The sequence below is a fragment of the Mobula birostris genome, chromosome 3 (genome assembly GCF_030028105.1).
Source record: "Mobula birostris isolate sMobBir1 chromosome 3, sMobBir1.hap1, whole genome shotgun sequence".
Lineage (NCBI taxonomy): Eukaryota > Metazoa > Chordata > Chondrichthyes > Myliobatiformes > Myliobatidae > Mobula > Mobula birostris.
In genome coordinates this window covers 170,878,357-171,000,252 of record NC_092372.1, presented here as the reverse complement: position 1 = coordinate 171,000,252, position 121,896 = coordinate 170,878,357, and the positions used below count along the sequence as shown (strand labels likewise).

Below are 121,896 nucleotides of genomic sequence, written 5' to 3'. Positions count from 1 at the left end.
TTTACATTGAGCTTCAGAAGGTTGTATGAAATGGGCACTATCCATACTGAATAAGTTCAATTCTTATGGAGTTCTATTTTCAACTCTAAGTAAAAATCTCTTATTCTGAATTTACCTTATTTTACCCATTCTGATAATTCTCCAAGTATCACTAGTAATGCCTTATATAAAGATGTTAAGAGTCAGAAGCAAGAGTGAGCCATTTGGCCCAAACTTGTTCTGCCATTCACCAAGATCAAAAGGGATCTTCTACCTCAATTTATTTTCCTGGCCTAAACACACATGCTTTGATTATCTTGCTATCCAAAAGTCTATTTGTCTCTTTTGAATAAACTCAATGGCTGATGCTTTATAGCCCTGCAGGATGGAGTTTGTGGTGTAATATTCTACAATAGCAGTGTAAAGTTTAGAAAAAAACATGTACAAAATAATATAGTTATATCCAATTCAAATAGCTTAGGAGATGGATGGGAAGAGAAACTAAATACAGTACAAGTAGGCTATGTTGAAGTTGATCATTTGAAAATTACTTTATTTTTCTTAGTACAATATATTAATTTTACAAAAGGACATGTACTATATAAGTAGTAAATATAAAAATTTACAAAACCTCAAAAGTGAAGTTTAAAGTATTGCACAAAATCTACTCCTTTCCTCTAAAAATGAAAAAAAAACAAGATAAATTTAGAAAAATTCTTAATAAGTTAGTCATACCTTTGTTTACATTCTAATTTTACATTATTGGAGAAACAGTTCTTTTAAATAGAAAAACACTAGACCATTTTAAATAAAAACCTTGATGTTCACTTATCTAAATAACGTTCAGTATGTTCTAACAATTAAGAATGGCAATCAACTTATTTGAGGAGGACTGAAGTCTCACAAGCTTAAATCATGGCATCTTAAATCTTAGTTTGCTTTGGAATATTGTCTTAACTAAATCACATTCAAATATTGTATTAACCCCAATTTTGAGAAAATGGAATCCACAGGTCCAATAGGTGGATTTAGCAAGTAACAATATAATTGATTATTTTAACACCTTCTCAAACAACATTTTTGGAATATTCATCCTCTTATATAACAATGGGATGCCACAACCATTTTAGTAACAAAGTGCTTTTAGAAATTCTATCAACAATGTTTTAAAGAAAATAAGGTTACTTTTAGCAAATACACTTTAACACTTGTAAGTATACCACAAACATAATCATTGGTTGAGACTTGCCTTTTTAAGGTCTCATGATCACTAATTCCATATTCATGGAAAAGTTCCACAAAGAGAGAAAATTAGATTCTTCATTTAACCACACATAAACAAGTCACATTTGCTCTTCAGCTCCAATGGACAAACTAAATAGTTTGTAATTAAAAAGACACAATGTGAAGAAACAAGATACATCTTTTCTGTAATGAATGGGAACTCAACATGTAGCAAAAGGCTAAATTTGATAGTTCATTTTCCAAATTAAATTTTAAACTCTGAAATGGGAAAAATGTGATTTATAATGGTTCAAAATTGAATTAATCTGACATGTATAAGAGCATTTTAAGTACAGTTCATCAGTATTTACTACTGCAGAGCAGTATTCTAGTTTTACTGAAAATAGGATCCAATGAAATTTGAGGGCTCTTAATATTATTGCAATACCCTTAGCTTTACAATGAGCCAATCCAAACAAAGATGTGCATGGCTTTCAATTAGGAATTATTACTGTTTCAGTAATGATGGGCCACCAATTAGTTTATAAAAGAATACTGATTTTTGGTCTTTTCTAGCTCTATATTTTAATTGTACTAACATTTTGAGTTTTGCTTGTCCAATGCACAAATCAGGCAAAATACCATGAATATTGAATACTTTAGAAATTAAGCCTAATTAATGTGTAGGGAAGGTGACCAACCTCCATACTACCTACACCACCAACTCACCAACTTTCCCTCCAGTCTTTAAGTTCAAGCAAATCAATTAGACCAAATGTAAATATTCTAGTATTTCTGTATGTTAATGTACTTTTCCGTAATCATCGATTATTTTTCTTTTCACTCATCTGGATTTTGAGGAGATTTAGAATGTGCTACTTGGTAGTAATGTTTCAATGATGTGTACATTTTCAATCAAAATATCAAGGTGCTTTCACATTACCAAAACAGCAAAAGTAAATAAATACAAAGTATCGAATTATATTCATGTGTGTGTATGTGTACACACACACACACATACACACAAAATTTAATGCTCCTATTTATTTGTTTTTAGTAATATGAAAACTCTTTGTGCTTTGATTGAAAATGTATATATCACTGAAGCATATGAGGGGATACTTCACTCAGAGGGTCATGAAAGTGTGGAATGAGTTGCCAGCACAAGTGGTGGATGTAAGCTTGATTTCTACGTTTAAGTTTGGATAGGTACATGGATGGCAGGGTGTGGAGGGCGATGGTCCGGGTGCAGGTCCATGGGAATAGCAAAATGGTTCATCATGGACTAGATGGGTCAAAGGGCCTATTTCTGTGCTGTACTTTTCTATGACTATATGTGGCCCTCACAATTTTGTTTTATGCCTGTCTGACTCAGAACATCAAACAATTTCAATTCTCTAATTTTGGTCTTTTTTTGACAGTGATATAAGACATTTATATAAATATTGTTAACTAATTAAAATATTGGTAAGCTAAAATGTAACGTAAGGTTAACTGTATTAGGAATTCACTTGAATTCAACTAATTTAGTAATTTGTTTTTTTTTCCATAGAATTGCCAAGCATTTATCATAATGTTTTAAAAGGCAGATATTGAATGAATTATTTCCTATTCCTCTTACAAATTACAGAGTTGCTATATCAGGACAGTTCTAAAATATCTGTTTGTGAGGAATGTCTACTGTTCCCATTAAGGTAATTGCATGCTTGAGATTGCAAAACCTTCTATATTTGTTTGAGTAATTCCCCAATTCGGATGAAAAAAAAGTATGATCTTAAAAAAAATTGCTACCCTTAATAAACAATATAACGTTATCCCAAATTATTAAGTGATGTCTCTATCTCTGGGTGACTCATTTGAACAGTAATAACAAACAACTTACTTCGGAACTCAAAAGGTTAGGAACTCTTTAGAGCAATACAGGTTAAAGTATCTCCACTAATTATATAAAACATACTTATTTTGCAACCAAATATTTATTGGAAGAGGGGTTGGTGGTGGATGTTTGAGTAAATCTGTCTGTTAACTGAAATAAAACTAGTAGATTTTACCTGCCCAACAGAGCTGGCAAGGGAGGCATGGACCATTTTGACTGCTGTCTGCATTACGCAGCCATTGGGCTTTCAGTGGAAAACTATCATCCTCGTCCAAACTAACTGGAAGTTTCTATGGTAAACTGGACATAAGTTTGGTCTTGGAGCAGGGAAAGAGCAGTAAGGCCAGTTTTATGAAGGTCAGGAGAATATTCTGTTCATCACTGTGTCAGCACCCATTGTACCAAAATAGTAAATGCCTCTTCTAAACTCCTCTTCCATTAGCCTACCAGATACAGCAATACTAAACAGAGTACAATTTGTGAGGTGCATTCTTGGCGCAGTACTATCCTAAAATGGCAAACAGGACGCTGATTTCCATATACCTGATTTGGATAGCTGCATTGCCACTTAGTCATGGGCTTGGAGATAGACTTCAACAATCAGGTCAGTAAGTCATTCTCCAGCATTTCTGGATGGCTACCAAGTATTCCCACTGGGGTTCAAAATCATTGAATTTCTGCAAACCCCTTAGATCTAACTTCACAAGGACAAGATTCTTATAATTTCAGTTGCAGATTCTTCCCTACATTTAGAGAAACAATTTTTTCATCTCTATATACTTGCATAAGAACTAAAAGGAAATGGATAAAAATATCCTTCATGATATATGTAAACTATCCCGAATGGTTTTTTATCGAGGATGGAATGTAACATGGTTACTACAATGGCAGAAAAGGTAAGTTAAGGAGAATAGGGGAGTTAAATATAGTTATCTGTTTAGACTTGGGTACAAATATGTGGCCAAATAACACCATCTTGCAGACCGATAGACAAAAATTTGTGATATTTGCACAGAAAATTCCAAAAATAAATTTATCTTCCTACTGTAAGGAGTCTGTATAAATCAGACTGTTACAAGAAATACACAATGACTTTCCTCAGCTTGTAGAACTAGAGAATTTCATAGTTTGGAAATGTTCTCCTCCCATATAAATTTAAAACATTTTAAACATTTAAAATGTACCGTCTGCAAATTAAAACATGTAACTTGTTTCTGAATAGAAAACTTTCTCTATTATGTTATCTCAGTTGAGGATATTATATTTCATCTTAAACATTATTTTGTTTTTATTGTCAGCCTGTTATTGATACTGAAAGATACCTTTATACACACTCTCCTTCAAACCAAAATATTCAGAAATTCATGTAAGAATTTGTGCTTCACAATTTCAAGAAGATACCTTTCCCTTAAAGAGCATGTCTAATAGCCAAGGGTTAGAAGCCTGCAAGCTTATTTGGTGTTTAAATAGCTGAAGCCTTTGGGTTAGAAATCTGTCCCCAGTTACAATGCTGAACATGTAATATTATTGTATTTGCATACAGAAGCTCCAATCTGAAATTCAGTTCCATTATTACCTACGATGTTATCAAATCTTGAAGGCAAATATCACACAATTTAGCATGTGAAACAGAGTCCAAAATTCCACTCCACAGCTTTACAGCACAGAGTACCAAAAGCTCTTAGCAATCTGTCAAACCAGATCCTTTTTGTCTGGATCTTGGCTAATAGTTACAGTGTTTAAGAAGTTCACTGGGAAGAGCTCCTACCCCCAAAGAAGACTTAATGATCTTGCTCATTAGTCACTTCTATGAGGTAGAGTAGTAATCATGGGCTTCAAGAATACTTGCAGACCAGTTAGGTAAAATAATGCCTTAGTGAATTAAATTTTTGTTGTTTCTTTGCCTCCCCACAATGGCAAGAAATGCAAATATAACTGACAAGTGTAAATTTGAGTGCTAATAAATGAGACAGCAGAAACACTCCAATGATATGTGTTCAAGTTTATGAGTGCACTACCACCAGCCTTCTAACCCAGCATGGAAACACACTACCCCCTACCTAACAGTAGTTTCACTAAAGGAATACATGAAGTTTCCGCAAACAAATCATCTCTCAATGTATTAGCACGTGTTCACATACCTCTGCTCCAAACACTGTATAATCAGCAGGCATTTTCCAGGCCTCAACACAATAACGTGGAAATAACTTCTCAGGAGAGCTCTTGGCATACAATTGATCCAATGTGCTTTGAATTGTAACTGACTGGATTAACAATTTCCCAAACAGCTGTTGTTTAGAGTTACTGGTAAGCACTGTAACAGGCCCACTGTATATAGTACATTATTATATAGTACATTAAACGAGCAGGCTTATCAGGTCACCAAATACTTGAAATCATTTGTCAATCAGTCCAGCTTCTTTTATTTTAGTGTAAAAATTTTTTTCCAAGATATTGGCACACTTGAAGTATTCACTTTCTGGAGGATTGTATTCTCGACAGTTTGTGAAGATGCGCTGCATATCTGCCATAAATAATTTTTTTGTCACATAATAACGGTTCTTGACACGTTCACTCATTGTCTTCAGATCTTGAAAGCAATCATACCAAAGGAAGATATTATCACAATGCATAATCTAATGCAAATATATCCTCCAGTATGGAGCATCAATTGTGTAAGCAAGACTCCATGCAAGGTTTCACCAAAACTCTAAATATCATTAACAGGATTTTCACTAGTAAGTGCACAAAACAGGAGTAACTGGGTGTAAATCGCAGGCAAAATGCATATTTTGTTTCATTTATATCAACATGCTGAAATAAATATAACGATCAGGCAACCTGCTTCCAAATATTGCCAGCAATCAAAGTTCAATTTCAACCCTCTCCATTCCTCAATCATCTTCCAAACCATACAATAAAGGCTAACATAACATTTCTTGCCCTAAATGCTTGCTTATTAATTCAAGGTGATTTATGGGCTAGAAATTTCAAATCTCACCTTTCAAAGTATGTTGCTTTTCTAATATGCATTATGAAAGAAACTTAAGATAATTTGCACGATACCATCTGCCACCATCTTACCAAATTAATCAGTCAGTATCTCTTTGTGCCTTCTTAGCAATTAATAATTTCAACTAACGACATTAACAAACTTACTAAGTCACTCAAAATATGCATGTCACTGTCAAGGCTAGTGGTTAATGACCATCCCTAAATTCCCTAAAATGAGTAGTGGTAAGCCCTAGTGGTAAAGATACTCCAACAAATTATTGGGCAAGGCAATCCAGGATTTAGATGCAGTAACAATGAAGGGACTTCCAAGTTAGGGTGGTTCATGACTTAAAAGGGAACCAGCAGTAGGTGATGATCACAAGTGTCTGAAGATCTGGTGGAAGCTGATATCAAGGGTAAGATGTGGCACACTGCAGCTGTGGGACATCATGGATGGAAGTGGGAGTGATTAAGCTTGAACATATGGTGCCAATTAAATCAGTTGCTTTGCCTAGCATAGTGCCATTCGTTGCTAGAGCCCCTCTACTACAGACAGGTCACACTACAAATGTATGGTGCGGATCATAGAAAAGCTTTAGGGAGTTGAGAAGTGAATCACTTGCCACAGAGGCTGTTTTTGCAGACACATTATTTGTGTTAGCTAACTCTGGCCAGTGGTGACCCCAGTTTTTGATGGTGGAGGAATTCAGTGATACTGTTTATTTTCAAACATTGGTAGTTAAACTTTTTCTTGTTGGAGATGATCACTGCCTTGCATTTGCAAAGCAAATGTTACAAATGATTGAATGTTGCACGAATCCTTGTTCCAGTTGGCTCGGGCTGCTTCATTTACTGAGTTTTGCAATAATCAGCAAACATCTCCATTCTGACCACAACATTAGGTAGGTTATTGATGAAGTAACTGAGAATGACTGGGCCAAGGCCTTGATTTTGAACAACTCATGGAGCAATATACTTCCAACAACTACAATCACCTTTCTTTGTACATGTTTTGACTTCAACCAGAAGTAAACTTTCACTTTAACTTCAAGTTTACTGGAATTCCTGCTGTCATATTTGATCAAATGATGTTGTCACCCTCACCTTGCTTCAGAAGTCCAGCCCCTTTTCCCCATGTCAGGACCATGGCTGTAGTAAGGCCTAATGATTCTAGCATAACCTAAGCCCTACATCAGTGAACTGGTCTGTTGGATAGTTGTGTGTCAAATACCTGCTCTCACTTTAGTGATGATTAAGAATAGGATGCTGAGATTAAAAAAGGCTCAATTGGCTTTGTTTTGTTTCTTGTGGGCAGGGCGTACCTTGGAAATTTTCTATACTGTCAGTCAGTCGTGCTGGGACAGGCAGATTTGAGGCAGAGTTAGTTCAGGAGAACAGGTCATCAGCAATGTGGCAGTGCACCCAACCCTTTACCTTTCCCACCCACCTGGCTTCACCTATTACTTTCTAGCTTGTCTTCTTCCCACCCTTTTATTCTTCCCCTTTAAACTTCCCCTTTCCTTTCCAGTCCTGAAAAAGGGTCTTGGTTTGAAATACTGAGTGTTTATTCATTTCCACAGTGGCTGCCTAACCTGCCAAGTAACTCCTTTGTGTGTGTTGCTCTTTTCTGTAAGGACTGCGTTTTCAAGGACACGAATGAACCTGACATATCAACACAACTCCTGGAACAGTGCTCGACAATGGAAGAGAGTGTGATGAGTTTGTGATGCATATTCTACCTTGTTTTTGTTCTATCGTTATAAAAGCATTTCTCCTTGACGCAGGGAGTACTGGCAAATGTAACATAAAAGTTTCTTTTAGGTTACACTCCAAGCTGCAATTTCTAAAAGAAATAATTAGGGGCCTGAGCGTTTATAGTTTCAAAAAAAAAAAATCGTACACACCCATTGGAAAGCGAATGACTTCATAATAACCAGGGGCATCAGTTTTCTTAACTGGTTCCATGAATGGCCAAGCACTTTGGTGACTCTGTTAATTATAATATAGCAGGATAAGCAATTCAGATTCTTAGCTTCATGAGGCAAAAAAATATAAAAGCAGTAAATGACTGTTAGCATTAAGGTAGGATTTTAAGCTACATTTGGTCTTTACCTTTACTTGCTGCAAAATATTCTTTAAGGTATTGTAAAGCTGTTCAGGGTCCCGTGAGTCTTTTCTGAAACAAATTTTAACATCAATTGCATTTTGAATGAGAAGACAAAAATCTTATCCTTTAATATTTAATTTCCTTCAGCAAAGAGGTTGAAAGAAGCAGTACATTTAACCGAGAAAATACACTTTAACTTCGTTGAACCTGGACCAGAATACCATGTCACATGTCAAAAAGGCACGGTGTACCTTTGTCCATATTCAAAAGATTATGGTTTCAGTTACACATCCCAGTAGCAGAAATTCCTTGCCATCAGCATGAACTCAATTACCGCAGGCCTCCTGACCAAAATGCAAACATTCTCCAAGTCCCAAAGTCAATTTTTAACCTGGTGAATAATGAGAATAAAATCATCTCCCTTTATTCAAAGGATCCAGTTTCCTGAACCTCTTGCGTGGAGGTTAAATGCAAAACTGGCTATTCCAAGTGTGCCATGCTATTTTGTGATATCTAAAACCAATGGGTCTGAATGAATTGATAGATTCAGCTGTCAGCTGGCTGAAGATGTTGCTGGGTTGCAACCCAAAATGTTAATGAACCACCAATGTTTGTTGCTCGGCCCACTGTGTTGCTCCAGCAAATAGTTACTTCACTTAAAAAAGTTAAGTTTAGCTAAGGGTAAGTTGACTTTTCATTACTTCAAAAATTCTCAGCTGCTTTTTGTGCTCTGGCTGCAGCGCTTTACTTACCATCACCAGTAATGAAGTGAGCAAAACGCTGATTGCATCCAGAGGAATAGATGCAAGGAAGGCCAACAAAACAATAGGAGTCATGCAATCACAAACATTTGATAGTGGGGCTGGGATGAGTGGTGAATGGAATATCAGTGCAATAGACAGTAGCTAATTATGACTCAGAGATGAGTAATTCTTGCCTACAAAAATAATTAAGATTTGGAATGCAAAATGGAAATGTGATTGATAAATTGATGCCTTAATTTTGAAGTTTAAGGCACCGATTAGAAAGTGCATTTAAAACAAAGTTCAGAAATAATATGAATGAACAGCAAAGTTGGCTGGAGTTGTATTCTTGCTTATTCTCTTGGCAATATTTTGATATTGTTATGCTTTAAAAAAAAAGCTACAGTGGATAATCTCCTAATTCAACTGCTTAAATTCTCTGCAGTGAAAATAAACAAATTTAAATGTCAAGATCGTTAGATAACAATTTTTTTCTCCTTTAGTAAAATGTTATTTTTACTGAATTGATGCCCTAGGACCATTAGAAGCTTCCCTCATAATGCAGTCATTGCCTATAACTAATATTCATCTGTAATTGCACTGACACTGAACAGCTTGACTGACATCGACAGATTCCAACTTATACTTGACACTAAATGGCATAAAAATTGGAGAAATGTCCACCATGGGTATCCCGAAATCATCCAGAAACTTAAAAGGGCCAGTTACAAAGCAGATTATTTGAAGGGTGGCATATTTCCTGATTACCTATTCATTCTAACATGTACGACACAAAGCTCAGGAATCTGATAGAATAATAACCACTTGCCCTGAGGAATGCATCTCCAACAGCACACAAGATGGCCAATATCATCCAGGACACAGCACTGAATGTTCATGTGTGGCATACAGTGAACATTCACTCTCTGTTATCAGTGCATTGGAGAGAGAGGATTCCATCACGTGACTTGTCCATAGTGAAAAGGTCTTAGGAAGTCATGAGATAAGCCTTGGATGTTGCATCAAATGTTATGTAGCTTCTGACCTAACTTCTTGTAGTCCTATGATTTCTATGATTCTGGTCACTAATGCGTGGTGGTATAGGGATAATGATGGCAAAGTCACTGAATTTCAGAGGTGGCAGTAACAGCTGGAGATGGTAAATGCCTGGCACTTGTGTGCCACAGATGCAACTTGCCACTTACCAGCCAGACCTGAATGCTGTCTAGGTCTTGCCATAGAGATTTCGGCGTCAAAATAGTTTGAAAACATTTTCTTTTTGCTTTGCATAATACATTATTCTTACTGAACTGATGTCTTTAGGAGCATTAGAAATTTCTCTCATGGTGCAGGCACTGGCTATAATTAATATCCATCCATAATTGCACACAATCTGTACAGCCTGACTGACAGGTGGTTGCCATGGACAGGTTCCAACTTACCTCTGACATTCTACGGCATAACCATTGACAAAAAGCCCACTATCAACATCCTGAAATTTCTGTTTCAGTTGATGAGTTGCTCAGTCAGCAACGAACATCAAGCCACTGGTGAAGTGGCTGAAGGTAGGCTGGGTTAGGACAATACCCTGAGGAAATCAGCGGTGAAGTGGCTGAAGATAGGCTGGGTTAGGACAATACCCTGAGGAAATCAGGAAGGGATGGTTTGGGGCTGGGGTGATTGAAATGTGACAAGCACAATAATCTGTGGTCGGTAAATCACTAGAGGGGATTCTGAGGGAAAGGATATGCATGTATTTGGAAGGACGGTTTGATTAGGTATAATCAGTATGGCTTTATGCATGGGAGATCATGCCTCATGAATTAGACTGAGTGTTTTCAGTAGTCAATGAGGGCAGTTTAATAGATTTGGTCTAGTCTATAGGGACTACATTAAGTCCCCTGATAAGGATCTGCATGTTAGGCTGTTTTTGAAAGTTACATTGCATGGGATCTAGGGAGAGCTAACTAATTGAATACACAGTTGTCTTGATGGTAGGAAGCAGAGCATGATAGTGAAGGCCTGTGGCTAGTGGTGTCAGTGTTAGGCCTATTGTTGTTTGTCATCTATATCAATGAGTTACATGAGAGTATATGCAAGGCATGGTTAGTCAATTTGCAGATGACACTAAAATAGGTGATGTTACCGAGAGTAAATATGGTTATTACGAATTTCAGAAGGACCTTGACTAGCTGGGTAAATGAACCAAAGAATAGCAAATTAATTCAGATAAATGCAAGATGGTGTATTCTGTGAATTGCTGAGGAGAGCTGTACAAAGGGACCGAGGAGTACAAGTACATGATTCCTTGTAAGTGGCCCCAGCGGTAGACAGATTGGTGACAGCAGCTCCTGGCATGCTGGCCTTCATCAGTCACGGAACTGACTAGCGATATTGGGATGCTATGCTGCAGTTGGTCAACCTACTATAGGGAAGATGCCATTAAGCTGGAAAGAGTGCTGAGAAGCCGCTGCCAGAACTTGATAGGGAGGGTTATAGAGAGGGATTGAGTAGACTGGGACTTTATTCCTTGGAATGTAGGAGAAAGAGGGGGTGCATTGTAGAGGTGTATAAAATCATGTCAGTCGTTGATAGGGTGAATGAAAACAGTCTTAGTCTCAGGTTTGGGAAATCAAGAACTAGGGGACATAGGTTCAGGATGAGAGGGGAGAGATTTACTAGGAACCAAAGGGTGAAATCAGCAGTCAGGAGAAGTGGTTGAGCTAGCTACCTTAACATTTAAAAGAAATTTGGACAGGTACATAGATAGCAAAGGTTCAGAGGGGTATAGAAGATACAACGGCAAATGGGACTAGCTTAAATAGAAATTTTGGTCGGCATGGACCAGTTGGGCCACATGGCCTCTTTCCCTGTTGTGAGACTCTATGACTATTTTTCATTAGACGTGGTACGAGTTCAACCGGAGAACTGTCTTCCCGTTGGTAAATGGCCATTATGACACATTGGTGCCACACTCAGTCAAACAGAGCCAGGTGGCCCCAAGTTCTAGGCGACCAACTCTGTACCAACTCAATGTCTACTCTTTCAAGGGTTTAGGGTCTCATTCTTCCAAATTCAAGAAGTGTAAAAGCACAGACTGTTTAATCTCTTTTGAAATGACAAATCTGACGTTCCTTGTACTGCTTTTGTACCATCTTAAGGTCAGGAGTGGGGATGTTTGCATTTGGATGCATGACTTTCAAATCAGTTGCAGCACCTCAGCAAATGAAACAGTCCATTTCTACACGTGGCAAGAACCAGACATCATCATAGGCTGATAAGTGACAAATGTCATTCAACACAGCAGCGGCAGCATAAGCGAGAGACAGCCCAACCACATATTTGAAATTCGCCAGCACTACCATTGCTGAGTCCTGCACTATCAACCACAACACATCACCAATAATCAGAAACCCAGCTCATCTACTCATATAAATATTGTGGATACAAGACCAGGTTTGCAAGCTGAGCATCCTGCAACATATGACTCACCTCCCCACACCCATCATTTACAAGGCACACATTCGGGGTATAATGTGGTCGCCTCACTACAGGAAGGATGTGGAAGCATTGGAAAGGGTACAGAGGAGATTTACCAGGAGACTGCCTGGTTTAGAGAGTAGCATTATGATCAGAGATTAAGGGAGCTAGGGCTTTACTCTTTGGAGAGAAGGAGGATGAGAGGAGACATGATAGAGGTATACAAGATATTAAGACGACGAGATAGAGTGGATAGCCAGCGCTTCTTCCCCAGGGCACCACTGCTCAATACAAGAGGACATGGCTTTAAGGTAAGGGGTAGGAAGTTCAAGGGGGATATTAGAGTAAGGTTTTCCACTCAGGGAGTGGTTGGTGCGTGGAATGCACTGCCTGAGTCAGTGGTGGAGGCAGATACACTAGTGAAATTTAAGAGAGTACTAGACAGGTATATGGAGGAATTTAAGGTGGGGGGTTATATGGGAGGCAGGGTTTAAGGGTCGGCACAACATTGTGGGCCGAAGGGCCTGTACTGTGTTGTACTATTCTATGTTCTATAATGGGATACTCTCTGTTTGCCTTGATGAATAAAGCTTAAACCTCTCTTAAGCTGCTGTACACCGTCCAGGAAAGAGCAAACTACTTGACTGGTCGCCCATCTAGTGTCTCAAACACTGATTTCCCACCACAGGCAGTCATGGTGTATAGCAGTAACAAAACACAGTGCACTGACTTGCCCAGGCTAGACCCAACCTGTGACCAGTTACAGCAAAAAGGACATAGCTGGTGGGCACGTAGAGAACACCATTACCTGAAGATTCTTTTCCAAGCTTAATGCCATTTTGACTTGTCACTTGGTACTGGTCTTTCAATGCAGGATCCAAATCCTAGAACTCTCTATTCAATAGCATTGTCTGAATAAGGCAGGAGAAACTGCAGAACTTCAAGAACGGGGCTCACCATCTACCTTTCATGGGAATTTTGAGATGCGCAACAAATGCTCACATTGTCAGCAGTACCCAGATCCCATCAATGAATGAGGAGATTCAGTATGTTACCAAGGACTCTTGCAAGTTTCTACAGATTTTCAGTGGACGGCATTCGGATTGGCTGCATCACTGCCTGGTATGGAGTCTCCAAAGAAAGAGGCTGCAGAGGGTTGTAGACGCAGCCAGCTCTATCACGTGACAGCCCTCCCCACAATCGCGGCATCTTTAAGAGGCGGTGCCTCAAGACAGTGGCATCAATCAGTGAGGACACTCATTGCCTAGGTCATGCCCTCTTCTCATTACTACCAACATGGAGAGGGTACTAGGAGCCTGAAGACCCACACTCAACTTCACTATTCCTTTTTCGTACTATCTATCTATCTATTTATCTATCTATCTATCTATTTATTTATTTATTTATTTAATTTTATTTTATTTTAACTGTTAAAGACCATTCTGGAGTTATGACATTATGGATATCATAATTATTGAATAAATAAAAACCAGTTTTTCATGAAATAAAACCTGTAAACAATTTAATAGGACATTCTGATTCTGTCCCATTGAAACTACATAGGGGAAGACAACTAGCTAGTTCTCCTGCTTTCTGCACGTTGCTAAGGTGTATCCTTGCCACATAATGCTCAGTTGCAGGACAAGTTCTATTTTGTCTCAACTTTCTGGTTAGTTTATTTATTTTTAATTACTTATTGAGAGAGATACAGTGTGGAACAGGCCCTTCAAGCCGTGCCACTCAGCAACTCCCGATTTAACCAAATCACGGGACAATTTACAATGACCAATTAACCTATCAACCGGTACGTCATTGGACTGTGGGAGGAAACCGGACAAAGCCCACGTGGTTCACGGGGAGAAGGGTACAGACTCCTTACAGACATCGGTGAGAACTGAACCCAGGTCGCTGGTGATGTGCTAACCACTACGCTACCCTGCCCTGCCACCCCAGTTGTACAGTATATTCATGGTGCCATCCCTCAAAACCAACAAAAGGAATATGTTTTGGGTTTTGGGACAGGCACTAGTGCTGAATATCCAAAGAGGTGCTGCTAGTTGGTATGTGCTACCATTATAAATCTGCAAATTTACCCGACTGTGTTCAAAATGTTAAATAGGTGATCACAGCAAATGAAACTGTTGTTTTCTTTGTGTTGAAGAAGTTTAAACATGGTGTCAAGAGAGTGAGATTCTCTTGGATTCTCTCTCGAAGGTTCCCTGTGTGAACAGACATCGATGTTTCCCAGTTACGGTGCCCGTGTGCCACAGTTTTAGGCAATCACAACAGCAACCTATAGTAATTCCTTGTACCTTGCGTTGTACTGCTTCCCAAAAAACAACTTTCTTGATATATGTCAGTGATAACAGCCTTGATTCTGAGTTTCCAATCAAACAAGAAAGAAGCCATGTTGGATCTGGTTTTGGAGAGTGAAATAGGCCTTGTGGGTCCTTTGTCAGTGGGATAATGATCATCAGATTTTAAATCTGAGGTTAAGAATGGATCTGAAATGGTCTATGGAGTAGTAAAAACAAAATCAAATCAGTGCCTTCCAAAGGGTAGAGTTAGAGAAGGAATAGAGCAATGAGATTGATGGGATTACCTACCAGAAGCTGGCATAGTTTCAATGGATCAAACTGCTTCCTTTTGTCTTATAACAATTCTATAATTTAGTGACTACCAATTTAATTTGTCTATATACTGGACTCAAGTGTTTACTGTAACCAGTTCATTACACCAAAAACTCTGCAGCACAGAATGCGTCTATGGAGAAATGCACACAGCAGCTTCAGAATCTAGGGCAGCAGTTCCAAATCTGGGGTCCACAGATTCCTGGGATAATGGCATAAAAAGGTTGGGAACCCAGATCTAGAGTCCAGAAAAGCTGAAGGATGTTGAAGGTGAAGTAAATGCTTAATGAACTAATAATTGGGATACAGACATTATTGGTCAAACGACAAGTCCCTGAAAAGGTGGGAGTGTGCCTTGAAATGGTCTTAAACTAATGGTATATATCAATATTGGTAAGTATAGAGTTACAGGATTTTGATTCTGCCATAGAAAAGAATGGTAATCTATGCCCAAGTTAGGACTTTCTGGGTCCAGAATATAAACTTGTACATATAGTGTCCTAATATATTTGTCTCCATATGGAGGCAGAGATATGGATTTAATTTCTCCACTGTTACTTTCGACGAGGAGTACAGCAGCAAAGTGGGTAGAATAGGGTCGACAGCCAGGCTGAAGGGAATATTTGGGTGCTACAGTTAATAGAGCTACTACCTTAAAGCTCCAGCAATCCAAACTCGGTCATGACTTACCTCCCAATCGAGTGTATATTCTCTGTGTGATCATGTGGGCTGAGAGAGGTTAAATCCACACTCAACCAGGCAAGTGAAAGGTGTGGGATTGATGGGAAAAGAGGGTGGTTTCTGTGCTGTATCTCACTGTGACTATTTGTGTTTTCACCACTTTAACTGGCAGAGGTCGTGGGTGAATTTAGGGGCTACTCCAAGTAACTTGCTGCATTTCAATGTGCAGGAAGTACATTCTGCAACTGCAACTTTCCGTGTGGTGAAAGGGTGCTTTTCAATGATTTCTTTATCCTGTCCAGTACCACTAATACGTATTGTTGCAGATAGAGCCAAAAGACCAAGTTGGAGGTTTTCTATCAAATTCCTTCCCTGGATGTGGTGGGAAAGTTTAAACAGTCAAACAGTGAAGCATTCACTACAGAATACCCATCCTCTGACTTGCTCCTGCAGTCTTTATACTGATATGGCTATTCCAGTGACTATGGGTAGTAGAGAACATCCGCTTTTTACATGATCACTCAAATTTTAAGTGAGTGAGTGACTGGACAGGAGAAGAGGAGATGACAAAGAACTAGTATACAGAGACACAGAGATGTTGGCTTTCTCTTGTTGGTGATCAACACAGGAGCTATGAGTTGATCCTTTTCAAGCTCAAGTTTAATTGTCATTCAACCATACAAACGTTTATACAGTTAAACGAAACAGCATTCCTCCAGGACCAAGGTGTGAAACACAGTACATACAGTCACAAACAGTACATATAGCTATGATAGCACATACGGTCACAAAAAATAATATTAACACAAGTCCCTGAGTGGCATGGCTTGAAGATTGATGGCGCATGGGATATTGTCCTGGAAGCCACGTTTCTGCAAGAACAAGTACGCAGCAGTTCCTCATCTCACGCTTTCCCAATTTACTTAAAAGTTCTCCTGCTGTAGTTACAGTTATTGTTTTTTTAAACAGACTTACCCTCTTTCTTTTCCGCTAGGTTTCCAACCAGATTCCTCTGTTGATAAATTAAATCACGTCAGCTCTTGTCCACTGAAATCATGTTTAATTTTGAAATTGGATTGGGTAACACATTCTAGCTTTGTTACAAAGAGTAGCCAAAACACTTCAAACCTGTGCTAGTTTGCTTACTTATTCCAGGTATACTTTCAATGGGGATTTGTCGCACTCCCTCTTTGAAGCAGGAGAGTCCTGGGTACACTTTGCGAATCTGTGCCTGTTTTCTTTCTATCAATTTTTTTATAATCTTAAGGCAAAAGAGAGTATGGAATAATTAGGGATGAGAACTAGCTTGGAAAGACGTTTCATTTACTATGCCTAATAGACCACAAAAATCCGTTAACTAAAATATTCAATAATGAAGAAATAATAAGAAAACATTGAAAATATACTGCAGCTCATATACAGCCAACCTGTAAATCTAAAGGTAAGCCAACACTATAGGTGTTGCACTTCACTAGAATTTAAACTGAATTGTAGGGCATAGAAAAATGAGGAAGGGGTAGGAAATAAGGCAACAGAAATATTAATTACTAAGTGAAAAGTAAGGATTAAATTGCCTGATGCACAATCCCGTCTGTTGAAAAATGCCTGCCTGTGTCCTGCTGCTGGTGAAAGGGGGATGACATTAGTTGAAATGGAAGGAAGGAGTTAAAAACAAGATACATGGTTCAGTTATCTTAAGGGAATATCTTATTTGAGAACAGAGGACTCTGCATCTCATGTTCTCGTAAGTTATTGCTTATTTATTTATTATTATTACTTTCTTTTTGTATTTGCAGTTTGTTGTCTTTTACACGTGGTTGAATGCCCAGTTGGTGCGGTCTTTCATTGATTCTATTATGGATTTATTGAGTATGCCCGTAAGAAAATTAATCTCAGGGTTGTATAGGTGACATATACATACTTTGATAATAAATTTCCTCTATACTTTTGATATTTCAGAAACTTCACTGCAATAGACCGAGTCTCAGGACAGGCAGAATAGAAACTGGAAGAAATGAATCAGTACAGGGAAAAAATAATATTTCATTGGTAAATTATTGATAAATTATTTCTGCTCTATCAGTTATTTGCATATAATCAATTTTGCTAAAGGCAACATTTGCTACTCAGACTTCGCTTTTATCCATTGAAAGTTATATTTTCCTTATTTGTAGATTTAATTTTACTTAGCAGAAAGCAATAGTGCAAACACTAATTAGATCTAGTTTCATTCAAAAATAAATAAAGGTTTGTATCTTGGAAGTAAACTTGCTAACTTGACTTCCAGTCTTAAGCACAGTTGAAAGAAACACTGGAAAATGAAACATCAACAAGGTATAGAAAGCATTCACCTCCTTCTGTTTCTTTATGATCACAGAGAACTCAGTGTACGGGATCCGTGGATTTAGCTCACATCCCATCAGAGTGGCACCTTCATAGTCTTTAATGTAACCAACATACTTCACTTTTGGAACTTTTATATCCTTTGAGAATCCCTGAAACAATTCAGAATCTCAGTTTTGTTTTGTCATCATTTTCCAAAACTAAATGGAAAATAAATTCTCAAAAGATAAAACTTTATTTACCCAGAAGGAAATTATTGTTGCAAGGTTGTTCAGTCAGAAATATATACTTCAAAATACAAAATGTAAGCAATATAACAAAAGTGATTAAGCTGAGAACCAGTTCTAAAAATTTCAACCTTTTCCAAATCTGTATCAATCAATACACTCTATTAAAGATTAACAATACACATCGGTTGCTCAGATGTAAAATAATTAAATGAATTGGACTTCACTTCAAGTTATTTAAATTTAAATGATCATGTATACAATGATATCAGACAGCAAGATTTACATATTGTAAGATATCTGAAAATTACTATCGCATTTAGTTCAGATATTTTGAGCTAAATTGTATCGAATCCAAATTGGGTTAGTCCAAGATCAATTTTGCATGCTATCAGAGCTCTCATTCATAAGTGGTGATTAACTATGGTGCTCAGTGAAGCACTTGCAGCGTGCAACAGTTAATTAGTAAGTCCATTTGTAAAAATGACCCATTGAATTTAATAAAGTGGAGAGTATTTTGTTCTGAAAATCAAGCTGAAAGTAGAAAGTAAATATCTCTTCAACCTAATGGTACAAAATTTGTATTTGCATGGCATACTATTTCAACCTTTATATTCACATAATTAATAATACAATCCATAAGCAACTTCCTGTAGATGGTGCAAATTTGGATAGAAACAGAGAAAACAGATCTAACAGTTCAAGTTCTGCTTGAACTTAAACATTAATTCTGATCTGCTGAATATTTCCAGTATTTTCTGTTTTTAATAACAGAATCATAATCAATTGTCTAGGAATCAGTGAAACTACTCTTTATTTTCTTTGATGTGTCGTTGTTTCAATACTTTTCTAAAGCCTGCTAACTATAGTGCTGCTCCTCACCACCAACAAATCTCATGATGAAATGGAGCTCACCTACAGAACCATGGGAAGCCGTTAAGCCAACATCATCTGTAATCTAGAAATAAATTCACCCCAACCCCAGTCATTTAACTGCTGTACATTGACGATCCTCACACATGCTTATCTGAAGGCTGAGACCCAGGTTACCGTCAAAGCATTCGAGAAGATGGGCGCTTGCATTTTACTTCCACAGAACACAAATTCTCTTCCCACCAGTTCCTACCCTCCAGCAATATAAACTTATCACAAGACTCTGGAAAACGTGGACTATTTCCTATATTTTGGGAACCAGCTCTTAATAAAGGCTGGCAGTGATAATGAAATGCATCACGGCCTCAGTGTGCTAGCCTTCAGTTACTAACCACCTGAACAAAAGTTCAACAATAGGACCTCAAACTCAAAACAAAATCATTCCCTACCAAGCATCAGTGATCACCCCCAACCCCCTGCCCTTACTATATGGTTATGAGTCACGGACCATCTAAAGCAGGAACCTCAAAGCACAAAAAAAAACCCAATGAATCCTTCAAATCTACTGCCAGAGTAGGTAAACCAATGTCAACACACTCTCCCATTCCAATGTCTCCAGCACTGAGACCAACATTACACCTAATCAGTTACTTTGGGCAGACCACATTATTTACCTGCCTCACACCACACTGCAGGAATGTATACTTTACTTTGAGCTCCATTATGGTAAGAGATTGTCAGGTGTACAGAGGAATCAAGTTAAAGGTTTTGTCAAAGCTTCTCTTGAACAAAAAATTTAACATAGCTAACACAATTCTGGGAACCCTATGACCAGATAAAATGAGTTAGAATCTGGGACTGCATGGAGCAAACAAAAGCTCAGCACATGCAGCAGATGAGATGTACCACTTCACAAACTACCCCAACTCCCTTCTCATCAAACAACTCCTCCCCACCTCTGGTGGAATTTGTGGTCCCTGTGGTTTATCAGACTCCTCAAAACCCACAGAATTGTTTTGGAAACAAGTCACCCTCAACATGGAGGGGCTGCTCATAGAAGATAGAAGTGGGTGTGAGAATCTTATCGTACTGTAAACTCTTTTCTTATCCTAATACATTTTCTAGGATGTATTTCTATACCAGATTCTCACCCTTAAATTAATTAAATTCTGCACAAGTGTTACATCTGTAAGTACTACCACATTTTAAAATTACCTTCTCAATTTTAGCAAACAACCTTAATCATTTTCAACCTTGCTTTACTTTGCAAAATGATCACTGAAATTTTAGCCTCCCACACACAAGGAAATCATACCCACAAACCCCCTTTTAAATCCTTCTGACCAACTTTCCATATCTGCCACAGTGGTGAACTAGATCTGATGAAAACCAAGAATAAGATTCTACCTAACTGAGGTCAAAGATTCTCTGCTCATTCTGCTGCAGTTTTTGATGTGTTTGACTACAAATGCTCCTCCATCATGGCCAGCTGGCTTACCCACAAAGACTTCATTTCCTGCCTCTAAACCACTGTTTACCCCGACCTATTTTTCCTCCACATAGTACTCTGTCGTAGATCACTTTAAGGCGGGGGTTCCCGCCATTTTTTTATGTCATGGACCAATACTATTAAGTAAGGGGTATGTGGACCACAGGTTGGAAAACCCTGCTTTAAGGTATGGCATTAGAATCCATGTTACAGCTAACATCACTCACCTCTATCTAATTATCACCTCTCTTCATTTCTTACTGGGTGTTGGATAGAAAATTGGTTGATAGACAAGCAACAGAGATTGGGACTCAGTGGGACTTTCTCAGGGTATCAAGCAATGACCAGTGGGGAACTCGGGATCAGTTCTCGGGCCCCAGCTAATCAAGACATACATCAGTGATGGGATGAAGGGACAGGATATGATGTGTCCAAGTTTGCAAAAAACACAAACTGAATCAGAGTTTGCTGATGACACCACTGTTGTGGGCTGTATCAAAGGTGGTGCTAAATCAGCATACAGGATGGAGACTGAAAGTTTGACTGAGTGATGTGACAACAGCCACCACTCACTCAATGTCAATATGACCAAGGAGTATTTTGTAGACTTCAAGAGAGGGAAACCAGAATTCCACGAACCAATACACATCGGAGGCTCAGAAGTGGAAAGGGTCAGGAGTGAGATACACCAACTAGTGGAGTGGTGCCGCAGCAACAACCTGGCACTCAACATCAGTAGACGAAAGAGCTGATTGTGGACTTCAGGAAGGGCAAGACGAAGGAATACATACCAATCCCTCTATGAGATCAGAAGTGGAGAAAGTGAGCAGCTTCAAGTTCCTGGGTGTCAAGATCTCTGAGGATCTAATCTGGTCCCAACATATCAATGCAGTTATAAAGAAGGCAAGACAGCATCTATACTTCATTAGGAGTTTGAAGAGATTTGGCATGTCAACAAATACACTCAAAAACTTCTATAATTGTACTGTGGAGAGCATTCTGACAGGCTCCATCACTGTCTGGTATGGGAGGCGGGGGCTGCTACTGCACAGGACCGAAAGAAGCTGCAGAGGGTTGTAAATCTAGTCAGCTCCATCTTGGGTACTAGCCTACAAAGTATCCAGGACATCTTCAGGGAGCGGTGTCTCTGAAAGGCAGTGTCCATTATGAAGGACCTCCAGCACCCAGGGCATGCCCTTTTCTCACTGTTACCATCAGGTAGGAGGTACAGAAGCTTGAAGGCACACACTCAGCGATTCAGGAACAGCTTCTTCCCCTCTGCCATCCAATTCCTAAATGGACATTGACTCTCTGGACACTACCTCACTTTTAAAAAAAATATACAGTATTTCTGTTTTTGCACGTTTTAAAAAATCTATTCAATATATGTAATTGAGTTACTTGTTCATTTATTATTATTTTTATTTCATTATTATTATTTTTTTCTCTGCTAGATTATGTATTGCATTGAACTGCTGCTGCTACGTTAACAAATTTCATGTCACATGCCATTGACTATAAACCTGATTCTGAACTTTAAATTCCTGGATGTCACCATCTCAGAGGACCTGTCCTGGACCCATCATATAAATATAATCGCGAAGAAAGCACAACAGCACCTCTACTCCTCAGGAGTCGGCGAGGATTCGGCATATTATCAAAACCCTTGGCAAACTTCTATAGATGTGTGGTGGGAAGTGTGCTGACTGGCTGCATTACGAGCTGGTGAGGGAATATCAATGCCTTTGAGCGGCAGATCCTACAAAAGGTGGTGGTTTTGGCCTAGTGCATCATGGGTAAAGCCTCCCAACCTTTGAGCACATCTACATGAAACGTTGCTAGAGAAAATCAAAGATCCTCACCATCTAGGCCATGCTCTTTTCTCGCTGCTGCCACCAGGTAGAAGGTACAGGTACCTCAGGACCTACACCACCAGGTTCAAGAATACTCACCACCCCTCAACCATCAGGCTCTTGAACAAACGGGGACAACTACACTTAGCAACTCACACAAAATGCCAGAACTCAGCAGGCCAGGCAGCACCTATGGAAAAGAGTAGAGTTGACATTTCAGGCCGAGACCCTTTATCGGAACCGTTCTGATGAATGGTCTTGGCCCAAAACGTTGGCTCTTTACTCTTTTCCATTGATGTTGCCTGGCCTGCTGATTTCCTCCAGCATCTTGTGCGTGTTGCTTGGATTTCTAGCCTCTGCAGACTTTCTCTTGTTTTTTTACTATGCTCATTCTATTTCTGGTGTTCCCACAACCAATGGCCTCACTTTAAGGATTCTTTTTCTTGTTATTTCATGCTCATTTCATAATCATTATTTATTGCTATTTATTTATATTTTCACGTGCACAGTTTGTTGTTCATTGATCTTGTTAAAAGTTACTGTTCTATAGGTTTGCTAAGTATTCCCACAGGAAAAAGACTCTCAGGGTTGTATGTGGTGACATTTATGTACTCTGACAATAAATTTTACTTTGAACTTTGAGCTGTGAGGAGGATGCAAAAAAACTTCAAAGTGATTTAGACATGGTGAATGAGTAGGCAAATATATGGCAGGTGGAATATAATGTGGATAAATGTGAGGTTTCTCTAATTCAGTAGGAAAGGCAGAGCATTAATTAAATGGCGACAGATTGGATTGGGAAATGTTAATGTACAGAGGAACCTGATCATTCTTGTACATCAGTCACCGAAAGCAAACATGCAGATGCAGCAAGCAATTACGAAGGCCTTCACTGCAAAAGGTTTTGAGTACAGCGGCAAGGATATCTAATTATAATTCTACAGAATATTGGTGAGACCACACTAGGAGTGATGAGCGTCTATTTGGTCTCCTTACCTAAGAAAGGATATACTTGCAATAGAGGGATGGCAGCGAAAGTTCAGCAGACTCTTTCTTGGAATGCAGGACTGTTGTATAAGGAGAGAAGGGGTCGGCTAGTTCTATGTTCACTAGGGTTCAGAAGAGTGAGGGAGGATAATATTGAAACAGAATTCTGACAAGGTGAGACTGGTTGGATGTGGGGAGGATGACCTTTCAGTCTGAGGTTCTGGAACAGAAGGTCACAGCCTCAAGATACTAGGTGAGGCAGTTAAGGCAGAGAAGAGAAATTTCCTTACACAGCAGTAGGGTGGAAATCTAGGGAATTCTCTATCACAGGAGGCAGAGGAGGCCAAATCTCTGAAAATATTTAAGAAAGAGGAAGAAAGCTTTTGATATACAGAAGACATCAGAGGGTACGGGAAGAGGGTGACAAAATGGTAATAAGACCAATCATAATTATACTGAATGGCAGAGCAAGCTTAAAGGCCTAGATGACCTAATTCTACTCCTCCTTTCTAGCTTTCAGCTCCCCCACAGCCTGACTTATAAGATGCCTATTTGCTTGACTTGACAAGCAGAAATTTTGCTCAGTTTTGGAAGACCAACGCTGTTGCCTTTAGTGCCGATCACAAGCTCTATCCCACCCTGAACACCAGTTCTATTCCTCTCGCTGGCACCTGTTTGTCTTGAAATACAAAGTTTGCAACCTCCATGTCATACTTGGTTCCAAGGACAATTTCGGATTACATTTCCATGTTACTTTACTGACAAACTAGACAGTGTAAGGTAGGACACCAGAGTTTTATATGACCTCAAATTTATAGAGTGTGAAGTATTACTTGTTCTACTCTCTATAATCTTGAGGTCAACTAAAATTCTGGTGTCCCCATTTACACTATGCTCTCCACCAATCATAATTCAGCAACATCTCTTTTGTAGAGTTCTCTTTCTTGTTTTCATTTCCCTCTGTACTCTCATCCTTTCCCTCTCTAACGTCTCCTACCCATAAACCACCAAAATATTTTGATACTACAATACTGGTTTTACAATCTGCCCTACTTTTATCTGTTCCACCTTTAAAAAAAACTGCCAAGGCCCACGTTCTTTCACTTCCTAGAGGTCACTTCTTCTTCTGAGTCACTTCCTAAGAGGCATCTCTCTGGCTAACCTATTGGTCATCTGATGGAAGATTTTCAGTGTCAGTTTTCTAGTTCAGTTTCAGTCCTTGGCTCAAAATGCTCCTGTAAAGCACATTGTGACATTGTCCTAGATTATCTAAATTGTACTTAATAATTGTAGTTTCTGTTTGTATTTAAAGCTACCCTGCAGTGAAATATGGTATCTCTGAAAGGTAAATATGTAAGACATTGAACTGGCATGGAATGAATGGGCCAAAGGCAGAACACCGAATCTGGTTGTCAGTGGAAGACCTAAGCCAGTTTGACAGTAGGGCCATATTACCAAGCTATTGACTGGCTAGATATTCCTCAGGGGAACTTCATTGCAATTCGGTTTCCCCAGGCTACCGCAATATTCTGTGGCATAAATCTCAAGCAGTCTTTTGGCAAGTGCAACAGATGAATGAAGAATGAGAGAAGATAGTGTGCTGGGGACGGGGAGTTGAGGGGGCTACAGGAAGGATTCGCTGCCAATAATATTTCAAAGGATGTGCATGTCTGCTTTCCTGGCCCAATAGTAATAATTCCACATGCAATTATGAGGATCCCACTTGCTTTTCTGTTTAAGACCCTAGAAAGAATCCGAGCAAGAGACAGATGTTAAGTTCACCACAGTGGCACAGTTTTATTAAGTTTGCTGTGAAACTGTCACTTAATAGTTTATATGAGACATTGATAAGTAGTTGTAATTTTAATTAATGATACTGCAAAAATAAATATTTTAAAAAATGGCAAACTGGAGTAACATTGCACAGAAATCAATTAAAAACTCCTTTTGAAACATGGATTTTTCACGAATATTCATATATGCATAAAATGCATATTGCAAGATATACAATACTGAGATCCCCTAAGAAAATAAAAATCATGAAAGTACCTACCTGTTTTTTAAAATAGCCGATTGCATATTCATCTGCATAAGTGAGGAAGTTTAGAATGTTATGTTTTATGTGATATTCCTTGAGGTGATTCATTAGATGAGTTCCATAACCCTACAGAATAAACATTTGATCATGTGGTAAAGAGCAAAATTATGTCCTTCTTTTGCAAAATAGTAATTTACAGTGCCATTGCACTTTCTGTGTACTGAAACATAACTCAAACACACAATCTAATATTTCTACAGCTAATTTTTAAAGATGGCATAACAAGGTAAAGAATGTGGCTCATTAATTTAATGTCACATACTTACACTAGCCTGCACTTTTCTGTAGCAGCGCTGGTTGCTCAGTTTCTCAGTCAGCTTTTGACCTAACCATTCAAAGTTATCTGATCACACCTTGGAGGGCATGAAATACTAAGCAAGTCTCACCACCTTGTCTTGCACAGGAGTGGGTGAGGGCAGGGATGGGGGCAGATTAGCCGAAGTTCTTGCTTACAAATATTAATCCAGTGATCCCTTTTGGAAATTTCACCCATAGGGTGAAGACAAATTATTAATCTGATTGGAAGCAGAGGAGGTAAATACAACAGGTATTCTAATTGTCAGCACTTGACTACTGGGGTCTGTGCAAGAATATGTGTTAGGACCATGACTATTCATTGTATTATGAAGAGATTTCTCTAAATTAGTAGCCAACACAGTGGCAATTAGTTTCAATACATGGAAATTAGTGGCCATTCTCTTTCTATTTAAAACTGGATTGTCTGGAGGAAGTTGGCATGAGCTCAATGAGTCAACTGGCATTTGTTTCTGCTGCAACGGGCACTGATCAAACAGAACATGAATTAAATGATCCCAGCTCCATGACCAGCAAAACAAATCTATCATTAGCATTAGAGAACATTTATTCTATCTCACACTGATAAATGAAATAGTAATTTTTAAATTTCACACCTACCTTGACTTGTTCATTAGAAGTCACAGCACAAAACACAATCTCTGTAAAATCTTGTGTTGCAAACATCCGGAAACAGATACCACCAATGACACGACCATCTTTGATCAAAGCAAGGGTCTTGTGTTTGCTACAACAATATAATCAAATAAGAGTGGCTTCAAAATTCAACTATGATCAACCAATCTTTTTGCAGCAATACTCCTTTCAGTCAGTGATCAAGTTGTAAAAGATGCTCTGATATTTATTTCTTAATGTTGATCAAAAAACGTCAACTTCAGGGATACACCTTAAAAGGTGCAGTCACAAGTAAATTAATTTTACAACAATAAATTGATCTTGGGATGCAAAACTATTAACTTCTGAGCTGCAACTTGCAACCAGTCTTACACTGGCAGTTTGTGTTCTGTCATCCTGAGATACTGTCTGTTTCCGCAAACCAAGCTGGAAATTACCTTCATAAGAGCTAAACAGAATTGACCTTTAAAGCAGATGATGGTGAACACATTTCACGTGATTAGTTTCATCTGATGACATGAATATATACTAACACATCCTATACAATCAAGAAAGGTCAATACGCCTCTACTTTCTGAGGAGCCTGAAGAGAGCTCATGACTTTCTACAGATTCGCAGTAGAGAACATCCTCACATGCCACATCACTGAATGGTACAGAAACTGCGTGGTACGAACAGAAAGGCTCTACAACCGGTAGTCAAAATTGCCTAATGCATGCCAGCACCAGATTACTGGCCATCAAGGAGATATATATATCAAAAAATGAAGGAACCCACCCACTCCACTCAAGGGCTGTTTGACCCACTCTCATCAGGCTACGTGTTCACACGCCAGAACCACCAGGCTCCAAAATGCTTCTCCCCCCAAACAGTAAGGGTGATCAATACCTCCACCCACTAACACATCCCAACACACCCCTTCACTGCCACTATTTTATCATTTCCTGTCAGCCACCTTACATAGGACCAGGCACTCCTGTGCCTAGCACCACTTTATGGCCATACAATCAACGTATACACAGTGCCTTGTGAAAGTAATCATCCCCAACCCTTTGTTCACATAAATGAGTATTATAACCAGAGATTTTGATCAACTTAACTGAGAATTCTTATTTCTGAACCAAATGGTCTTTTATCACATTAGAGCCCAAAAAACAGGGAAAATTGTAAAGCATGGAAAACTAAGAATTCAAAAACTGAAATACATGCCAGTTCAAACGTACCCATCTCCATCTCCCTTGCTCAGTACTTAGTTGAACCATGTCTTGCAAATATTACAACCAGTAGTTTTTTTTTGGATAAGTCTCAATTCCTCCTTGCAAAATTTATTTTTTAGTATGTTGCACTGCACAAGATTTTAAGCATCATGCAACAGAATTGTTAAACATAATTGTATACCTTGTGTGCACACAGCACTTGTATGAATACCAGGATCTTACCTGTGCATATGAACCACATAGAAATGAAGACTACAGGATGTGCAGTGTTCAGTCCTGCTCCAAAAGCATTCACATTTCCTTACAACACAGAGGGAGATCATTCAGTCCATCAAATTCCCCATCAGTCTCATTCTCCCACCTGTCTCTCTCTGACCTATCTTCCCTCACATCCTTTAGCCACTCACTGTTTCTATTACCACTCACCATCACTACGGCCAATTAGCATGTCCTTAGGCGTTGTGAGAAATCCAAACCACCCAGGGAAAACCCATGTGGTCATGCAGCCCATGCAAACTCCACACCAAGGTCACTACGAACATGGAGTTGTGTAGCAGCAGCACCATTTGTTACATACCAATGTGCATCCTTGCCTGGATGGTGGCCAATGACCCTGTAGTAAAAATGTCCTAAGGATACATCCACCTACCTTCCTTAAGAGAAGTTCTCTGCTAAAGAGTAAAGAACCCCGGAGCAAAGTCTCCACTCCCTGTTGCTGCCCTGCAACACTTACCTTTCTCCAGCATGACCCAGTCCACCCCCTGATCTCCAGACCAACTCTCCCACTTTTTGTTGGCCCCCTCCAATCTTTCCTGTTCCTCTAATCATCTCACCTAACCCACTCCTATCCCCATCCCAGGGCTTTTTAATCTTAGCACCTTCTGCACCCTCACTCACAAATCTTCTTTCCAAACTATCTGGTCTTCTCTGCTCATCTCTTAACCCTGAAACTCTTCTTTGATCATTACCAATCACTTTCCCATCCTCTGAACATCTTCCCCCTGCATTCTTTCATTCACCTTTCAGTCTTATTCCATCCAATGTCCTACACACTATGCCTCCTGCAATGTTTTCCTCACCAATCTCTTCATTATACTATCATGAGTAGAGGCAAAGGAAAAGCTGAAGATATGATGTGATTGTGAAGTGCACAGCTGGGAATTGCCAGTTTTAACACATGCAAGGCTTTGGGTATCATAGACCCTGCTGCCATGCTCTAAACTAGCTGAGTTGCCTCCATGCACTTAAATATTAACAGCCCATGTATTCACACTAATAACGCTACAAGCTAGGCAAAACAAAAACTGCACTCACGGGTCAAAGACAAGGCGGGTGATGTATTCCTTGGGCATCCTTGGTAACTGATGGGAAAAAACATTCTGTAGGCCAACGAGCCACATCATCATTTTTTTGTTTGGCTTTTGGGTCAGTGAGTTTCCTACAACATGGAATTCGATTACACCCCTTCTTTCTTCAAGCCTTGCCGCCTCATCTCTGGCCGCGTGTGCAGATAGTAAGCTAGTCTTGAAATACAGAACAGACGTCGGTTTCCCGTTACATCTTGTTGGCTTCGAACAAATTAAAGTTTAATAAAACTCCATTTTTTCTGCAGTAAAATAAAGCATCATTTGACTATAACATACATTGAACAAAGTGGAAATCATAACTAAATTAGGAGTTATATTTCGGATGGTGTATATAGACCACTTGAAACCCAAAACCTAATAAACTACAATTTGCTGTTTCAAATTACATGGGAAAAAAGTTGCAATGATACTTACCTTAATGTTTTCAATTTACAATGCTTAAGCTACAATGAAACAATGGTAAATCAAGACATTGAGACTCTAGATAGTCAGGCTCAGTGAAAAGTAGTAGTCAGCTTCCAGGGATAGAGAATAAGAGTGGGGACCAAAGACAATTTATCTGGAGGAAACTTCTACCTTTCCAGCATTGGATATCAGATAAACAGCCCAACAATTTTCAAGTAGAGCAGCCATCAAGGAGATGGCAGCAAGATGGAACTGGATGTTGTCTTCATACTGACAACGTTTTTTGGATAATATTGTCGAAGACTTTTGTAAAGAAACTTTACTTATTAATCAGATCTGAGGTAGCAACAATTTTGAGGGGTTATATAAGAGAGCCAATACATTGCAAGGACTTAACAGCTTTAGCCCTCTACATCTATCACAGCATCAAGTACCTATCTATACTGATCCCATATCCTGGCATTTAATTTCTATGCTGTGGTGTTTCAAGTATTCAAATTCTGTAATTGTAGCTACCTCCAGCATCCCCCTCTGGCAGTACATTCTAAATTTCATCCAACTTTTCTTTGAGGTGAAAGAATTCTCCCTCAAGTATCTTACATGTGTCCCATACATTACAGTAACATTCTACCTCTACCAAGGGAAATGTTTCTTAACATCTAGAGCCCTTTTATACTATTCCCTAGCTAGAAAGCAAATATCTTCTTCACTTACTTACCTGTACTGGTGCCTTCAGGAATCCTTGGACATGCAGTCTAATGACTTTCTATTCCACAGTACACCCCTATGGTCCTACCATTCCTTGTTTACATACTAGTCATATAGGACTTCTCAATATCAACATTCCATTTTTTTCAGGATTAAGTTCCTTCTGCCATTTCTCTGGCCATTTTACAACTTGTGAATATAATTCCCTTTTTTAAAAAAAATTAGCCATTTATGAAGACTAACAGAAGTTTAACAGAAAATGGGTTAAACTTCTTTTTTTTAATAAGCAGAGACTGACAAAAAAGTACAGAGTAACAAAGGTGAACTGCAGGCCACATTAGCTTCCCACAAGAATTCAATACACATAGGATACGATGCCCTTACCTCTGGACCCAACATAGTAGCAGGATCTGTGATGGTTGACATTACTTCATTCACCAGTTCCATAGGGATATCTCCCAAAACCCTTTGCCTCTTAGCATCATCCATATTCAAAGATTCTGTAGGTTTTCTTTTCTCTCCTGATGAAATAATAAATTTGGTCAGAAATCAATGTTTTGAACTTAATAATAAACTTCTAAAGATTTTTCTAATCAAATAACAATAATGTCAAACTATAGCTATACTTGCAACACAGTAAACTTTTATTACGCTCCCGATATACAAGGCATGAAAATAGTCCATCATTTTGGATTAATGGTACTGGTGATAAAAACTTACTCAAATATTACCTGGGAATATACTACCTGTTTTTTTATCCAAGAAGATGGATTTCATGAGTTATCAAGGAACCAATGAATTATTGGTTTAATAATCTTTACTGGTAAGCTCTCACCAATCTGAACACAAACTGTTCAAAAGATGCTATATGGTGATATGTACAAAATATTGAAGCCTCCTTTCAGAAATACACAATAGGTTTTGTAATATTGAGCTTTTGCCAGGCTTCAGCAAGAACATCTCTACTGTTAAGTTTTACCAATTGTCTTACCCAATATTTGTTCAGAGCCAGAAGTCACTTTCTTCCTCCAGATAGGACTCAAACCTCCAGAGTTGGTTTGATCAGTACTGCCAGAAATTGGGCTTGATTCATACCCAAATTGCTTGGTGGGAGCTAAAATTCAAATACATGAAAAATCCAAAATAATTAAATAATGGTATAACAACATGCTCACAAACCCGTATAACTTACCCATATTTGTCATACAGAAATTAGCTGGATAGCAAACTGGGCATCAAGCATTCTTGCCTTCATTTTTGGGAGATTCAGTAAAATAGCTGGCAAGTCATGTTGCAGCTACAGTGCCTTGAAAAAGTATTCAGTTTCCAACCTTTTGTTCACATAAGTGAGTATTACAACCGGGGATTTTGATCAATTTAACTGAGAATATTTATCTGTGAACCACATTCTCTTTTCTGTTCAAATAATAGAGAAAATTGAAAAGCATGAATAACTAAACATACAAAAACTGCTATGTCAGCAATTCAAGAGTATTTCGCCCCCTTTGTTCAGTACTTAGTTGAACCAGTCAGGATTTGCAGAATGTGATGGGGTAAAATTTACCCATTCCTCCTTGCAAAATTGCTCAAGGTGTGCCAGCTTATTTAGGGAGCAGTGGTGGACAGCAATCTTGAGGTCTTGCCAGAGATGTTTGATCAGGTTGTCAGGACTTCGACTGGGTCAGTCAAGGACATCGCCATACTTTACAATAGGGACATTGTTGGCTGGCTAATGTGCAGTATTAGATTTATGCCAGATGTACCATTTAATATTGAGGCCAAAAGGCCTTCTTCCACATCTTTACAGTATCTTTTATGTGGTCTTCGCAAAGTCTTTATGGGCAAGGATATGCCTTTTTTTTAAAGTCAGGGCTTCTTCCTTGCCACTCTCCCATAAATACCCTTTTTGTGCAAGGCTTTAAAGATTGTGGAGCCAAGAACATCACCTCCAGTTGCAGCCACTGACATCTGCAGCTCACTCAGAGTGACTGTTGGTGTCACAGTAGCCTCTCATACACGTGCCATTCTTCTCTGGTGACAAGTTTAGAGGGGCAGCCTGACTTAGGCATTGTGGCTGTGGTTCTCTGGTGACAAATTTAGAGGGGCAGCCTGACTTAGGCATTGTGGCTGTGGTTTCATATTTTTCCACTTTTTCATGATGGACTGCACTGAGTTCCAACGTACATTCAGTGCCTTTGAGATGTTCTTGTACCCTTCTCCACATTTGTGCTTCTCTATTATCATTTCCCTCCCTTGCCTTGAATGCTCTTTTATCTTCATTTTGGTTTGGTCTGTTGAAAATCTACCATACTGTTGGATGTAAGGGGCTATTTATTCTTTCGAATTCATTGATAACAGGTGATTTTCCAATTTTCCACAAACTGAGTGAGGAAAATTAGCATAGTAATTTCAAAGGGGATGAATACTTTTTCAGCCTCACAATTTTGGTTTTTAATTCTTAGAAAATTGATAGATAGGTTTTGGAATTTTTCTTTGATTTGACGTGATGTACAAGGTTTTGATGATTAGCACAAAAAATCCTACTTCAATATAATGAGACAGTAAAATGTGTAAATAATTGTGGGGGACTGAATACCTTTAAGGGATAATATATAAATCTTTCATTGGGCCTCATTTGGAGTATGTATGCAGTTCTGGTCACCAGACCATAAAAAGGACATGGAGGCTTTGGAAAGGGTGCAGAGGTGAGCTAGATTAGAGTGTATGAGCTCTCAGGAGAGGTTGGACAGACTCAGGAGGTTTTCTCTAGAATGTCAGAGACTGACTTAATATAAATGTACAAAATTACGACAGCCATAGACAGGGTGGATAATCAGTCTATTTTCCTGGGTGAAAACATCAAATACTAGAGGAGGTAGGCTTAATGCAAGAGAGGAAAAGTTTAACAGAGATTTACAAGACAAGAATTTTTAAAAACATGATAATCTATAATAAGCTGCTGCAATTTAGGTTTACATTGCACACCTGCATGTACCATTTGTATGCACTTTTATGAAAATAAATTTGACTTTGACACAATGAGAGGCAGGTGCCTGGAAGGTGCTGTTCAGACGGTGGTGGAACCAGAAGTGATAGTGTCTTTTAGGAGGCAGTTAGACAAGCACATGATTCTCACAAGTAGGAAATGGAAGAACATAGGCTGTGACAGGCTGATGGAATTAATTTAAATTGGCATCATGGCTGGCAAAGTCATCATGGACTAAAGGTTTTGTTCCTGTTTTCTACTGATCTATGATCCCAAAGCAACTAGATGTTCACAAGCTAAAAAGCCCAATGGATTTCAGAAATAATTTGCATTTTCTCTTTCAGGAAGTATTTTCTCATGTTCTGACTTCTCATTGAGTTTTCAAAAACTGCTGACCATTAGTTACCTGGCTGCATCCCTATTTGGATGTTACCGGATGACGCAGTGAAGTCTAAATCCCATATAGGAGAGTTGTGGCTATATACTTCTTCCTCCAACATGGAAAGGAATCTAGGATATAACAAAAGTGCAGAGGTATTTTCTTTGTTGTAAAATAGAACATAGAAATCTACAGCACATTACAGACCCTTCGACCCACAATGTTGTGCCAATCACGTAACCTACTCCTGAAACTGCACAGAATTACCCTACCGCATAGCCCTCTATTTTTCTAAGCTCCATGTACCTACCTAAGAGTCTCTTAAAAGACCCTGTTGTATCTGCCTCTACCACTCCCACTGGCAGTGCAGTCCAGGCACCCACCATTCTCTGTGTAAAAAACTTACCTCTGAATCCCCCTTGTACCTACTTCCAAGCACCTTATAACTATGCCCCCTCGTGTTAGCCATTTCAGCCCTGGGAAAAAGACTCTGGCTATCCACATGATCAATGCCTCTCATCATCTAATCCACCTCTATCAGGTCACCTCTCGTCTCCTGTTGCTCAAAGAAGAAAAGGCCAAATTCACTCAACATAAGGCATGCTTGTCAATCTCCTCTGCCCTCTCTCTATAGTATCCATATCCTTCCTGTAGTGAGGTGACCAGAACTGAACACAGTACTCCAAGTGGAGTCTAACTAAGTTCTTAATGTTAATATTCATCAGTAAAGACATTCTCATTTAACAATATGCAACCAATGTCTATACTTTCTCTTATCTGACCCTTTCTATTGTGCTGTCCTGTGAAAGGGAGGATTAAGACACTACCAGTACCAGGGGTGATTGATAAGTTTGTGGCCTAAGGTAGAAGGAGTCCATTTTAGAAAACCTAGCACATTTATTTTTCCTACATTTACACACTTAGTCCAGCAATCATGGAGCATATGGATCCTCTTTGTAGAAGTCGGCGTCTTGGAACTCCAGAAGTGGTCCACAGCAGGGGTGATTGATAAGTTCGTGACCTAAGGTAGAAGGAGACAAGTTAGTAACTTCAAACTTTCTGCATTTTCACTCAAAGAGTTGAACTGCACGTGCATGTAACGACAGCTGTATAACTCATCTCCTTCTACCTTAGGCCATGAACTTATCAATCACCCCTGCTGTGGACCACCTGGAGGTCCAAGACACTCTCGTTACATGCACGTGCAGTTCAACTCTTTGAGTGAAAATGCAGAAAGTTTGAAGCTAATAACTCATGTCCTTCTACCTTAGGCCACAAACTTATCAATCACTCCCGCTGTGGACTATTTCTACAAAGAAGGGATCCATATGCTCCACGACCGCTGGACTAAGTGTGTACATGTAGGAGGGGACTATGTTGAAAAATAAATGTGCTAGGTTTTCTAAAATTGACTCCTTCTACCTTAGTCCACAAACTTATCAATCACCCCTCGTAGCTCCACAGATGCAGGCTGCTTTTTGATGAATATGAAAAAAAAAAGTACTCTGCATTATTGGTTTTAAAATAGAAGGGGTCTTCAGGATTCTGGACATAACTCATATAGCAAATTACCATCAAGAAAATGATGACACATGAACATCAGTGCATTGGGATTAGCTGGCTTCAACATTAACATGGGAGATTAACAACTTTAACTTAAAAGTCATTAGGGTCTGGGAATTACTCAGCTATAACAGCTATTATTGCTTGGTTTGGTTATGACAGAAAACCCACACTTTAGATTAACTTGGGTTAAGTTTTCCATCAACAATGACTACTCTGTAGGAGCTGGCTTTGGCCTCTCCAAATATACTGACAATTCTATGACTATGAGTTGAAGCACTGCATCTAGAATGTATACAAGACAGTTTACCAGGTTTATCAAAAAACCTTAACAATGAAGTAACACTTTAACAATGTTAGAACATAGAAAACCTACAGCATAATACAGGCCCTTCGGCCCACAAAGCTGTGTCGAACATGTCTTTACCTTAGATTACTTAGGGTTATCCATAGCCCTCTATTTTTCTAAGCTCCATGTACCTATCCAGGAGTCTCTTAAAAGACCCTATCGTATCCACCTCCACCACCGTCGCCAGCAGCCCATTCCACACACTCACCACTCTCTACGTAAAAAACTTACCCTTGGCGTCTCCTCTGTACCTACTTCCAAGCACCTTAAAACTATGCCCTCTCGTGCTAGCCATTTCAGCCCTGCGAAAAAGCCTCTGACTATCGATATGATCAATGCCTCTCATCATCTTATACACCTCTATCAGGTCACCTCTCATCCTCCATCTTTCCAAGGAGAAAAGGCCAATCTCACTCAACCTATTCTCACAAGGCATGCTCCCCAATCCAGGCAACATCCTTGGAAACCTCCTCTGCACCCTTTCTATGGTTTCCACATCCTTCCTGTAGTGAGGCGACCAGAACTCAGCACAGTACTTCAAGTGGGATCCTACCAGGGTCCTATATAGCTGCAACATTTCCTCTTGGCTCCTAAACTCAATCCCATGATTGATGAAGGCCAATGCACCGTATCCCTTCTTAACCACAGAGTCAACCTGTGCAGCGGCTTTCAGTGTCCTATGGACTTGGACCCCAAAATCCGTCTGATCCTCTATTCTATACACTATATTCTGCCATCATACTTGACCTACCAAAATGAACCACTTCACACTTATCTGGGTTGAACTCCATCTGCCACTTCTCAGCCCAGTTTTGTATCCTGTCCACGTCCTGCTGTAACCTCTGACAACTCTCCACACTATCCACAACACCCCCACTCTTTGTGTCATCAGCAAATTTACTAACCCATCCCTCCACTTCCTCATCCAGGCCATTTATAAAAATCACGAAGAGAAGGGGTCCCAAAAAAGATCCCTGTGGCACACCACTGGTCACCGACCTCCATGCATAATATGAACGGTCTATAACCACAATTGCCTTCTGTGGGCAAGCCAGTTCTGGATCAACAAAGCAATGTCCCCTTGGATCCCATGCCTCCTTACTTTCTCAATAAGCCTTGCATGGGGTACCTTATCAAATGCCTTGCTGAAATCCATATGCACTACATCTACTGTTCTACCTTCATCAATGTGTTTAGTCACATACTCAAAAAATTCAATCAGGCTCGTAAGGCACAACCTGCCTTTGACAAAGCCATGCTGACTATTCCTAATCGTATTATGCCTCTCCAAATATTCATAAATCCTGCCTCTCAGGATTTTCTCCATCAACTTAACAACCACAGAAGTAAGACTCACTGGTCTATAATTTCTCGGGCTATCTCTACTCCCTTTCTTGAATAAGGGAACAACATCCGCAATCCTCCAATCCTCCGGAAATTCTCCTGTCCCCATTGATGCAAAGATCATCACCAGAGGCTCAGTAATCACCTCCCTCGCCTCCCACAGCAGCTTGGGGTACATCTCATCCAGTCCCGGTGACTTATCCAAATTAGTGCTTTCCAAAAGCTCCAGCACATCCCCTTTCTTAATATCTATGTGCTCAAGCTTTTCAGTCTGCTCTAAGTCATCCCTACAACTGCCAAGATCCTTTTCTGTAGTGAATATTGAAGCAAAGTATTCATTAAGTACCTCCGCTATCTCCTCTGGTTCCATACACACTTTTCCACTGTCACACTTGATTAGTCCTATTCTCTCACATCTTATCCTCTTGTAGAATGCCTTGGGGTTTTCCTTAATCCTGTCCACCAAGGCGTTCTCATGGCCCTTCCTGGCTCTCCTAATTTCATTCTTAAGCTCCTTCTTACTAGCCTTATGATCTTCTAGATCTCTATCATTACCAAGTTTATTGAGCCTTTCGTAAGCTTTTCTTTTCTTCTTGACTAGTTTTACAACAGCCTTTGTACACCATGGTTCCTGTACCCTACCATCCTTTCCCTGTCTCATTGGAGCATACCTATGCAGAAATCTACGCCAATATCCCCAAACATTTGCCACATTTCTTCCATACATTTCGCTGAGAACATCTGTACGCAATTTATGTTTCCAAGTTCCTGCCTGATAGCCACATATTTCCTCTTACTCCATTAAACGCTTTCCTAACTTGCCTGTTCCTATCCCTCTCCAATGCTACGGTAAAGGAAATAGAATTGTGATCACTATCTCCAAAATACTCTCCCACTGAGAGATCTGACACCTGACCAGGTTCATTTCCCAATACCAGATCAAGTACACCCTCTCCTCTTGTAGGCTTATCTACATATCGTGTCAAGAAACCTTCCTGAACACACCGAACAAACCCTACCCCATCTAAACCCCTCGATCTAGGGAGATCCCAATCGATATTTGGGAAATTAAAATCTCCCACCATGACAACCCTGTTATTATTACACCTTTCCAGAATCTGTCTCCCTATCTGCTCCTCGATGTCCCTGTTACTATTGGGTGTTCTATAAAAAACTCCCAGAAGAGTTATTGACCACTTCCACCTAACTTCTACCTACAGACTGACTTCCTCCTTTTCTGCAGCCGTGACACTATCTCTGATTAACAGTGCCATGCCCCCACCTCTTTTGTCTCCCTCCCTGTCCTTTATGAAACATCTAAAGCCTGGCACTCAAAGTGGCCATTCCTGCCCCTGAGCCATCAGTCTCTGGAATGGTGACAACATCATAGCTCCAAGTACTGAACCACGCTCTAAGCTCATCCTCTTTGTTCAGAATACTCCTTGTATTAAAATAGACACATCTCAAACCATCAGTCTGAGCGCATCCCTTCTCAATCACCTGCCTATCCTCCCTCTTGCACTGTCTCCAAGCTTTCTCTATTTGTGAGCCAACCGCCTCTTCCTCGTCTCTTTAGTTCGGTTCCCTCCCCCCAGCAATCCTAGTTTCAATTCTCCTCAATAGCCTTAGCAAACCTCCCCGCCAGGATATTGGTCCCCCTGGGATTCAAGTGCAATGTTCTGGTGGGAATATTTGAATCCCATTTATGTCATTGAGCTAGGCTTCCATACAAACTTAAATGGTGTCTACTTGTTCAATGTAGGAGTGATTTAGAATCCTGTAGGATGTTTCTGAATTTTAAATGATTTTCAAATAAATATAGCCAAACAGTCTCAAATCAATACAGCCACTACCTCCTACACTCATTGGCCTGTGACATAGCATATAAGGAAGAGTCCAGTGTACTATTTAACCCAGACATTAACCTGGCCTTTCCATCCTATACAGAAAAGCATTATAAACTTGATCTACATATAGAACTTCTTTTGTTATATGAATGTGTTGCGGAAGTGGTTGACTCCATAAAGTACAAATATAAACTGAAATATGGTTTACCTTTAATTGATCAGATTAAACTTTTGTTTACTAAATGGTCACCAATGTCTCTGTCATTGATCGGTCGGATCAATGCTATCAAGATGATTATTTTGTCTAAATTCTTACATGTATTTCAAATGGTGCCAATTTTTATTCCAAAATCCTTTTTTGATAATGTTGATTCCAAAATTTCCTCATATATATGGCAGAATAAAAATCCTAGGTTAGGTAAAAGACATTTACAGAAATCTAAAAAGGAGGGAGGTTTTGCTCTGCCGAATTTTAGATTTTACTATTGGGCGATTACCATTCGATATTGAAAATTTTGGTTCTGGGACTTGGACATAATTTCAAGTCCACATTCGGTAAATCTTGAATGTAATTCTTTACAAGGGTTTTCATTGGGTTCTATTTTAGGGACTTTGCTTCCCTTCACTCTTTCTAAATTGTATAAACAAATGGATAACCCAATAGTTAAATATATTTTACGTATACGGTTTCAATTTCGAAAATTTTTTGGGTTGAATCAATTTATTTTAGCAAGCCCTATTACATCTGATTTCCTTTTTCAACCTTCTACTATGGATCAAGCATATCTGGATTGGAAAATTAAAGGTATAGTTCGATTTTGTGATTTATTTTTGGAAAATTGTTTTATGTCCTTTGAACAATTATCTAATAAATATTTAATCTACCTAGATCTCACTTTTTTAGATATTTACAGGTTAGAAATTTTTAAAATACTGTTTCTTCTAACTTTCCAAATTTATATTCAATGGATATTTTGGAAAAAATTTTAGACTTAAATCCTTTTCAGAAAGGTGTTATAGCAATTAAAGACCGATTGGGAAAGAGAATTTAAGATTATTGTACCAATTGAAAAATGGGAAAAAATTCTTCAATTAGTTAATTCACCCTCTATATGTGCTAAACATGCATTGATACAGTTTAAAGTAGTGCATAGGGCTCAAATATCTAAAGATAAATTATCTCATTATTATTCTTATATAAATCCTATATGTGATAGATGTTACTCCGAGATAGCTTCTTTAACTCATATGTTTTGGTCATGTGCTTTGTTGAAAAAATACTGGAAAAATAATTTTTGATATTATCTCAACTGTTTTGAATATTGATTTACAACCTCACCCAATTACTGCCATTTTTAGGTTACCAATGATAGAATCAAGTCATTTAACCTCTTCAGCTCACCAGATGATTGCATTTCTTACATTAATGGCTAGAAGATCCATTTTGCTGAATTGGAAAGAGATTAATCCTCCCACCACATTTCATTGGTTCTCACAAACTATGTCGTGTTTAAATTTGGAAAAAATTAGAAGTGTTGTTTATGATCCCTCTATTAAATTCAAAAAGACTTGGAGGCCATTTATTCAACATTTTCATATGATGTAATTTGACCTTTTCCAAAGTTATTCTATTTCTTTGTAATATTTGATAAGAGGAATGGAGTCGTCGACACTAATGGTTCCTTTTTTTTTATGATGTTACATAACAGCCCATGTCTTTTTTTTAGTTTAGTTGATTAACACTGTTTAGGTTAGTTTTTGGGGGGGGGGGGGTTATATTTTTATATATTTTTTTCCTTTTTCATGATTGTTTTTTAGATTTTCTTTGTTTTATATTGTTCATCTGTATCCTGTATGATTGGGAGTTTTAACATTTAATTGTCAACTGGGCTTATATTTAACTATGTCAATTACAATAATATATTCCCAATAACTTTGTATCAATACTATGCTATGTTTATTATTATGAAACTAATAAAAAAATTGGAAAAGAAAGAAAGAAATATGATAACAGTCAAGATGATGTTAAGCTCATTCCTACAGCAACGAAACTAAATATGCAGGGACCAAGGTTTCCAAGATAGCATCACATGACCTCTCATATATTTACTCTGTTACAAATCCCAGGAACAGATATATCTTCCTCCAACTCTCTCCTCGATCATCCTGGTTGGTTGGATTTCTCACAAGTGTTTCCAACCTTACCTATCCAATCAGCACCAGATTGGTGACTGCATCCCTAACCGTAAAAACTCCAGAATCCTCCAAGAATGTGTGCTTAGTTCTCCTCCTTTCCTTTAAGTTACAACCTGCCCCTTGAAACGTCATCAGCAAACATAGAGTTGGTTTCCATTATGTACAACACTGGCACCTCAGTATAAATGTCCATCACCTCTCCCATCTTTAGTTTTACCTTGGCAATCAGATTACTTTCCCATCTATGAGCCATTATTTCATCTACTTAAACATAAGGAGAACTTGAAATTATTAAAACTAATACAGTCAAGAATTAATGGTGAAGGCAGAAGCAATGCTTTGTCCTTGGGTTTAGATGCACCTTGGAGCATATTGTGCTGGGGAAGATAGGAAGGCTTGCAAGAACCTCTGTTATATAAATCTGAAGTGTCTCTGAAAACCACTGTCAAATACTTGATAAAGTTTTGTAAAATTAATCTGATTAACACTAAAACCAAAGACAGGATGAGACATGGACAAGACCAATTAATATGATCGAGAAATAAACAAAAAGATATCTGTTTTGCTTGATCTCCATGTACATTAAAAGTATACAAGATAGGGAATCTGTGCTTGGGCAGAACAGTCTCAGGGATTTGCTGAGCTGCTCTTGAGATTAATTAGTACTAAAGCATCTTCTGAATATTTCAGATGTGTTGATTTTATTTTGCCTCTACATGGAGGAACTTAGAGTCATGAGCTTGCTGCTCTTCTTCTCGGCTGACAAAGTCATGGATATGTGACATGCTGGAAGGAAGTTTATTTTTCTATTTTGTCTGAGAGATACTGCATAGTAATAGGTTCCTCCAGCCCAATAAGCCCATGTTGCCCAATTACATCTACTAACCCATTCATCTTTGGAATGTGGGAGGAAAGCAGAGTACCTGGAGGAAACCCATGCAGTCACAGGGAGAACATACAAATTCCTTACAGACAGCGATGGGAAGTGACCTGGCTGGTGGTGGCACTGTAATAACCTTATTACAGTGCTACGCTGCTACTGTGTCGCCCCAATGCCTAACTACTCATCTGCCACTGGAGAAAGCTGCCTAAACCACTGATCAAATATGCTGGTTAAGATGTACATTTTCTCGATCCTAGTAAAGGCAAATTGATGGAGTTATTCTGCTGATTTGCTTCTTTGGAGAGCATAAAGTAGCATAGGCCACCACCCCATACCCAACCTTTCTTTCAGATTCAGTTTTCTTTAAACCTTCACAAATAACCATAACCATATAACAATTACAGCACGGAAACAGGCCATCTCGACCCTTCTAGTCCATGCCGAACTCTTACTCTCACCTAGTCCCACCGACCTGCACTCAGCTCATAAGCCTCCATTCCTTTCCTGTCCATATACTTATCCAATTTAACTTTAAACGACAACATCGATCCTGCCTCAACCACTCCTGCTGGAAGCTCGTTCCACACAGCCACCACTCTCTGAGTAAAGAAGTTCCCCCTCATGTTACCCCTAAACTTCTGCCCTTTAACTCTCATGTCCTCTTGTTTGAATCTTCCCCCCATGGAAAAGCCTATCCACATCAACTCTATCAATCCCCCTCATAATTTTAAACACCTCTATCAAGTCCCCCCCAACCTTCTACGCTCCAAAGAATAAAGACCTAACTTGTCCAACCTTTCTCTGTAACTTAGGAGATGAAACCCAGGCAACATTTTAGTAAACGTTAGTACTCTCTCAATTCTGTTGACATCTTTCCTGTAATTCAGTGACCAGTACTGTACACAATACTCCAAATTTGGCCTTACCAATGCCTTATACAATTTCAACATTACATCCCAACTCCTATACTCAATGCTCTGATTAATAAAGGAAAGCATACCAAAAGCTTTCTTCACCACCCTATCCACATGAGATTCTACCTTCAGGGAACTATGCACTATTATTCCTAGATCTCTCTGTTCTAATCTAGGACTTCTTGACAGTATTTAATCTTCCTTCTCTACCTTACAGCAAAGACCACTTTTTAAAGGTACTTCAATGTTTGTGAAGGCTTTGAGGTATTCTAAATCCCTGGATGGCTGGTAGAAGTGATTTTCAGCTTTATAAATCTAAATGAGTATTGCAAATGCTATCCTTCATCAAGTTATATACAAACTAGTATTAACATGTTTCTCAGCTGGATCATTAATGTGAAACAATTTGCTGAAAACATGTTTAATATTCATTCTAATTCAAACAGATAAAAAAGAGTAAACCAACACATTTGGAGTTTTAGAGAATTACACCAATGATCTTTAAGTACTTACTTTGGAAAATGTGTTAGGATCAATGTTTGTTTCTCTAAAGGTAGCTTATCTTTCTCTTGCCTGGATTTTTCCAATAACTGCCGCCTCATTACAGTAAAAACAGAGCGAAGCAATATTCTTCCAAAAACCTGCGTGGTTTCATGCCGAGGAAGACTATCACAGAACTGAGGGACATTACAGTAACACAGCCATCTGAAAAGAATTAGCAGATATCAGGTTCAGAAAGTGTGTAACAAATTAAGTTCTCATTTTTCAACTGCACATAGTCAAAGCACAATATGTTCTCATAATAATGATGAATTAGCTACTTATCTAAACCCATATTAACATTTGATACAGGTGATAGACACTCACTGGCCATCTTATTAGGTACACCTGCTCATTAATGCAAACATCTAATCAGTCAATCATATGGCTGCAACTCAATGCATAAAAGTATGCAGGCATGGTCCAGAGGTTCAGTTGTTGTTCGGACCAAACATCAGAACAGGGAAGCAATGTGATACAAGTGATTTTGACTGGGTGGTTTGAATATCTCAGAAACTGCATATCTGCTGGAATTTTCATGCACAACAGTCTCTGAAGTTTACAGAGAATGGTGCAAAAACAGTAAGCATCCAGTTAATGAGAGATCAGAGGATAATGTCCAGATTGGTTCAAGATGATAGAAAATTGATAGTAACTCAAATAACCATGTGTTACAACAGAGCTATGCAGAAGAGCATCTCTAAATGCACAACATTTTGAACCTTGAAGTGGATGGGCTGGGCTACAGCAGCAGAAGGCAAGACCAGGTTTAATTCCTGTGGTTACTTTAATAGGTATACTCCTGTACCTAATAAAGTGGCCACCGAGGGTATACAAGTAGCTGATAATCTGGATCTCCTACTGCTTCCTGCAGTTCTTGTGGAGAAGTGGAAGGTAAATATTGAGATATAGTGAGGCTAAACAGTCTCTGCTTTAAACATCATGTATGCAAATTTTTGAGGGTGAGAAGCTCTCTGCTGAATCTTCCAATAACATAAGATAAGGGTCCAGGTTGCTTAGCACTGTGGCTTAGTTGGAAATTCACTACTGAAACGTTTTATATTTTTATTCCCAGTGCCATAGATATTTTAACGGTTAGTTGTGGGAAGTGTAAAGTTTTTTTCAGACTTCTAGACCATATAGTCAAAACACTTCTATTTTCAATTTCTAAACGCTTTCAAAACAAATTCAGGATATTGCCTCCACATCTCTATTCAACATGATTCATTAATCCTGACAGGAATTCTCAAGTTACATTTTAATAGATTGGATCTCTGTCACTTGGCATTTGTTCAAAATTTAATTCAAACTTGGGATTTTGTTTTCCATTCTCTCAGCTATATTTTATCCTCTCTAAGATTATATTTCAGACACCTTTTGATTCTACATAGACCAAATCCCCCTTCTGCTTCAGTAGTTGCTATAGTGCAATGTTTAGTTCTCTGTTGGAAAATCCCTTTTATCTGAGCTAACCAGCCTAAGACTGTGGTTCTACTCTAATCGTGGGGCTGAGGCTTGGCGTCCTTCAGCAAAGAACACGTTTTCTGACATCCCAAGGCTTTTCCCCCTTAACTTCACAAATCAGGAGTGTGATCAAATATACTCTAGTTGCCTGCATTGTCCAATCAATCCAGCAGTCAAATTATTTCTGACCGTTAATCTTTACAGTGAGGATTATTTCATGACCACAAAGCAAACATTGGGATTCAGTCAATCAACTGTCCACAAAAATAAACGTCACAGTTTGATTCAGACAAGCAAGGGAGTTGCTTTGCTTGGGAGTTGTATGATAAGACTAAAACACAAGACTGTAAAATATATATGATGTTTAAGAGAAATTTAGGCAGGCACTTCAATCTGCAAGGCATGGAAGGATACTGACCTAATATGGGCAAATGGGATTAATATAGATGGACCAAAACCCTTGCAAGGACATTGTGGGACAAACAAAGGGTCCATTTCTCTGCTGTGTATCTAATGGAACTATGGCATCTTATAAACTAGCAGGATTGGGGAAGAGCCAGCATTTGCAAAGACTGCAGGGTGCATGGATTTATCCCTTGTAATTTCGGATCCAAACATAGTGCAGAATAATTAGGAAGGATCTGATTCTCTCAGTGTTCCGAACATCTGTAACAGCATTAGATTATGTTAGCTAATATTTGCAGCATTTTAACTGAGTCAACTGATAATTAATATAAAAAGAAAAAAAGAATAAACAAATCTTCAAGTTCAATCCTAACTGCTAGTACCTTTAAAGTTCTTCAGGCCCTGCGCAAGAGGTATACAGGTGTCCTCCGCTTTTCGAATGTTCGCTTTACGAAACCTCACTGTTACGAAAGACCTACATTAGTACCCTGTTTTCGCTTTCAGAAGGTGTTTTCACTGTTATGAAAAAAAATCAGTGCACGATAAAAGGCAGCGCGCGCCCCATGCAGCCGCTCTCCCCAGATTCGGAGCTGCATTCTCGCCAGCATTGCTTAAACACATGCCTGTGTGCAGTCGTTTGCAAGATGAGTTCTATGGTATCGGAAAAGCCTAAAAGAGCTCGTAAGGGTGTTACACTTAGCGTAAGACTAGACATAATTAAGCGTTGCGATCGTGGTGAAGGAAGAAAGGACAAAGTGAGTTTGGCTTGTGGAAGCTGACGAAGATGATGTTGAAGAGGTTTTGGCATCCTATGACCAAGAACTGATGGATGAAGAGCTGATGCAATTGGAAGAAAAAAGGATAACAATCGAAACTGAATGCAGTAGCAAACTGAACATGAAGCAACTGCGTGAGATTTTCGCTGCAATGATAAAGTAAGACTTTAATTTGGAAAGGGTGCGTAGGTTTAGGGGATATTTGCAAGATGGTTTCAGTCCTTACAAAGAACTGTGTGATAGAAAAATGCGCGAGGCTCAGCAGTCAAGCAAGCCTTCCACATCAGCCACAGCAGATGACAAACCTCGACCTTCGACATTGAGGCGGGCAGAGATAGATGACCTGCCTGCTCTAATGGAAACAGACGATGACAAGATGACACTCCACCACCCAGGCCACGGACAGATACCGATTCGCGGAGAATGCAGCGGTAGCCGGGAGGCACACAGCACATCTTCAAGAAAAAAGCTGAAATAAACATGCTAATTCATTAGGTGCCGCCCGACACGTAATTGTCGGCCCAGATCAGAGACGATGCAATCGGAAATCGGCACTGATCTGGGCTGACAATTACGTGCCGGGCGGCACCTAATTAATTAGCATATTTGTTTCGGCTTTTTTCTTAAAGATGTGCTGTGTGCCTCCCGGCTACCGCTGCACCCCTGCATGCTTCGCAGATCGGTATCGGTTGGTGGCCTGGAGGGTGGGGGCCACTGCACCACCCAACCTGCGACGACTCAGCCTAACACACCATCATCAGTGTGCTCGGCGCTGTCCCGATTCCAGTAAGTGATACTACACTGTACATACATTATTTCTACTTTATATAGGCTGTGTATTTTTACGTGTTATTTGGTATGATTTGGCAGCTTCATAGCTTAAAGGTTACTGGAGAGTGCTTGCGCCAGGTTTTTGCCAACAGCGCTTGCGTGAGATTTTCTGCCAACGGAGCTTGCGTGAGATTTTCGCTATGGAGAACAGTGCAGTAATGATTGTAGAAAAGTATTTCTACTTTATATAGGCTGTGTATTTATCATATCATTCCTGCTTTTACTATATGTTACTGTTATTTTAGGTTTTATGTGTTATTTGGCATGATTTGGTAGGTTATTTTTGGGTCTGCGAAAGCTCAAAAAATTTTCCCATATAAATAAATGGTAATTGCTTCTTTGCTTTACGACATTACGGCTTACGAACCGTTTCATAGGAACGCTCTACCCCCGGATGGCGGGGGAAACCTGTATTAAAATGCTGGCGTAGACCATAGTAACACTGCAGCATGCTCTGGGTAACGCAGCATTCTCAATACATAGATTAATACTATTTGTAGAGTTTCCAACGTTCACTTCCTTTGGCGAAAGTGTGTGCTTTATCCCACTCACTCACTCAATTCACTTTTAATCTATTCTCCTTCATGTGCCCATTAGCTCCACGCTAAAGCTTGCACACCCTGCTCACAGCTCAGGTCACCACGTTACCGAAAGGATGTGATGGAATTGAAAAAGGCACCAAGGACTCTTACTTAACAGGCCTGAAAAGTTATGGTTATGACACTAACTCTAAATCTCTGTAGCGTATGCACTTGACCTCAATTATATAAATCCATCAAGTTCCTTTGTCAGTGTTTTCTCCCCCAAGTACACAGACCAAAGACTTTCTGGGTATCCATCAGCAGGAATCAGCATTAGTACTCTTTAGTTTGTTCGCTAATTGCATTGATGTCAATACAGGGCAACCATTGCTCCTGTTAATGAGGTTTAAATCATTTGGGAAATCTGGTTCAGTTTTAAAATTTCTATTTACTTCATTCATTAATAACTTATTTTATTATTGTTAGATTGGTCCTCATATTCAGAATGTCATCAGGCTTGTGTCATTATTAAGAGTTTAAATTGGGAATCAATGTATTGGGGTATATGAAGCAACTTAACACAAGGGTTTTTTTTACCTGGTATTGTCTCAATCCTGTTCTCCCCAATCAAACTAATCCCTCCCCATCATCAGGAAGTGCTGTCCTAAGGCAGAAGTATCCATTGTCAAAGATCTCGACCATCTGGGCCATGCCATCTTCTCACAGCTGTCATCAAGCAGGAGGTACAAAAGCCTGAAGTCCCATCAGTTCAAAAACAGCTACTTCCCTTTGACCATTCGGCATTTAAATCAACCAGCACAACCCTAATCATTAAGAGTTTAGCTGTATATGACCATTTTGATCCTTTTGCAGTAAAATTAACTTTGTTTTTTCCTTTGGTCTAATTGGGCTCTTTCTTTCCCTGATTTGAAGATTGCTTTATTTTATGCTATGTGTTTGTGATACAATTGCAAGTAAGTTTTGCATTGCACTTGTGCATACAGGTAATCATTTGTATGGTAATAAACGCAACTTTGACTTTAACCCAAATGGTCTTCTTTTAAAGACATTAGTTTGTGATGCCTGTTCATGCCACTGGACCTGGACTTCTGAGGTCAAGAGAATGGCACAGCCCCAGTTCAAGGGCTTTTCCACTTTAAAAACTCTCCCGCACAGGTTTCCTGTCATCAGCAGACATGGTGGACAACCACCATACCTTTAAAACTAAAGGCAGTGGAATGAATATTTTCCTGGGGTTGAAATTTCGTACAGATCAATTTAAACATGGAAGGACTGACTTGAATTCACGAATGCTCCGTCCAAATGTTTATTGGTCTTCAAATTTTTAATCAGAGCTGGAAAAGCTGAAGAAATCAAATGGGATCCTGTAATATAGTTGAGTGAAAACCAGCATCACAGTAGACATGATCATGAAAAAGGTGTATAGCATGCTGCTTTCATCAGTCAGGGCAATGAGTATAAGGGCTGCCGTTGTATAAATCATTGGTGACATCGCACTTGGAGTATTGTATAGAGTTTTGGTCACCCTGTTATAGGAAAGATTTGGTAAAACTGGGAAGAGTGAAGAAAATATTTATGAGGAAGTTGTCAGGGTTAGAGGGCCTGACCGACAGGGTGAGGTTGACCAGACTAGCATCTTTACAGCCCGGAATGCAGGAAAATGAATGATGGCTACGTAGAAGCAATTAACATGATGAAGAACATAGATAACATAGATGGTAACAGTCTTTTCCCCACGGCATGGAAATCCAAAATAAGGGACCATAGGGTCAGGATGAGAGGGGTAAGATTTAAAAAGGACCTGAGGGACAATGATTTCAGACAAAGGGTGGCGAGAATGTGGAATGAGCCACTGGAGGAAACGGTGGAGGCAGGTACAACTGTATCATTTAAGGCAGTGGTCGCCAACCACCCGGCCGCAAAGCATGTGCTACCGGGCCGTGAGGAAACGATATGATTTGGCGATATGAAACGATACGAGTCAGCTGCACCTTTCCTCATTCCGTCATGCCCACTGAACTTGAACGCACGCAAGGTCATTACGCACGTGAGGTCATTACCCATGCGAGGTCATCAGTTGGTCATTAACCTACAACTACTCTGAGTAAAAAACAAACGTCGCTTGAGTTTCTTTGGAAGAGGTGGTAGGGGACATAAAAGGCCTAACGATGATGATAATGCACAGACAGCTGAGGCCGAGACTGCAAAAAAAAACAAAGCTTCCTTCAACAGAAAATATGACGAGTCGTACATAAAATATGGCTTTATTGCAACCGGTGACTTGCACGCTCCAACCCCGTGTGTGATATGTGGAGACAAGCTGTCTAATGAGGCAATGAAGCCCTCAAAACTGCTTCGGCACCTTGAGTCCAAGCGCCCTGGACTTAAAGACAAACCCATTGAGTTTTTTGAGCAGAAAAAACGTGAGCAAGTGGAACAGTCGCAAGTGCTGAGAGCCACCACCTCCACAAATGCTGCTGCTCTGAGAGCGTCGTACTTAGTGGCTAGCCTTATTGCTAAGGCTAAGAAGCCTTTCACTGTTGGTGAAGAATTGATTCTGCCTGCTACCAAGGACATGTGCCATGAACTGTTGGGAGAAGCTGCAGCTAACAAGATGGCACAGGTTTCTCTTTCAGCTACCACAGTTTCAAGGAGAATCGATGACATAGTGGAGGACATCGAAGCACAGCTGTTGAAACGGCTTAACGGGTCACCATGGTATGCTATCCAGACCGATGTCGACAACAAGGCAATACTGCTGGTTTATGTGCGAAATATATTTCAAGACGATGTGCACGAGGAAATGTTGTGTGCACTGCCGCTGCCAACTAACACAACTGGGGCAGAACTATTCAAGTCTTTGAATGACTACATGTCAGGCAAACTAGACTGGTTATTCTGTGTCGGAATATGCATAGACAGGGCAGCAGCTATGACTGGACGGCTGTCTGATTTCACTACCTGAGTCAAAGAGGTTGCTCCTGAATGCCAGTCTACACACTGTGTCATACACAGGGAAATGCTGGCTAGCCGAAAAATGTCACCTGACCTTAACAGCATATTGAGTGACATTGTTGAAATTATCAATCACATCAAAGCAAAAGCCCTTAACTCACGTCTGTTTGAGCAGCTTTGTGAGGAAATGGATGCAGAGCACAAACGCCTTCTCCTGCACACAAGTCAGGTGGCTATAAAGGGGGAGAGTCCTGGCCAGGGTTTTTGAGTTAAGAGAACAGCTACAGAGATTTCTTTCAGGAAAAAAGTCACCACTGGCAGCACACTTCAGTGACGAGGAGTGGATAGCAAAACTCGCTTATCTGTGTGACATCTTCAACCTGCTCAATGAACTCAATTTGTCACTTCAGGGGAGAATGACAACTGTCTTCAAATTAGCAGATAAAATGTCTGCTTTCAAAGCCAAACTGGAACTGTGGGGATGGCAAGTGGATAGGGGCACATTTGACACATTCCCAACATTAGCTGGGAATTTGGGAGATACTGAGGCTGCACCATCCTTCTCACAGCTGGTGCGCTATCACCTATCTTCGCTGTCGATAGAATTCGAGCGTTACTTCCCAAACGCAAATGACCCAAGACGTGCAAAGGAATGGGTCCGTGATCCATTTGTGAATGTCCCCGGTGAATCATCCATGTCAGCGTGGGAAGATCAACTCCTTGAGCTTGCAAATGATGGTAGGCTGAAAAGTATGTTTGACATAACACCTCTGCCAGCATTCTGGATCAAAGTCAAGGCTGAATATCCTGAGATAGCCACAAAAGCACTGAAAACGTTGCTTCCATTTCCAACATCATATCTCTGTGAAGCGGGGTTTTCTGCAATGAATGCAACGAAAACTAAATTGCGGAATAGACTGGACATATAAGGAACCCCCTTTGTGTATCACTGTTTCCCATCACCCCTCGATGGGACCATCTTGTTGCAGGGAAACAAGCCCAGGGCTCCCATTGATTCAGCGATATTGGTGTGTTGCAATGATTTTATATGTTCATACGGGGAAAATATGTGCTGTGTGTTTAATATCCAAATGTTGTATGATGCTATTGACTTATAATTGACTTATCACTATATTCATGCAAGGAAAATATGCGCTGGGTGTTTAATATTAAATTTGTTAGATAAACCCTTTTAGAAATGAAATTGAGTGTATTAGCCACTTATAAGTAATGTATAGTTGACTTATCACCGATATTCTGGTTGTGATGAACACCCCCCCCCCACCCCGTTGGCCGGTCCGCAAGAATATTGTCAATATTAAACCAGTCAGCGGTGCAAAAAAGTTTGGGGACCCCTAATTTAAGGAGCACTTGGACAAGTACACAGAAGAAGGGTGAGACCTAGAGGTATATGGACTGAACACAACAAAAAGGGACTAGCTGGATGGGTCCCGTGGTTGGCATGGACTAGTTGGCCCAATGGGGCTGTATCTGTACTGTATTGCTCCATGACTTCATAACAGACTCACTAGTTTGCTTTTTCCCCTGTCCTCAGCCTTTTCCTGGATCTGTACTGGACTTAAAAGCTGTTATCTGTATTGAGCACATCTACATGAAATGCTGTTGTAGGAAAGCAGCATCCATCATCAAAGATCCTCACCACCCAGGCCATGCTCCTTTCTCGCTGCTGCCATCAAGTAGAAGGTACAAGAGCCTCAGGACTCGCACCATCAGGTTCAAGAACAGTTACTACACCACAACCATTAGGCTCTTGAACAAAAGAGGATAATTACACTCATCTATCGAGATGTTCCCACAACCAACGATCTTACTTTAATCTTTATCTTGTTATTTCATGCTTATTTATTGCTATTCATTTATAGTTGAATTTCAACAGTTTGGTGTCATCTATGTTCTTATTTTTTTTTATTGATCCTGTTTACAGTTACTACTCTATAGATTTGCTGAGTAAGCCTGCAGGAAAATGAATCGCAGGGTTGTGTGTGGTGACATGTATGTACTCTGATAATAAAATTCTACTTTGAACTGTAAAATCTTCCAATTTTTAAAATTATAAAGATGAAAAATTAACTCTGCTTCTCTCTCCACTTCTTCTGTCCCTTGCCTGACAAGGTAAGTATTTAGAGGAACAAGTTTATCACAGACATTAAATGGAAAATGTTGGATATACTCAGCAGGTCGTGCAGCCTCTATGGAGAGTGCAAAAGTGTTCACCTATCAGGTTAAAACTGGTACTACTATAGAGTGGGCTGAGAGAGCAGTCACCCAGGGAAGTGCCAAAGAGTGTAAGTCAGCTGAGATTGCACACTGGACACTCCAGATATTGATCTCTTCAAAGAGCATGTGAATTAAAGTTCCACACCCCTTTACTCACCTACTCATGCAAAATGCCGTAGGTCACATCCTTTAATCGTTAAAAAAATATAGTAACACCAAGTTGTCACAGAAATAAATTCAAGCACTACTGCATATCCTCAGATAGTTCAACGTCCACACAGCATTAAAATAGCAAAAATTACCAGCTCGACTGACTGGGTTCAAGCGAAATCTGTAATTATTCAATACCTACTCTTCTTCCTTTCAGAAACTTTGACTGTAGGTACAGTCTCTAACTTGTCCCATCCCATAGATCTTATGGTGTTGCATTATAAAATGCAAATGCTGCAACATACGCCATATTAAACTGTCACTTCTGCAGCTAAAGACCAAACTTGCATTGCAACAAGCCCCCTAAGTGTAATGCCTTCCCTTTTTGTGAACGATTATACCTTGTATAATTAACCTTGTATCCAGCACAATCATCATTTGGTACCCGAAGTCTTCTTTGCGAGGGTGTTTCCAGCTGCCAGTAGTTGATTCGATTCAAGAACATCTTAGACAGTTCACAAATTGTTTGTCTTTCCTTTGGTGGCAGGTGACTAAACTTGTACTGCACAAAATTAGTAACTCCCTGAGTAAAAACGAGAAAATGTAAATAGCAAGGTAAAAAGAACTCTCTGCTCCAGGATGCATACTAAAACATGTCAGTACGGCTGAGGGGAGAATTGAATGCTGGCACTACACACCTGTGTGTCAGCTACAGGTTGTTCTTACACTTGGACATTAAAAAGGTTAATGTTTCTGCTAAAACACAAACAATATTTCAGACAAATCATTATCCCTTCCTAAGTGTTTCTCTATGTTGACCCGTTTCCACAAATTCTACAGGTTCTGAGGTGACCAATGAGTCCAATGGGAACTGGAGATTTAGGATATGGCTAACAGGGCAGATAGCGGGGGGGAAGTAAATAGGGAGGTGGTGTTTTCTTTCTCCTGCATATGCTGGGCTTCTCCAAGTTCACTGCACAGAGAATGATGCACTAATGTTCACATACAAGTGTTTCACACTATAATTTCACACCCTGAAGGAATAACCTACAATATTTTATTTCTGAACCTTCGGAGTTTAACACTGTGCCCAAATATAAATTTTATGTAGTTTCTGACTCTTAAAGGACAAAGAAGTGACAGAGAGTGCAAAGCAATTTAATTTATAAAGCAACTCAATGCATTAACACTTTTGTTTATACAATTATCTGAAATAAATACCGTAAGTCCACATTTATAAAATGGGAGATATATTCTGTGCATTCTGGATTCTCATTCTTTTCCGTGTCCTAAGAAATAACTCTCATATATTTTTAAATTCATCTGTATTGTTCAACCATGATTTGCTGCACTTTACAAGATCATCAGAAAAAGTTCTCTAGTTCTCTGCCATCACTGAAATCTCTACTTCAATCCGCTTGCCTATTTAATCCTATATTTGTCTTTGATTCTTTTAAATATCTACATATCTGAGGCCCAACTATTCTTATTTACCTGATGCAACACAGAAAGGGGTCAGCTGACTGCATGCTGGCTCCCAACCTGTCCTGCTCCCTTTCTCCTTACTTCCCAAAACAACTTATTCTCCCTCACATGCGTATCAACTCCATTTTGATTAAGTTAACCTACATTAAGAGGTAATACACAGTAGCTAATTAATTTATCAGCATGTCTTTGGCATGTTGGAGTAAATCAGAATAACGGGCAGAACGCCCTGTGGTCACAGGAGGACATGTAAACCTTGCTCAGACAGCACCCAGGATCAGGATCAAATACAGATCTCTCAGATAGAAAATTCTATAGATTTGTATCTTTCAAATTTTTTTTTCCATCTGTGTATTGAAAGTCGGTGCATTCTCCAGCCAGAGTACACTGCAGTTCAGTTTGAAACAACTTTTCCAATTCCTTTATGTTCTGGCGAGTCCATCAGCACATGAACCAATTGGATTTCAATGCATTTTGGTAAATAAATCTCCACCTATAGTTCTAATTCTACCCTGAAACATGAAATTGGATAAACATGTCTCCTTTTATTAAACTATTTGTGTTAATAATTCACTGAGTTAGCACAATTTAAACCAGAGATTAATGGATTCCCTCCAAAGCAATGGCTTGTGTTCTAGCACTAACCATTGGCAGTGGAAGAAGGCTGGGAGACCAGCCTCAGACAGCCACACCCAAAAACTATCCCTCGGGTCAGTAGTGCAGCGCTTTTAATCAGAGACATTCATATTGCCAGGGAGTGTGGGGGTGGTGAGGAAGGGAGAAGGTTAACAAAAATATGAGGATTGCATATACAACTTTGCTGTCATAAACAGGAATGAGGCATGAGTTACAAACTTCGGAATAAAATGACATGAGAGAAAGTTTGAATGCATTTGAAGAAGCAAATGAAATTTTAAAAGATTTATCAATTGTATTCACTGTATTCTCAGGTTACATGTTCCTACCCACAGATAGGGGAGCATTCATAGGGGACAAGTTCTTTCATTTATCAACTTTTATTTTCAGTACAGTCTTGTTTTGGAACAAAAGCGAAGTTCATTCTAGTTTGCAGTTTGCAAAATAATATCTTTCTTTACCTGTTCAATACTGGGCTTCTCAAACGGTGGACATCCTAATGGTCCTTCCACAATAGGGTTTCCCATTTGTAAAATACATTTTCTCAAAAGCTGAAAATGGAATTAATAATAAACTAAGTCCAGAAAAGAAAATATACACAAAATAAAGGAAACAATCCTCAAACTTTTAAAGTCACTTCAATGTCAGAAGGAATGTAAATATTCCAAGAAAATATAATCAACAACAGACCACAGCAAGAATGAAAAAGAAGGAAGTTGGAAATAACAAGGCGGCAAAAATATCAAACAATATTAATGCAGACTTCTAAAAACAAGTTAACATATGGTAGTAAATTTTTGATTTAGGTTTATGACCAATCATTAATTTAGTAAAGGTATTGTGTACTGAGCTACTGAACTCTGCAGATCAGGAAGATCCCAGGTCTGAATATGCTCTGTGCAGAACTAGGCACAACGAGTTGCCTAGAAACCAGACTGTTACATCACAATCCAGGTAACTCTAAAAGCAGCAGCGTGAAGTAGAACTATTCTTTTCTCCTCTCAGCCTGCCCCTTTTCAATGATTTCTTGTTCCATTCAAAACATGTTTATCTGGCCCCACATCAGTACCTACATTGCCATCTCTTATTACTTCAGTTGTCAGTCATCTCCAATTGGATCCTTCAACCTGAATTATCTCACAGGGGACATGGAAAATACTTTAGCTCAGACTCTGGCCATCAATCAAACATATTGCTGTTCCCTGTGAATTCATGTGTAGATTGCATAACATGGAAACAGCAGTCATGTGGAATTGTGGAAGAGCCATGCAAGCACAATTCACCGCTGCAAAATGCAAAGTCAACAATAAATATAGACACCAGCAAAAGGCAAACATTTTCAAGGAAATACTCTAAAAGAAATCAAGAGTAATAAAACCTAAATGTGGGTGATGGATACTCCCACACAGTGGCAATCCAAAGCTTCAAAATTAAACATAATCAAATGAAAATCATTTATTTTAAACTGCTTTCAGTACTGATTTTAAGAGAACCTCAATCAAAATAAACCATTTGTACCATTGTGACACACATCAAAGCTGCTGGTGAACGCAGCAGGCCAGGCAGCATCTCTAGGAAGAGGTACAGTCAACGTTTCGGGCCGAGACCCTTCGTCAGGACTCATTTGTACCATTAATCTGCCATACATAATTTCCCTGGCCAGAGCTGGAAATAAAAACAGAACTTCGAAATCCACAATTTAATTAGATCCTTTTCAAGTACAAATTGGAAGATGTTACTAAAGACACAATAATGGTTATTTCTAAGTTTTTATTTTTTTATTGAAGAATGTGTATCTCTTGCACATTTATCACGTTTGTACAAATTACTGATAAAACTTTGTAGATAATGTAATTTTAAATAAACAGACTTGATTAGATTTCTTTATTAAAATTTTTTGATTGTCAATTTTGCTCTTAATTGTTAATAAACATTCATTTTACACTTGCAATGTTCTCAGATTTTTATTTTTGTTACTCATTTGCTGATTGTATTAGAACATTTTGCTCAATTTCAAATCCCTAATCTAAACCTATTTGCCTTTTCTGTTTCTCATTTTTTTCACCCTATTTATCATTTCCTCATCATTTCCACTCATATTGCATTGCTTTTTGAGGCAGTAATACTTGCCACTTAAGCCCAGTCTTGTCAAGGTTCATCTTTAAAACAGCTAAACAATCATTTAATTTTGAAAGGATACATATTACTTAAGAAATTGTCTTCTGACAAACTTATCAGGTATATAGCTCAGAAGCAGAAAATAATTAAAGATCAGTTGTTAATCTGTTATACACAGTAGAGGGCAGGATAAATGAACGAGAAATAGTGGTAAGTAATGGTCTGATACGAGTTGTGGATTTAAAATAATTACAGTACTAAGAAAACTTATAGAGAACTTAAGGAGACTAAACCCAACAAATGTTATGGGTTGATGTCTACATCTTAGTGTTCTGGTATGGTGATAGCAAATGCCTTATTCGCTTTCTTCCAAAATTACATGGATTCAGGAATGATTTGAGTGGATTGGAATGTAGCAAATGTAACATCTGCATTTGAGGAAGGAGGGGTGGGGAGGACATAGGGGATTTAAGGCAGATTAGCCTGATATAAGAATCTAGACAAAAATTGCTAGAGTCCATTACTAATATATGTCAAATGGGCATAATAGAAGGGAAATGTTGTTTGAAGATCTGATTGTGTTTGTGAAGAAGCAGCTAGAAGACTGAAAAATGGGGAGTTGTATACCTGATTCTCAAAAGGTGTGTGCTAATGTGACATGTAGATTATTTTGCAAATTAAATGTTGATAGATTTGAGGATAATAGTATCAAAAACAAATCAGTAAAAAGGTAAGGTGAATTCTGAGGAACTTAGCCAGCTCCAACCCTGCTACAACCATCCCTACTCCCCAGTCTATGTCTTTTTCTTTCCATACCTGACAACTCTGTTGTTTTACTGTTTATGCTAATTTCTTCCACAAACTTCAGCTTGAACAAAATTGCACTGTCTGTTTAATAACAAGCTGACAATTACCTAATCTTCTCTTGTACTCACTGACCTACATTTATTTCCGATCTTCTAACACCTTAAAATATCAAGTTTTCATTTTTACTTATAAATGCCTTCTTAGCCTTACCATCTTCAGTTCTATACCCCTCATGGATTTCTGCAGTCATCCCAACTCTGGCCCTCTGTGTACTTCCTTCTACTACATAATTCGGTGCAACAGAAGCTAAGAGCCAGTGAAGGAAAGAAAAAGAGCTGACAGCTAATTAAAGTAACCTAAATATAAATAAATTATAAAAAACAATTGCCTGTGGATCTGAAGTTGTAGAACAAAGTAACCAGTGGTAAATGACATAAAATTTACCACAGTGCCACTTAACACAACATACCTGGAAATGCAAAAGAATCGGATTTAAAATTGGGCAACTCAAAAGGCAAGTTTAATAACAACCTTACAATTGGTTGTACCTCAGCCACGGAAATAATGGTGTGATCTAAAAGAATCTCGTTATGTGTTGGTTAAGTCACAGACATAACGCTTAAGTAGAATGTGCATAACGTACAAACAATCGATTATATATATCACTCAAAGCATTCAGTTTCTGTGGCACTGCTTTAGGGAACTAACATGTCATTGTCTTCAAATAAAATAGAATCCATGGGCTGGGATTATTGGTTCAGTATAGGTTAAAATAATTCAATTCCCAATATAAGGACTTGTAAACTTTTTTTACATTTATAAATTCCTACATTCACAGTAAAAATGGAAAGTGCCCACATTAATGTGTGATTAATCCAGAGGATGTTACGAAGGTTTTCTGTGTTTCGGATATAGTCAATGAACTTCTTTCCAGTCTTTTTTTTAGTCTGTGTTTTTTGCCCTTTGTTTCTCGTTTTTTGTGCAGAGGAGGGGGATTTGGGGTTGATGTTCTTGTGGCGTTTTGTGCTGGGGAGGGGGATTTGAGGGGGTTGATGATTGTGGCATTTTGTGCTGGGGAGGAGGGCTTGGGGTTGATGTTCTTGTGGTGTTTTGTACTGGGGAGGGGGATTTGGGGTTGATGTTCCTGTGGGGTTTTGTGCTGGGGAGGGGGGGTTTGAGGTTGATGTTCCTGTGGCATTTTGTGCTGGGGAGGGGGGGTTTGAGGTTGATGTTCCTGTGGCATTTTGTGCTGGGGAGGGGGATTTGGGTTGATGTTCCTGTGGTGTTTTGTGCTGGGTTTGAGGGGGATGATGATTGTGTTGCTGTTCCTTTTTTTTCGGTTTTGTGGCTATCTGGAAAAGAAGAATCTCAGATTTGTATACTGCATACGTACTTTGATAAGAAATGTATAAGAGTATAAGAAATAAAGTGGATGACCTTGAGGCACAGTTGGAAATTGGTAAGTATGATGTTGTGGGAATAACAGAGACATGGCTTCAAGTGGACAGGGCCTGGGAAATGAAAATTCAAGGACAGACTGATGGGCAGAGGGGGTGGGGTGGCTCTGTTGATGAGGAATGATATTCAGTCCCTTGCGAGGGGGGACATAGAATCAGGAGACGTAGAGTCAGTATGGATAGAACTGAGAAATTCTAAGGGGAGAAAGATCCTAATGGGAGTTATCTACAGGCCCCCAAACAGTAGTCTGGATGTAGGGTGTAAGTTGAATCAAGAGTTAAAATTGGCATGTCGCAAAGGGAATGTTACAGTTGTTATGGGGGACTTCAACATACAGGTAGACTGGAGGAATCAGATTGGTACTGGACCCCAAGAAAGGGAGTTTGTGGAGTCCCTCCGAGATGGATTCTTAGAACAGCTTGTACTGGAGCCTACCAGAAAGAACATAATTCTAAATTTAGTGTTGTGCAATGAACCAGATTTGATCAGGGACCTCGAGGTAAAGGAGCCATTAGGAGGTAGTGACCATAATATGATAAGTTTTAATCTACAATTTGAGAGGGAGAAGGGGAACTCGGAAGTGTCAGTATTACAGTTGAACAAAGGGAACTATGGTGCTATGAGGGAGGAGCTGGCCAAAGTTCAATGGAACAATACCCTAGCAGGAATGACAGTGGAACAGCAATGGCAAGTGTTTCTGGGAATAAGCAGAAGGTGCAGGATCAGTTCGTTCCAAAGAGGAAGAAAGATCCTAAGGGGAGTAAGGGGAGGTCGTGGCTGACAAGGGAAGTAATGGACAGTATAAAAATAAAAGAGAAGAAGTATAACATAGCAAAGATGAGTGGGAAGCCGGAGGATTGGCAAACTTTTAAAGAGTAACAGAAGGTAACTAAAAAGGCAATACGTGGAGAAAAAATGAGGTACTAAGGTAAACTAGCCAAGAATATAAAGGAGGATAGTAAAAGCTTCTTTAGGTATGTGAAAAGGAAAAAAAATAGTTAAGACCAAAATTGGGCTCTTGAAGACAGAAGCCGGTGAATTTATTATGGGGAACAAGGAAATGACAGACGAGTTGAACAGGTACTTTGAATCTGTCTTCACTAGGGAAGACACAAACAATCTCCCAGATGTAATAGTGGCCAAAGGATCTAGGGTAATGGATGAATTGAAGGAAATTTATATTAGGCAGGAAATGGTGTTGGATAGGCTGTTGGGTCTGAAGGCTGATAAGTCCCCGGGACCTGATGATCCGCATCCCAGGGTACTTAAGGAGGTGGCTTTAGAAATCGTGGATGCATTGGTAATCATTTTCCAATGTTCTATAGATTCAGGATCAGTTCCTGTGGATTGGAGGGTGGCTAATGTTGTCCCTCTCTTCAAGGAGGGAGTAAGAGAGAAAACAGGGAATTATAGACCGGTTAGCCTGACGTCGGTGGTGGGAAAGATGCTGGAGTCAATTATAAAAGATGAAATTACGACACATCTGGATAGCAGCAACAGGATCGGTCCGAGTCAGCATGGATTTACCAAGGGGAAATCATGCTTGACTAATCTTCTGGAATTTTTTGAGGATGTAACTATGAAAATGGACAAGGGAGAGCCAGTGGATGTAGTGTACCTGGACTTTCAGAAAGCCTTTGATAAAGTCCCACATAGGAGATTAGTGGGCAAAATAGGGCACATGGTATTGGGGGCAGGGTACTGACATGGATTGAAAATTGGCTGGCTGACAGAAAACAAAGAGTAGTGATTAACGGGTCCCTTTCGGAATGGCAGGCGGTGACCATTGGGGTACCGCAGGGTTCAGTTCTGGGACTGCAGCTGTTTACAATATATATTAATGATTTAGATGAGGGAATTAAAAGTAACATTAGCAAATTTACCGACAACACAAAGCTGGGTGGCAGTGTGAAATATGAGGATGATGTTATGAGAATGCAGGGTGACTTGGACAGGCTGGGTGAGTGGGCAGATGCATGGCAGATGCAGTTTAATGTGGATAAATGTGAGGTTATCCACTTTGGTGGCAAGAACGGGAAGGCAGATTATTATCTAAATGGAGTCAAGTTAGGAAAAGGGGAAGTACAACGAGATCTAGGTGTTCTTGTACATCAGTCATTAAAAGCAAGCATGCAAGTACAGCAGGCAGTGAAGAAAGCTAATGGCATGCTGGCCTTCATAACAAGGGGAATTGAGTATAAGAGCAAAGAGGTCCTTCTGCAGCTGTACAGGGCCCTGGTGAGACCACACCTGGAGTACTGTGTGCAGTTTTGGTCTCCAAATTATTGGAAGGACATTCTTGCTATTGAGGGAGTGCAGCGTAGGTTCACGAGGTTAATTCCCGGGATGGCGGGACTGTCATATGTTGAAAGATTGGAGCGATCACAGTGAATGGTGGTGTTGGCTCGAAGGGCCGAATGGCCTACTCCTGCACCTATTGTCTATAAATGAACCTTTGAACTTTACTACAAGCTATATTTGTAGATAGAAAAATAATATTGTGATGAACTTACATAATTTGTTGTCTTCATAAATTAAAATAGAATAGCTGGTGGGAGAATTATGATCCTCAGTATGACCAAGATGTACACACACGCACTCTCATCCCCAGGTTACAGCAGGTTTTGTTCCTGTGAACCACATGGTAGAAGATGCCTGCAGCCCAGCAGCACTTGGCCAATACCACTGGTCTCCCAAACACTGCTCATTTAAACTGGCTGTACATACGTCAAGTGTGCATAAGCTGTGGAGATTGTGACTTGTTCAACATTCTCAACTCTGAAAAGTCAGATGCTACTCTATGAATTTGTATTGACAAGTTCTGTCACAATCTATTCTGCATCATCTACTACAAAGTAAATGAACAATGAAAAAGGGTTGCTGTGTGAAGAACAGTAAGCTTATAAACACCTGCATTCGAATTCTAAGTTAAAAATAACTTTAAAAAAAGAAGTGGAAGCTGTTGTTTGCTTCTGAATAAAGCTTTCAAATTAATATTGTATGGAACCGATTCATAAGTCTAAATGACATCTGTATGTAAATTGGCCTCAGTTCCTTCACTGCTTCTATAGAAAAATAAACCTATGATTCACAAATCTGATTGTTATCCAGAAATCTGTGCTAAAAATCCATGTTAAAGTGAGCATGCAAATACTTGCCTAAAGAAACCACATTTTTCACTAGTTTAGTGTATGTGATAAAACAAACTACTGATTATATAAACCACCACAGTAATCAAACATAAGATAGGGTCCTGCAAAAGACATTTCATGATCCAATATGCAAGAAATTCTATTATCCATAGATTTATAAAAATACCCATCTTGCATTCTGAAGCTTTAGAACATAGAACAGTACAGCACAGCACATTAGGGATCCCACGGCCCTTGATGATGTGCCAACCTATGTAAGCATACTCTACAATCAATCTAACCCTTCCCTCCCACACAGCCCATAACCTAAATTTTTAACATTATATGCCTATCTAAGTCTTTTTAATGTTCCTTTTGAATCAGCCTCTACCAGCAACCCTGGCAGTGCAGTCCACGCACCCACCACTCTCCGTGTAAAAATCCTACATCTGGCCTTTCCCTTAAATTTTCCTCCACTCACCTTAAACACATGTCCTCTGTTGCGGGCCATTGCTGCCCTGGGAAAAAAGAAATTGGTTGTCCACTCTATCCAATCTCCTTATAATCTTATACATCTCTATCAAGTTGCCTTTCATTGTCCATCACTTCAAAGAGAAAAGCTCTAGCTCACTTAGCCTTCATTAGACATGCTCCCTAATCCAAACAGCCACCTGATAAATCTCCTCTGACCCCTCTCTAAAGCTTCCACATCCTTCTGATAATGAGGCGACCAAAACTGAACACATATTCTAAGTATGGTCTAACCAGAGTATTATAATGCTACAACATTACTTAGTGTCTCTTGGACACAATTGCCTAATTAATGAAGGCCAGCCCACCATATGCCATAGTGTCTGCTAACAACTTTGAGAGAACTATGGACTTGGGCTCCAAGATCTCTCTGTTCCTCTACACTGCTAAGAATCCTGCTACTGACCTTGTACTCTGACTTCAAAGTTTGATCTTCCAAAGTGTACTTTTCACACCTTTCCACGTTGAAATCCATCTGCCACTTATCTACTCAACATCTATATCCTGTTGTAACCGATGGTGACTTTCTGCACTGTCCACAACACCTCCAACTTTTATGCGATCTGCAAACTTACTAACCCATCGTTCTACTTCCTCATCCAAGGCACATATATAAAAAAAATTACAAAGAGCAGAAGCCCCAGAACAGATCCCTGCAGAACATCACTTTTCAATGACCTCTAGTCAGAGTACCCCTAAACTACTATACCTCCTTAAGTAGAAATATCCCCCATGTGCACCAAAATTAAAAGTGGATTGTGCAGATCATATATTAAGTTGTTCTGTTATAAACTGCTTTTTCTTTCTATTTATATGGTAACTATTTATTACAATGAGCTTGAAATTCTGCTCATATGTATTAAGGTCCTGTAAAGATAGAAAAGAGCCTTATAATGATTGGAGATGTATTTGAGTGCATAATATATAGTTGGCATCAAATATATTACCACCATGCATATGGCTTGATTGAACTTGTGGTACTGTGAGTTTTATTTGTTGGAAATTATTTAAGTTTGTGCAGTATACATTTCAGATTAAAAAAACAGCTGCAGACTTGTCAAGGATTCAAATTAAATAGCTTGATGAAATGTGATTTATCATTATACCTACTTTGAACAAGTAAAAGTAAACTTGTTTGGTGTCTGCATCTTCTTCTTTGTGGACACAAGTAAATAGGTATTCTACATCCAGTACTATTCCAAGAAGCCTGTTCATTTCTTCCTCTGACACACTTTCCAAGTGGGAAACATGATCAGCTAAAATAAAATAAAATAAAATAAAGTTGTTTATGGTTTCAGATTTCAGTTTTAACAGAATAAATGTTAAAATGCCACCTGTGCAAATTGCCTCCCCTTGTTCCATTAAAAATCATCACCAAATTCATAAACATTATACAAATCAAGTTAAATATTCTTCAAAAACTCATTTTTTTTGCAAACAAAGTTGCAACTTTAAAAAACGAGGACCAATTTTGTCTCTTTGTGTGAAACAGTTTTGTTCTGGTTGAGATCCTTCAGGCTCGAGTGTTTTCAGCACAAAACCTTCCTGACTGAGATTTATTTGCATGATGACTCACATTCCACACCACACAATTTGATGGCATTTTTTGCAAACATATTACAATCTTCAATTTTCTTGCCAAATGAATTTATTTCCTTACAGTCAAACAGAAATAGGAGTGTACAATCAACCCAGCAATATTTAGATCATTCACCTCCAGTACCTACAAAATTATTAAGAGGACAAGAGCTAACAAGTAGTCAAAATAGACTAGACACACAGATAAAATTTAGTTCCAAAACATGGAGAATTGACCTTCATTTCACTACCACCCTGACATTAGCTGTCAGAAAAGCAGCAAAGTAACATAAACTTTGTCCTGGAGGAAACCAAGCTTAGTAGGTGAATAGGAATCAATTAGGATTTACTGAGGTCTAAAATTCTTACAGGCAGTGTTAGAACGATATTTGGCTTTAGTGTGGCGACCCACTTTCTGGCACACACGAACCAGCTCATAACAGCGCGTGCAGGCAGAGGGCCGGCCCCAAAAAGGGCGCCAGGCCATCTTCACCAGCAGGGGGAAAAGCCCGCATGCAGAAAGGGTCTGGGAATATGCATTCCCCACAGCAGTCCCGCCCCAGGGAGGGCGGGAACGGGAAGGCTTAAAAGCAGGCCGCGAAGTTTGAATAAATCTCTTTCATCGCATCTCTAACTCACCAACTCTGTGTGGTTATTCTAGCGCTGTGTGTAGCACACCGCTACGATTGGTGACCCCGACGGCCCAAACGATATTTAGACCAGAGATGACCGACGCTGCATCTGTTCACCCAGTTTCGTTAAAACTGCCAAGCTTCTGGACGCTGCGACCCCAATTATGGTTCGAACAAGCAGAAGCACAATTCCACATTCGGCAGATAACCTCGGAGTCCACTCGCTACTACTACGTGCTGAGCTCCCTCGACTAGGAGACAGCTGTACAAGTTGAGGAGTTTATACAGTCGCCCCCGGAGGACGGCAAATACACAGCATTCAAAGCCCTGCTCATAAAGACTTTCGGACTCTCAGACTCTCACGGCGCGAACGAGCACGCCGCTTAATGCACCTGGATGGTTTGGGAGACAGGCCGCCGTCAACATTAATGAGCGAGATGCTGGCCCTGGCTGAAGGACACAAACCCTGCCTCATGTCCGAGCAGGCGTTCCTAGAGCAACTGCCCGAGGACATATGCCTGCTGCTATCCGACGCAGATTTCAGCAACCCCGGGAGGTGGCGGCCGAGCAGATGTGCTGTGGAATGCCAGGAAAGAGAGAGGGGCGTCCATCGCACAGATCACCAAGCCGCGTGCCCAACGACAGACCAGACCAGGCCCGGCAGCAGAGCCTACAAAACCCGGCGACGGGAGTGAGGAGCCCAACGAACAATGGTGTTTCTACCACCAGCGGTGGGGCACAGAGGCCCGCCGCTGCAGACCACCCTGCAAATTCCCGGGAAACGCCAGGGCCAGCCGCCGCTGATGGCTACGGCGGCTGGCCATCAGGACAGCCTCCTGTACGTCTGGGACAAGCAGTCGGGACGCCGCTTTTTAATCGACACCGGAGCGGAGATCAGCGTCTTACCTCCAACCAGTTACGACACCCGCAACAGAGAACCGGGACCCACCGAGGGCCGCAAATGGCAGCACAATACGAACCTATGGTACCCGCACAGTGTGGCTACAGTTCAGCTCCAGCCGGTTCACGTGGGACTTCACACTGGCCGCCGTGGCCCAACCACTCCTGGGGGCGGATTTTCTACGAGCCCACAGCCTGCTGGTCGACCTGCAAGGGAAGCGATTAGTCCATGCCAAGACTTTTCAAACGTTCTCCCTGGGTGAAGCACAGTTGCCAGCCCCAGACCTGGACTCCATCACGCTGTCCGACGACGAATTCACCAGGGTCCTGGCGGATTTCCCATCAGTACTGACACCGCAGTTCACGGCAGCCATGCCCAGACATGGAGTACAGCACCACATCTCCACCCAGGGACCACCCTCCACGACCGTGCTCGAAGGCTTCCCCTGGACAAGCTCCGACTGGCAAAGGAGGAGTTCAAGAAGATGGAGGAATTGGGGATTATACGACGGTCCGACAGCCCATGGGCCTCCCCACTTCACATGGTGCCCAAGGCAATGGGGGGCTGGAGACCATGTGGTGACTACCGCAGACTGAACAAGGCTACAACGCCAGACCGCTACCCTGTGCCACACATTCAAGACTTCGCAGCAAACCTACACGGCGCAAGGATCTTTTCCAAGGTAGACCTCGTCCGGGGATACCATCAAATCCCTGTACATCCGGACGACATCCCCAAAACAGCACTTATCACCCCGTTCGGACTTTTCGAATTCCTCCGAATGCCGTTTGGTCTAAAGAATGCCGCACAGACTTTCCAACGGCTAATGGACACGGTGGGACACGACCTGGACTTTGCATTCATCTATTTGGACGACATCCTCATAGTCAGCAGTAGTCTGCAGGAGCATCTGTCCCACCTCCGCCAGCTCTACTCTCGCCTGAGCGAATTCGGCCTTACAATCAACCCAGCCAAATGTCAGTTCGGACTCGACACCATCGACTTCCTGGGCCACGGGATTACTAAAGACGGGGCAACCCTGCTGCCCGCTAAGGTAGACGTGGTCCACAACTTCCCTCGACCCAACACAATAAAGGGCCTGCAGGAATTCGTGGGTATGGTGAATTTCTACCACCGTTTCCTCCCCTCAGCAGCCCGAACCATGCGACCCCTGTTCACTCTAATGTCGGGTAAGGGCAAGGACATTACCTGGGACGAAGAGGCCGCAGCCGCTTTCGTTAAAACCAAAGAAGCCTTGGCAAACGCCGCGATGCTAGTGCACCCCAGAACGGACGTTCCTACTGCCCTCACGGTGGACGCATCCAACACAGCGGTCAGTGGAGTCCTGGAACAACTCATTGAGGGCCGCTGGCAACCCCTGGCGTTCTTCAGCAAACACCTACGACCACCCGAACTCAAATACAGTGCTTTCGACCGGGAGCTATTGGCACTATACCTGGCAATCCGGCATTTCAGGTACTTCTTAGAAGGTAGGCCCTTCACCGTGTTCACAGACCAGAAACCGCTTACCTTTGCGTTCATGAAGGTGTCCGACCCCTGGTCGTACCGCCAGCAGCGACATCTGTCCCACATCTCCGAGTACACGATGGACATCCGGCATGTCTCGGGAAAGGACAACATTGTGGCGGACGCACTTTCCAGACCTACCATACAGGCCCTGTCCCAGGGGGTGGACTATGCAGCGCTGGCAGAGGCACAGCAGGCAGACGCTGAGATTCCCAGTTACAGGACTGCAGTCTCCGGTTTGCAGCTCCAAGACCTCCCCGTAGGCCCAGGTGAGAGGATCCTACTGTGTGACGTAGCTACTGGCCAACCCTGCCCCGTCGTCCCAGCAGCCTGGCGCCAGCGGGTTTTCGAGTTCATTCACAACTTAGCGCACCCCTCCATCAGGACAACCGTCCGGCTGGTCGCCAACAGGTTCGTGTGGCATGGGCTTCGTAAACAGGTCAGTGAATGGGCCAAAACATGCATGCAGTGCCAAACGGCCAAGGTGCAGCGGCACACCAAGGCTCCGCCGCAGCAGTTCGAACCCACCCGCCGGAGGTTCGACCACATCCATGTGGATATCGTGGGGCCCCTGCCAGTGTCACGAGGAGCACGGTACCTCCTAACTATGATAGACCGGTTCACCAGATGGCCAGAGGCAGTCCCGCTCACCAACACCACCTCCGAACCCTGCGCCCGAGCACTGATCGCAACCTGGGTAGCCCGCTTCGGGGTACCGGCCCACATTACCTCCAACAGGGGTGCCCAGTTCACCTCCAGTCTGTGGTCAGGTATGGCCAACCTTTTAGGATCGCAGCTACACCACAGAACTGCCTACCACCCACAGTCGAACGGACTAGTGGAGCGTTTCCACCGTCACCTGAAATCAGCTCTCATGGCCCGCCTGGAGGGGCCTAACTGGGTGGACGAACTTCCCTGGGTCCTGCTCGGAATCCGCACGGCGCCCAAGGAGGATCTGCACACCTCATCAGCCGAGTTGGTGTACGGCGCACCCCTGGTAGTCCCAGGAGAGTTCATAGCAGCCCCAAGGGGGCAAGAGGAAGAATCTACAGCAGTCCTGGACAGACTACGGGAGAGGCTCGGTAATCTGGCCCCCATCCCCACTTCACAGCACGGACAGAGCTCGACCTGCGTACCCAAAGACCTGCAGAACTGTAAGTTTCTTTTTGTACGACAGGGCGGACACCGGGCACCGCTACAGCGGCCCTACGAGGGGCCGTTTAAGGTGATCAGGAACAACGGGTCCACGTTCGTGCTGGACATTGGGGGGAGAGAGGGGGTTTTCACGGTGGACCGACTCAAACCGGCCCATGTGGACTTGGCACAGCCGGTCCAGGCTCAGGCACCGCAGCGCAGGGGCAGACCTCCCAAACAGAGGCCGATCCAGACTGTGGACATTGGGGGAGGTATCGCCGGTTCTGGGGGGGGGGGGTTATGTGGCGACCCACTTTCTGGCACACACGAACCGGCTCACAACAGCGCGCGCAGGCAGAGGGCCGGCCCCAAAAAGGGCGCCAGGCCATCTTCACCAGCAGGGGGAAAATCCCGCGCGCAGAAAGGGTCTGGGAATATGCATTCCCCACAGCAGTCCCGCCCCAGGGAGGGCGGGAACAGGTAGGCTTAAAAGCAGGCCGCGAAGTTTGAATAAATCTCTTTCATCGCAACTCTAACTCACCGACTCCGTGTGGTTATTCTAGCGTTGTGTGTAGCACACCGCTACATTAGTACATTTACATTTAGCAAATGACTGAATACGTATAGTGGATTTAATTTGGAGTGCAGCTCTGAACCTAAAAGCATCAAAACCCAGAACAGACAAGGCTGATTGAAGTTCTTTTGGATGTCTGTGGTGTGGGTGCAAAATTGGAAGGTGTGAAGCTTGTGTGTTGTTTCAAAGAAAGCATTGTCCATATGTCGTAAATATGGAATTATCCTTTGATGCTTAGCAGATAAAATATTGAGCCCCATGTTGGGCCAGTGGACCTTTCAACTGAGAGCGTCTCCATATGATGTCTGCTGTACCTTGTTTTGTTAATTAAAGAGGCTGCTTCATAACTACCAGTACTTTTCTCCAGTGACTTCATTCACGTAACAACATTTGGTGTCAGGAGTGGGATACCTTCATGCGATCCATTGTGTGGCCACCAATGTTAGCAGTCTAAGCGGGCAAGTATTTTTAAAAATTAGCACTCACACTTGGATCTGTTCAGGTCAGTGGAACATGGGAACACGAGGCATTACGAACACAGAGAGCTGAACTGGTAGATATAAAGGTAGTGTATACATGTACATGTGTGTTTGTGGAAGAGATAAATCTTTGCATGTTAAGTTGGTGAGATAGAACCAACAGTTGTGAAGGGTGGTTACCGATAGTTCAGAATGCCGGAGTGGGGCATGTATACTCATTCAGGGAGCTGCATTTTAGCATATGCTTTTTACAAGTGTGCTCAAAAGTGACAGATTTCGGAATACGTGCTCTGTAGTTTTAAGTATGTGCTGTTTAACTGGTACCCGTCGTTTATATTTTGCATAGTGTGGGAATTAGTGTGGAGATATTTCAGGGAGAGGTTTTATGCAGATATACTCTACCTGTCAGGATGGCACCTACTGAGGTCAGGCAACATCAGGCCAAGAACCCTGATGATCCAAGCCAGCCCATGACTCCGACTGCAGCTATTCATAAGCCCTTCACCTCCAGCGGCAAACAGAGAATTTTGTCACGATTGTCCCTGAGCATGTGGGAATTTGGAATTCTGGTGCAAGCTCGAGGAAATGGTTTGAATTTCAGCAGGTGCACCCTAAAGATTTACAGGTGTTGGTAAAAGCGAAGTGCCGGAGGAATATGTAGGACAATATGCCCCAGAAGATGTGGGATAGTACATGGGGAACCTCCAAGAACTCCAGCAATGAAGGAAGATATCTGTCTATTATTGCAGAAGTGAGACAGCAATGGGGGGAGGTGAGAGTAACTGGGGAATGATAATGGCAGTGATTCAAAAAGCTGACTAGACAACTATGGATTATGCCGAACATAAATATCGAGTGTAGGAAGAGAATTCAGGGTTGGATAATCCAGGGAGGGATGACCCAGTCTTCCTAAAAATGGTGAAGGAAGGTCTGAGCTCAGCCCACCAAAAAGTTTTAGATCTAGGGACACCATTGGGGTTAGCCTGCTCTGCGATAGTTTCATGGGCCAGTGAGATAGACCAAAGAACGTGCAAGAGATCGTAAAGTGGCTTTAGTGGATGAAGTTGCTGTGATGTTCAAGAGGGTTTGTTTTGTTTGACCGTGGCCAGGGCATGAAGCAAAACTGCTGGAATAGACGTGGGAGGATAAAGGAGTTGACAAGCTGCAGCTGTGGCCCATCAGGACATGGTTGGAGGCAGTGTCCAAAAAAGAGGAATGATAAACAGCCGAAAGTCACAGCAGACTCACAATCTCTCACCCCCTGAGTACCCAGTCTGACCAATCTGACTGTCGATCAGATCATAGAGCTAGGTCAGAGGAAGATGTGGCGGCAGACCCCGCTCCCAGCGCTGGTGACCCGTGGATGTACATGACAGCATTGTTAGGGGGCTGGCAACGTGACACGTTGGTGGACACAGGGGCAGTGGTATTGATAACTGGCCTACCCTTGCCAACAATCAGGCAGGCGATTCACATTGCGGGTGTAGGAAGAAAAACAGTGAAGGCAGAAAGAAGCGGGTCACAAATACTCGAAACCGGAGGAGTGCAGCTTCCAGTGTATTTCTGGACATGTCCAAATAATGAAGGCACTATTCTTGGAATAGACATCCTAAGGGAAGCAGGGGCCATTATAGATTCAAGAAAGGGAGAAATAATATGGGTAAGTCAGGGTCAGTGAACATGTACAACCAATAGAACACACAACTGGCTAGCATAGTCGCAGCTGCCCTGATCATCGGAGACTGGAGCCAGGATAGAGTCTATGGGTTACTCTGTCAGCAGTCCCCAGCAGTGCAGGGTAGACACAAGCAAGACTGTGGTCGAGTAAAGATAAACACAGTTAAAATAGAGACAGTCCTGCATAAACCCCATAAGCAATACCCTATAAAATCTGATGCACTGACAGCTGTTCAGGGTATAGTAGAAGATAGAACATAGAATAGTACAGCACAGTACAGGCCTTTCGGCCCACAATGTTGTGCCGACCTTTAAATCCTGCCTCCCATATAACCCCCCACCTTAAATTCCTCCATATACCTGTCTAGTAGTCTCTTAAATTTCACTAGTGTATCTGCCTCCACCACTGACTCAGGCAGTGCATTCCACGCACCAACCACTCTCCAAGTAAAAAACCTTCCTCTAATATCCCCCTTGAGCTTCCCACCCCTTACCTTAAAGCCATGTCCCCTTGTATTGAGCAGTGGTACCTGGGGAAGAGGTGCTGACTGTCCACTCTATCCATTCCTCTTAATATCTTACATACCTCTATCATGTCTCCTCTCATCCTCCTTCTCTCCAAAGAGTAAAGCCCTAGCTCCCTTAATCTCTGATCATAATGCATACTCTCTAAACCAGGCAGCATCCTGGTAAATCTCCTCTGTACCCTTTCCAATGCTTCCACATCCTTTCTATAGTGAGGCAACCAGAACTAGACACAGTACTCCAAGTGTGGCCTAACCAGAGTTTTATAAAGCTGCATCATTACCCCGCGACTCTCAAACTCTATTCCTCGACTTATGAAAGCTAATACTCCATAAGCTTTCTTAACTAGCCTATCTACCTGTGAGGCAACTTTCAGGGATCAGTGGACATGTACCCCCAAATCCCTCTGCTCCTCCACACTACCAGGTATCCTGCCATTTACTTTGTACTCTGCCTTGGAGCTTGTCCTTCCAAAGTGTACCACCTCACACTTCTCCAGGTTGAACTCCATCTGCCACTTCTCAGCCCACTTTTGCATCCTACTAATGTCTCTCTGCAATCTTTGACAATTCTCTACACTATCCACAACACCATCAACCTTTGTGTCGTCTGCAAACTTGCCAACCCACCCTTCTACCCCCACATCCAGGTCATTAATAAAAATCACGAAAAGTAGTGGTCCCAGAACCGATCCTTGTGGGACACCACTAGTCACAACCTTCCAATCCGAATGTACTCTCTCCACCACCACCCTCTGCCTTCTGCAGGCAAACCAATTCCGAATCCACCTGGCCAAACTTCCCTGGATCCCATGCCTCTGACTTTCTGAATAAGCCCACCGCGTGGAAACTTATCAAATGCCTTACTAAAAGCCATGTAGATCACATCCACAGCACTACCCTCATCTATATGCCTGGTCACCTCCTCAAAGAACTCTATCAGGCTTGTCTGATTTGCCCTTCACAAAGCCATGCTGACTGTCCCTGATCAGACCATGATTCTCTAAATGCCCAGAGATCCTATCTCTAAGAATCTTTTCCAACAGCTTTCCCACCACAGACGTACGGCTCACTGGTCTATAATTACCCGGACTATCCCTACTACATTTTTGAACAAGGGGACAACATTCGTCTCCCTCCAATCCTCTGGTACCATCCCCGTGGACAACGAGGACATAAAGATCCTAGCCAGAGGCTCAGCAATCTCTTCTCTCGCCTCGTGGAGCAGCCTGGGGAATATTCTGTCAGGCCCCGGGGACTTATCTGTCCTAATGTATTTTAACAACTCCAACACCTCCCCTCCCTTAATATCAACATGCTCCAGAACATCTACCTCACTCATAGTGTCCTCACCATCATCAAGTTCCCTCTCATTGGTGAATACCAGAGAGAAGTATTCATTGAGGACCTCACTCACTTCCACAGCCTACAGGCACATCTTCCCACCTTTATCTCTAATAGGTCCTATCTTCACTCCTGTCATCCTTTTGTTCTTCACATAATTGAAGAATGCCTGGGGTTTTCCTATACCCTACTCGCCAAGGCCTTCTCATGCCCCCTTCTTGCTCTCCTCAGCCCCTTCTTAAGCTCCTTTCTTGCTACCCTATATTCCTCAATAGACCCACCTGATCCTTGCTTCCTAAACCTCATGTATGCTGCTTTCTTCCACCTGACTAGATTTTCCACCTCACTTGTCACCCATGGTTCCTTCACCCTACCATTCTTTATCTTCCTTACCGGGACAAATTTATCTCTAACATCCTGCAAGAGATCCCTAAACATCAACCACATGTCTATAGTACATTTCCCTGCAAAAACATCATCCCAATTCACACCCGCAAGTTCTAGCCTGATAGCCTTATAATTTGCCCTTCCCCAATTAAAAGTTTTCCTGTCCTCTCTGATTCTATCCTTTTCCATGATAATGTTAAAGGCCAAGGAGTGGTGGTCACTGTCCCCCAGATACTCACCCACTGACAGATCTGTGACCTGACTCGGTTCGTTACCTAATACTAGATCTAGTATGGCATTCCCCCTAGTTGGCCTGTCAACATACTGGGACAGGATTCCGTCCTGGATACACTTAATAAACTCTGCCCTGTCTAAACCCTTGGAACTAATCAGGTGCCAAGCAATATTAGGGAAGTTGAAGTCACCCATGATAACAACCCTCTTATTTTTGCACCTTTCCAAAATCTGCCTCCCAATCTGCTCCTCTGTATCTCTGCTGCTACCAGGGGGCCTATAGAATACTCCCAATAGAGTAACTGCTCCCTTCCTGTTCCTGACTTCCACCCATATTGACTCAAAATAGGAGCCTGCTACATTACCCACCCTTTCTGTAGCTGTAATAGTATCCCTGACCAGTAATGCCACCCCTCCTCCCCTTTTCCCCCCCTCTATCCCTTTTAAAGCACTGAAACCGAGGAATATTGAGAATCCATTCCTGCCCTGGTGCCAGCCAAGTCTCTGTAATGGCTACTACATTATAATTCCATGTATGTATCCAAGCTCTCAGTTCATCACCTTTGTTCCTGATGCTTCTTGCATTGAAGTACACACACTTTAGTCCTTCTACCTTACTACCTTTACACCCTTTATTCTGCTTCTCTTTCCTCAAAGCCTCTTTATATGTTAAATCTGGCTTTACTCCAGATCTATACCTGCAGTTCTCGCATGACCTTTATCCTCCTCCACCTCACTATCTGCTCTAACACTCTGGTTCCTCTCCCCCTCCAAATCTATTTTAAACCCCCTGGAGAAGCACTTGCAAACCTTCCCACAAGGATGTTAGTCCCCCTCCAGTTCAGGTGAAACCCGTCCCATCGGAACAGGTCCCACCTTCCCTGGAACAAGGCCCAATTGTCCAGAAACATGAAGCCCTCCCTCCTGCACCAACTCCTTATCCACGTATTTAGCTGCATTATCTTCCTATTTGTAGCCTCACTAGCACATGGCATGGGTAGCAATCCTGATATTGCAACCCTGGAGGTCCTGTCCTCCAACTTTTTGCACCTAACTCCCTAAATTCTCTTTGCAGGACCTCCTCCTTCTTCCTATCCACGTCATTGGCCCCTACATGGACCACGACATCTGGCTGCTCACCCTCTCTCCTGAGAATACTGAGAACTCAATCTGAGATATCCGAGATATAGTGAAGGAACTAAAACACCAGGGGATACTCAGTGAGACTGTGCCAACTATTAACTCACCTATACAGCCAGAAAAGAAGCCCAATGGATCACACCGCCCTTAATAAGACCATGCTGAGATTACATCCCAATGTGCCAAGCCCTGAAACAATCCTGAATGGCCTGTCTCCAGATCCTGGATATCGCTACCAGATTTTGGGGCTCCCCTTAGCACCTGAGTCCCAAGACCGATTTGCCTTCTCCCTGGGTGAGTAGTAGTAGACATAGACCAGACTCCCCCAGGGATTCCAAGGTCACGGCACAGACCTCGGAAAAGCTCAATCTAACACCCTACTGGTCAACCAGCTTACAATATGCAGCTCATCTACAAATTGCTTCAGACGATGAAGCAGGTCGTTTGGGGTTATAGCCAGTGGTTTAGAGATACTGCGAGACGAGGAGTTTAAAATCAGTCGATACAAGGCTCAGATAGTAAAACAAACCATACAGCACCATTTCCCAGGAGAGGAAGGACACGTCAGATGACAAACTTTCGGCAATCAGCTTCATGCCCTGCCCAGTAAACGCAAGGGGATTGAGGAATATAACGTGTCTGTTTAATTGCTGCTGTAATTTCATACCAGGGTTCTCAGCGCTAGTGGCCCTATTCCAGGCCTTGATTAAAGGAGGGAAGCCCCCTCTGGAGGAAGCAAGATGGGGGCCAGATGAGAAAAAGGCTTTCACAGGTATGAAGAAAGCCTTGTTCTCTGCAGCCCTGCTAGCGTTACCAGATGCAGTTCTCTCCTTTCACCTATACTGCAGCAATGAGGGAGGGTTCTAGTGGTGTAGGACCATAGGGACACAAGAAGGCCCGAAGCATATTATTCAAGGAAATAGACGCTGTTGCAGTAAGACTTCCCCACTACATAGCAGCTTTAGACTATGCCATGTGGGCAGTGCGTGTAAGTGAACCAGTTGTAATGATGGGGCAACTGATACTGCACACGCCCCATACCGTCGTACAGCCCCTGAATATGGGGAGGCTGGGAGCAGTCACCAACAGCAGAGTGGCAGGTATTCAGCATGGGCACCTAATTTAACAACTGCTGAAAGCAGCGAGTCTGCCAGAAGAGATGGCAGTAATTAAAGTTAAAGCTCACCAGAAAGGGGGGAGTAAGGAGCAGAAAAGAAATGAGCGAGCAAACATCAGTGCGAAGAGGGCAGCAGAGGAACAAGAGGCAGTTGAAATTGCAAGTACGCAGGAGAAACGATGGAAGCCAGTTTAGTAAAATTATACGAAGTGGTGGAGGCAGAAGAGAAGGACAACTGGAGGAGAACAGGAGCAAAGGGGGGACCAGATGGGAGTTGGACACAAGGGGAAGAGTGGTGGTGGCACCACCATGTATTAGGCAGATACTACAGAAGCTGTATCATGGGTTGATACATCAGGGAAGGCAGAGCACGATCACAACCCTCCGGGAGGATTAGCAGTGGCCAGAGATGGGCAGGAATGTTGAGAAATTCTGCCATTGTTGTACCATTTGAGGCCAGCATAACCCCAGTAAGGACATAAAGCTACAGCTGGCAAACTAGCCTTGGCCGAGGGGACCCTGGGAAAATATCCGGATGGAGGTCATGGCACCCCTGCCAAAAAGCAGGGGGAAAAGCTACTGTCTAGCAATTATGGATGACTTCACTCGGTGGGTAGAGGCTTTCCTAACAAGGTACTGCACCATCAGCACAGCTGCATGGACTCTAGTTCAGGAAATCCTCCCAAGGTGGAGAACCCCAGTTCAGGTGGACTCGGATCAGGGAACACATTTCTGCCTTAAAGTTAGGTACAATTTCCACATATCAGATGAAAAGTAAAATAAAGTTACCCTTTTCCAAGTAACATGGCTGAACAAAATCATTTGATGTCAATGCTGTACAAGGAGAAACTAAAGAATATGGCATTGATTAAAATAAATGATGAGTGAAAAAAGAAGTGAAAATCTCTGAAACCAGCAAAGGCCAAGTCAGAGGATTAGATAGGCATTAAAATTATTTATAACTCCAACGTAATAAACAGTATCTATGGATTTATTCTTTGTCCTTCCCCATCAAACACTAGTACTGCTTCTAATTTTACTGAAGACCTTGGGCAAATGCTTACTGGAACACATACAAGTATAACTTGACATTAAAACCTTATGGTAATTATTGGAAGGAGAAAACAAAGTGTTCTTCAGATGTTGATTCAGAGAGAGAAACTGGCATGATGTTATGATGTGGCTCATGCCGTGTTTGAATTAATAAGTACAGCCAGCAGAAACTAATTTCAAATTATTTGTTGTGCTATATAATTCAACGTGTTCAGTCAAGAAACATCCATTGACAAATATACAGGACTTCACATATGATGTAGGTACAGAAAATGATAGAAAAACAGAGATAACCAGTGTGTGATTCAGTTTGAAGCCTTGATTAATCATAATTCTCAGGTCACGTGCCTGGAATGTTAACTGTTTCTCTCTCCAGTCAGACATTCCCTGATTGGCTGAGTATCTGCAATATTTTGCTTTTGGGATATAGTTTTTCACTACCATTTTTCTTACATTTTACAACTTCTGTGTAGGCACCCACAATGTAGCAAAAAATGCAGAATAATAGATGAACCATCAATATCCAGGCCACCTTCAAAAAGTCAACCCCCATCATTAAGGGCCCCCTTACCCAGCACATGCCCTCTTCTCATTGTTACAAGCAAGAAGGTATAGGAGCCTGAAGACACACACTCAACATTCAGAAACACTTCTTCCCCTCCACCATCAGATTTCTGAATTATCAATGAACCTACGAACATTACCTTCTCCCTCTCTTTATGCACTATTGTTTAATTTAATTTTATATATCTATATCTATATATATGTTCAACTTAGGAATGTTGTGATGGTCAATCAGGATGGTGGGATTGGGAGAAGGTTCTAGAGAGAGCTGGGCAGAGAGAGATTTGTGATGGACAGTGGTCAGGTTCGTGGTCTTTTTGGCGGGAGATGTGGAGAAGAGAAAATCAGGAGGATGGCATTAGGATTTGAACCATCAGGAAGACTCTATTGCAAGGAGCACTTTGCGAGACAAAGGAGTCCAAGAAGGGAAGTTCTACCAGTGATTGGTGATGAGAATTCAGCACCATGAGTAATGGTTACACTCAGCTTTTAAACGATATGAGCTCCAATGATCAAGTGCATATTTAAACTGGTCTAACTGTAATAGGCCCTTTATTTTTTCCTTCTTTCTTTCCCTTAATAACTGTTTGATACAGTGGAAATTGTTAAATATACTCTATAAGTTTATGCTGGTGTACAATTTATTGTTTCTTGGCAACTAGTAATTCTACATAGGCAGTATTTACACAGCATTCACACAAATCGAGGTTCCTCTAATCGGAACTTCCCAACCCTCCTGTTTGCTTGAACCCGAAATCATACCAATACATTGTTATAAAGCTGGCCACCTCACCGCAGAGTCACGTGGCTGTTGGCAGAGTTAGCTAATGAACCCCGGTGAGAAGTTTACATTTAGTAGTCAAATAATTAGTTAAATGCAGATCACTGTGTGCAGTCAAGGTGTTTCAATTGATTGTAGTAAAAATACACCTGTATCTGGAAGGTCCAACTGCTAGTGAGTCAGTATCCTGGCAAAAACTAACTCACATTCAACTGACTGCTTCTCCCACCATGTTCAATGCGCCATGCTTCCTGCCATGAGGAGGTACTTGGTGTCCCTATCCCAGTCGCTTCCATAACGCCAGGATTCTCTCTCTGCTGCCTGTAATGGACCTATATGCTTCTGATCCTCTGCTGGATCCGCTCTTTCAATTGCTGGTTCTTTGACTTTCTCATGCCCTACAAAGATTGGAAGATCAGCCATCTACAGACCACAGAGCCTGCTGTCTCCAAAGCCGGCAGGCCTGGATGTCTTCCAGACCGTGATCCCTGCTGCTACCTCAACAACCCTAACAATCCAGAGCAGATTCACAATCCAGACTCCACTGCCATCAATGCAGGTTCCAACGACCTCAGACACCTCCAAACTGCCAATTGCACAAATTGCAACTCCGACTCCAGCCTTGACCTCCAGGCCGGGTCTTCAGGCGCTGCTGCTGGAACCCTCGTCTTCCTTTCCCCCGACCGCCATTCCACAGCGGACTCGCAATCTCTCACCCCATCAGTGCCCAGTCTGACCAACCTGACTGTTGATCAGATCATAGAGCTGGTGAAGATGGCATCTAGGTCAGAAAAAGTTGTGGTGGCGGACCCCACTCAACAATCTCATCTTCCTCAGGTCCCACTGCCAGCTCGGGCCCTCACACTCTCCATCTTCCTCTCACCCCACCATCAATGAACACCCCAAATCTCCCTTCCCCTCAGACACACCAACCCCTTACCCCCTCTGATCCCAGCTCTCTATTCCATGCCAGGTTTTCACTATTCCCTCCGACCTTCCCCTCTCTGAGGCAGAAAGTTCTGTCCTCAGGAAGGGCCTCACCTTTGTCCTCCTGAGCCCAAACCTCAGTGAGTTCCATGCCCACCACGACACTGAGCTCTTCTTTCACCACCTCCGTAATTTCTTTGGCAAAGACCCCTTCTCCTGTCTTCAACCCTCCTCCTCTTCCTGGACACTCCAGCCTGGTCTTCTGCCTGCTCTGGACCTTTTTATTGCCAACTGCTGATGGGACATTAACCATCTAGACTTCAACACTCCTCTCTCCTATTCCAACCTCACTCCTTCCGAATGCTCGGCTCTCTATTCCCTCCACACTAATCCTAACCTCACCATCAAACCCGCAGATAAGTGAGGTGCTGCAGTAGTCTGGCATACTGACCTCTACCTTGCTAAGGCCCAGCGACAACTGTCAGATACTCCTCTTCCTTATCCCTCGAATGGGACCCCACTAAGGAACACCAGGCCATTGTCTCCAACACCATCACCAACCTTTTTGACTTTGGGGATCTCCCATCCACTGCCACCAACTTCCTAGTTCCCTCACTCCGCACCTCCCATTTCTACCTCCTACCCAAAATCCACAAACCCACTTGTCCAAGTAGACGCATTGTTTCAGCTTGTTCCTGCCCCACTGAACTCATATCGGCTTACCTTGACTCTGTTTTATCAACCCTAATTCAGTCCCTTCCTACCTATATCTGTGACACCTCACACGCTCTTGATCTTTTCAAGGATTTCAAGTTCCCTGGTCCCCAGCATCTTATTTTTACTATGGATGTCCAGCCTCTATATACCTGTATCACCCACCAGGAAGGCCTCGAAACAGTTTTTATTTCTGGATACCACACCTAACCAGTTCCCCTCCACCATCACTCTCTTCTGCCTAACAGAACTTGTCCTCACTCTAAATAATTTCTCCTTTGGCTCCTCCCACTTCTTTCAAACAAAAGTGGTGGCCATGGGCACTCGCATGGGTCCCAGCTATGCCTGCCTGTTTGTCGACTACATGGAGCAGTCTATGTTCCAAGCCTACACTGGCAACCATCCCACACTTTTCCTATGCTATCTCAACAACTGCATTGGTGCTGCTTCCTGCAGCCATGCTGAACTCATTGACTTCATCCACTTGGCCTCCAGCTTCCACCCTGTCCTCAAATTCACCCAGTCTATTTCTGACACCTCCCTTCCCTTTCTCGATCTCAACGTCTCTATCTTCAGAGACAGCTTATCCACCGATGTCTATTATAAACCCGCAGACTCTCACAGCTACCTGGACTATACCTCATCCCACCTTGCTACTTGTAAAAATACCATCCCCTTCTCTCAATTCCTCCGTCTCTGCTGCATCTGCTCTCAGGATGAGGCTTTTCATTCTAGAATGAAGATGTACTCCTTTTTCAAACAAAGGGACTTCCATTCCTCCATTATCAATGCTGCCCTCAATCACATCTCTTCCATTTCACGCAAGTCTGCTCTTACACAATCCTCCCACCCCCCCTACCAGGGATAGGGTTCCTGGTCCTCACCTACCACCCCACCAGCCTCTCGTGTCCAGCACATAATTCTCCGAAACTTCTGCCACCTCCAACAGGATCCCACCAACAAGCACATTTTTCCCTCCTCCCCACTTTCTGCTTTCCGCATGGAACGCTCCCTACGCGACTCCCTTGTCCACTCATCCCCCCCCCCCCCACTGATCTCCCTCTGGGCACTTATCCTCGCAAGCGGAACAAATGCTACACCTGCCCCTACACCTCCTCCCTCACTACCATTCAGGGCCCCAACCAGTCCTTTCAGGTGAGGTGACACTTCACCTGTGAGTCTGCTGGGGTTGTTTACTGTGTTCGGTGCTCCAGGTGTGGCCTCCTGTATATCAGTGAGACCTAACATAGATTGGGAGACTGCTTCGCCTAGAATCAATGCTCCATCCGCCAGAACAAGCAGGATCTTCCCAGTGGCCGCTTATTTTAATTCCACTTCCCATTCCCATTCCGATATGTCCATCCATGGCCTCCTCTGCTGTCGTGATAAGGCCACACTTAGGTTGGAGGAACAACACCTTATATTCTGTTTGGGTAGCCTCCAAACCTGATGGCATGAACATTGATTTCTCAAACTTCCAATAATGCCCCCCCACCTCTCCCTCCTTCACCATTTCCCACTCTCTTTTCTCTCCCTCACCTTATCTTCTTGCCTGCCCGTTGCCTCCCTCTTGTGTTTCTCCCCCTTTTTTTTCTTCCATGGCCTTCTGTCTCTTTCACCAACTTCCCAACTCTGTACTTCACCCCTCCCCCTCCAGGTTTTACCTATCACCTGCTGTTTCTCTCTCCCCTTCCCCACTTATTAAATCTACTCCTCAGCACTTTCTCCAGTCCTGCTGAAGGGTTTTGGCCCGAAACATCAACTGTACATTTTTCCATAGAAGCTGCCTGGCCTGCTGAGTTCCTCCAGCAATTTGTGTATGTTGTCATGAAGACAAAAGAACAATCCAAGCAACTCCATGAAAAGGCTACTGAAAAGCACAAGTTAAGAGATGGATACAAGAAAATGTCAAGTCCCTGAATGTCCTTTGGAGTGCAGTTAAGTCAATCATCAAGAAATGGAAAGGATATGGCACAGCTGAAAATCTGCTTAGAGCAGGCCATCCTCAAAAACTGAGAAATCGTGCAAGGGGACCAGTGAGCAAGGCCTCCAAGAGACCTAGGACAACTCTGGAGGAGTTACAAGCTTCAGTGGCTGAGATGGGAAGAGACTGTGCATACAGCAGCTGTTGCCCAGGAGCTTCACCAGTCATAGCTTTATGGGAGAGTGGCAAAGAGAAAGCCACTGTTGAAACAAAAACTCACATGAAATCTCGGCTAGAGTTATATGACTCTGAAGTCAGATGGAAGAAGGTTCAATGGTCTGATGAAGCCAAAATGAGCTTTTTGGCCATTAGACAAAATGCTGTGTTTGTCATGAGCCAAACACCGCATGTTATCAAAAACACACCATCCTTACCGTGAAGCATGGCTTCACTGCAGCAGGCCCTGGAAGGCTTGTGAAGGTAGAGGGTAAAATGAATGCAGCAAATTTCAGGGAAATCCTGGAGGAAAACCTGATGCAGTCTGCAAGAGAACTGTGGCTTGGGAGAAGATTTGTTTTCCAGCAAGACAATGGACCCAAGCATAAAGCCAGGAATGGCTTAAAAACAATAAAGTTAATGCCCTGGAGTGGCCAAGCCAGAATCCAGACTTCAATCCAATTGATTCGTGGCTGGATTTGAAAAGAGCTGTTCATTCATGATCCTTATGCAATTTAACAGCTTGAGCAGTTTTGTAAAGGAGAATGGGGAAAAATTGCACTGTCCAGATGTGCAAAGCTGATAGAGACGTATCCACACAGACTCAAAGCTGTAATTGCTGCCAAAGGTGCATCTACTAAATGCTGACTTGAAGGAAGTGAGTAGTTATGCAATCAAATATTTTGTGTTTAATAATTGTAGTAAATTTAGACCAATTTGTAGAAATTTATTTTCATTTTGACACTAAAGAGTCTTTTTTTGTTGATCAGCGTCAAAAAATCCAAATTAAATCCACTGTGATTCAATGCTGTAAAACAATAAAACATGAAAACTTCCAAGGTGGGGTGAATGCTTTTTATAGGCACTGTATACTTCCTATTGTAATTTATAATTTTATATTGTTCTGTACTGCCATGTACTGCTGCCACAAAACAAATTTCACGACATATGCCAGTGATACTAAACCTCGTTCTGATTCTGGAAGATTGGACACACACAGTGTGAATATATAATTTACAAGAAGAAAATATAATTTTTTTAAAATCAAGATGTTGAAGTTTATACAAAAACAGACAATGCCTGTCAGCACTGAAAGTAGCACAGTCACATTTGTGGAGAAAAATGGGTGGAATTTGTTAAATTCATTATCAAATCCCAATGGATGTAATGTATCCAGACAAAAGCCATGCTTAAGAAGGAGCACATCTTTTTTCATCTAGGTGTGTTAAAACCTTTGGGGATTCATATTAAATTTAATTGCAGGTAACGCCCTTATATTTCTTCTCACTCCACAGATGTGGCTTTCTGGCCAATTTGTTCATTTTTAAAATTTTTTGTCTCCAACTGTCAGCATATAGAACAGTGATTCCCAATGGAGGCAGTTACGTGTCCTAAGGGGGTGTTAGGTGAAATAGAAGTTGCCGGGGGCGTTCAAGATTCTTTGGGGGTGGGTGCGGTAAGTGGCACCCTACCTTGAGACACACGGCCTGACCAACCGTTAGTAGAGCACACATTTCCAAATAAAAAAGGGTGAGGCACTGGAACACAGGAAGAACCACAGCTCTGCAGGCGGTGAGCACCCGTCACAATGCATCTGAAACTCGGCAATCTCATCCGACCTTACCAACCAAACAGACATTATTAAGGCTGCATAAATTAGCAACCAGGGTGCCCAACAGTTCCTCTTGTCTTGCGGCACGGAACGAGTTCATGCAATTTAGCAGTTGGCAAGTCAAATACACCTTCTCAACTTTCCCTACAGATCTACAAAAAACAGGCTGTGCAGTGATACAGCACTGGCCAGAACCAAATGGTGAAATAGAGCCAATCAGTGAACCTGCTGTCTGCAAGGATTCCTCTTGAAGTGTTCAAAGCTACCTCAGCTTCATTTGTGCAGTCAAGAACCATCTTTGGGGATTATGAGGCCTTTTGTGATTGGTCAATCATGCTAACTGGAATAGTATAAAGGTAGCTTGCCGAGCACTAGCTCTATCGCCACTAACATTCAGATTCCAATCTGAATCCTTGTCAGCGTAATTTTCATCTTGCCGTTCCCTTGAGTTCTGCTGCCATCGTGCCATCCATTTCAACTCGTTGCCATCGTCACCATCCAACAGGCTTTCCCAGTCTGTGTTCACTTTTAATTTTAATTTAGCCGCGTTAATGATGGATAAATGTGTACAGCATGATCTCTATTCATCTGAAAGTGGAGAAACCTTGAATTCTAATCCTGCTAAGAAACAGAAACTACAGAAAGTGTGTCAGTACAATGACACATTCCTGGAGTGTGGCTTTATTCCATTCCTGTCAGATCAGCAACACGTCTTTTATTTGTAATACTGTGCTGTCTAATGAAGTTATAAAACCATCAAGACTGCAGGAATATTTCCATAAAAGACACCCTGAAAAGGCTACTTATGGTATTACTCAGATTCGGAAGATGAAAGAAGCATTTGAAAAGCATTACACACTTGAGTAATTTGCAAAGGAAGCCAAAAATGACCTTGATAGTGGTCTCATTGCTTTTTGTATCATTACTAAAATGATAGCAAAGTGTGAAAGATTAATAATGCCTGCTATATCAGAAGTGCTCACCATTGTTCTCAAAATGGATACCAGTATTTTAAAAATAATTTCTCTAAGTAATAACTCTGTAGCTCGTCGTATTGATGAAATGGCATTGAGGATCACTTATGCACAGAGTTACAAAACACAAAATTTGGGATACAACTAGATGAGTCAACTGTGTAAGAAAATAATTTTCTTTTGTAAAAAGTTAAAAACAAATATCAATGGAGAATCAATCTATGGCAAACTCAAAATGTATACTGAGGATAAAACTATTCTGATTAGGACCATGATTTCTTGTTCAACAGATGGAGCACCATGCAGGACAGATCACCATGCTAGCTTAGTGGCACTTATGAAAAAAATCTGTTTGCAATCCATTGTGTAATTCATCATCAACTTCTCGCAACCAAAAACCTCAGCCAGTGACTTTTTTCAAGCATGACACTTGTAATATCTGCTATCAACAAAATTAAAGCTCATCCATTAAATAGCAGAATATTTTGCCAGTTATGCCAAGATAATGATAAAGAGTCTGAACACTTGCTTCTTCACACTGAAGTGTGTTGGCTGTCAAAAGGCTGCTGGTTAAAACATTTCTTTGATCTTTTTGACATAGTGGCTGAATTTTTACTTGAAGTCGAAAAGAGCTTGAGAAACAAGATTGAACTTCTACATGGAGATGTGGCATACCTAGCTGATCTGTATGGCAAAATGAACATTCTAAATATGAAATTGCAGGGTGAGAATTTCAATTTAATCCAGGCAAAAAAGTGCAGTGTGCATATTTATCGGAAAATTGGAAATATATAAGCTATACATTGGGAGAAGAACGTTCTCACAGTTTCCCAGCATGAAAAGTATGGCACTCTCTTTCACAGACAGTGATTTGCAAGAGTACTGCTTACACCTGCAGCCACTGAAGAAGGATTTTCAGAATTGATTCAAGGATTTGAACGAACTGGAAATTCCGGTCTGGGTAATTAACCCATTTCTTTGCAAGGTGGAAGAACAGGAAGATATCTTACAAGAAGAAATTTTCAAAATTCAGAATGATGAAGCAGCATGTCGGCTTTTGTGGTATGTGGCTATACTGTCAAAGTTTCCTGGTCTTTGGAGAACAGCCAAACTACTCTTCATTGCATTTCCATCCTCCTACCTTGTAGAAAGAGGCTATCGTGCAGTGAACCATATACTCCCAAAAAACCACTTGGACATTGCTACACGTGGGGACTTAAAGATTTTGCTGTCACAAATTGAACCAGATATTTCGACTCTTTCTAAAAACCATCAAGTTCAAAGATCACATTGATATCCAAGCTGCTGTAGAGTGCACAGGTACTATGAAAGCTAAGTTTAAAGACAAATAAAAATTTAAAGCAGAATCATTTTTCTCCTGTTAGCATATGGTAGACATGTTTTTACACTATGGGGGAGCCGGAAAGTACATTGTGCCTAAGAGGGGTGCTGGCAAGTATGAAGGTGCTTTTGGGGTGTTAGCAAGTATGAAAGCACTTTAGGGGGGCTTTGGGCTAAAAAAAAGTTGGGGAACACTGGTTTAGAGTGATTAGCCCCTTGACAATTTTGGTCTGCACCCTATCCCCCGAGTTGTTTCCATCTTCGGCTCGCCATAACTCAAATCCGCTTGTTTTCTCACTTTACCAGTTCTGATGAGGGCATGGCATTTTCTGTTTCTCTCCGCTCTAAGGCTGCATGTTCTGCTGAGCGCTTGAGTTTTCTTGTTTCAGATTTTCAGCAACTGTTGTATTTTGCTCTAACTGAACAAAATGTGCATTTAACTTGGGGATTTCATTGGTGCTATTAATAGATTTGGTGTTCATAATGTGGTTTCCTCTACAATAGAAAAACTAAGTGCAAATTGGGTGTCCATTTTCCAGAGCACCTAGGTTTGATCCATGAAGCAACTCAAACCTCCCTGTTATTTGCCACTTTAATTCTCCATCTAACTGCAACTCTTGCCTGTCAGTTTGTAGGTCTTTGCACTGCCATGATCATGATGTCCAACGCAAGCTTGAGATATAGCAGATACTTCTTTTTGGACATGTTGCAGCTATCTGGACTCCATAACAAATTCTACAACATTAAAGAATTGTCATTCCATCTGCATTAGAACTGGCCATTTCTGCTGCAGGCCATCCCTCTGTGGTATTGATTTAGTACTTAGCCCTCCATGAGCATAGACTGAGCTGCTGTATGTGGCTTATGATCTTGCAATTCACAACTTTTCATTCTTCTCTCCTTTATCAACCTCTGTCTCCATCTCTAGAGATAAACTATCCACTGACATCTTTTACAAATTACTGACTCTCATAGTTATCTAGACAATACCTCTTCCTATCCTATCAATAGTAAAAATGTTATTTCTCCCTCTTAGTTCCTCTGACTCCATTGCTTCTGCTCTCCAGATAGGGCTTTCCATTCTAACACGTATGAGGTATCCTCCTTTTTCAAAGAAAAAGGTTTCCCCTCCACTACCTGCATCTCCTCCACTTTCCCGCACATCTACCCTCATCCCATCCTTCTGCCGTCATAACAGATATAGGTTTTCCCTCGACATTATCTCCAACCCCATGAGCTTCCATATTCAGCACATCATTTCTCATAACTTCTGCCATCTCCAAAGGGATCTTACTACTAAGCACATCTATATCTCACAGTTTTCCGCTTTCAATAGGGATTGGTCTCTACATGACTCCCTTGTCAACTTGTCCTCTTAGTACTCACCCCTGTAAGCAGGACAAATGCTATACCTGCTCTACACCTCCTCCCTCACAATCATTCAGGGCCCTAAACTGTCTTTCCAGGTGAGTCAATACTTCACCTGTGAGTCTGTTGGGTTTATCTGCTGTATACAATGCAGCCACCTCTCCAGCAGTGAGATACAATGCAGACTGGGGTACTGCTTTGTCAAGCGCCTTCACTCCAACCACCACAAAAGTGAGGATCTTCCGTTGGTTACCCATTTCAATTCAATTTCCCATTCCCATTTGACATACGTGTCCATAGCCTCCTCTACTGCCATGATGAGGCCAAACTCGGACTGGAAGTGCAAAAACTCATATTCCATCTGGGTAGCCTCAAACCAGATGGCATGAGCATCAATTTCTTTAACTTTCAGTAATTTCTGCTCTAACCCTCCTTCCTTTTTCCAATCACCATTCTGGTTACCCTCTCCTTCCTTCTCTTCTTCTCGCCTACACATCAACACTCTTCCTCCTTCCCTTTTTTCCATGATCCACTGTCCTCTCCTATTAGATTCCTTCTTCTTCAGCCCTTTACCCCTTAATCCCCCCCCTCCCCCAGCCATCCACTTTGGTTTCACTTCCTCTCCCCAAACTTCTTTTTCAGGCTTTTTCCCCCTTGCCTTGCAGTCGTGCTGAAGGCCCTGGTCTGAAACAGTGACTGTTTGTTTCCCTCCACAGATACTGCCTAACCTGCTGCGTTCCTCTTCCACATATTTTCACACTTTCTTTGTATTCTTAATCTGTAATGGCCGGCGTCTCTTAAATTATGTTTAGTGCTTTCTCTAACTACTCACATTGTACCAGTGACCGGCTGACTTACCCCCATAAGAATCCTGACCTCATCCTATCAGAGATATTCCCTTTGTTCTTCCCTTCTCCAGAACTAGAACCAAATGTGTTTTCTCTTTTCCTCAGTCCTGGTGAATGTTTTTGGTATGAAACATTTTCTTTGCAACAGATGTAGTCTGACCTGCTGGGCATTTTTTTTTTTTTGTTATTTCAGATTTCCAGCATCTGTAGTTTTTCTTTTACTAATCAGAGGGTATGGAGGGAAGGCTGGTACAAGGTTCTGAGTTGGATGATCAGCCATGATCATACTGAATGGCGGTGCAGGCTTGAAGGGCCGAATGGCCTACTCCTGCACCTATTTTCTATGTTTCTATGTTAACTTATTCCTTTTTTCCCAGTGATATTCTAGTAATTATTAATCACTGATGACTAAATGCACAAGATAAAAATATTTTTAAACACTTACAACTTCTAATTATGCTAGTTTATTCACAGAATGAGGATGCCATTGTCTTGCCCAGAATTTATTGTCCTTCTCTACCTCTCCCCTCCACAGATGGCTTGCTGAATTAGTTCAAAGGGCTCACAAGATTGAACTACATTACTGGCTCTGAAGTCATATAGAGGCCAGAATGGATAATGACAGCAGATTTCTTTTTGGAATATAATTAATGAATCAGATGAGTTTTTAAATAACAAAAAGCTAACTTCATGTCATATTTCCATATAATAACTGCACTCCACATACAATTTAACTAATTTAAATTGTCCAACTGACATGTCTGTAGGAACTAGCAATGTCAGTTCAGTGATGCAGCTAACTAATCTGCTGGTTACATCACTGGCCTAGTTTCCAAAGGCCTGGATTATCATTGATGACCTCACCTGGTCCCTTAATATCACCTCCCTGAACAAGAAGGCACAGCAGTGCCTCCAGTTCCTAAGAAGACTGAGGCAAGCCAGGTTCCCATATAACTGCATTTTGCAGAAGCACTATTGAAAGCTTCCTGACAAGTTGCATCTCCATCTGGTATGGCAGCATCGGACCTGAAGTCCCTACAAGGGAATGTGAGAACAGATGAGAGAATCATAGGGGTCTCCCTACCATCCATCAGGGACATTTATCAGGAATGCTTAAGGATCCCACCCATCCATCCAGCATCCTCTTTGACTTTCTACCATCAGGCAGAAGACTACAAGGCATAAAAACAAGAATGGTCAGTTGAGAAACAGTTTCTTCCCCCAGGCCATTAGGCTCTTGAACTCCCCACCATATTGTATTCAAAGTGTCACTGATTAATCTATTCTGTACCTCACACTATATAATATTAATGCACTTCAGTTTGTTATTTATGTGTGATTCATCTGTAGATTTTATCCTTATCTTCATAAGTTATTGTGTGTTATGTGCATTACTGTGCTTTACACCCTGGTCAGAGAAACATTGTCTCATTTCTATATACATTATATGGTTATATACATTATATACATATATATAGTTAAATGACAATAAACTTCACTTGCACCTTCATTCACCTTCATTCTCTGCAGTATGCCTTTTTTGCAGAACTAGTTTATAGTTTACTTGATATCTTGCCAAATGTAACATTATGGATGCTTTTGGTGGTTAGAGTGTTCTGAATTATCATTTTTAGTATTACTTGGTTTACTGAGGAACAACTTTACTGAAAAGGAAGATCAGAGAAATTTTAAGGCAGTAAAAATAATTTTCACTAAGTTAGGACAACACTGAAAATTTCACCCCAGTTCACCACAAAATACATCTAGATTTTTTAACGCAAACACGAGAAAATCTTTTTACTTTTTCTAAAAAATCAAAATCTAGTGAACTTAGATCATTGAGAAGATCCAGTAAGTAGCCAGCAGTAACAATGCACAAGTCTCCACTTTCATACTTTCAAAAATACAACTGCACCAGCTCCAACTCTGATAGACTTTCTAATGAAAAATCCAGCTTTCTGGCTTGAAGTAATGGCGATCTTTCTAATGATGATGTTAAGCTAAAGAATTGTTAAGTTAAAATTCGTTGATCACTGTCTGACTTCAGAGTTAGACTGCTCTTTATTCTCAGCCAGAAAGTGTACAAGAGAAATTTGTACCTACCTAGCATATGGCCACAGCTTCGGCATTGCTCTGCAAGGCTGACAGCGGCCTGCTGGAAGTTGGCTCTCGGAGGAGTTGGAGGAGGGTTAGGATTCTTCCAGCCATTGCACTTGCAAGATTCTTCAGCCTAAAGGGATTAGGAACATACCGTATACCATTCAGCAGGCACAACAGATCCTCTGTGGTAACACACACAAAATGCTGGAGGAAACTAACAAATTAGCAAGGCATTTGATAAGGTACCCCATGGCAGGCTTATTGAGAAAGTAAGGAGGCATGGGATCCAAAGGGGCCTTGCTTTGTGGATCCAGAATTGGTTTGCCCACAGAAGGCAAAGAATAGCTGTGGACGGGTCATATTCTGCATGGAGGTCGGTAACCAATGGTGTGCCTCAGGGATCTGTTCTGGGACCCCTACTCTTCGTGATTTTTATAAATGAGGAAGTGGGGGGATGGGTTAGTAAATTTGCTGATGACACAAAGGTTAGAGGTGTTGTGGATAGTGTGGAGGGCTGTCAGAGGTTACAGCTGGACATCGATAGGATGAAATGGGCTGAGAAGTGGCAGATGGAGTTCAACCCAGATAAGTGTGAGGTGGTTAGTTCTGGTAGGTCAAATATGATGGCAGGATATATTATTAATGGTAAGACTCTTGGCAGTGTAGAGGATCAGAGGGATCTTGGGGACCAAATCCATAGGACACTCAAAGCTGCTGCACAGGTTGACTCTGTGGCTAAGAAGGCATACAGTGTAGTAGCCTTCATCAGTCATGGGATTGAGTTCAAGATCTGAGAAGTAATGTTACAGCTGTATAGGACCCTGGTCAGTTCTGGTCACCTCACTACAGGAAGGATGTGGAAACTATAGAAAGGGTGCAGAGGAGATTTACAAGGATGATGCCTGGATTGGGGAGCATGCCTTATGAGAATAGGTTGAGTGAACTCAGCCTTTTCTCCATGGAGTGACAGAGGAAGAGAGATGACTTGATAGAGGTGTATAAGATGATGAGAGGCATTGATCGTGTAGATAGTCAGAGACTTTTTCCCAGGACTGAGATGGCTAGCACAAGAGGACACAGTTTTAAGGTGCTTGGAAGTAGTTACGGAGATGTTGGGGTAAGTTTTTTTATGCAGAGAGTAGTGAATCCATGGAATGGGCTGCTGGCGACGATGGTGGAGGTGGATACAATAGGGTCTTTTAAGCGACTCTTGGGTAGGTACATGGAGCTTAGAAAAATAGAGTGCTATGGCTAGGTAATTTCTAAAGTAAGTACGTGTTCGGCACAGCATTGTGGGCCAAAGGGCCTGTATTGTGCTGTAGGTTTTCTATGTTTCTAAATCAAGCAGCATCTATGGAGGGAAGGGGGAGGGAGGGAACATTGACTCAGACCATGAGAGGCCTGTGTTGGGAATTTTCATGCCTTACAAGGCGCAGATTGGAAGTCTGTGTGGGGCGCCAATCCTCACACAGACACTAGAGCAATGTGTGGCTAAGTGCTTTGCCCAAGGACGCAAACACGCTGCCACAGCTAAGGCTCGAACTAACGACCTTCCGATCACTAGACGAACGCCTTAACCACTTGGCCATGAGCCCAACACAATGGAGGGAAATAAAGAGTCAGATTTTTGGCCAAGACCCTTCATCAGGGCTGGAAAGGAAGGGGGCAGAAGCTTGAATCAGAAGATGGAAGGAGGAGAAGGAGGACAAGCTGTGAAGTGATAGGTGAGACCAGGTGATGGGGAAGTGGATGGTGGGGGATGAAGAAGCTGGTAGGCGTTGGGTGGAAGAGGTAAAGGCCTCAAGTCCTACAGAAATCTAATAGGAGGTGACCATAGACCGTGGAAGAAAGAGATGGAGTAATCATGCCAGAATGGGAATGGAAAGCTGAATTGAAATAAGAATTGAAATAATCCCGTTTTTTTTTGAACCACTGTTTAAATGTCGTGTTCACCGATTCACTGATAAAACGAAACGGCCAACAGACAGATAGTCCTAACTAGTTATAATCCGGCAGGAGGTGAAAAATCAGAGTTCCTTAAAAGCTCATAATTTCATTTCATTTCAGTTAATTAACCTGGCATCCCAATGCTGTCAAAATGTTCCGTAGTTTCAAATTACTCTTATTCTGCAACACCACCCCACCCCCATTTTACATTCTGTTTACAGAATTACTAAAAAATAGCAGGTTTCGTTAAAGTTTTGCATATGTTTGAAATCTCATTTTTATTCCCGATAAAAGGAGCAGTGAAGAAAGCATTTCCAATCTGTGTCGCTGTCACCTCACACTTTGCATCGGGGCACCTGTTATATTCGTGTTCGCACATTCCATAAAATAAATCTGATTGTTACATCGTCTCAGCTTAACTTACTGAGAAAACTAGAGTCCTTAAAACTGGTACGTATCTTGCTGAATATACGTTTCATTCAGCAGGCCATATATTTAAAAACTTAATTATTTGAAAGATGCTAGTAAGTGTAGTTACATATTCCTGTCTGCAATTAAAATTGTTACAATTAATGGCTAGATTTCTTGACAGTGCGACACTATCAAAAGTCAACCTGAAATAAAAAGTTCCTCACTTGCATTGTTTACACTACATAACCCATCACATAATCCAGGAGAGAATTACACGATCATGACATTATGCTCCTAAAATAAAACTGTCATCAGTTTCAGAAAATGACACAGCATGTAGTGATCCTAACATTGTTTACAACACATAAGCGCCAGACAGAGAAACAAACCCGCCCCCTGTTGGAAAACAATCCAAGCTGACACATATACGGTCAAAACAAAATTAATTCTGACATGTCACTTCATTCGAGAGCTTGTCTTAAAAACGAGTTAGATTGACTGGTGAGAATGCGCGGTCCCGGTATAATTTCGCCCCCCGTTGGAGTTGGTCGCTACCTTGCAAGCGGAGTAAACGCCGAGTTTCTCCAGTTTCTTTGTCCGGGGATAGCTGCGGAGCTGCGCCTTCCTCAGCGCGATCCTCTCCCGCTGCTGCTGGCTGCCCGAACCAACGGAGCGGCCGCTCTCCGCAACCGCAGCGCAGCCGAACAGCGACACGGACGCGGGCGCAGCCAGGGAGACCGCCACGGGCGTCGCTGAGTCCGAGCCACTGCCGCTAGCCGCTCCGAAACACATGGCCGGGGATCCCTGCTGGAGCCCGCCCGCTCCCCCGCTAACTCCGCTCTCCGCCATGGCTCCCAACCGCTCTGTACGTGCAGACCAGTATTGTGCTCTTTTTTTAAGGAAGTGATCCGCGCTGGAATGGTGACCACAGCCGCGGTGGCAGCTCACTCCCCTACATTATCTTCATAGCTGGTAGCACCCCGCCAGGGGCGGTACAGAGCTCAAGCTGTCACACAGCCGCACTCCAGGTTATTTCCCATTTGCTTTTGACTATTTATTACAATAAGGAGAAAGAAATTGTCCCAATATATTAAAAACCTATAGAGTGAAACGCAAAAAAAAAGAAAAACAAGGGTAAGTTTGAAATCTGTTTTTATTTTCCACTGCTCCAGGAGGCAGGCCGAACCTAGATCACTTTACATTGTTGTCCATGTTTTGCTGTAAATGAAATCAATTCTTTACTAATTCATCCTCTACCAGCTCAAAATTGTGTTTTTTCAGCCCCAGGTTGTTTATAGTCCACACTTTAGTACAATGTCTTCCATTTGTATTGAGCCCTCCACAGCCTCATATATTGGAGCTGAATCGACTGGAGTTCACTGAGAATGTAGAATAGATAGGGGAGAACCAGTCAACATGGTGCATTTAGATTTTCAGAGGGCTCTGATAAGGCCCCACACAGGATATTCAATAAAGCATCGGGATTTGAGGGATAATGTAGCACACTGGGTCATGAATTAATTAACAAGAGTGGGAATACTGTAAATGTGTTTTTCTAAGGCCTACAAGCTGTGATAAATAGGTTTCCAGTTGGACTCTTGGTACTCAGGATATGCATTAATGATTTCTTTGAGGGAACTCCATGTCATGTTTTCAAGTTTGATGATGATGCAGGATTGTTAGTTGTACAGAGAATGAAAAGAAGATTTAAGGGGACAGAAGCAAGTCAGTGAGTAGATAGAATATCATGTGGAAAAATGTGACATTGTCTATTTCAGCAAAAGAGTATGTTTTTAAATAGTGATAGACTGAGTAATGTTGATGTTTACAAGGATTTGGATGGCTTTGAACATGAATCACAGAAAGCTAACATGCACATGAGGTAAGGCAATTAGTAAAGTAACTAGTATGTTTGCCTTTATTGCATGAGAATTTGAGTACAAGAATAAAGATGTGTTACTACAATTATGCGGGACTTTGGGATTGAGAGTACTCTAAATAATTTTAGTCTCCTGTCCTAAAGGGTATACTTGTCATAGAGGAAGTTTCACTAGATTGATTCCTGGGATAGCATGCCTGCTGTACGAGGAGAGGTTGAGTTGACTAGATTTGTATTCTCTAGTGTTTAGAAGAAATTCAGCCAATGTCACTGAAACTTACAAAGTTCCTACACACCATGACAGAGGGGATGCAGGAAGATTATTTCTCTAGCTGAGAAATCTACAAACAGGGATTGCAATCTGAGAAAAAAAAAAGGATAGGCCATTTGGGACTCAGACGAGGAAGACAATGAAATATCCCTACTAATATGATGCCTTGAGCTAAACTCTTGCCCTAATAGTTGTACTTTTTCATGATTACTGTTTCCTGATGACTGAATAACAACATGGAGGAATAATGCAACTTCAAACTGATAAAAGTAAAAACTGCAGATGCTTGAAATCTGATGCTCAGAAAGCCAGAGACCATTTCTGCACTGATGCTGCATGATCTGCTGAGTATCTCAAATTTATTTTTTTTAAATGTTATTGATAATTTTATGTTTACAGCCTACCTGTTGTTACAATAGCTGTGTTTATACAAGATAGTGCATGAAAGCACCAGATTGAAGTTAACTTTAAACAAGATTAGATCCCAGTGAATCAAATGGAATTAGACAAAAATTAGGCAACTCTTAGGGTCTTCAGATATGAATTTTCAAATTAATTAATGACTTAATGTGATGAATTATGTATGGTGCCATAACCATAGCACCAGTGGACTCTAATGCCAAGAGTTTTCCGTGCTCCCTTATGTTGATTGTGTGCAGTAGCTAATATAATTTATCATGCACTGTCCTGTCCTGTGCTCTCAGCCACGACACAAGACGACGTGCCTGTTAAATCGCATGGAAAGCACGCAATGGACACAAGTTAAAAAGGTAACTTACAACGTTGAATCACATCAAAGCTCTGCGGTACTGCTACATCTTGTTGCCAATGGTAATGGACAACTAAATGGCTCATTGAAGAAGGAGGCATCCCCATATTCAACAATAGAAAGGCCAAGCAGGTCAACACTGAAATCAAGTAGTAACTATCTGCCACAGTGCACTTGCCAAGGGTAGCAATAGTTAGTGTTGCAGCCTCACCGATCTGGGCTCAATCTGAACTCCCGCATGGATTTTGCATGCTCTCTCTGCATGACAAATAGGTTTCTGTTGGGTGCCCTAGTTTCCTTCCACATCCGAATGACTTGCTGGTGGGTTACTCAGCTGCTGGAAATTATCCTCATTGATCACTGTCAGTAAATTATCCCTGTTGAGTCAAAGGGAAGTTGAGCACCTGAGTTAGAATGGATTGCAGGCTGCAAGGAAATAGTGGAAGGGGAATGGACTGATGAGATTGTTGTGATGGGGGTTGGCATGAGTCCAACTGGCTGAATGGCTTTCTTTGGTGTTGTAACAAGTAAATAAATGGCAAATGGGTGATCTACCTCAAATTCCTTCTTAGATCCCTACCACAGTGGAAGCAGAAATGATAGCAAAATTTAAGAGCTATTTAGACAGATACATGAACATCACAGTGAATTTAGAAAAAGAAACCAAGTGTAGGCAGATGTGCAGATTACACTGGCATCATGCTCAGCACGAATATCATGAGCCAAAGAACCTGCTCCTGTGCTGTATGTTGTTTGAGCTATGTAATTCAAATAGTACAATTTAATATCAGAGAATGTATAGTGTACAACCTGAAATCCTTACTCTTCACAGTCATCCATGAAACAAGAAACCCCATAGAATGAATGATAAACATCAGAACCCCAAAGCCCCCCATTGCATCAGCAACAGCATCGACCCTCCCCCTATTTGCCCCAGAAGCACCGACCTCCCCACAAACCCCTCTAACCATGCAAGCAATAGCAAAAGCTCAACCCTGCCCCCCAACAAGAGACCTTGATCTAGAGTCCATAACCCAGCACTGGTATCTCAGACAGACTCTCTCTGTGAGAGAAGAGAGGCGGGAGAGAGGGAGGGAGAGAGAGATAGACAGATATCCTGGCAACAACTGCAGTGGAGAACAGCAACTCACTGTTCCAGTCTTCTGTGTTCCTTCTCGAAGCCCCCCATCTCGAGGACTGACAGGCTGTCACTCTCCATCAAAAGAGAGAGGCATCGCTCAAGAACAGAGGCCTTCTTCCGACAGCAGCACACACTGCCTGCTTTCCAGATGTTTCAGTCTCCCACTTTGCTTCAGTTGGTGAGGAACCGGGTTGTCTGTAGAGCCATTCCCTCCCCAAAGGCACACATCTTTCAGACTGTTCCTGGAGATAGTGAAGTGCCAGGCTGCACTTCCGGTCCAAAAACCCACCGCTTGTGAAGAACTGTTGTTTGAACTGTAGATCACAGGCTCCAACAGAACCCCATCCACCTTGAAAAGAAAGGAAAGACACGAGAGAAGAAGAGTAAGCTGTTTCGTGGACAAACTGGAAGAAGTCACCTAGGCCTGCAAAAACTGCTGGCACCATCTTCCCTGGCTCTGGTTAGTGATGTTAAGATTTTATGTCCAGCTTAGAAAATACATATGAGATGGTTACCTTCATGATTTAACCCATTAGCACATCACGGTATCTATGCTCAAAGCATTCGGTCATGGAAGTTTACGCCTGAAGACGGCTCTGCAGTCCATTACGTCTCAATCAATTGTATGCTTCTTGTACTTCATTAATGCATACTGTTTTGCTTCGTGTTGCACTAAATTGATAACCCCTAAAACAGAGTAAAGATTGCAATATATGAATAATGCACGGAACTCGTTTCAAATGCAAACAGTACAGCAGCTGACAGCTCTATGTAACCTAGTTTAGCTGAATTGGTCAATGACCACCTGCTTCAATCAGGACAAAATATTGAGATGCAAACATCACTTAAAAGTGCTCTTCAGAATCAGAATCACTTTATTGCCAGTAGGTGAAACGTACCAGAATTGATTGTGGTTCGGTGCAAGCATAAAGCACAGGACAATAAGTTCAAAGCAAATGTATTATCAAAATGCATATATATCACTATATATGACCCTGAGATTCATTTTCTTGCAGGCATACTTAGCAAATCCATAATAGAATAATAATCATAATAGAATTAATGACAGACCACACCAAATTGGGTGTTCAGCCACTGTGCAAAAGATGATAAACTGCAAATACACAGAGATAAATAAATAAATAAACAAATAAACAAACAATAACTATCGAGAACGTGAGAAGAAGAGTCCTTGAAAGTGAGTTCATGCGTTGTGGAAACATTTCAGTGATGGGGCAAGTGACGTTGAGTAAAGTTATCCCCTTTGGTTCAAGAGCCTGATGGCTGAGGGGTAATAACTATATCTGAACCTGTTGTTATGAGTCTTGAGGCACCTGTACCCTCTTCCTGATGGCAGCAGCAAGAGGAGGGTATGACCTGAGTGGGGAGAATCCCTGATGATGGATAATGCCTTCCTGAAACAACGCTTCATACACATGAGCTCAATGGTGGGGAGAGCTTCACCATAGTACACTGGGCCATATCTGCTAACTTTAGTAGGATTTTCTGTTCAATGGCATTGGCATTTCCATGCCAGGCTGTGATGCAGCCAGTCAATATACTCTCCACCACACAAGTTTGTCAAGTCTTAGGTATCACACTGAATCTTGGCAAGCTCCTAAGGAAGTAGAAGTGCTGCTGTGCTTTCTTTGTAATTGCCCTTACAAGTTCAGCCCAGCACAGCTCCATCAAAACGATAACACCGAGGAATTTAAAGTTGCTGATCCGCTCCACCTCTGATCCCTTGATGAGGACTGGTTCCTGGATCTCTGGTCTCCTCCGCCTGAACTCAATAATCAGCTCTTTCGTCTCGCTGACATTGAGCAGAAGGTAGTTGTTAAGGCACCACTCAGCCAGATTTTCAATCTCCCTCCTATATGTTGATTTATCACCACATTTGGTTTGGCCTATAACAGCAGTATCATCAGCAAACTTGAATATGCCATTGGAGCAGGGGTGCAGTGCTAATTTTTTAGGTGCCGGAGCTGACAAAATGCTTGCCATTTCCTATATCCTCTCTCTCTCTATATATATATGTCACACCCAATTTGTGTAGCTGCTCATTTCATGTACTGGGCAACTTCCTTGCCCCATTCATGTAATGAGCAGGTATACAAATTGGGTGTGACATATATATATGAATAGGGCTTCTTATAATGCCAAGCACTAAACCAAGATTTCAATGAAATATACGAATTCCAGAGCTCCACAGAAATATAGTCATAGTTAAGACATTAACAAGATTAATTATCACTACATTTCAGTGTATAACTGGTACAATAAAACACATAATACTTAATTTAATAATATGACAAAGTATTGCACAGTTGCACTCACTAATTATCATAAACTATAATTATCAAGTAAAGAAAAAGACAGTAATCATGTATTTTACCAATTTAAAAGTAATTACCTACTTAGCAAATGTAGGTAATTTCCACAAAGGGTCAGGTGTAATATGTGTTCGGGGGTCTGAAGCAACTCTTGTCCTGGTGTCATCTGCTGATTTGTGATACCGCAGCCATGATGTGACATTCGGCTCAGGATTCCACTGAACTAGAGGAGGTCCGTGTAGTTTAACAAACATAAGTGTTGATACATGATTTATGAGAATTCTTGAGTGTGTTGTTGTTATTATCAAGTTCACGTGACTGAATCCTCTCTCACACTCAGCAGTACTAATAGGAATAACTTGTGAACAGCTCAGTAATGGACGTAAATCTTGGGGGACGCGGCGTCCACGATCCTCCACATAATCTCTGAAGGCATTTATTACAGAGGAAGAAGAAAGCTTAAACCTCTTACAGAGAGATGATATTGCAGCTTCTCCAATAATTAGGCGGTATTTCAGCAGGCCAGTTATCTTTATCAAGGACGCACATTTCATTTAGCAGGGATTTATACATACTTTGAGGTTTAGAAGTTTGAGAACCTTTCAAGGATGTTGCCGTGAACATACGGTGCTGCAAATTGTTTATAAGACTAGTAAGAAACTCTTGTTGCTTGTTAAGGTAATTTCTCCAAACTTCCCCTTTTCAACTGCCTCTTGAGCTTCTAGAGTTTTTGTACCAGGTTGCTCTTTCAGTCCATGCGGTGATCTTATGCTCCGTTGGATCAGTTTGTCTGCATAAACAATCGTAGTAATGTGTTTCTGTAAACACTCTGACAGTAAACCAAGTTCATGCAACATGTCATACATCAGAGCTAAGTCCAACAGAAACTGTTCTGAAGAGAGTCTTTTCAATAGGCCCTCATTGGTTTTTCTGTCACTCCCAGATCCTGTTTCATCCTTCATCGCTTTTTCAAAATGAAATCACAGTGCTTCGTAATTTTGCCACACTGCTGAAACTGTTCAAAACGAGCTAGCTACCCACCTGGTGCCCAGAACACGGCCTATTTTGCAAATTTGTTGTTCTAGTTGAGAGGCACATTCAGACAGTTCCTTTTGATTTAGAGGTGATCTACTGTAAACAGAGTATAATTTGTCCATAAATGATTGAAAATGATTTATTCCATGAACTTCTCTCACTGAATCACCTACTGCAAGTTCTGCAAGTGCCAAATTATAACATCAGGGTAATGTTCCTTGAGAATTGTAGCAACGCCAGATTTGACACCAAGCATTACGCTTGCCCCATCACTAGTTCTGTTTCAAGTAAGAGTCATCAAACCCATAGTTATTGAGAGAGTTCAATAGATGCTTAACAATAGTTGCAGCTTTCTGATCAAGCAGTTCAATTAGATCTAAAAACATAAAATGGGGATCACCTTCCTTATCACTTTCACATTTCAAATAAACTGTTAGGGCAGTCTTAATGCTCAGGCTTGTTGATTCATCAATGAGAACAGAAAATTTGCCATTTATCTGCTTGATATGCTGGCAAATTTTCTTTTTCATATTAATGGGTATGTGATTAATTATCTCTGTAGCACTGGTGCGGGAATGCAGTCCAAATCCAATGTCAATACCATTTTTTGTTGAAGTTCCAATAAGTCAAAGTGATCAGAGTATGGTCTGTCATTCTGAACTAAATAATATGCAGAACGAAAAATTGAACAAGTTGCCTTTAGATGTGAAGCATTCATGGTGTCACATAATTTTCCAAGAACATCTTCACTAGCTATATTTTCAACACTTAGAGCAGCAGTGTGAGCTTTTGATAGTTTGTAATCAACAATTTGTTTTCTAAGAGACTTCGATCCGCTCCATCATAGGATACTTGGTACACCTGCCATTCATTTGACAGCCTCAAACCCTTGGAAGTGAAAAGTGTCAGATTGCTTTTGTTTGCACATACTTTACACCCAAGTTTATCATCCTTGAAATCTAACCAGGAATAAGTTTCCTTCTTTTTCTTCCACATTTCTTCAGTCCAAACATCTGAACAGGGATACAAGCCTGACTTCGAAGGACCATTACTTTCAGAACTGCATTTGGACCTGGTTAGAAAATTTGAACTGGAAGCAGGTGAAACACAGCTTTTGTCACTTTTACTGTTATCAGTCTCTTGTACGTTATTCTTGTTACACTCCTCAGCTTGTTTATGAAAGAAAGAAGTTAATGTTGTTTGCTTAGAAGCCATAGGGTTGTAGTGAGAAAAATTTACTTTTGTATTAGCGAGTAATCCATGGACCACCACAGATGTAGCCTTACTAATACGACTGAGTCAAAGCAGACAGCAGGGCCCGCAGCGCTTAGCAGTGCTCCTAAGCAGGTATAAAAATAACAGAAATAAAGCAAATAGGTTTTTTTACACTTTCAGCCACCTAAATTGGAACCAAGTAATCAAGTATGAAAATTATGCTTTTTCACGCATAATTTTGCCATCAACAGGGATATGCTTCTGTGACATGTCCTCTAGCCACACACTTAATGCTTTCTCAGTCTTTGCAAACACTTTATCACGAACCAAAAAGACCATTTTTGCCATTGTAGGGGTAGCACTAATACTTCCACGAATTTCAGCTTCTTTCTGCTTTATTGTACGAATGCTCGATTCGTTCCTACCAACCTTACGGCCCACTTCGGCAAGCGACATGCCATTTTTCAAAAGATATAATATTTTTATTTTCTCAGCGAACAATGCTCAAACAACGAGTGCTGAGAGAGACTGAGGATCTGTGAAATGGCGGGAGGCTACAGCAGGGTATGCTGGGACAACAGGTCAAGTGAGGAGGAATTTCACAAAACAGTCACAGCTCCAGGATTTCACCAAAAACCATCAAATATCCTAATGTTATTAGTGGTATTTTCCCCACCAGCCACCACCCCCTCTCCCCAACCCCTGCTTCTGTAAAATTCCCTCTATTTAATAAGTGACTGCTGTTAAATTCCCCGCTTGTTTATTTTGACTTTGTTTTTTCACAGAGGTGCCAGAGTGACGCTCCAGCGAGCTCCAGCAGCACTGCACCCCAGCATTGGAGCTGTGCCTGGCCACAGAGTCATTAGTGCAAAGCAAGTAGAGCCTTGTGGTGCACTTGTGCTGACGGAGATTCTGGAGGAGATGTTGCCAATCCAAACTGACTGGGGTCTGCGAGTGAGGAAATTGAGTATCCAATTGCACAAGGAGATATTGAGGCCAAGGTCTTGGAGCTTATGATTAGTTTTGAGGGGATGATAGTATACAGTTGATAAAAAGTATCCTGATGTACGTACCTTTGCTGTCCAGATGTTCCATGGTGGAATAAAGAGCCAATGAGATGGCATCTGCGATTGACCTGTTACTCCAGTAGGCAAAATGGAGCGGATCCAAGTCGCTTCTCATGCAAGAGTTGATATGTTTTATCACCACCTCTCAAAACACTCCATCACTATGGATGTAAGTACTACTGGACAATAGTCATTGAGGCAGGTTACTATGTTCTTCTCAGGTGCTGGTATAAATAAAGTCTGCTTGAAGCAGATGGGTGCCTCAGACTACTGAAGCAAGAGGTTAAAGATCTCAGGGAACACTCCAACCAGTTGATCAGCACAGTTCTTCAGTACTTGGCCAGGTACCCCATCTGGGTCGGAAACTTTTCGTGGGTTCACCCCCTGAAAGCAGCTCTCATGTCAGCCACAGAGACTGAAATCATAGAGTCATAGGATGCTGTGGGGGTTCGTGATGGTTTCTCCCTGTTTTGACTGTCAAAGCGAGCATAGAAGGCGTTGAGCTCATCTGGAAGCAGAGCTTTATTATCACCTATGTAACTTTATAAGAGGTGATAGTATTCAAGCTCTGCCACAACTGTTAAGCATCCTTCATTGACTCAAGTTTAGTCCAGAATTGCCACTTTGCCCATGAGGTGGCTTTCCAGAGATCGCACCTGGACCTCTTGTAATTTTCTTGGTCACCGGACTTGAGGGACTCCGATCTGGCCCTCAGCAGATTGTGGATCTCATGGTCCACCCAGTGCTTCTGGTTGGCAAAGATTCTGAATGATTTTGTGGGGACACCTTTGCCTACAACTGTTTTAGTAAACTCCATGACAACCATGGTGTATTCATTCAGATCTACAGATGAACATGGCCTAGTCCATGACTCGAAGCAATCCCATAGCCACTCCTTTGCCATCCACTTTGTTGTGCTAATCTCTAGAGTTTTGCTCTTAAGCCTCAACCTGTAAGCAGGAAGAAGGAGCAACAAGTGGTCCAATTTACTAAAATACAGTAGGCATTCCTTATCTTAGTATAACAGCGGTCTAGTATGTTAGACCTTCTTGTGCTGCAAGTTATATGCTGATGGTAATTGGTAGATGTGTTCTACAAACAAGCCTGGTTCCAGTCTCTGACTATGATTTGAAATGCATTAGGATGGTCTCTTTCCTGGTTGGAGACGGCATCACGCTGTATCTCAAGCACTCAATTATAGCCAGCCGCTGGCAAGATGGCGGTGCATGCGCACACAACGGCCTCTCGGGGGCCAACCAAACGTGCTTTTATAAAATGTGTTTTTTATGATCCAAAGCCAATTCTCCTCCAAGGATATCAGAAACTGCAAGGCTACTCCTTCAAAGTGAACTGCTGGTGTTGGCGGGGGAGGCAGCTGAGGCATTGAAGGGGCTGGCCAGGATGGTGGAGAATGAGCTGGCCAGGATATTGAGCTGGTTTGGGTATGAAGGAACTGCCTGCTACTAGGAAGCATCATAATTGGCACAGTATAACTGTGGGAGATTGTCTCAGACATTCCACTTGCGATCGCGAGACTCTGTTGGACACTGATAATGTAAGTTGCCGCAGGCCTGTTACCCTTGTCTGGTGGCGGGAGAGCAGTGTCGCCTCAGTTGTAGCGAGATCTAGGCCTCAAGCCTTGGGAATGCCTGTTGCTGCAGACCAGGTGAGAGACACAGAAGCATTACAGCGTGTTTGAGGTGGGCTGGGACCTGGCCACGCCTGTCAGCGCTGTCCTCTCATGTTCGAGCAGTGGAATGACAGGCTGGATTGTGTGCACCTGTTCACTGCTGGGAGACTGTACCATCAATTGCTGGACATTGTTCCTGAAGGTCTTGGACTATATATACAAGAGGTGATTGAAAAGTTTGTGGCCTAAGGTAGAAGGAGTCAATTTTAGAAAACCTAGCACATGTATGTTTCAACATAGTCCCCTCCTACATTTACACACTTAGTTCAGCGGTCACTTATTAGTAGAAGTCAGCATCTTGGACCTCCAGAAAGTGGTCCACAGCAGGGGTGATTGATAAGTTAGTGGCCTAAGGTAGAAGGAGATAAGTTACTAACTTCAAACTTCCTGCATAATCACTCAAAGAGTTGAACTGTAAGTGCATGTAACGAGTGCTGTATAACTCATCTCTTTCTACCTTAGGCCACGAACTTATCAATCACCCCTGCTGTGGATCACCTGGAGGTCCAAGACACTCTCGTTACATGCACGTGCAGTTCAACTCTCTGAGTGATAGTGCAGAAAGTTTGAAGTTAATAACTCATCTCCTTCTACCTTAACAATCACCCCTCGTACTTTTTTCAACTGAATATGGTCCTTTGCTATTTTGAACATTTTGTACCTTGGCCTGAGAGGAACACTGTCTCCTTCAGCTGTATCAATGTATGGTTTGAATAAAAATTTAAACTTGATTTGATTTGATTTGGTGGTATGTAAACTGTGGTCATAAATATGGAGGCGAACTCCCTTGGTAAATAGAACAGATGGCATTTAACTATTAGGTGTTGAAAGTCAGGGGAACACAAATTCAACAAAACTGCCACATCGGAACACCTCCGAGAGTTTATCATAAAACACAAACCTCTACTTTTTGCCTTTTCTGAATCAGCAGTTCAGTCCATCCTGTGAATCAAGAAGCCATCGAGTCTGATCTCTGTATCTGGGGTGCGGGCAGTTAGCCATGCCTCAGTCAAACATAAAACACAACAATCTCTCAGTTCCCTCTGATATAGCAATCTTGCCCTCAGGTCCTCAACAGCACATTTGCCAACAAGATGCTGGGTAGAGGGAGTCTCATTGCTCTGTGTTTCAACCTGGCATGGCGATCCCTCCCCCTCCCCCTCCTGTCTCGTTTCCAGCCATGGTGATGAACCTTCATCTGCTTAAAGGTGCCAAGACTAATTGAGAGCTAAGTTCACCGAGTCCTTCCTAAGATTGTGAAGTCTGTAGATTATTAAGTATGTTGCTTAAAGGGAAATTACATGCTGCAGATTGTAGCGAGAGTAATTCAAACAAGATATATTTAGGAGTATTGTATGTAGCCTGCAGAACTTCGCTGTGATTCACAGCACCATCTTGCTCATAATTACATATACCAGAACAGACAAAACCACAGCACCAACAACTTACAGGACAATAGTGCAAACAGCCATCAGCAATCAACCATTAGCACAAACACCAATAATCAAAGTTAAATAAATGTGAAGAAACAAACAGACTAAATAATTATCAGCAGGACAAGTAGAGCAGGAAAGACCATTTAACAGATGTCGTGCAGGGACAGTTGTGGTATTACACCTGAGTGAGTGAGGCTGAGAAGCTGGTTAGCTACAGGAAAGCAGCTTTGGAGATGACGTGTGGTCCTGGTGTTGGAGCATCTCTCTGATGGCAATCTGGTGAATGGCTAGGGTGGGTGGAGTCAAGTCATTTTTCCAGCTCCTTTCTTTGTTCTGGCAACAAACAGGTCATTTAATGTAGGAAGCTGCCAGCCTATGATCTTCTCTGCAGAGTGGCCCACTCGCTGCAACCTGGACTTGAAGAGGGAGAGGGCGACAGGAAGCCAAACAGCGACAGAGGAGGTCACATTTAACGATAGCTGAGTAAAAGTTCATTGCGACACACCCTGAGATGTTAAGTTTCCTAAACTGGCGTAGGAAGAGCAATCTCTGCTGGGCTTTCCTAGTTATGGGTATAAGGTGTAGAGTGATTAAGTAGAGAGAACAACTTTCATATATTTTATATATACATGTATATTTAAATTTCTGTATGCTATAAAGAAGACTGTGGGTTTTATATGCACTGTTTAGTTTTAGTTGCACTGTTCTGTCTTTGCTGACGATGTTGCATGTGTTTTTCATGATCCCCTATTTTTATAATTCATAAGTGCTATGCAAGATAGTGCAAAACACCTTCCTTTGACTAAATGCATATATTAGATCTGACACTTAGTTGAACCAGCCTGGAAATCCAAATTCCAATCATCATTAGAAAGCTTAAGAATATAGAAGAGATCTCCCACTCTTTCAGTTATACTGGTAATTACTTAGATAAATTTAATGCTAAATATGACCATTTTTAATTATTTTTAAATGGCAATGCACTCATTATAGACAACACCGTGGCAATGGATGGTGAATCCCCCATTAAAGGTATTGACATAACTGGCATAAAAAAGAATTCAAAGCAGGGGCTAAACTTCCTGATAAGAATGGAATTTCATATTTTAAAATTAATAACTTTTCCAAAAATTTGATTAGGGGTTATGACCTCTTTAGGCAATCAAATTTTATTAATGTTCTACATGTATAGACAAAAATCTACCTATTTTAGTGTAGCCCAGATTGTACAGAACCAATACAGGCTGTAGAATGTAAATGGCATCTTGCCTTACTGTTAAGAATGTTAGAATTAAGAAACATAATAAAGTCTCAGAATAGTTGTGTACAAATGCAAGCCTATACAGATGGATGATGTTCAAGAGCCTAGATTTGTCAGTAGTAATGCAAAAATGGGGATTATGAATGTCATAGAAACATAGAAAACAGGTGCAGGAGTAGGCCATTCGGCCCTTTGAGCCTGCACCACCATTCAGTACGATCATGGCTGATCATCCAACTCAGAACCCTGTACCTGCCTTCTCTCCATACCTCCTGATCCCTTTAGCCACAAGGGCCATATCTAACTCCCTCTTAAATATAGCCAATGAACTGGCCTCAACTGTTTCCTGTGGCAGAGAATTCCACTGATTCACCACTCACTATGTGAAGAAGTTTTTCCTCATCTCGGTCCTAAAAGGCTTCCCCTTTATCCTTAAACTGTGACCCCTCGTTCTGGACTTCCCCAACATTGGGAACAATCTTCCTGCATCTAGCCTGTACAATCCCTTTAGAATTTTATACGTTTCAATAAGATCCCCCCTCAATCTTCTAAATTCCAGTGAGTATAAGCCTAGTCGATCCAGTCTTTCTTCATTTGAAAGTCCTGCCATCCCAGAAATCAATCTGGTGAACCTTCTTTGTACTCTCTCTATGGCAAGAATGTCTTTCCTCAGATTAGAGAACCAAAACTGCACACAATACTCCAGGTGTGGTCTCACCAAGGCCTTGTACAACTGCAGTAGAACCTCCCTGCTCCTGTACTCAAATCCTCTTGCTATGAATGCCAACATGCCATTCACCTTTTTCACTGCCTGCTGTACCTGCATGCCCACTTTCAATGACTAGTGTACAATGACACCCAGGTCTCGTTGCACCTCCACTTTTCCTAATCGGCCACCATTCAGATAATAATCTGTTTTCCTGTTCTTCCCACCAAAGTGGATAACCTCACATTTATCCACATTAAATTGCATCTGCCATGAATTTGCCCACTCACCTAACCTATCCAAGTCACCCTGCATCCTCTTAGCATCCTCTTCACAGCTAACACTGCCACCCAGCTTCGTGACATCCGCAAATTTGGAGATGCTGCATTTAATTCCCTCATCTAAATCATTAATATATATTGTAAACAACTGGGGTCCCAGCACTGAGCCTTGCGGTACCCCACTAGTCACTGCCTGCCATTCTGAAAAGGTCCCGTTTACTCCCACTCTTTGCTTCCTGTCTGCCAACCAATTCTCTATCTACATCAATACCATACCCCCAATACCGTGTGCTTTAAGTTTGCACACTAATCTCCTGTGTGGGACCTTGTCAAAAGCCTTTTGAAAATCCAAATACACCACATCCACTGGTTCTCTCCTATCCACTCTACTAGTTACATCCTCAAAAAATTCTGTAAGCTTCATCAGACATGATTTTTCTTTCACAAATCCATGCTGACTTTGTCCGATGATTTCACTGCTTTCCAAATGTGCTGTTATCACATCTTTGATAACTGATTCTAGCATTTTCCCCACCACTGATGTTAGGCTAACCGGTCTATAATTCCCTGGTTTCTCTCTCCCTCCTTTTTTAAAAAGTGGGGTTACATTAGCCACCCTCCAATCCTCAGGAACTAATTCAGAATCTAAAGAGTTTTGAAAAATTATCACTAATGCATCCACTATTTTTTGGGCTACTTCCTTAAGCACTCTGGTACTTCCTTAAGCACTCTGGGATGCAGACCATCTGGCCCTGGGGATTTATCTGCCTTTAATCCCTTCAATTTACCTAATACCACTTCCCTACTAACATGTATTTCCCTTAGTTCCTCCATCTCACTAGACCCTCATTTTTAGAAAAATTCTGCATCATGGACACTGATGGAACCCTAGGACAAATGCATAATGAAAAATCAAGAACACAAGAAATCCTGCAGATGCTGGAATCCAGAGCTACACAGACACAAAGTGCTGGAGGAACTCAGCAGGTCAGGCAGCATCTATGGAAATGAATAAACAGTCAACATTTTGAGCTAAACCCTTTCATCAGGACTGGAAAGGAAGGAGGGAGATTGTTAGAATAAAAAGATGGGTTGGGAAGGATGTCAAGCTAGAAGGTGATAGGTGAAGCCAGGTGGGTGGGAAAGGTATAGGGCTGGAGAAAAAGGGATCTGATAGAACATAGAAATCAGGCCCTTCAGCCCACAATGTTGTGCTGACCATGTAACCTACACTAGAATCTAAAATTACCCTAATGCATAGCCTTCTATTTTTCTAAGTTCCACGTACCTATCTAAGAGTCTCTTAAAAGACCCATTATATCTGCCTCCACCACTGTTTCCTGTAGTGAGGTGACCAGAACTGAACACAGTACTCCAAGTGGGGTCTGATAGGAGAGGAGAGTGGACCATGGAAGAAAGGGAGTAAGGACGGGCACCAGGAGGATGTGATAGGCAGGTGAGAATAAGAGGAAAGAGGCCAGAGTGGGGAATAGAAGAAGAGAGAAGGGGGAATGGACAAGGAAAAAGAATCACCAGGAGAAATCAATGTTCCTTCATGTCATCAGGTCGAAGACTATCCAGACGGAATATGAGGTAACACACATCAAAGTTGCTGGTGAACGCAGCAGGCCAGGCAGCATCTCTAGGAAGAGGTACAGTCGACGTTTCAGGCCGAGACCCTTCGTCAGGACTATGAGGTGTTGTTGTTGTTCCTCCACTGAGAGTGGCCTCATCATGGCAGAAGAGGAGGCCATGTCAGAATGAGAATGGGGATAGGAGTTAAAACGGTTGGCCACCAGGAAATTCGGCTTTTGGCAGATGGGGTGGAGGTGAAAAATAAAGGAAATACACGCCCTTGAGGCTCATACTGCAGAACAGTTTAACATTACTTATGCTGGATTTTATTCTCAGTGCAAGAGGGAGATGAATCTTATGAGCTTTTCCTCCCTCAAGTCCAGGGTTACATTCATTGGAGCTGTTGATGGTTTGCAGCCCTTTACTGAAATGTTACATCCTTCTCAGTTTTATCTCATTATCTTTTATATTGTTCAAAACGATAATGTTAATTTTTGATCTTTTTATAATTCAATGCTTAAGACGATGTTAACTAATAATAAAACTGGTCATTGTTCCAAACCTTGTCTTGATTCCCACCGTAGAAGCTCTCAACATTGGGATTTTATGCTTCACATTCTGTTCCTGGCATAAGACTGGACGAGCTATGTATATACTCCAAACAGGTAGCATGTGGTATGCTGTGTACAAAACCAAATCCCTTTAATGCTCAAGAAATCCATGCTGGTCAGGAGATAGTTCAATAGGATGAAAATAACTGCATCACTGGCACCAGCTCAGGTATTAAGACACTGGTCACAATGCAGAAGTTTGGAGACAGCATCTAGATGTGGTAAATGCAGGGCAATGGGAAGGGGAACAAATAGTTTTAATGCCAGTTCCAGTCATTGTACACTCAAAAACAGTAAATAATTTATGGATAAACCTTGAGGTCAGGACAGAATTGGCTACAACACTTCCTGTTGAATTTAGTGAACTCAAAGGACAGTACCCTTCTAGAAACATAGCAATAGATGCTAACTTGTAAGTTGTTCAATAACAACAATAGGGAGCCCTTTCTGTTGCTTAACAAGTACCCAGGGACTGAACTACTCTACTTGGGGACCATACTATTGATTGCAATTGTGCACTCCAGCGGAACTTTACTGATGGCTATCACTGCTTAATCATGAAGGATTGAACTCCAAGGATGGCACTGCCCACCACAGCATCCAACAGGGTTTACTGATGCAGAAATGAGACACTCTTTCCACTGGGTCCATGCAGAGGTATGACATTCTATTGTCAAAATCATGCTGTAGCTGTAGACCACTTCCCTCACTTTCAAGACCACCAACAATTTGTGTGAACTATGAAGTTACTGTTCATTACTGCCAACATTCACATCCAGATTGTTAATGTATATAATAAACAGCAAGACGCCTAGCAACAATCCAAATAGTACACCATTAGTTGCAGACTTCCAAATGTAAAAATCGTCCTAACCGTCAACCTCTGCTTCCTATCACCAAACTATTATTTGCTCTTGCCATTTGGATCAGTCTTCCAAATTTGACGTTGTCAATGACCTTACAGTTAGGTTACATCAACCTCATCAAAATTTTCAATCCAATTAGGCAGCATTTCTGCTTAATAAATTTATGCTATCCTTGATAAATCCATGCAATGTGTGGATTAATTCTGTCCATAAGAGTTTTCTTCAGTAATTTCCCTATTACTGTGTAAACATTCCTCCATGCGTGAATTATACGGTAACTGTCGAAGTCACTGAGAAACAACATGGAGAAAAAATTAATAATGAAGCTAGAACTGTACTCCTAAAATAAAGTATGTCAATGAAGAATTTCCACAATTTCAATGTGTGGAGCTCCTGGGCTTCCTTTATAGGCTTCAGCAGAAGACGGGACTCATCAGGCCCCAAGAAGATGATCTGAACCAGAGGATTGATTTTCTTTCTTTCAGGTGTTATAAAGTGATCATTGTAGCAGTTGTGCCATTCTTAACATAAATATTGACCTCTCTGTAGTAAGGATGCTCCACTTTATACTGGAGCATCCAAGGGGAATGGAACCAGAGAGGTCTGTCAAAAATAAACATATTTTCTTCTGTGGACCTGTACTACTTATTGCAATTGTATGCACACAAAGAAATTCACTCCTGGCTGTCACTGTTCAAAACGGATTCCTCCAACTGATTAGTGAAACTGCAGTGAGGTGCAATTCACCTGCCAGATCTGCATATCAGAATGGTAATACGGACCTGTTGTCACCTTGCAAGCTATTTTTCAAAGGTTCTGCCATACAGAAGATAAATGGTGGCAGTATGGTTTTTATTCCCAATCAGAATCAGAATCAGGTTTATTATCACCGGCATGTGTCATGAAATTTGTTAACATAGCAGCAGCAGTTCAATGCAATACATAATACAGAAGCAGAAAATAAAAATAATAAGTAAATCAAATACAGTATACGTATACTGAATAAATTAAAAATTGTGCAAAAAACAGAAATAATATATTAAAAAAGTGAGGTAGCGTTCACGAGTTCATTGTCCATTTAGGAATTGGATTGCAGAGGGGAAGAAGCTGTTCCTGAATCGCTGAGTGTGTGCCTTCAGGCTTCTGTACCTCCTACCTGATGGTAACAGTGAGAAAAGGGCATGCTCTGGGTACTGGGGGGTCCTTAATAATGAAGGCTGCCTTTCTGAGACACTGCTCCTTGAAGATGAGCTGGGTGCTTCGTAGGCTGGTACCCAAGATGGAGCCGACTAAATTTACGACCCTCTGCAGCTTCTTTCGGTCCTATGCAGTAGCTCCCCCATACCTGTCAGAATGCTCTCCACTGTACATCTATAGACGTTTTTGAGTGTATTTGTTGACATACCAAATCTCTTCAAAGTCCTAATGAAGTACAGTCACTGTCTTGCCTCCTGTATAACTACATCAATATGTTGGGACCAGGTTAGATCCTCAGAGATCTTGACACCCAGGAACTTGAAGCTGCTCACTCTCTCCACTTCTGATCCCTCTATAAGGATTGGTATGTGTTTCTTTGTCTTACCCTACCTGAAGTCCACAATCAGCTCTTTCGTCTTACTGAAACTGAGTGTAAGGTTGTTGCTGTGACACCACTCCACTAGTTGGCATATTTCACTCCTGTACTCCCTCTCGTCTCCATCTGAGACCCTACCAATAATGGTTGTATCATCAGCAAATTTATAAATTGTATTTGAGCTATGCCTAGCCACACAGTCATGGGTATAGAGAGAGTACAGCAGTGGGCTCAGCACACACCCCTGAGGTGCATCAGTGTTGATCTTCAGCGAGGAGGAGATATTATTACCAATCTGCACAGATTGTGGTCTTCCAGTTAAGAAGCTGAGGATCCAATTGCAGAGGGAGGTACTGAGGTCCAGGTTCTGTAACTTCTCAATCAGGATTGTGGGAATGATGGTGTTAAATGCTGAGCTATAGTTGATGAACAGCATCCTGTCAATAGGTGTCTGTGTTGTCCAGGTGGTCTAAGGCCATGTGAAGAGCCATTGAGATTGAATCTGCCATTAACCTATTGGGGTGATATGCAAATTGCAATGGATCCAGGTCCTTGCTGAGGCAGGAGTTCAGTCCAGTCATGACCAACCTCTCAAAGCATTTCATCACTGTCGATGTGAATGCTACCGGGTGATATTCATTGGGGTAGCACACATTATTCTTCTTAGGCACTAGTATAATTGGTGCCTTTTCGTAGCAAGTGGGAACTTTCGCCCATTGCAGTGAGAGGTTGAAAATGCCCTTGAATATTCCTGCCAGTTGGTTGGCACAGGTTTTCCGAGCCTTACCAGGTACTCCATCGGGACCTGCCACCTTGTAAGGGTTCACCCTCTTTAAAGACAGCCTAACAAGTGGCCTCTGAGACAGATCACAGGGTCATCAGGTGCAGCAGGGATCTTCAAAGCTGTATTCTCCCTTTCAAAGTGGGCATAGAAGGTGTTGAGTTCATCTGGTTGTGAAGCATTGCTGCCATTCATGGTATTGGGTTTCGCTTTGTAGGAAGTAATGTCTGCAAACCCTGCCAGAATTATCATACAACCGATGTCGCCTCCAACCTCATTCAAAATTGTCTCTTTGCCCTTAAAGTGGCCTTCCACAAATCATGCCTGGTTTTCTGGTACAGACCTGGGTCGCCAGACTTGAATGCCACTGATCTAGCCTTCAGCAGATGACGTATCTTGGTTTATACACGGCTTCTGGTTTGGGAATGTATAGTAAGACTTTGTGGGCACACACTTATCCACACAGGTTTTAATGAAGTGGGTAACAACTGCAGCATACTCATCCAGGTTCGAAGATGAATCCCTGAATACAATCCAGTCCACCGATTCAAAGCAGTCTTGTAGGCGCTCCTGTGCTTCTCTTGTCATAGTTATAGTCATAGTCATACTTTATTGATCCCGAGGAAAATTGGTTTTTGTTACAGTTGCACCACAAATAATAAATAGTAATAAAACCATAAATAGTTAAATAGTAATATGTAAATAGTGTCAGGAAATAAGTCCAGGACCAGCCTATTGGCTCAGGGTGTCTGCCCCTCCAAGGGAGGAGTTGTAAAGTTTGATGGCCACAGGCAGGAATGACTTCCCTATGACACTCTGTGTTGCATCTCAGTGGAATGAGTCTCTGGCTGAATGTACTCCTGTGCCCACCCAGTACATTATGTCGTGGATAGGAGACATTGTCCAAGATGGCATGCAACTTGGACAGCATCCTCTTTTCAGACACCACCGTCAGAGAGTCCAGTTCCATCCCCACAACATCACTGGCCTTATGAATGAGTTTGTTGATTCTGTTGGTGTCTGCTACCCTCAGCCTGCTGCCCCAGCACACAACAGCAATCATTATAGCACTGGCCGTCACAGACTCGTAGAACATCCTCAGCATCGTCCGGCAGATGTTAAAGGACCTCAGTCTCCTCAGGAAATAGAGACGGCTCTGACCCTTCTTGTCGACAGCCTCAGTGTTCTTTGACCAGTCCAGTTTATTGTCAATTTGTATCCCCAGGTATTTGTCCATACCTTCTTGGTGCTCACTGCTGGTGCTGCAGTCTTCAGTCTCTGCCTATACTCAGGGAGTAGAAGTACAGCCAGGTGATCAGACTTCCTGAAGTGAGCACGTGGAATAGCACTGTAGGCATTCTTGATGGTGGTGTAACAGTGGTCCTGTGTGTTTCCTCTGGTATTGCAAGTGATTTGTTGATGGCAATTGCTTAGTGATTGTTTCAGACTGGCCTGATTCCATATCCAATTACCACATTCAGAATATTCTATCATCTTCAGCAGTTTCGCCAGTCTCTTAATACAATCACAAGCATCATCATTTCATCTTTCTACTTTCTATTAATATTCTTTATTGAGCATCAAGTTAGTTGTTTACTTTGGCATTTGCAATGAAAATGCAGTACTGCTCCAGCTGCACAGTATTCCCCTGCAAAAACTGGTATTGCTGAATCAGTCCTGCCCCAGAGTCTTGGCCCGAAATGTCGACTGTTTTCTCTTTCCGTAAATGCTGCCTGGCCTGCTGAGTTCCTCCAGCATTTTGTGTGTGTTGCTTAGATTTCCACATCTGTAGATTTTCTCTTGTTTGTGATTGGTATTGGACTACAGTGTTTAGCCACTAACATATTGCATATTTAGTGCAGATTATGAAACACGGAGAAACATTAAGAGTACCTCGACTAACAACTGTCTACCGAAGAGGGAGAAACAAGTGTATTGCAGCTGATCCAAATGTGGCATAGTAAATTTTTTTTACAGCCCAAAGACTAGTTTCTTCCTTTATTTTGTCTGACCGAATGTACGAACGCACACACTTGTACTTCTCAGTTGTGACAAACTGACCTGGTGCTGCTTCTTTTAAAACTACATGAAGGTGCCCTTAAATATCAATGGATAGATGCAATGAATCTTTCTTGAAATTGTTTTTAGACTTCCTGTAATAAATCTAATAGCGTGTTCCGCTAATTATTTTGCACAATGCTGCATGAGATGCACTCGTCAGTTTCTTTGCTGATTGGTTAACGTAAAACTCCCGCCCCTCCCCCGTAAATTTAATTTCTTACTTGTCTCTGCGCACTATTTCTGCACTTCCTCATCTTAGTCTTCCACCTTTGCCGATCGTAGCGAGACGCCATTACATTGCAACCCGCTCATTGCTTATAGTTCCACGCGAAAGGCATGTCCGACCACGGCACCTCGTGACAGTCTCGCCAGACAAAATTAACTATTTACGCCCAATGCACGTCACCACAAGACGCTCCTGCGCTGCTCTTACCGGCGTTCACTCCACTTCCTCCCCACCCCCCAACCAAGATATGGGCCGCAAAGAATCTGTAAAAGTTGTAGCGGATGTCAACCAGAATAATTGCCTAAAAATAAAGCCCGACGTGCGTGATGAAGTAGCACTAAATCCAAATTTAATATTTTTCAATAATTGCAGATTCTGTAAATCTGAAAATAAATAAAAGTGCCGCCATCTGACCTGATATTTCTAGCATCTTACATTGTTTTTTTATTATTATGGATTCAATAATCTTCCTGCCTATGGCCATTGAAAATCCGAGATGAAGAAACCTTTGGAAGAGTGTTTTGTGTTGTTACTGTTGATGGAGCAAGATGAATGGACTGGTGTTAGAATGTCTGCGGTGCAGTTCGCTTTTAATGCTCTGTAGGTTCGGCGGCTACAACCGTTGACAATGGCTTGACGTCCCAACAATTGTCCGCCGAGGAACCCCCCCCCCCACCTCCTCCCCCACCCTCCCCCGTATGCCTCTGATTCAATAAACTGATCATAGAGACAGAACATTCGCCCCAGAATATCAGCTATCAACATAGACTCCTAAACATAACTGAAGCAAGTGAGGTCGGCCCAGACAGTAGTCGGCAAGTAGCTGAAAAAATTGTGTTACAACGCCTTTTTAAAAATTCAGGCTTCTCGCTATTTTGTCCATAAATCACTGGCCATATTTTCGGTGCCGGCTGGTGTATCCTAACAAGTTGAGTAATGCGGTGCTGTGTTTGTCCCGCTCGCAAAAAGATAGTATGCTGAGTGGGCAGTTGGTGAAATTGTGCCATCTTCTACTTGGGCTGGCGCTTGGGAGGACTTATTTCCAATCTAGTTCCGTCGATCTTGAGGCGTTTGTTGAAGCCGATTTAAAAATCCTAGATTCTTCGGAGGCTGCGGCGGTATGAACCCAATGAGAAAGGCGGATCGGTAGTTTTGTGGTGATCTAATCCTGCCCTTTACCTAGGGCTTCTGTGTCTTCTGATGCAGGAACGTGATGTAATTGATGCCAACCTGCATACTCCTCCGCTTTTGAGTGGTTATGAGCTAGAGATTTCCAAGAGCCAGAGAGGATGCTCCATATTTTTTAAGGACACTTTGAGCATGTCTTGATTCTTTCTTGGTAATATATCTAGATAACAGCTGAATAGACCGCTTGTTACTGGGTTTGGTGTCGGGCCTTGGGAGCCGATACAGTTAGTCAACTCCAAGTGGCTTGCTGACTGATAGTTACTCGGGCTTCCAAGCTGGGAGATATGCTTACAAGGGCCATGTCAGTCAATTCCATGAAGGAACATGAACATGACTAACTGTTTTTGTCTTCAGCGGTAAGATCTGAGTAACGTTCAGGATTAGTTTGGAAAGACCAAGAGGATTCAAGTAATAGTCATGTCCATAAAAAAAGTCTTAATTCTTGTCACTTCTATCACAGGAGAGAGGAAAGTAAGTATCTTGCAATGTGCTTGGGTACTGAAATATTATTTGGCATTGTGTGGAAGCTGTGAGAGCTGGGCATTAGTCTTAGTTTGTGAAGATGTGATGCAGTATTGGAATATTAGGTGCAAGTCTTTATTGATAGAGAATGTTGCTAAAGTGACACAGCCTGTAGAGAAGTCTAAGATCTGTGCTCTAAGTAAGGGATGCAACTTTGCAATGTGTTTGCAGAACAGGAGCAGAACTAGGTCATTTGGTCCATCGAGTCTGTTTTGAAATTCCATCATGATTATTATCTCTCTACCCCATTGTACTGCCTTCTTCCTGTAATCTATCAGGAACTTATTAATCTCTAATCAGGAACCTATTAACCTCTGCTTTAAATATGCTCAATTACTTCACAGTCATCCGTGACAATGAATTCCACAGATTCACCATTCTGGCTATGAAGTTCCTCCTCATGTCTGTTCCAAAGGAACGTCCTTCTATTCTGAGGCCTAGCCCTCTACTCTTCCACAATGAAAACATCATCCCCACATACACTCTGTCTAAGCATTTCAATATTCAACAAGATCCCCCCTCATTTTTCTAAACTCCAGAGTACAGGCCCAGAGCCATCAAATGCTCTTCATGCATTAACCCTTCATTCCCAGAATCATGCTTATGGACCTCTTCTGGACCCTGATGCCAGCACTTTTTTTTCCACTAAATGGACTGAATCTCTGTGTTGACCTAGTTGTCCTTTTGCACTGCTGCATAATATGCCAGCAAGACTGCTGGTTCCAAGGGGAAGAAAATGCTCCTTTTCTACTTCATTGACCAGAATCTCTCAAGCCATCAAGGAAGATTAAGATGCTTTTGACCCTGCTCTATCACCTCTTGAAGCAACTTGAAAAGTGCAAATACCACTAAATAACTTCCATCACTAGCTGCAAGCACATAGCACCTTCCCTCTAATAAGAGCTAAAATGGTTCTAATTATAGCTAACTAGTGTGAAATTACTCAAACTAGTGATGTAATTTGGATCCTGTGGTTACTTGGCTAAGATCTTCAAAAAAATGTGGTTAGAACTAGTCAATTAAAGAGGTTAAAGTATTAATTTTGTGTTTTATGCTCTAAATCAAAAAGATGTTAGCAAATTATGTGTCGTTGTAAGCCAGCTTTTCAGTACTATCAAATTTAATTCTAAAATTTAAAAAAAAAGTTTATTCTGGGTGTCAAACTGGAAACATGTTTTTCTCTCATATTTCTTTATTTATATGTCTTCAGTAACTTAAAAATGCTAAATCTCTTTCCAGAAATCTTTCAAGCAATAAATTCAAATTTAAAGTAATCTCTATCTTAAAAAAAATACATCCATGCTTTGTTCTTTGACCAGCTGCCTTAAGTCAATATGCCTTAACTGATCAGGCTGCTGGTAGAGCATTCCTCTCTAATTTATTAAAATCACTCATAACTTAGAGGATGCTATAAAATCTCCTTTGCTCTAGGGAGAACACTCAGTTTCTCCAAATAACTGATAGCCTCTGAGGGTTTCCATTAGCACTCTTTCACAAAATGTTCCCTTTTGGAGCCTCTAATCAATCCACACTTCTGAGTCACTTAATGACTTCTGCTCCAAGTCGTTGTCCATGTTTCCCACATAACCACCTTCATCTGGGCTATCCAGAGGAGTCCTAACCTATTGGTCGTTCACATATTTGGGTCTGATGACAATGCCTGAGTGGCAATTAAGATATGTGTGGCATTGTACAGAGGCTTTACCCTGAAATACCCTGATTTTTTAAAAAAAATCACATTTCTCAAACAGTAGTAGGGAGGTCTTTGCCCGAAATAACACCAAGGAATTTAAAGTTGCTGACCGACCCTCTCCACTTCTGATCCTGCATTGAGGACTGGCTCATGGACTTCTGGTTTCGTTCTGCTGAAGTCAATAGTGGTCTCACTAACATTGATTAAAAGGTTGCTGTTATGACACCATTCAGCCAGATTTTCAATCTCCCTCCTATATGTTGATTCATCACCACCTTTAATTTGATCTACGACAGTGGAGTTGTCAACAAATTTGAATGTGGCATTGGGCTGTGCTTAGTCACATCGCTATAAGTGTAAAACGAGATGAGCAAGAGCTAAGCACACAGCCTGTGGTGCACCTGTGCTGATGGAGATCATGGAGGAAATGTTGTTGCCGATCTGAACTGATTGGTGTCTGCAAGTGAGAAAATCAAGGATCCAATTGCACAAGGAGGCATTGACGCCAAGGTCTTGGAGCTTATTCATTAGTTTTTGTGGGGGTGATGGTATTGAATGCTGAGCTGTAGTCAATAAAGAGCATCCTGATGTATGCATCTTTGCTGTCCAAATGTTCCAGGGTTGAGTGAAGAGCCAATGAGATGGCATCTGCTGTGGACCCGTTGCTCTGGTAGGCAAATTGGAGCAGATCCAAGTCGCTTCTCAGGTAGGAGTTGATGTGTTTCATCAAAGCATTTCATCACTGTGGATGTAGGTGCTTCTGGATGATGGTTATTGAGAGAGGTTACTATGTTCTTCTCAGGCACCGGTGTAATTGAAGCCTGCTTGAAGCAGGTGGGTACTTCAGACTGTCAAAGTGAGGGCTTAAAGATCTTAGTGGTCATCACAGATCTTCAGTAATTGGACAGGTACCCCATCTGCGCTGGATGCTTTTTGTGGCTTCACCCTCCTGGAGGCTGCTCACACGTCAGCCTCGGAGACTGGAATCACAGGGTCATCAGGGGTTGTGGGAGTTTGTGATAGTTCCTCTATGTTTTCACTGTCAAGGCAGGCATAGAAGGCATTAAACTAATTTGGAAGTGAAGCCCTGTTGTTGTCTATGTGGCTTGCTTTATCTTTATAACAGAATATAGTATTCAAGCCCTGCTACACTGTCCAGCCTCCTTGATTCAAATTCAATCCAGAATTGCCACTTTGCTTGTGAGATGGCTTTCCAGAGATCATACCTGGACCTCTTGCAACTTTCTTGGTTGCCAGACTTGAATGCCTCTGATCTGAACCTCAGCAGATTGTGGATGTCATGGTTCACCCAGGCTTCTGATTGGTGAAAACCCTGAATGATTTTGTGGGGGAACACTCACCTACAACTGTTCTAAAGAAGTCTGTGACATTCGTTCAGATCTACAGATGTGTCTGTTATAGATATTTATTCCTTAGTAATAATGATCAGAGAGTCACAGGGAAAATCGGTATTTACTGACAAGTAACCTTTATTGTCTCAACTATAAAGCATATGGGTTCACTAACTAACTGTGTGGACAACGTCTAGTATTCCCTGATCCTTCACAAACAGTCAATGAAGAGAAAAGGTATTACCTGGGAAAGGAGTCTATGCTGGCAAGGTGAACTTTGTGGTCTCGAATGAATCTCCACATGTGCATGGGGTCCTCCACATTCATAATGGTTGGCCTCTGGAGAGTTGTCACTGTTCTGCATTCAGAGCTCCCTACTTTTAAAACACTTTGTCTCAGTTCAAATGTTACATTTCCATCCCATTGGCTTGAGGTTACCTGAACTACCTAGGTTACCTTCTTATTGGCTCTGATCCAGGGCTATAATCAGCAATATTCTATGGTCTTTATCCTCAGCCTCATGCCCTTTGTTCTTTTCAACTCTGACCTGTTCAAACCAGTCAAATCGGGTGACCCAGACACCTCCTGCAAGCCTACTAGTTTAAATAATAAACAGTTACTTGTCTGAGAATAGTCTCAGGTTTAGCAGGTCATGATCAGAAAACTCCTTGTGTCCACATTCCATTGCTCTGATTGAATTATCTCAGAGCAACAAATCAGTTCACAAAATGGATGCTGCAAGGACATTCTACAAAATAGCCACCTCCATTCCTGTTCACTGATTTGTTGCTTTTTTCTGGCCAACAAGTCCTTGAACACAGCCCAGTCTACTGACTTGAAGTAATCCTGTAGCCGTCCCTCTGCCTTCTGCAACCACATTTTTGTTATCCTAATCCCTGGAGCTTTGCTCTTTAGCCTCTGCCTGTATGCAGGTAGAAGGATAGCCAAGTGATCTGATTTACCAAAATGAGGTCTGAGCACGGAATGGTAAGCATTCCTTAGTATAACAGTGGTCTAGTGTGTTTGGACCTCTGGTGTTACAGGTTATATGTTGATGGTAATTGAGCAGAGTTTTCTTTAAGCAAGCCCAGTTGAAATCCCCGACTATGACTTAAGACCTGTCTAGGTGAACTCTTTCTTGTTTGGAGACGGTATCATGCAGTATCTCAAGGGCTTGATTATAGTCAGCCATTGGTGATGCATAAACTGTGGTCACAACTAAGGAGAACTCCCTAGAAAGGATGGTATTTGATCATTGTTCAAGGTCAGGAGAACATGAGTTCGACAAAACCACCTCACACTTGTTGGCATGAAATTCCATCTGACAATTTTCAGCCCATTTTTCCCATCAGGTCCAGATATTCCTTCCACCTTTGATGGCCTTCCTCGTTGTCCACTACACCCCTAATTTCGGTATCCTCTGCAAATTTCCTAATCAGTTTACCACACTATGATCCAGATCATTGATATAGATGACAAACAGCAATGAACCCACTGATCACTGCAGCACACCACTAGTCACAGGCCTCCAGTCACAGGAGCAACCATCTCTGGCTTCTCCTACTAAGCCAATGTCTAATTCAAATTATGACCTGAT

The 121,896-nt window shown here is 41.6% G+C and overlaps 1 protein-coding gene and 1 long non-coding RNA gene across 11 annotated transcripts; one reads left to right on the top strand and one right to left on the bottom strand.

Moving 5' to 3' along the window:
- Window positions 1-575: 575 nt before the first annotated feature.
- Window positions 576-115,652, bottom strand: kat2b (K(lysine) acetyltransferase 2B). 10 transcript variants are annotated; one of them, XM_072253676.1, is made up of 19 exons: window positions 115,540-115,652; window positions 90,413-90,539; window positions 63,850-63,995; window positions 55,156-55,245; window positions 52,975-53,156; window positions 43,186-43,377; window positions 33,604-33,707; window positions 31,203-31,325; window positions 30,596-30,732; window positions 29,046-29,299; window positions 27,954-28,031; window positions 26,500-26,626; window positions 25,540-25,650; window positions 18,066-18,209; window positions 16,843-16,975; window positions 16,690-16,726; window positions 8,186-8,249; window positions 7,978-8,062; window positions 576-5,669 (listed from the first exon to the last, which is right to left on the bottom strand). In XM_072253676.1, exons 1-19 carry the CDS (start codon window positions 115,609-115,611, stop codon window positions 5,476-5,478), a joined length of 2,400 nt encoding a protein of 799 aa, XP_072109777.1. In that variant the 5' UTR covers window positions 115,612-115,652; the 3' UTR covers window positions 576-5,475. The 10 variants fall into 10 exon arrangements, 9 of the variants coding, with proteins under 9 accessions (XP_072109777.1, XP_072109770.1, XP_072109771.1 ...); XM_072253669.1 differs by lacking the exon at window positions 115,540-115,652 and adding an exon at window positions 93,323-93,727; XM_072253670.1 differs by lacking the exon at window positions 115,540-115,652 and adding an exon at window positions 93,323-93,727 and having other exon boundaries at window positions 16,861-16,975.
- LOC140195414 (uncharacterized) lies at window positions 93,266-104,519 on the top strand. The gene is made up of 3 exons (XR_011885466.1): window positions 93,266-93,901; window positions 101,200-101,295; window positions 102,196-104,519. It is a non-coding gene; the product is annotated as an uncharacterized lncRNA (long non-coding RNA).
- Window positions 115,653-121,896: the final 6,244 nt, after the last annotated feature.

Excerpts from the sequence above, each read along its gene's own strand:
- kat2b (XM_072253669.1), bottom strand. The coding sequence starts at position 93,616 with ATGGCGGAGAGCGGAGTTAGCGGGGGAGCGGGCGGGCTCCAGCAGGGA. Across the intron at positions 43,378-52,974 it reads TACAAGGTTAATTATACAAG|ATGGCTGTGTTACTGTAATG; the intron begins GTATAATCGTTC and ends AATTCTTTTCAG. Across the intron at positions 8,063-8,185 it reads ATATTTTGCAGCAAGTAAAG|AGTCACCAAAGTGCTTGGCC; the intron begins GTAAAGACCAAA and ends TATAATTAACAG.